Raw genomic sequence first — 144,179 nt, 5'->3', positions numbered from 1 at the left:
TTGCTAGGGGCGTGGCTTAATAGCTTTGGAGAAATCCCGAAAGACTGATTGGATGCCTGAGTAAAATGATCCCACCCCCATGTCTCTATGGCATTGTAAAGCAAAGATATCCCGTCTGAAACGTTTTTATTCCCATATATGGGCATGTTTCCTGCCCCGTTATAAGTCAATGGGGAATTTGGGTGCCTCTTACGCCCCAGGGGTGAAACTTACACCCCAATGTGAGGTATGTTCCCACATTGCCTGCCAGCCTCTTCAAATGTGGTGACACACACGTTTCTACAAATTTCTCGCTCGCAGATATGACCCGTCAAAGTTTGTCCCATGTTAAGTCAATGGGACTTTTGGAATTTTAAATTCCCGTTTTAGGAATTCTGTAAGTCGGATCCCTTCAAAAAGATATAGCACACTTCTTCAGACCAGTTAGAATGTCCGTGGAAAATTTGGTGGATGTAGCTTGAAAGCTGTCGGATGAGTTAGCTGCAGAAATTTCGCTCAGAAAAAGAATAATAATAATAATAATAACTAGATAGAAAAGTTTGTTGACAAACTTTATGTTGGCTTGACAAAGCCTGGCCTGAACGTTAAAAACGGTTTGACAGAAGTTTAGTTTAGTAGGCTATCTGGCTGTTAGTATGTTTAAGTATGAAGCTAGCCTGATTTAACATAAAGTTAGCATGATTAGCCTGAAGCTAACATGATTTGCATGAAGCTAGCATGAAGCTAACATGATTAGCATGAAGCTAGCATCAAGTTAGCATGATTAGCATGAAGCTAGCATGATGCTAACATGAATTAGCATGAAGTTAGCATGAAGCTAGCATGATGCTAACATGAATTAGCATGAAGCTAGCATGATGCTAACATGAATTAGCATGAAGCTAGCATGAAGCTAACATGATTAGCATGAAGCTAGCATCAAGTTAGCATGATTAGCATGAAGCTAACATGATGCTAACATGAATTAGCATGAAGCTAGCATGATGCTAACATGAATTAGCATGAAGCTAGCATGATGATAACATGAATTAGCATGAAGTTAGCATGAAGCTAGCATAATGCTAACATGAATTAGCATGAAGCTAGCATGATGCTAACATGAATTAACATGAAGCTAGCATGATGCTAACATGAATTAGCATGAAGCTAGCATGATGCTAACATGAATTAGCATGAAGTTAGCATGAAGCTAGCATGATGCTAACATGAATTAGCATGAAGCTAGCATGATGCTAACATGAATTAGCATGAAGCTAGCATGATGCTAACATGAATTAACATGAAGCTAGCATTAAGCTAACATGAATTAGCATGAAGCTAGCATGATGCTAACATGAATTAGCATGAAGCTAACATGATGCTAACATGAATTAACATGAAGCTAGCATGATGCTAACATGAATTAGCATGAAGCTAGCATGATGCTAACATGAATTAGCATGAAGCTAGCATGATGCTAACATGAATTAGCATTTAGCTAACATGATGCTAACATGAATTAGCATGAAGCTAGCATGATGCTAACATAAATTAGCATGAAGCTAGCATGATGCTAACATGAATAAGCATGAAGTTAGCAAGATTTATTATGAAATTAGCATAAAGCTAGCATGAAACTAGCATGAAGCTAGTATGACTTAGCATGAAGCTAGCATAAGGCTAACATGACCAAAAGACCCAACCCCCATGTCTCTATGATGTTCGGATCCAGAGATATAAGGCTTTGTTTATTATGTTGCTAGGGTGCTCATATTTGGTTGCTAGGGGCGTGGCTTAATACCTCAATAAGTATCCTTAGAGACTGATTGGATGCCTGAGTAAAATGAGCCCACCCCCATGTCTCTGTGACACTGTGCTGCAAAGATATCCATCTGGGCATTTTATAATGGCAGTCTATGGGAGATGTTGCTAGGGTACCAAAAAATGGTTGCTAGGGGCGTGGCTGAATAGCTATGGGACGATCCAGAGAGACTGATTGGATGCCTGAGTAAAATCAGCCCACCCCCATGTCTCTATGACACTGTAAAGCGAAGATATTCCATCTGGAACGTTTTTATTCCCTTATATGGGCGGGTTTCCTGCCCCGTTATAAGTCAATGGGGAATTTTGGGGGCCTCTTACACCCCAGGGGTGGAACTTAAACCCCAATGTGAGGTATGTTCTCACAGTGCCTGCCAGCCTCTTCAAATGTGGTAACCCACAAGTTTCTACAAATTTCTCGCTCGCAGCTATGACCCGTCAAAGTTTGTCGCAATGTTAAGTAAATGGGACTTTTCGGAAGTTTTATGTCCCGTTTTAGGAATTCTGTAAGTCGGATCCCGTCAAAAAGATATAGCACACTTCTTTAGACCAGTCAGAATGTCCGTGGAAAATTTCGTGGATGTAGCTTGAAAGCTGTCGGACGAGTTACGCGCAGAAATTTTAGTCTCAGAAGAAGAAGAATAATAATAATAAGTTTAAATACAATATCAGTATGTTGGCTTTGTCAAGCCAACATAATAATAAGTTTAAATACAATATCAGTATGTTGGCTTTGTCAAGCCAACATAATAACTAGATATTAAAGTTTGAGGACAAACTTTATGTTGGCTTGAAAAAGCGTAGCTTGAACGTTTGAAACGGTTTGACAGAAGTTTAGTTTAGTAGGCTATCTGGCTGTTAATATGTTTAAGTATGAAGGTAACATGATTTAGCATGAGGCTAACATGATTAACATGAAGCTAGCATGATGCTAGCATGATTAGCATGAAGCTAACATGAAACTAGCATGATTAGCATGAAGCCAACATAATGGTAGCATGATTAGCATGAAGCTAGCATGATGCTAACATGATTAGCATGAAGCTAGCATGATGCTAGCATGATTAGCATGAAGCTAGCATGAGGCTAGCATGCTTAGCATGAAGCTAGCATGATGCTAGCATGATTAGCATGAAGCTAACATGATGTTAGCATGATTAGCATGAAGCTAGCATGATGTTAGCATGATTAGCATGAAGCTAGCATGATTAGCATGAAGCTAGCATGATGCTAACATGATTAGCATGAAGCTAGCATGATGCTAGCATTATTAGCATGAAGTTAGCATGATGCTAACATTATTAGCATGAAGCTAGCATGATGCTAGCATGATTAGCATGAAGCTAGCATGATGCTAGCATGAAGCTAACATGATTAGCATTGAAGCTAGCATGATACTAGCATGATTAGCATTAAGCTAGCATGATGTTAGCATGATTAGCATGAAGCTAACATGATTAACATTGAAACTAACATGATTAGCATGAAGCTAGCATGATTGTAACATGATTAGCATGAAGCTAGCATGATGCTAGCATGATTAGCATGAAGCTAGCATGAAGCTAGCATGATTAGCATGAAGCTAGCATGATTAGCATGAAGCTAGCATGAAGCTAGCATGATAAACATGAAGCTAGCATGATGCTAGCATGATTAGCATGAAGCTAGCATGATTAGCATGAAGCTAGCATGATGCTAACATGATTAGCATGAAACTAGCATGAAGCTAGCATGACTAGCATGAAGCTGCCATGCTGCTAACATGATTTACATGAAGCTAGCATAATGCTAGCATGATTAGCATGAAGCTAGCATGATGCTAGCATGATTAGCATGAAGTAAACATGAGGTTAGCATGATTAGCGTGAAGCTAACATGATTTAACGTGAAGTTAGCATGATTAGCATGATGCTAGCATGATTAGCATGAAGCTAGCACTATTTAGCGTGAAGCTAACAAGATTTAACATGAAGCTAGCATGATTTAGCATGAAGTTAGCAAGCTATATTATGAAATTAGCATAAAGCTAGCATGAAACTAGCATGAAGCTAGTATTACTTAGCATGGAGCTAGCATGAAGCTAACATGACCCAAAGACCCAACCCCCATGTCTCTATGATGTTCACATCCAAAGATATAAGGCTTTGTTTATTATGTTGCTAGGGTGCTCATATTTGGTTGCTAGGGGCGTGGCTTAACACCTCAATAAGAATCCTATTAAGACTGATTGGATGCCTGAGTAAAATGAGCCCACCCCTATGTCTCTATGACACTCTGGTGCAAAGATATCCATCTGGGCTTTTTATAATGGTAGTCTATGGGAGATGTTGCTAGGGTACCCAAAATTGTTGCTAGGGGCGTGGCTAAATAGCTTTGGGGCGATCCTAAGAGACTGATAGGATGACTGAGTAAAATGAGCCCACCCCCATGTCTCTACGACACTCTAAAGTAAAGATAGTCCATCTGGGACGCTTTTATTCCCTTATATGGGCATGTTTCCTGCCCCATTATAAGTCAATGGGAAATTTTGGGGGCCTCTTACACCCCAGGGGTACAGCTTACACCCCATTGTGAGGTATGTTCTTACACAGCCTGTCAGCCTCCTTAAATGTGGTAAGCCACAAGTTTCTACAAGATTCTCACTCACAGCTATGACCCGTCAAAGTTTGTCTCAATGTTAAGTCAATGGAAATTTTGGGGTGTTCGAGCCCCCCGTTTAGGAATTTGGAAGGTCCCATCAGTTAGAAAAGATATAGCACACTCCGTCAGACCAGTCTGAAGGTCCGTGGAAAATTTGGTGCATGTAGCTTGAAAGCTCTAGGACGAGTTACTGTTCGTAATTTTGGTCTCAGAAAAAGAATAATAATAATAAGTTTAAAAGCAATAACAGTATGTTGGCTTTTTCAAAGCCAACATAATAACTAGATAGGTACATTTCCTGAAGAAAATGTGAGTGGTGCTTGCCGTGGCAAATTTCTGGGTAACATATATGATTATACTCCAAGCCAAAAGTAAAACGATCCAACTCCCGTGCCTCTACGATGTTCTGATGCTGAGATATAAGGCTATGTTTATCTGGTTGCTAGGGTACTGTATTTGGTTGCTAGGGAAAAAATTGACATCCACTAGTGATTACCCTCCGAGTCACGAGTCAAACGGTCCAACCCCCGTGTCTGTACAATGTTCTGATGCGGAGATATAAGGCTTTGTTTACTCTGTTGCTAGGGTACTGTATTTGGTTGCTAGGGAAAAAATTGGCATCCACTAGTGATTACCCTCCGAGTCACGAGTCAAACGGTCCAACCCCCGTGTCTCTACGATGTTCTGATGCGGAGATATAAGGCTTTGTTTACTCTGTTGCTAGGGTAATGTATTTGGTTGCTAGGGAAAAAATTGGCATCCCATAATGATTACACTCCGAGTCACAAGTAAAACGGTCCAACCCCCGTGTCTCTACGATGTTCTGATGCGGAGATATAAGGCTTTGTTTACTCTGTTGCTAGGGTACTGTATTTGGTTGCTAGGGAAAAAATTGGCATCCACTAGTGATTAACCTCCGAGTCACGAGTCAAACGGTCCAACCCCCGTGTCTCTACGATGTTCTGATGCGGAGATATAAGGCTTTGTTTACTCTGTTGCTAGGGTACTGTATTTGGTTGCTAGGGAAAAAATCGGCATCCCATAATGATTACACTCCGAGTCACAAGTCAAACGGTCCAACCCCCGTGTCTCTACGATGTTCTGATGCTGAGATATAAGGCTTTGTTTACTCTGTTGCTAGGGTAATGTATTTGGTTGCTAGGGAAAAAATTGGCATCCCATAATGATTACACTCCGAGTCACAAGTCAAACGGTCCAAACCCCGTGTCTCTACGATGTTCTGATGCGGAGATATAAGGCTTTGTTTACTCTGTTGCTAGGGTACTGTATTTGGTTGCTAGGGAAAAAATTGGCATCCCATAATGATTACACTCTAAGTCACGAGTCAAATGGTCCAACCCCCGTGTCTCTACGATGTTCGGATGCCGAGATATAACTGTTTGAATTTTATGTTGCTAGGGTTCTCAAAAGTGGTTGCTAGGGGCGTGGCTTAATACCTATGTAAGGATCCTGAGAGACTGATTGGATGCCTGAGTAAAATGAGCCCACCCCCATGTCTCTATGACACTGTGGTGCAAAGATATCCATCTGGGCATTTTATAATGGCAGTCTATGGAAGATGTTGCTAGGGTGCCCAAAAGTGGTTGCTAGGGGCGTGGCTTAATAGCTCTGGGATGATCCTGAGAGACTGATTGGATGCCTGAGTGAAATGAGCCCACCCACTTATCTCTACGACACTGTAAAGCAAAGATATCCCATCTGGAACTGTTTTATTCCCTTATATGGGCATGTTTCCTCAATGGGAATTTTCGGGTGCCTCTTACACCCCAGGGGTACAACTTAAACCCCAATGTCATGTATGTTCTTACATAGCCTACCACCCTCTTTAAATTTAGTAACCCACATGTTTCTACAAAATCCTCACTCGTACCTATGACCCGTCAAAATTTTTGCAATGGTAAGTCTATGGGATTTTGCCCCATTGACTTTTCATTGGGCATTTTTGGGCACCTCTTACACCCCAGGGGTACAACTTACACCCCATTGTTATCCATGTTCTTACAGAGCCTACCACCCTCTTCAAATGTTGTAACCCACATGTTTCTACAAAATCCTCGAGCGGAGCTATGACCCGTCAAAGTTGGGCGCAATGTTAAGTCAATGGGATTTTTCGGGTGGTTTTTCGCCCCCCTTTCGGAAATTCTGCACCCGACCGCTTATAAAAGTCATAGCCACCATCTCTTCAATAAACCGGTCGATTTGAGCCCTCTTTCATGGGACTACGGCAAACCGTGCGGGACGAGTTACGCGCCGAAAAAACGTGCAGACATAAGAATAATAATAATAATAACTAGATAGGTACATTTCCTGAAGAAAATGTGAGTGGTGCTTGCCGTGGCAAAATTCTGGGGACCATATATGATTATACTCCAAGCCAAAAGTAAAACGGTCCAACCCCCGTGTCTGTACGATGTTCTGATGTGGAGATATAAGGCTGTGTTTATCCGGTTGCTAGGATACTGTATTTGGTTGCTAGGGAAAAATTTGGCATCCCATAATGATTACACTCTGACTCACGAGTCATACGGTCCAACCGCCGTGTCTCTACGATGTTCTGATGCAGAGATATAAGGCTTTGTTTACTCTGTTGCTAGGGTACTGTATTTGGTTGCTAGGGAAAAATTTGACATCCCATAGTGATTACTCGCCGAGTCACGAGTCAAACGGTCCAACCCCCGTGTCTCTACGATGTTCTGATGCGGAGATATAAGGCTTTGTTTACTCTGTTGCTAGGGTACTGTATTTGGTTGCTAGGGAAAAAATTGGCATCCCATAATGATTACACTCCGAGTCACGAGTCATACGGTCCAACCCCCGTGTCTCTACGATGTTCTGATGCGGAGATATAAGGCTTTGTTTACTCTGTTGCTAGGGTACTGTATTTGGTTGCTAGGGAAAAATTTGGCATCCCATAATGATTACACTCTGAGTCACGAGTCATACGGTCCAACCCCCGTGTCTCTACGATGTTCTGATGCGGAGATATAAGGCTTTGTTTACTCTGTTGCTAGGGTACTGTATTTGGTTGCTAGGGAAAAAATTGACATCCCATAGTGATTACCCGCCGAGTCACGAGTCAAACGGTCCAACCCCCGTGTCTCTACGATGTTCTGATGCGGAGATATAAGGCTTTGTTTACTCTGTTGCTAGGGTACTGTATTTGGTTGCTAGGGAAAAATTTGACATCCCATAGTGATTACCCGCCGAGTCACGAGTCAAACGGTCCAACCCCCGTGTCTCTACGATGTTCTGATGCGGAGATATAAGGCTTTGTTTACTCTGTTGCTAGGGTACTGTATTTGGTTGCTAGGGGCGTGGCTTGGGAGTGGCCATTGATGTGCCCAGTGATTACACTCCGAGTCACAAGTAAAACGGTCCAACCCCCGTGTCTCTACAATGTTCGGATGCCGAGATATAACTGTTTGAATTTTATGTTGCTAGGGTGCTCAAAAGTGGTTGCTAGGGGCGTGGCTTAGTAAGTCTTTAAGGATCCTAAGATACTGATTGGATGCCTGAGTAAAATGAGCCCACCCCCATGTCTCTATGACACTGTGGTGCAAAGATATCCATCTGAGCATTTTATAATGGCAGTCTATGGTATAGGTTGCTAGGGTGCCCAAAATTGTTGCTAGGGTAACCTTACACCCCATTGTGGGGGACGTCCTGATAGAGTCTAGCACCCTATTCAAATTTAGTAACCCTGATGTTTCTATGAAATCCTCGCTCGTACCTATGACCCGTCAAAATTTTTGCAATGTTAAGTCTATGGGATTTTGCCCCATTGACTTTTCATTGGGCATTTTTGGGCACCTCTTACACCCCAGGGGTACAACTTACACCCCATTGCGATCCATGTTCTTACAGAGCCTACCACCCTCTTCAAATGTTGTAACCCACATGTTTCTACAAAATCCTCGAGCGGAGCTATGACTCGTCAAAGTTGGGCGCAATGTTAAGTCAATGGGATTTTTCGGGTGGTTTTTCGCCCCCCTTTCGGAAATCCTGCACCCAATCGCTTATAAAAGTCATAGCACACCTCTCCTCAATAAACCGGTCGATTTGAGCCCGTTTTCATGGGACTACGGCAAACCGTGCGGGACGAGTTACGCGCCGAAAAAACGTGCAGACATAAGAATAAGATATAATAATAACTAGATAGGTACATTTCCTGAAGAAAATGTGAAGTGGTGCTTGCCGTGGCAAATTTCGGGGGACCATATATGATTATACTCCAAGCCAAAAGTCAAATGGTCAAACCCCCATGTCTCTACAATGTTCTGATGGGGAGATATAAGGCTTTGTTTATTTGGTTGCTAGGGTACTGTATTTGGTTGCTAGGGAAAATTTTGACATCCAATATTGATTACACTCCGGGTCACGAGTCAAACGGTCCAACCCCCGTGTCTCTACGATGTTCTGATGCGGATATATAAGGCTTTGTTTACTCTGTTGCTAGGGTACTGTGTTTGGTTGCTAGGGAAAAAAATGGCATCCCATAATGATTACACTCCGACTCACGAGTCAAACGGTCCAACCCCCGTGTCTCTACGATGTTCTGATGTGCAGATATAAGGCTTTGTTTACTCTGTTGCTAGGGTACTGTATTTGGTTGCTAGGGAAAAATTGGCTTCCCATAATGATTACACTCCGAGTCACGAGTCAAACGGTCCAACCCCCGTTTCTCTACGATGTTCTGATGCGGAGATATAAGGCTTTGTTTACTCTGTTGCTAGGGTACTGTATTTGGTTGCTAGGGAAAAAATTGGCATCCCATAATGATTACACTCTGAGTCATGAGTCAAACGGTCCAACCCCCGTGTCTCTACGATGTTCTGATTCGGAGATATAAGGCTTTGTTTACTCTGTTGCTAGGGTACTGTATTTGGTTGCTAGGGAAAAAATTGTCATCCCATAATGATTACACTCCGAGTCACAAGTCAAACGATCCAACCCCCGTGTCTCTACGATGTTCTGATGCGGAGATATAAGGCTTTGTTTACTCTGTTGCTAGGGTACTGTATTTGGTTGCTAGGGAAAAAATTGGCATCCCATAGTGATTACACTCTGAGTCACGAGTCAAACGGTCCAACCCCCGTGTCTCTACGATGTTCTGATGCGGAGATATAAGGCTTTGTTTACTCTGTTGCTAGGGTACTGTATTTGGTTGCTAGGGAAAAAATTGGCATCCCATAATGATTACACTCCGAGTCACGAGTCAAACGGTCCAACCCCCGTTTCTCTACGATGTTCTGATGCGGAGATATAAGGCTTTGTTTACTCTGTTGCTAGGGTACTGTATTTGGTTGCTAGGGAAAAAATTGGCATCCCATTAAGATTACACTCCGAGTCACGAGTCAAACGGTCCAACACCAGTGTCTCTACGATGTTCTGATGCGGAGATATAAGGCTTTGTTTACTCTGTTGCTAGGGTACTGTATTTGGTTGCTAGGGAAAAAATTGGCACCCCATAGTGATTACACGCCGAGTCACGAGTCAAACGGTCCAACTCCTGTGTCTCTACGATGTTCTGATGCGGAGATATAAGGCTTTGTTTACTCTGTTGCTAGGGTACTGTATTTGGTTGCTAGGGAAAAAATTGGCATCCCATAGTGATTACACTCCGAGTCACAAGTCAAACGGTCCAACCCCCGTGTCTCTACGATGTTCTGATGCGGAGATATAAGGCTTTGTTTACTCTGTTGCTAGGGTACTGTATTTGGTTGCTAGGGAAAAAATTGGCATCCCATAGTGATTACACGCCGAGTCACAAGTCAAACGGTCCAACCCCCGTGTCTCTACGATGTTCTGATGCGGAGATATAACTGTTTGAATTTTATGTTGCTAGGGTGCTCAAAAGTGGTTGCTAGGGGCGTGGCTTAATACCTATGTAAGGATCCTGTGAGACTGATTGGATGCCTGAGTAAAATGAGCCCACCCCCATGTCTCTATGACACTGTGCTGCAAAGATATCCATCTGGGCATTTTATAATGGCAGTCTATGGGAGATGTTGCTAGGGTGCCCAAAATGGTTGCTAGGGGCGTGGCTTAATAGCTCTGGGACTATCCTGATAGATTGATTGGATCTCTGAGTAAAATGAGCCCACCCCCTTGTCTCTACGACATTGTAAAGCAAAGATATCTCATCTGGAACTTTTTTATTCCCTTATATGGGCATGTTTCCTGCCCCATTATAAGTCAATTGGAAATTTCGGGTGCCTCTTACACCCCAGGGGTACAACTTACACCCCATTGTGGTGTATGTTCATACTGAGCCTACCACCCTCTTCAAATGTTGTAACCCACATGTTTCTACAAAATCCTCGAGTGGAGCTATGACTGGTCAAAGTTGGGCGCAATGTTAAGTCAATGGGATTTTTCGGGTGGTTTTTCGCCCCCCTTTCGAAAATCCTGCACCCGATCCCTTAAAAAAGATATAGCACACCATTCCTCAATAAACCGGTCAATTTGGGCCCTCTTTTATGGGTCTACGACAAACCGTGTGGGACGAGTTACGCGCCGAAATTTATGCGACATAAGAATAAAGATATAAAAATAACTAGATAGAAAAGTTTGTTGACAAACTTTATGTTGGCTTGACAAAGCCTGGCCTGAACGTTAAAAACGGTTTGACAGAAGTTTAGTTTAGTAGGCTATCTGGCTGTTAGTATGTTTAAGTATGAAGCTAGCCTGATTTAACATAAAGCTAGCATGATTAGCCTGAAGCTAGCATCAAGTTAGCATGATTAGCATGAAGCTAGCATGATGCTAACATGAAATAGCATGAAGCTAGCATGATGCTAACATGAATTAGCATGAAGCTAGAATGAAGCTAACATGATTAGCATGAAGCTAGCATGAAGTTAACATGATTAGCATGAAGCTAGCATGATGCTAACATGTATTAGCATGAAGTTAGCATGATGCTAACATGAATTAGCATGAAGCTAGCATGATGCTAACATGAATTAGCATGAAGCTAGCATGATGTTAACATGAATTAGCATGAAGCTAGCATGATGCTAACATGAATTAACATGAAGCTAGCATGATGCTAACATGAATTAGCATGAATTAGCATGATGCTAACATGAATTAGCATGAAGCTAGCATGATGCTAACATGAATTAGCATGAAGCTAGCATGATGCTAACATGAATTAGCATGAAGCTAGCATGATGCTAACATGAATTAGTATGAATTAGCATGAAGCTAACATGAAGCTAACATGAATTAGCATGAAGCTAACTTGAAATAGCATGAAGCTAGCATGATGCTAACATGAATTAGCATGAAGCTAGCATGATGCTAACATGAATTAGCATGAAGCTAGCATGATGCTAACATGAATTAGCATGAAGCTAGCATGATGCTAACATGAATTAGCATGAGGTTAGCATGATGCTAACATGAATTAGCATGAAGCTAGCATGATGCTAACATGAATTAGTATGAATTAGCATGAAGCTAACATGAAGCTAACATGAATTAGCATGAAGCTAACTTGAAATAGCATGAAGCTAGCATGATGCTAACATGAATTAGCATGAAGCTAGCATGATGCTAACATGAATTAGCATGAAGCTAGCATGATGCTAACATGAATTAGCATGAAGCTAGCATGATGCTAACATGAATTAGCATGAGGTTAGCATGATGCTAACATGAATTAGCATGAAGCTAGCATGATGCTAACATGAATTAGTATGAATTAGCATGAAGCTAACATGAAGCTAACATGAATTAGCATGAAGCTAACTTGAAATAGCATGAAGCTAGCATGATGCTAACATGAATTAGCATGAAGCTAGCATGATGCTAACATGAATTAGCATGAAGCTAGCATGATGCTAACATGAATTAGCATGAAGCTAGCATGATGCTAACATGAATTAGCATGAGGTTAGCATGATGCTAACATGAATTAGCATGAAGCTAGCATGATGCTAACATGAATTAGTATGAATTAGCATGAAGCTAACATGAAGCTAACATGAATTAGCATGAAGCTAACTTGAAATAGCATGAAGCTAGCATGATGCTAACATGAATTAGCATGAAGCTAGCATGATGCTAACATGAATTAGCATGAAGCTAGCATGATGCTAACATGAATTAGCATGAAGCTAGCATGATGCTAACATGAATTAGCATGAGGTTAGCATGATGCTAACATGAATTAGCAGAAGCTAGCATGATGTCTCTGTGACACTGTGCTGCAAAGATATTCATCTGGGCATTTTATAATGGCAGTCTATGGGAGATGTTGCTAGGGTGCCCAAAAATGGTTGCTAGGGGCGTGGCTTAATTGCTATGGGATGATCCAGAGAGACTGATTGGATGTCCGAGTAAAATGAGCCCACCCACTTATCTCTACGACACTGTAAAGCAAAGATATCCCATCTGGAACGTTTTTATTCCCTTATATGGGCGTGTTTCCTGCCCCGTTATAAGTCAATGGGGAATTTTGGGGGCCTCTTACACCCCAGGGGTGAAACTTACACCCCAATGTGATGTATGTTCTTACACAGCCTGCCAGCCTCTTCAAATGTGGTAAACCACAAGTTTCTACAAAATTCTCGCTCGCAGCTAGAACCCGTCAAAGTTTGTCCAATGTTAAGTCAATGGGACTTTCGGAATTTTTATTTCCCGTTTTAGGAATTCTGTAAGTCGGATCCCTTCAAAAAGTCATAGCACACTTCTTCAGACCAGTTAAAATGTCCGTGGAAAATTTGGTGGATGTAGCTTGAAAGCTGTAGGACGAGTTAGCTGCAGAAATTTAGTCTCAGAAGAAAAATAATAATAAGTTTAACTACAATAACAGTATGTTGGCTTTGTCAAGCCAACATAATAATATCCCTGAGGAATAGTAATAGTGATGCCTTGCATAAATGCAAGCACCACTAATTATAATAATAAGTATGCAAGATAATAATAGTGATGCCTTGCATAAATGCAAGCACCACTAATAATAATATCCCTGAGCAATAGTAATAGTGATGCTTTGCATAAATGCAAGCACCACTAATAATAATAAGTTTAAAAGCAATAACAATATGTTGGCTTTTTCAAAGCCAACATAATAATAAGTTTAAAAGCAATAACAATATGTTGGCTTTTTCAAAGCCAACATAATAACTAGATATTAAAGTTTGAAGACAAACTTTATGTTGGCTTGAAAAAGCGTGGCCTGAACAGTTTCACAGGATAAACGTAAAGTTAAGACGTTCAATTTAGTGTAGCTGGGTGTTTGCATGATTAAGAATGAATACAGCTTGATTTATCATGAAGTTAGCATGAAGTTAACATGATTAGCATGAAGCTAGCATGATGCTAGCATGATTACCATGAAGCTAACATGATGCTAGCGTGATTAGCATGAAGCTAAGATGATGCTAGCATGATTAGCATGAAGCTAAGATGATGCTAGCATGATTAGCATGAAGCTAGCATGATGTTAGCATGATTAGCATGAAGCTAGCATGATTAGCATGAAGCTAGCATGAAGCTAACATGAAGCTATCATGATTAGCATGCAGCTAACATGATTAGCATGAAGCTAGCATGATTAGCATGAAGCTAGCATGATTAGCATGAAGCTAGCATGATGCTAGCATGATTAGCCTGAAGCTAGCATGATGCTAGCATGATTAGCATGAAGCTAACATGATGCTAGCATGATTAGCATGAAGCTAGCATGATGTTAGCATGATTAGCATGAAGCTAGCATGATTAGCATGAAGCTAGCATGAAGCTAACATGAAGCTATCATGAAGCTAACATGAAGCTAGCATGATTAGCATGAAGCTAGCATGATGCTAGCATGATTAGCATGAAGCTAACATGATGCTAGCATGATTAGCATGAAGCTAGCATGATGCTAGCATGATTAGCATGAAGCTAGCATGATGCTAGCATGATTAGCATGAAGCTAACATGATGCTAGCATGATTAGCATGAAGCTAGCATGATGCTAGCATGATTAGCATGAAGCTAGCATGATGCTAGCATGATTAGCATGAAGCTAGCATGATGTTAGCATGATTAGCATGAAGCTAGCATGATTAGCATGAAGCTAGCATGATAAGCATTAGGCTAGCATGATTAGCATGAAGCTAGCATGATGCTAGCATGATTAGCATGAAGCTAACATGATGCTAGCATGATTAGCATGAAGCTAGCATGATGCTAGCATGATTAGCATGAAGCTAGCATGATGCTAGCATGATTAGCATGAAGCTAGCATGATGCTAGCATGATTAGCATGAAGCTAGCATGATTAGCATGAAGCTAGCATGATAAGCATTAGGCTAGCATGATGCTAACATGATTAGCATGAAGCTAGCATGATGCTAACATGATTAGCATGAAGCTAGCACTGATGCTAGCATGATTAGCATGAAGCTAACATGATGCTAGCATGATTAGCATGAAGCTAGCATGATGCTAACATGATTAGCATGAAGCTAGCACTGATGCTAGCATGATTAGCATGAAGCTAGCATGATGCTAACATGATTAGCATGAAGCTAGCATGATGCTAGCATGATTAGCATGAAGCTAACATGATGCTAGCATGATTAGCATGAAGCTAGCAGGATGCTAGCATGAGTAACATGAAGTTAGCATGATGCTAGCATGATTAGCATGAAGTTAGCATGAGGCTAGCATGATTAGCATGAAGTAAGCATGAAGTTAGCATGATTAGCATGAAGCTAGCATGAGGCTAGCATGATTAGCATGAAGTAAGCATGATGTTAGCATGATTAGCATGAAGCTAACATGATTTAACGTGAAGTTAGCAAGATTAGCATGATGTTAGCATGAAGCTAGCACTATTTAGCATGAAGCTATCAAGATTTAACATGAAGCTAACATGATTTAGCATGAAGTTAGCAAGCTATATCATGAAATTAGCATAAGGCTAGCATGAAACTAGCATGAAGCTAGTATGACTTAGCATGAAGCTAGCATGAAGCTAGCATGACCCAAAGACCCAACCCCCATGTCTCTATGATGTTCTGATCCAGAGATATAAGGCTTTGTTTATTATGTTGCTAGGGTGCTCATATTTGGTTGCTAGGGGCGTGGCTTAATACCTCAATAAGAATCCCATTGAGACTGATTGGATGCCTGAGTAATATGAGCCAACCCCTATGTCTCTATGACACTCTGGTGCAAAGATATGCATCTGTGCTTTTTATAATGGTAGTCTATGGGAGATGTTGCTAGGGTACCCAAAATTGTTGCTAGGGGCGTGGCTTAATAGCTCTGTGGTGATCCTAAGAGACTGATTGGTTGCCTGAGTAAAATGAGCCCACCCCCATGTCTCTACGACACTCTAAAGTGAAGATATTCCATCTGGGACGTTTTTATTCCCTTTTATGTGCATGTTTCCTGCCCCATTATAAGTCAATGGGAAATTTTGGGGGCCTCTTACACCCCAGGGGTACAGCTTACACCCCATTGTGAGGTATGTTCTTACACAGCCTGTCAGCCTCCTTAAATGTGGTAAGCCACAAGTTTCTACAAGTTTCTCACTCGCAGCTATGACCCGTCAAAGTTTGTCTCAATGTTAAGTCAATGGAAATTTTGGGGTGTTCGAGCCCCCCGTTTAGGAATTCGGAAGGTCCCATCAGTTAGAAAAGATATAGCACACTAAGTCAGACCAGTCTGAAGGTCTGTGGAAAATTTGGTGCATGTAGCTTGAAAGCCCTAGGACGAGTTAGTGTCAGAAATTTGGGGTAGAATAATAATAATAAATATAGCTGCAAGCAGCAATTACCGGGGTCAAGCCAAAAAGGGCACAGAAGAAAGTAAAGTTGAGTTCGGATGAGCAGTTTAAAGAACCTAGGAACATCTTTTGATTTCAGACAAAACAATATAACAGTTATCAGCAAAAGAGCTGTGTTCTCATTTAGTGAAATCTCCCCCTCTCTTCTCAACTAGCATTGATAACTAGAACACTGAAGGAAATGTGAGTGGTGCTTGCAGTGGTAATACTCAGCTTACAAAATGTTACAGTGGTGTTAATGAGTCAAAAGAGCCCATCCCCATGTCTTTACGATAATCTGATGCAGAGATATAGCTCTTGCAAAAACGGTTGATAAGGTATTCTCATTGGTTGCTAGAGAGTAAATTGACATCCACCAGTGATTATAATCCAAGCCATGAAATGAATAATTCATGATGACTTATGGTTTTAGATGTGTTGTTGCAGTAGTTTTAGGCAAAAATTTACCATTTTCTATCTCAAAACTACTAGGTGGCACACTGACAAAATTATGCATGCAACCTCAAATCATAACTGTGTTGTATCTAGCTAGTTTAATGACTATACACTTTAGTTTAGTGAAGAAACAGTTGTATGACCATAGGATTGGCTTGATATCACAGGTTTTGTTCAATTATAACGCCATCTAGTGGTGGAAGCATACAATTTTTTTTGTGTGGCCTCATACTGTGGTCATACATCAGCGTATCAAATATGGTGAAAAAATATCTTTTCGTTGCGAAGTTATAACCATTTATGTGTAAAAAATACAAAATGTAAAGGTAATTTTTCGTTTTTTGCATTTTTCGGCCATTTCTGATGAAAATTTTAATATAACGCCAATAGAACTTTTTGTTCAGAAGGTAAGGTTAGTTTCTTCCTATGGTGTTTTCGAGTCGATCGGAATTACGCTCGCGGAGATATTCGCATGTGTTTTTTAAGTGCTGTTTTGCTGCGCAGGGTTAACCGTAAGGCGAAATCTGGCATGTTTGGTATCGTTGGACTCGGCAACTATTCAGGACTTCAATGAAATAAGTCCCGTGAAAAAACGTCGATCATGTCCAAAGTTATAGGCATGTAAAGCATAAGTCTGACCACTAGGTGGCGCTGCGACGAAATGGTGCATGCACACTCAGTTCCTGACTGGCATCTCAATTACCAAGTTTCGTGTCAATAGGCCTAAGTTTGGCGAAGATACAGCCTAAAATCTGTTTTTTTGTGCTCTACCTAAAATTCGTTGACGCGCTATACGACAATGGATTGGTTTATCAAAATTCTTTTGATAACTTTTTGCCGTGAGTGTCTGTAGATGCTACATACCGATTTTCTTGGCAATCGGGCAAAAGCTCTAGGACGAGTTCGCAAAAGTAGGTTTTACGAATAATTCAAAATGGCGGAAAAATTTTCATGACGGAAAATGATGTCATAGGGTCCAGTCGAATCGGCTTGAGCCAAGGAATCAGAAGAATCAAGAAATTCGTTTCTAGGACTTACGGGTCAGAAGTTATAAGTGAAAACGTAAGTGCAACTTTGGACTGTTGGTGGCGCTAGAGGGTTGGAGATAGAGACTCCAAATTTGCTGTGGAGACACATTGGACTGTCCTTTATCAGTGTGCCAAATTTCATAACTTTCCTACGTACGGTTCTATGGGCTGCCATAGACCGCAATGGCGGAAGAAGAAACGGAAGAAGAAATATAGCTGCAAGCAGCAATGCCGGGGTCAAGCCGAAAAGGGCACAAAAGGATGTCAAATTGAGATTGGAATAGCAGATTGAAGAACCTAGGTAAACCTAATAATTTTAGATGAAAAAACAAAAAAGTTATCAACAAAAACAATATAAGTTATTGTCTACTGCAATCGTCCTTCTGTTATTGACAATCATGGAACATTAGAGCACTGAAGGACATTTGAGTCGTGTTTGCAGTGGTAAAACATTTGTCACATCATGTTACAACAAGTTTAATTAGTCAAAAGAGACCATCCCCGTGTCTCTACGATGTTCTGATGCAGAGATATAGCTTTTGCAAAAACGGATGATAAGGTATTCTCAATGGTTGCTGGGGAGTGAATTGGCAACCACCAGTGATTATAGTCAAAGCCATGAAAGGAATAATCCATGATGACTCATGGTTTTAGATGTGTTGTTGCAGTAGTTTTAGGCAAAAATACCATATTCTATATCAAAACCAGTAGGTGGGGCAATGACAAAATTGTGCATGCAACATCAGGTCATGATTGTGTTACATCTAGCTAGTTTTATGACTATACACTTTAGTTTAGTGAAGAAACAGTTATATGACCATAAAGCTGGCTTGATATCAAAGTTTTTGTTCAATTATAAGGCCATCTAGAGGTGCAAGCATAAATTTTTTTGTGTGTGGCCTCGGAATGTGCTCATACATCAGCGTGTCAAATCTGGTGAAAAAATCTCTTTTCGTTACGAAGTTACAACCATTTATGTGTAAAAAACACAAAATTTGAAGGTAATTTTTCGTTTTTTGCAATTTTCGGCAATTTCTGATGAAAATTTTAATATAACGCCAATAGAACTTTTTGTTCAGAAGGTAAGGTTAGTTTCTTCCTATGGTGTTTTTGAGTCGATCGGAATAACGCTCGCAGAGATATTCGCGCATGTTTTTTAAGTGCTGTTTTGCTGCACAGGGCTAACCGTAAGGCGAATTCTGGCATGTTTGGTATCGTTGGACTCGGCGACTATTCAGGACTTCAAGGAAACAAGTCCCGTAAAAATATGTCGATCGCAGCCAAAGTTATAGGTGTATAAAACATTTATCTGGCCACTAGGTGGCGCTGCGACGAAACTGTGCATGCACCCTCAGTTCCTGACTGGCATCACAAGTACCAAGTGTCGTGTCAATAGGCCTAAGTTTGACGAAGATACCGCCTAAAATCTGTTTTTTTGCGCTCTATGTAAAATTCGTTAAGGCGGTATACGACAAAGGATTGCTGTATCGACATTCTTTTGATAACTTTTTGCCATGAGTGTCTCAAGATGATACATACCCATTTTCGTGGCAATCGGACAAAAGCTCTAGGACGAGTTCGAAAAAGTAGGTTTTACGAATAATTCAAAATGGCGGAAATATTTTCATGATGGAAAATATTATCAATGGTCCAATCGAATTGTCTTGAGCCAAGGAATGAGAGGAAACAAGAATTTCACTTCTAGGACGTACGGGTCAGAAGTTATAAGCAAAAATGTAAGTGCAACTTTGGACTGTTGGTGGCGCTAGTGGGTTAGACATAGAGACTCCAAATTTGCTGTGGGGACACATTGGACTGTCCTCTATCAGTGTGCCAAATTTCATAACTTTCCTACGTACGGTTCTATGGGCTGCCATAGACCGCAATGGCGGAAGAAGAAGAAGAAGAAATATAGCTGCAAGCAGCAATGCCGGGGTCAAGCCGAAAAGGGCACAAAGGATGTAAAATTGAGATTGGATAAGCAGATTGAAGAACCTAGGTAAACCTAATAATTTTAGATGAAAAAACAAAAAAGTTATCAACAAAAATAATCTAAGTTCTTGTCTACTGCAATCGTCCTTCTGTTATTGACAATCATGGAACATTAGAGCAGTGAAGGACATGTGAGTGGTGTTTGCAGTGGTAAAACGTAGGTCACATTATGTTACAGCAAGTTTATTGAGTCAAAAGAGACCACCCCCATGTCTCTACGATGTTCTGATGCAGAGATATAGCTTTTGCAAAAACGGTTGATAAGGTGTTCTCAATGGTTGCTAGGGAGTCAATTGGCAATCACCAGTGATTATAGTCAAAGCCATGAAAGGAATAATCCATGATGACTCCTGGTTTTAGATGTGTTGTTGCAGTAGTTTTAGGCAAAAATACCATATTCTATCTCAAAACCAGTAGGTGGCAAAATGACAAAATTGCGCATGTAACATCAGGTCATGATTGTGTTACATCTAGCTACTATTATGTCTATACACTTTAGTTTAGTTAAGAAACAGTTGTATGACCATAGAGCTGGCTTGATATCAAAGGTTTTGTTCAATTATAAGGCCATCTAGTGGTGAAAGCATACAATTTTTTTTGTGTGGCCTCAGAATGTGCTCATACATCAGCGTATCAAATCTGGTGAAAAAATCTCTTTTCGTTACGAAGTTACAACCATTTATGTGTAAAAAACACAAAATTTGAAGTTACTTTTTCGTTTTTTGCAATTTTCGGCAATTTCTAATGAAAATTTTAATATAACGCCAATAGAACTTTTTGTTCAGAAGGTAAGGTTAGTTTCTTCCTATGGTGTTTTCGAGTCGATCGGAAAAACGTTCGCTGAGATATTCACGCATGTTTTTTAAGCGCTATTTTGCTGCGCAGGGTTAACCGTAAGGCGGATTCTTGCATGTTTGGTATCGTTGGACTCGGCAACTACCCAGAACTCCAAAGAAACAAGTCCCGTGAAAATATGTCAATCGGGGCCAAAGTTATAGGCATGTAAAGCATTGGTCTGGCCACTAGGTGGCGCTGCGACGAAACTGTGCATGCACCCTCAGCTCCTGACTGACATCACAAGTATCAAGTGTCGTGTCAATAGGGCTAAGTTTGACGAAGATACAGCCTAAAATCTGTTTTTTTGTGCTCTACGTTAAATTCGTTAAGGCGGTATACGACAACGGATTGCTGTATCGAAATTCTTTTGATAACTTTTTGCCATGAGTGTCTCAAGATGATACATACCGATTTTCGTGGCAATCGGACAAAAGCTCTAGGACGAGTTCGAAAAAGTAGGTTTTACGAATAATTCAAAATGGCGGAAAAATTTTCATGACGGAAAATGACGACATAGGGTCCAATCGAATCGTCTTGAGCCAAGGAATCAGAAGAAGCAAGAATTTTGTTTCTAGGGCTTATGGATCAGAAGTTATAAGCAAAAGCATAAGTGCAATTTTGGACTGTTGGTGGCGCTAGCGGGTTAGACATAGAGACTCCAAATTTGCTGTGGGGACACATTGGACTGTCCTCTATCAGTGTGCCAAATTTCATAACTTTCCTACGTACGGTTCTATGGGCTGCCATAGACCGCAATGGCGGAAGAAGAAGAATAACTAATAATAATAATAATTGTTATAAGAAAACTAACAAATACAATAGGGGTCTTCGCCCCTTCGGGGCTTGACCCCTAATAACTAATAATAATAATAAGAAAACTAACAAATACAATAGGGTTCTACGCCCCTTCGGGGCTTGACCCCTAATAACTAATAAATATAGCTGCAAGCAGCAATGCCGGGGTCAAGCCGAAAAGGGCACAGAAGGATGTAAAGTTGCGTTTGGATAAGCAGACTAAAGAACCTAGGGAAACCTTATGATTTCAGATGAAAAAAACGCAAAAGTAATCAACAAAAATAATCTATGTTCTTGTCTACTGCAATCGTCCTTCTGTTATTGACAATCATGGAACATTAGAGCACTGAAAGACATGTATGTGATGTTTGCAGTGGCAAAACATGGGTCACAACATGTTACAGCAAGTTAAATGAGTCAAAAGAGACCATCCCCATGTCTCTACGCTGTTCTGATGCAGAGAAAAAGCTGTTGCAAAAACAGTTGATAAGGTATTCTCATTGGTTGCTAGACAGTAAATTGACATCCACCAGTGATTATAATCCTAGCCATGAAATGAATAATCCATGATGATTTATGGTTTTAGATGTGTTTGTTGCAGTAGTTTTAGGCAAAAATTACCATTTTCTATCTCAAAACCACTAGGTGGCGCTGTGACAAAATTGTGCATGCAACTTCAGGTCATGATTACGTTACATTGAGCTAGTTTTATGTCTATACACTTTAGTTTAGTGAAGAAACAGTTGTATGACCATAGGGCTGGCTTGATATCACAGGTTTTGTTCAATTATAACGCCAACTAGTGGTGCAAGCAAGCAATATTTTTTGTGTAGCCTCAGACTGTGGTCGTACATCAGCGTATCAAATCTGGTGAAAAAATCTCTTTTCGTTGCGAAGTTATAACCATTTATGTGTAAAAAATACAAAATTTAAAGGTAATTTTTCGTTTTTTGCATTTTTCGGCCATTTCTGATGAAAATTTTAATATAACGCCAATATAACTTTTTGTTCAGAAGGTAAGGTTAGTTTCTTCCTATGGTGTTTTTGAGTCGATCAGAATTACGCTCGCGGAGATATTCGCGCGTGTTTTTTAAGCGCTATTTTGCTGCGCAGGGTTCACCGTAAGGCGAATTCTGGCAAGTTTGGTATCGTTGGACTCGGCAACTATTCAGAACTTCAAGGAAACAAGTCCCGTGACAATACATTGACCGCAGCCAAAGTTATAGGCGTGTAATACATTAATCTGACCACTAGGTGGCGCTGCGACGAAACTGTGCATGCACCCTCAGTTCCTGACTGGCATCACAATTACCAAGTGTCATGTCAATAGGCCTAAGTTTGACGAAGATACAGCCTAAAATCAGTTTTTTTGCACTCTACGTAAAATTTGTTAAGGCGGTATACGACAACGGATTGGTGTATTGAAATTCTTTTGATAACTTTTTGCCATGAGTGTCTCTAGATGCTACGTGCCGATTTTCGTGGCAATCGGACAAAAGCTCTAGGACAAGTTCGAAAAAGTAGGTTTTACGAATAATTCAAAATAGTGGAAAAAATTTTATGACGGAAAATGACGTCATAGGGTCCTTTCGAATCGTCTTGAGCCAAGGAATCAGAGGAAATGAAAATTGTGTTTCTAGGACATACGGACCAGAAGTTATAAGCAAAAACATAAGTGCAACTTTGGACTGTTGGTGGCGCTAGCGGGTTAGACATAGAGACTCCAAATTTGCTGTGGGGACACACTGGAGTGTCCTTTATCAGTTTGCCAAATTTCATAACTTTCCTACGTACGGTTCTATGGGCTGCCATAGACCGCAATGGCGGAAGAAGAATAACTAATAATAATTGTAAAAAGAAAACTAACAAATACAATAGGGGTCTTCGCCCCTTCGGGGCTTGACCCCTAATTATAATAAGAAAACTAACAGATACAATAGGGGTCTTCGCCCATTCTGGGCTTGACCCCTAACTAGATATTAAAGTTTGAAGACAAACTTTATGTTGGCTTGAAAAAGCGTAGCTTGAACGTTTAAAACGGTTTGACAGAAGTTTAGTTTAGTAGGCTATCTGGCTGTTAGAATGTTTAAGTATGAAGGTAGCATGATTAGCATGAAGTTAGCCTGATGTTAGCATGATTAGCATGAAGCTAGCATGATGCTAGCATGAAGCTAGCATGATGATAGCATGATTAGCATGAAGCTAGCATGATGCTAGCATGATTAGCATGAAGCTAGCATGATGTTAGCATGATTAGCATGAAGCTAGCATGAAGCTAGCATGATTAGCATGATGCTAGCATGATTAGCATGAAGCTAGCATGATGCTAGCATGATTAGCATGAAGCTAGCATGATGTTAGCATGAAGCTAGCATGATGCTAGCATGATTAGCATTAAGCTAACATGATGTTAGCATGATTAGCATGAAGCTAGCATGATGCTAGCATGATTAGCATGAAGCTAGCATGATGCTAGCATGATTAGCATGAAGCTAGCATGATGCTAGCATGATTAGCATGAAGCTAGCATGATGCTAGCATGATTAGCATGAAGTTAGCATGATGCTAACATGATTAGCATGAAGCTAGCATGATTAGCATGAAGCTAGCATGATGCTAGCACGATTAGCATGAAGCTAGCATGATGTTAGCACGATTAGCATGAAGCTAACATGATGCTAGCATGATTAGCATGAAGCTAGCATGATGCTAGCATGATTAGCATGATGTTAGCATGATTAGCATGAAGCTAGCATGATGCTAGCATGATTAGCATAAAGCTAGCATGATGCTAGCATGATTAGCATGAAGCTAGCATGATGCTAGCATGATTAGCATGAAGCTAGCATGATGCTAGCATGATAAGCATGAAGCTAGCATGATTAGCATGAAGCTAGCATGATGCTAGCATGATTAGCATGAAGCTAGCATGATGCTAGCATGATTAACATGAAGCTAGCATGATGCTAGCATGATTAGCATGAAGCTAGCATGATGCTAGCATGATTAGCATGAAGCTAACATGATGCTAGCATGATTAGCATGAAGCTAGCATGATGCTAGCATGATTAGCATGAAGCTAGCATGATGTTAATATGATTAGCATGAAGCTATCATGATGTTAGCATGAAACTAGCATGATTCTAGCATGATTAGCATGAAGCTAGCATGATTCTAGCATGATTAGCATGAAGCTAGCATGATTCTAGCATGATTAGCATGAAGCTAGCATGATGTTAGCATGATTAGCATGAAGGTAGCATGAGGCTAGCATGATTAGCATGAAGTAAGCATGAGGTTAGCATGATTAGCATGAAGCTAGCATGATTTAACGTGAAGCTAGCATGATTAGCATGATGCTAACATGATTAGCATGACGCTAGCACTATTTAGCGTGCAGCTAACAAGATTTAACATGAAGGTAGCATGATTTAGCATGAAGTTAGCAAGATTTATTATGAAATTAGCATAAAGCTAGCATGAAACTAGCATGAAGCTAGTATGACTTAGCATGGAGCTAGCATGAACCTAGCATGACCCAAAGACCCAACCCCCATGTCTCTATGATGTTCAGACCAAGAGATATAAGGCTTTGTTTATTATGTTGCTAGGGTGCTCAAATTTGGTTGCTAGGGGCGTGGCTTAATGCCTCAATAAGAATCCTATTAAGACTGATTGGATGCCTGAGTAAAATGAGCCCACCCCTATGTCTCTATGACACTCTGGTGTAAAGATATCCATCTGGGCTTTTTATAATGGTAGTCTATGGGAGATGTTGCTAGGGTACCCAAAATTGTTGCTAGGGGCGTGGCTAAATAGCTTTGGGGCGATCCTAAGAGACTGATTGGATGACTGAGTAAAATGAGCCCACCCCCATGTCTCTACGACACTCTAAAGTAAAGATATTCCATCTGGGACGCGTTTATTCCCTTATATGGGCATGCTTCCTGCCCCATTATAAGTCAATGGGAAATTTTGGGGGCCTCTTACACCCCAGGGGTACAGCTTACACCCCATTGTGATGTATGTTCTTACAGAGCCTGTCAGCCACCTTAAATGTGGTAAGCCACAAGTTTCTACAAGTTTCTCACTCGCAGCTATGACGCGTCAAAGTTTGTCTCAATGTTAAGTCAATGGAAATTTTGGGGTGTTCGAGCCCCCCGTTTAGGAATTCGGAAGGTCCCATCAGTTAGAAAAGATATAGCACACTAAGTCAGACCAGTCTGAAGGTCCGTGGAAAATTTGGTGCATGTAGCTTGAAAGCTCTAGGACGAGTTAGTGTTTAAAATTTAGTCTCAGAAGAAAGCGGAATAATAATAATAACTAGATAGAAAAGTTTGTTGACAAACTTTATGTTGGCTTGACAAAGCCTGGCCTGAACGTTTAAAACGGTTTGACAGAAGTTTAGTTTAATAGGCTATCTGGCTGTTAGTATGTTTAAGTATGAAGCTAGCCTGATTTAGCATGAAGCTAGCATGATTAGCCTGAAGCTAGCATGAAGCTAACATGATTAACATGAAGCTAGCATCAAGTTAGCATGATTAGCATGAAGCTAGCATGATGCTAACATGAATTAGCATGAAACTAGCATGATGCTAACATGAATTAGCATGAAGCTAGCATGATGCTAACATGAATTAGCATGAAGCTAGCATGATGCTAACATCAGTTAGCATGAAGCTAGCATGATGCTAACATGAATAAGAATGAAGTTAGCATGAAGCTGGCATGATGCTAACATGAATTAGCATGAAGCTAGCATGATGCTAATATGAATTAGCATGAAGTTAGCATGATGCTAATATGATTTAGCATGAAGTTAGCATGAAGTTAGCATGATGCTAACATGAATTAGCATGAAACTAGCATGATGCTAACATGAATTAGCATGAAGCTAGCATGATGCTAACATGAATTAGCATGAAGTTATCATGATGCTAACATGAATTAGCATGAAGCTAGCATGATGCTAACATGAATTAGCATGAAGCTAGCATGATGCTAACATGAATTAGCATGAAGTTATCATGATGCTAACATGAATTAGCATGAAGCTAGCATGATGCTAACATGAATTAGCATGAAGCTAACATGATGTTAACATGAATTAGCATGATGCTAACATGAATTAGCATGAAGCTAGCATGATGCTAACATGAATTAGCATGAAGCTAGCATGATGTTAACATGAATTAGCATGAAGTAAGCATGATGCTAACATGAATTAGCATGAAGCTAGCATGATGCTAACATTAATTAGCATGAAGCTAGCATGATGTTAACATTAATTAGCATGAAGCTAGCATGATGCTAATATGAATTAGCATGAAGCTAGCATGATGCTAACATGAACTAGCATGAAGCTAGCATGATGCTAACATGAATTAGCATGAAGCTAGCATGATGCTAACATGAATTAGCATGAAGCTAGCATGATGCTAACATGAATTAACATGAAGCTAGCATGATGCTAACATGAATAAGCATGAAGTTAGCAAGATTTATTATGAAATTAGCATAAAGCTAGCATGAAACTAGCATGAAGCTAGTATGACTTAGCATGAAGCTAACATGACCAAAAGACCCAACCCCCATGTCTCTATGATGTTCGGATCCAGAGATATAAGGCTTTGTTTATTATGTTGCTAGGGTGCTCATATTTGGTTGCTAGGGGCGTGGCTTAATACCTCAATAAGAATCCTTAGAGACTGATTGGATGCCTGAGTAAAATGAGCCCACCCCCATGTCCCTGTGACACTGTGCTGCAAAGATATCCATCTGCGAATTTTATGATGGCAGTCTATGGGAGATGTTGCTAGGGTGCCCAAAATTGTTGCTAGGGGCGTGGCTTAATAGCTTTGGAGAAATCCCGAAAGACTGATTGGATGCCTGAGTAAAATGATCCCACCCCCATGTCTCTATGGCATTGTAAAGCAAAGATATCCCGTCTGAAACGTTTTTATTCCCATATATGGGCATGTTTCCTGCCCCGTTATAAGTCAATGGGGAATTTGGGTGCCTCTTACGCCCCAGGGGTGAAACTTACACCCCAATGTGAGGTATGTTCCCACATTGCCTGCCAGCCTCTTCAAATGTGGTGACACACACGTTTCTACAAATTTCTCGCTCGCAGATATGACCCGTCAAAGTTTGTCCCATGTTAAGTCAATGGGACTTTTGGAATTTTAAATTCCCGTTTTAGGAATTCTGTAAGTCGGATCCCTTCAAAAAGATATAGCACACTTCTTCAGACCAGTTAGAATGTCCGTGGAAAATTTGGTGGATGTAGCTTGAAAGCTGTCGGATGAGTTAGCTGCAGAAATTTCGCTCAGAAAAAGAATAATAATAATAATAATAACTAGATATTAAAGTTTGAAGACAAACTTTATGTTGGCTTGAAAAAGCGTAGCTTGAACGTTTAAAACGGTTTGACAGAAGTTTAGTTTAGTAGGCTATCTGGCTTTTAGTATGTTTAAGTATGAAGGTAGCATGATTTAGCATGATGCTAGCATGATTAGCATGAAGCTAGCATGATGCTAGCATGATTAGCATGAAGCTAGCATGATGCTAGCATGATTAGCATGAAGCTAGCATGAAGCTAGCATAGCTAGCATGATGCTAGCATGATTAGCATGAAGCTAGCATGATGCTAACATGATTAACATGAGGCTAGCATGATGCTAGCATGATTAGCATGAAGCTAGCATGATTAGCATGAAGCTAGCATGATGCTAGCATGATTAGCATGAAGTTAGCATGATGTTAGCATGATTAGCATGAAGTTAGCATGATGATAGCATGATTAACATGAAGCTAGCATGATGCTAGCATGATTAGCATGAAGCTAGCATGATGCTAGCATGATTAGCATGAAGCTAGCATGATGCTAGCATGAAGCTAACATGAAGTTAGCATGATTAGCATGAAGCTAGCATGATTAGCATAAAGCTAGCATGATGCTAGCATGATTAGCATTAAGCTAGCATGATGTTAGCATGATTAACATTAAGCTAGCATCATGCTAGCATGATTAGCATGAATCTAGCATGATGCTAGCATGATTAGCATGAAGCTAGCATGATTAGCATAAAGCTAGCATGATTAGCATGAAGCTAGCATGTTGTTAGCATGATTAGCATGAAGCTAACAGGATAAGCATGAAGCTAACATGAAGTTAGCATTATTAGCATGAAGCTAGCATGATGCTAGCATGATTAGCATGAAGCTAACATGAAGTTAGCATGATTAGCATGAAGCTAGCATGATGCTAGCATGATTAGCATGAAGCTAGTATGATGCTATCATGATTAGCATGAAGCCAGCATGAAGCTAGCATGATTAGCATGAAGCTAGCATGATGCTAGTATGATAAACATGAAACAAGCATGAAGCTAGCATGATTAGCATGAAGCAAACATGAGGTTAGCATGAAGCTAGCATGATTTAACGTGAAGTTAACATGATTAGCATGATGCTAGCATGATTAGCATGAGGCTAGCATGATTAACATGAAAGAAAACATGATGTTAGCATGAAGCTAGCAAGATTTAACATGAAGTTAACAAGATATATTATGAAATTAGCATAAAGCTAGCATGAAACTAGCATGATGCTAGTATGACTTAGCATGAAGCTAGCATGAAGCTAACATGACCCAAAGACCCAACCCCCATGTCTCTATGATGTTCAGATCCAGAGATATAAGGCTTTGTTTATTATGTTGCTAGGGTGCTCTTATTTGGTTGCTAGGGGCGTGGCTTAACACCTCAATAAGAATCCTATTAAGACTGATTGGATGCCTGAGTAAAATGAGCCCACCCCTATGTCTCTATGACACTCTGGTCTAAAGATATCCATCTGGGCTTTTTATAATGGTAGTCTATGGGAGATGTTGCTAGGGTACCCAAAATTGTTGCTAGGGGCGTGGCTTAATAGCTCTAGTGCAATCCTAAGAGACCTATTGGATGACTGAGTAAAATGAGCCCACCCCCATGTCTCTACGACACTCTAAAGTGAAGATATTCCATCTGGGACGCTTTTATTCCCTTATATGGGCATGTTTCCTGCCCCATTATAAGTCAATGGGAAATTTTGGGGGCCTCTTACACCCCAGGGGTACAGCTTACACCCCATTGTGATGTATGTTCTTACACAGCCTGTCAGCCTCCTTAAATGTGGTAAGCCACAAGTTTCTACAAGTTTCTAACTCGCAGCTATGACCCGTCAAAGTTTGTCTCCATGTTAAGTCAATGGAAATTTTGGGGTGTTCGAGCCCCCCGTTTAGGAATTCGGAAGGTCCGATCAGTTAGAAAAGATATAGCACACTAAGTCAGACCAGTCTGGAGGTCCGTGGAAAATTTGGTGCATGTAGCTTGAAAGCTCTAGGACGAGTTAGTGTTTAAAATTTAGTCTCAGAAGAAAGCGGAATAATAATAATAAGATATAAGTTTAATAGCAATAACAATATGTTGGCTTTTTCAAAGCCAACATAATAATAAGTTTAAATACAATATCAGTATGTTGGCTTTGTCAAGCCAACATAATAAGTTTAATAGCAATAACAATATGTTGGCTTTTTCAAAGCCAACATAATAACTAGATATTAAAGTTTGAAGACAAACTTTATGTTGGCTTGAAAAAGCGTAGCTTGAACGTTTAAAACGGTTTGACAGAAGTTTAGTTTAGTAGGCTATCTGGCTGTTAGAATGTTTAAGTATGAAGGTAGCATGATGGTATCATGATGCTAACATGATAACCATGAATATAGCATGATGGTATCATGATAAGCATGAAGCTGGCATGATGCTAGCATGATTAGCATGATATTAGCATGAAGCTAGCATGATGCTAGCATGATTAGCATGAAGCTAGCATGATGTTAGCATGATTAGCATGAAGTTAGCATGATGCTAGCATGATTGGCATGAAGCTAGCATGATAAGCATGCAGCTAACATGATTAGCATGAAGCTAGCATGATTAGCATGAAGCTAGCATGATGCTAACATGATTAGCATGAAGCTAGCATGATGTTAGCATGATTAGCTTGAAGCTAACATGATGCTAGCATGAAGCTAGCATGATTAGCATGAAGCTAGCAAGATGTTAGCATGATTAGCATGAAGCTAGCATGATTAGCATGAAGCTAGCATGATTAGCATGAAGCTAGCATGATGTTAGCATGATTAGCATGAAGCTAGCATGATTAGCATGAAGCTAGCATGATGCTAGCATGATTAGCATGAAGCTAGCATGATTAGCACGAAGCTAGCATGATGCTAGCATGATTAACATGAAGTTAGCATGATTAGCATGAAGCTAGCATGATGCTACCATGATTAACATGAAGCTAGCATGATGCTAGCATGATTAGCATGAAGCTAGCATGATGCTAGCATGATTAGCATGAAGCTAGCATGATGATAGCATGATTAGCATGATGCTAGCATGAAGCTAGCATGATTAGCATGAAGATAGCATGATGTTAGCATGATTAGCATGAAGCTAGCATGATTAGCATGAAGCTAGCATGATTAGCATGAAGCTAGCATGATGTTAGCATGATTAGCATGAAGCTAACATGATTAGCATGAAGCTAGCATGATGTTAGCATGATTAGCATGAAGCTTGCATGATTAGCATGAAGCTAGCATGATGCTAGCATGATTAACATGAAGTTAGCATGATTAGCATGAAGCTAGCATGATGCTACCATGATTAACATGAAGCTAGCATGATGCTAGCATGATTAGCATGAAGCTAGCATGATGCTAGCATGATTAGCATGAAGCTAGCATGATGATAGCATGATTAGCATGATGCTAGCATGAAGCTAGCATGATTAGCATGAAGATAGCATGATGTTAGCATGATTAGCATGAAGATAGCATGATGCTAGCATGATTAGCATGAAGCTAGCATGATGCTACCATGATTAGCAGGAGGCTAGCATGATGCTAGCATGATTAGCATGAAGCTAGCATGATGTAAGCATGATTAGCATGAAGCTAGCATGATGTTAACATGATTAGCATGAAGCAAACATGATGCTAGCATAATTAGCATGAAGCTAGCATGATGATAGCATGATTAGCATGAAGCTAGCATGATGCTAGCATGATTAGCATGAAGCTAGCATGATGCTAGCATGATTAGCATGAAGCTAGCATGATGCTAGCATGATAAGCATGAAGCTAGCATGATGCTAGCATGATTAGCATGAAGTTAGGATGATGCTAGCATAATTAGCATGAAGCTAGCATGATGATTAGCATGATTAGCATGAAGCTAGCATGATGCTAGCATGATTAGCATGAAGCTAGCATGATGCTAGCATGATTAGCATGAAGCTAGCATGATGCTAGCATGATTAGCATGAAGCTAGCATGATCTTAGCATGATTAGCATGAAGCTAGCATGATGCTAGCATGATTAGCATGAAGCTAGCATGATGCTAGCATGATTAGCATGAAGCTAGCATGATGCTAGCATGATTAGCATGATGCTAGCATGATTAGCATGAAGCTAGCATGATGCTAGCATGATTAGCATGAAGCTAGCATGATGTTAGCATGAAACTAGCATGATTCTAGCATGATTAGCATGAAGCTAGCATGATTAGCATGAAGCTAGCATGATTCTAGCATGATTAGCATGAAGCTAGCATGATGCTAGCATGATTAGCATGAAGCTAGCATGATGCTAGCATGATTAGCATGAAGCTAGCATGATGCTAGCATGATTAGCATGAAGGTAGCATGATGCTAGCATGATTAGCATGAAGCTAGCATGATGCTAGCATGATTAGCATGAAGCTAGCATGATGCTAGCATGATTAGCATGAAGCTAGCATGATGCTAGCATGATTAGCATGAAGCTAGCATGATGCTAGAATGATTAACATGATGTTAGCATGATTAGCATGAAGCTAGCATGATGTTAGCATGATTAGCATGAAGCTAGCATGATGTTAATATGATTAGCATGAAGCTAGCATGATGTTAGCATGAAACTAGCTTGATTCTAGCATGATTAGCATGAAGCTAGCATGATTAGCATGAAGCTAGCATGATTCTAGCATGATTAGCATGAAGCTAGCATGATGCTAGCATGATTAGCATGAAGCTAGCATGAGGCTACCATGATTAACATGCAGTAAGCATAAGGTTAGCATGATTAGCATGAAGCTAGCATGATTTAACGTAAAGCTAGCATGATTAGCATGATGCTAACATGATTAGCATGACGCTAGCACTATTTAGCGTGCAGCTAACAAGATTTAACATGAAGTTAGCATGATTTAGCATGAAGTTAGCAAGATTTATTATGAAATTAGCATAAAGCTAGCATTAAACTAGCATGAAGCTAGTATGACTTAGCATGGAGCTAGCATGAAGCTAACATGACCCAAAGACCCAACCCCCATGCCTCTATGATGTTCAGACCAAGAGATATAAGGCTTTGTTTATTATGTTGCTAGGGTGCTCAAATTTGGTTGCTAGGGGCGTGGCTTAATGCCTCAATAAGAATCCTATTAAGACTGATTGGATGCCTGAGTAAAATGAACCCACCCCTATGTCTCTATGACACTCTGGTGTAAAGATATCCATCTGGGCTTTTTATAATGGTAGTCTATGGGAGATGTTGCTAGGGTACCCAAAATTGTTGCTAGGGGCGTGGCTAAATAGCTTTGGGGCGATCCTAAGAGACTGATTGGATGACTGAGTAAAATGAGCCCACCCCCATGTCTCTACGACACTCTAAAGTAAAGATATTCCATCTGGGACGCGTTTATTCCCTTATATGGGCATGCTTCCTGCCCCATTATAAGTCAATGGGAAATTTTGGGGGCCTCTTACACCCCAGGGGTACAGCTTACACCCCATTGTGATGTATGTTCTTACAGAGCCTGTCAGCCACCTTAAATGTGGTAAGCCACAAGTTTCTACAAGTTTCTTACTCACAGCTATGACCCGTCAAAGTTTGTCTCAATGTTAAGTCAATGGAAATTTTGGGGTGTTCGAGACCCCCGTTTAGGAATTCGGAAGGTCCCATCAGTTAGAAAAGATATAGCACACTAAGTCAGACCAGTCTGAAGGTCTGTGGAAAATTTGGTGCATGTAGCTTGAAAGCCCTAGGACGAGTTAGTGTCAGAAATTTTGGGGGGATAAGAAAGAATAATAACTAGATATTAAAGTTTGAGGACAAACTTTATGTTGGCTTGACAAAGCCTGGTCTGAACTTTTAAGACAGTTTGACAGAAGTTTGACAGAAGTTTGGTTTAGTAGGCTATCTTGTTGTTGGTATGCTTAAGTATGAAGCTTTTTAAAATAAAGCTAACATAATTTAGCATAAAGCTAGCCTGATTTAGCATGAAGCTAACATGATTTAGCATAAAGTCAGCATAAAGCTAACATGTTTAAAGACCCAACCCCCATGTTTCTATGATGTTCTGATGCGGAGATATAAGGCTTTGTTTTTTCCGTTGCTAGGGTACTAAGTTTGGTTGCTAGGGAGAAAATCGGCATCCCATAATGATTACACTTCAAGCCACAAGTAAAACGGTCCAACCCCTGTGTCTCTATGATGTTCTGTTGTGGAGATATAAGGCTTTGTTTGTTCAGTTGCTAGGGTACTAAGTTTGGTTGCTAGGGCGAAAATTGGCATCCCATAATGATCACACTTCAAGCCACAAGTAAAACGGTCCAACCCCCGTGTCTCTAAGATGTTCTGAAGCGTAGATATAAGGCTTTGTTTATTCCGTTGCTAGGGTACTAAGTTTTGTTGCTAGGGAGAAAATCGGCATCACATAATGATTACACTTCAAGCCACAAGTAAAACGGTCCAACCCCCGTGTCTCTATGATGTTCTGAAGCGGAGATATAAGGCTTTGTTTGTTCCGTTGCTAGGGTACTAAGTTTGGTTGCTAGGGAGAAAATTGGCATCCCATAATGATCACCTTCAAGCCACAAGTAAAATGGGCCAACCCCCGTGTCTCTACGATGTTCTGAAGCGGAGATATAAGGCTTTGTTTATTCCGTTGCTAGGGTACTAAGTTTGGTTGCTAGGGAGAAAATTGGCATCCCATAATGATCACCCTTCAAGCCACAAGTAAAACGGTCCAACCCCCGTGTCTCTAAGATGTTCTGAAGCGGAGATATAAGGCTTTGCTTATTCCGTTGCTAGGGTACTAAGTTTGGTTGCTAGGGAGAAAATTGGCATCCCATAATGTTCACCCTTCAAGCCACAAGTAAAACGGTCCAACCCCCGTGTCTCTATGATGTTCTGATGCGGAGATATAAGGCTTTGTTTATTCCGTTGCTAGGGTACTAAGTTTGGTTGCTAGGGAGAAAATTGGCATCCCATAATGATCACACTTCAAGTCAAAAGTAAAACGGTCCAACCCCCGTGTCTCTATGATGTTCTGAAGCGGAGATATAAGGCTTTGTTTATTCCGTTGCTAGGGTACTAAGTTTGGTTGCTAGGGAGAAAATTGGCATCCCATAATGATCACCCTTCAAGCCACAAGTAAAACGGTCCAACCCCCGTGTCTCTATGATGTTCTGAAGCGGAGATATAAGGCTTTGTTTAGTCCGTTGCTAGGGTACTAAGTTTGGTTGCTAGGGAGAAAATTGGCATCCCATAATGATCACCCTTCAAGCCACAAGTAAAACGGTCCAACCCCCGTGTCTCTATGATGTTCTGAAGCGGAGATATAAGGCTTTGTTTATTCCGTTGCTAGGGTACTAAGTTTGGTTGCTAAGGAGAAAATTGGCATCCCATAATGATCCCCCTTTAAGCCACAAGTAAAACGGTCCAACCCCCGTGTCTCTACAATGTTCTGATGCGGAGATATACGGCTTTGTTTAATCCGTTGCTAGGGTACTAAGTTTGGTTGCTAGGGAGACAATTGGCATCCCATAATGATCACCCTTCAAGCCACAAGTAAAACGGTCCAACCCCCGTGTCTCTATGATGTTCTGAAGCGGAGATATAAGGCTTTGTTTATTCCGTTGCTAGGGTACTAAGTTTGGTTGCTAGGGAGAAAATTGGCATCCCATAATGATCACCCTTCAAGCCACAAGTAAAACGGTCCAACCCCCGTGTCTCTATGATGTTCTGAAGCGGAGATATAAGGCTTTGTTTATTCCGTTGCTAGGGTACTAAGTTTGGTTGCTAGGGAGAAAATTGGCATCCCATAATGATCACCCTTCAAGCCACAAGTCAAACGGTCCAACCCCCGTGTCTCTACGATGTTCGGATGCCGAGATATAACTGTTTGAATTTTATGTTGCTAGGGTGCTAAAAAGTGGTTGCTAGGGGCGTGGCTTAATAACTCTGTAAGAATCCTGAGAGACTGATTGGATGCCTGAGTAAAATGAGCCCACCCCCATGTCTCTATGACAGTGTGATGCAAAGATATCCATCTGGGCATTTTATAATGGCAGTCTATGGGAGATGTTGCTAGGGTGCCTAAAATGGTTGCTAGGGGCGTGGCTTAATAGCTTTGGAGAGATCCCGAAAGACTGATTGGATGCCTGAGTAAAATGAGCCCACCCCCATGTCTCTACGACACTCTAGAATGAAGATATTCCTTCTGGGACGTTTTTATTCCCTTATATGGGCGTGTTTCCTGCCCCATTATAAGTCAATGGAGAAATTTGGGTGCCTCTTACACCCCAGGCGTACAGCTTACACCCCATTGTGATGTATGTTCTTACAGTGCCTGCCAGCCTCTTCAACTGTGATAAGCTACAAGTTTCTACAAATTTCTCGTTCGCAGCTATGACCCGTCAAAGTTGGTCGTAATGTTAAGTCAATGGAAATTTTGGGGTGTTTGAGCGCCCCGTTTAGGAATTCGGTAGGTCTCATCAGTTAGAAAAGTCATAGCATAAATCTACGGACCAGTCTTAAAAGTTTTGTAAAGTTTTGTGGGTGTAGCTTGAAAGCTCTAGGAGGAGTTACAGTCAGAAAAAGTGGGGATCAGAAGAAGAATAATAATAATAATAATAAGATTAAGATGAAGAACAGTATGTTGGCTTTTTCAAGCCAACATAATAATAATAATAATAATAAGTTTAAAAGCAATAACAATATGTTGGCTTTTTCAAAGCCAACATAATAATAAGTTTAAAAGCAATAACAATATGTTGGCTTTTTCAAAGCCAACATAATAACTAGATATTAAAGTTTGAAGACAAACTTTATGTTGGCTTGAAAAAGCGTGGCCTGAACAGTTTCACAGGATAAACGTAAAGTTAAGACGTTCAATTTAGTGTAGCTGGGTGTTTGCATGATTAAGAATGAATACAGCTTGATTTATCATGAAGTTAGCATGAAGTTAACATGATTAGCATGAAGCTAGCATGATGCTAGCATGATTACCATGAAGCTAACATGATGCTAGCGTGATTAGCATGAAGCTAAGATGATGCTAGCATGATTAGCATGAAGCTAAGATGATGCTAGCATGATTAGCATGAAGCTAGCATGATGTTAGCATGATTAGCATGAAGCTAGCATGATTAGCATGAAGCTAGCATGAAGCTAACATGAAGCTATCATGATTAGCATGCAGCTAACATGATTAGCATGAAGCTAGCATGATTAGCATGAAGCTAGCATGATTAGCATGAAGCTAGCATGATGCTAGCATGATTAGCCTGAAGCTAGCATGATGCTAGCATGATTAGCATGAAGCTAACATGATGCTAGCATGATTAGCATGAAGCTAGCATGATGTTAGCATGATTAGCATGAAGCTAGCATGATTAGCATGAAGCTAGCATGAAGCTAACATGAAGCTATCATGAAGCTAACATGAAGCTAGCATGATTAGCATGAAGCTAGCATGATGCTAGCATGATTAGCATGAAGCTAACATGATGCTAGCATGATTAGCATGAAGCTAGCATGATGCTAGCATGATTAGCATGAAGCTAGCATGATGCTAGCATGATTAGCATGAAGCTAACATGATGCTAGCATGATTAGCATGAAGCTAGCATGATGCTAGCATGATTAGCATGAAGCTAGCATGATGCTAGCATGATTAGCATGAAGCTAGCATGATGTTAGCATGATTAGCATGAAGCTAGCATGATTAACATGAAGCTAGCATGATAAGCATTAGGCTAGCATGATTAGCATGAAGCTAGCATGATGCTAGCATGATTAGCATGAAGCTAACATGATGCTAGCATGATTAGCATGAAGCTAGCATGATGCTAGCATGATTAGCATGAAGCTAGCATGATGCTAGCATGATTAGCATGAAGCTAGCATGATGCTAGCATGATTAGCATGAAGCTAGCATGATTAGCATGAAGCTAGCATGATAAGCATTAGGCTAGCATGATGCTAACATGATTAGCATGAAGCTAGCATGATGCTAACATGATTAGCATGAAGCTAGCACTGATGCTAGCATGATTAGCATGAAGCTAACATGATGCTAGCATGATTAGCATGAAGCTAGCATGATGCTAACATGATTAGCATGAAGCTAGCACTGATGCTAGCATGATTAGCATGAAGCTAGCATGATGCTAACATGATTAGCATGAAGCTAGCATGATGCTAGCATGATTAGCATGAAGCTAACATGATGCTAGCATGATTAGCATGAAGCTAGCAGGATGCTAGCATGAGTAACATGAAGTTAGCATGATGCTAGCATGATTAGCATGAAGTTAGCATGAGGCTAGCATGATTAGCATGAAGTAAGCATGAAGTTAGCATGATTAGCATGAAGCTAGCATGAGGCTAGCATGATTAGCATGAAGTAAGCATGATGTTAGCATGATTAGCATGAAGCTAACATGATTTAACGTGAAGTTAGCAAGATTAGCATGATGTTAGCATGATTAGCATGAAGCTAGCACTATTTAGCATGAAGCTATCAAGATTTAACATGAAGCTAACATGATTTAGCATGAAGTTAGCAAGCTATATCATGAAATTAGCATAAGGCTAGCATGAAACTAGCATGAAGCTAGTATGACTTAGCATGAAGCTAGCATGAAGCTAGCATGACCCAAAGACCCAACCCCCATGTCTCTATGATGTTCTGATCCAGAGATATAAGGCTTTGTTTATTATGTTGCTAGGGTGCTCATATTTGGTTGCTAGGGGCGTGGCTTAATACCTCAATAAGAATCCCATTGAGACTGATTGGATGCCTGAGTAATATGAGCCAACCCCTATGTCTCTATGACACTCTGGTGCAAAGATATGCATCTGTGCTTTTTATAATGGTAGTCTATGGGAGATGTTGCTAGGGTACCCAAAATTGTTGCTAGGGGCGTGGCTTAATAGCTCTGTGGTGATCCTAAGAGACTGATTGGTTGCCTGAGTAAAATGAGCCCACCCCCATGTCTCTACGACACTCTAAAGTGAAGATATTCCATCTGGGACGTTTTTATTCCCTTTTATGTGCATGTTTCCTGCCCCATTATAAGTCAATGGGAAATTTTGGGGGCCTCTTACACCCCAGGGGTACAGCTTACACCCCATTGTGAGGTATGTTCTTACACAGCCTGTCAGCCTCCTTAAATGTGGTAAGCCACAAGTTTCTACAAGTTTCTCACTCGCAGCTATGACCCGTCAAAGTTTGTCTCAATGTTAAGTCAATGGAAATTTTGGGGTGTTCGAGCCCCCCGTTTAGGAATTCGGAAGGTCCCATCAGTTAGAAAAGATATAGCACACTAAGTCAGACCAGTCTGAAGGTCTGTGGAAAATTTGGTGCATGTAGCTTGAAAGCCCTAGGACGAGTTAGTGTCAGAAATTTGGGGTAGAATAATAATAATAACTAGATAGGTACATTTCCTGAAGAAAATGTGAGTGGTGCTTGCCGTGGCAAAATTCTGGGTAACATATATGATTATACTCCAAGCCAAAAGTAAAACGATCCAACTCCCGTGTCTCTCCGATGTTCTGATGCGGAGATATAAGGCTATGTTTATCCGGTTGCTAGAGTACTGTATTTGGTTGCTAGGGAAAAAATTGCCATCCACTAGTGATTACCCTCCGAGTCACGAGTCAAACGGTCCAACCCCCATGTCTGTACAATGTTCTGATGCGGAGATATAAGGCTTTGTTTACTCTGTTGCTAGGGTACTGTATTTGGTTGCTAGGGAAAAAAATGGCATCCACTAGTGATTACCCTCCGAGTCACGAGTCAAACGGTCCAATCCCCGTGTCTCTACGATGTTCTGATGCGGAGATATAAGGCTTTGTTTACTCTGTTGCTAGGGTACTGTATTTGGTTGCTAGGGGAAAAAATGGCATCCACTAGTGATTACCCTCCGAGTCACGAGTCAAGCGGTCCAAACCCCGTGTCTCTACGATGTTCTGATGCAAAGATAAAAGGCTTTGTTTACTCTGTTGCTAGGGTACTGTATTTGGTTGCTAGGGGAAAATTGGCCACCACTACCGATTACCCTCCGAGTCACGAGTCAAACGGTCCAACCCCCGTGTCTCTACGATGTTCTGATGCAAAGATATAAGGCTTTGTTTACTCTGTTGCTAGGGTGCTCAAATTTGGTTGCTAGGGGCGTGGCTTGGGAGTGGCCAATGATGTGCCCAATTGTTACACCCCTAGTCACAAGTAAAACGGTCCAACCCACGTGTCGCTACGATGTTCTGATGCCGAGATATAACTGTTTGAATTTTATGTTGCTAGGGTGCTAAAAAGTGGTTGCTAGGGGCGTGGCTTAGTAAGTCTTTAAGGATCATGAGAGACTGATTGGATGTCTGAGTAAAATGAGCCCACCCCCATGTCTCTATGACACTGTGGTGCAAAGATATCCATCTAGGCATTTTATAATGGCAGTCTATGGGATAGGTTGCTAGGGTGCCCAAAATGGTTGCTAGGGTGAACTTACACCCCATTGTCGGGTACGTCCTGAAAGAGTCTAGCACCCTCTTCAAATGTTGTGACCCACATGGTTCTACGAAATCCTCGCTCGGACCTATGACCCGTCAAAGTTTTTCGCAATGTTAAGTCAATGGGATTTTCGCCCATTGACTTTGAATGGGAAATTTCGGGTGCCTCTTACACCCCAGGGGTACAGCTTACACCCCATTGTGATGTATGTTCTCAAAGAGCCTACCACCCTCTTCAAATGTTGTAACTCTCATGTATCTGCAAAATCCTCGAGCAGAGTTATGACCTTTCAAAATTCGGCGCAATGTTAAGTCAATGGGATTTTTCGGGTGGTTTTTCGCCCCCCTTTCGAAAACCCTGCACCCGATTGCTTATAAAAGATATAGCCCACTTCTCCTCAATAATCCGGTCAAGTTGATCCCTCTTTTGTGGCTCTACGACAAACCGTGCGGGACGAGTTACGCGCCGAAATTTTGTGCAGACATAAGAATAAAGATATAATAATATCCCTGAGGAATAGTAATAGTGATGCTTTGCATAAATGCAAGCACCACTAATAACTAGATATTAAAGTTTGAAGACAAACTTTATGTTGGCTTGAAAAAGCGTAGCTTGAACGTTTAAAACGGTTTGACAGAAGTTTAGTTTAGTAGGCTATCTGGCTGTTAGAATGTTTAAGTATGAAGGTAGCATGATGGTATCATGATGCTAACATGATAACCATGAATATAGCATGATGGTATCATGATAAGCATGAAGCTGGCATGATGCTAGCATGATTAGCATGATATTAGCATGAAGCTAGCATGATGCTAGCATGATTAGCATGAAGCTAGCATGATGTTAGCATGATTAGCATGAAGTTAGCATGATGCTAGCATGATTGGCATGAAGCTAGCATGATAAGCATGCAGCTAACATGATTAGCATGAAGCTAGCATGATTAGCATGAAGCTAGCATGATGCTAACATGATTAGCATGAAGCTAGCATGATGTTAGCATGATTAGCTTGAAGCTAACATGATGCTAGCATGAAGCTAGCATGATTAGCATGAAGCTAGCAAGATGTTAGCATGATTAGCATGAAGCTAGCATGATTAGCATGAAGCTAGCATGATTAGCATGAAGCTAGCATGATGTTAGCATGATTAGCATGAAGCTAGCATGATTAGCATGAAGCTAGCATGATGCTAGCATGATTAGCATGAAGCTAGCATGATTAGCACGAAGCTAGCATGATGCTAGCATGATTAACATGAAGTTAGCATGATTAGCATGAAGCTAGCATGATGCTAGCATGATTAGCATGAAGCTAGCATGATGATAGCATGATTAGCATGATGCTAGCATGAAGCTAGCATGATTAGCATGAAGATAGCTTGATGTTAGCATGATTAGCATGAAGCTAGCATGATTAGCATGAAGCTAGCATGATTAGCATGAAGCTAGCATGATGTTAGCATGATTAGCATGAAGCTAACATGATTAGCATGAAGCTAGCATGATGTTAGCATGATTAGCATGAAGCTTGCATGATTAGCATGAAGCTAGCATGATGCTAGCATGATTAACATGAAGTTAGCATGATTAGCATGAAGCTAGCATGATGCTACCATGATTAACATGAAGCTAGCATGATGCTAGCATGATTAGCATGAAGCTAGCATGATGCTAGCATGATTAGCATGAAGCTAGCATGATGATAGCATGATTAGCATGATGCTAGCATGAAGCTAGCATGATTAGCATGAAGATAGCATGATGTTAGCATGATTAGCATGAAGATAGCATGATGCTAGCATGATTAGCATGAAGCTAGCATGATGCTACCATGATTAGCAGGAGGCTAGCATGATGCTAGCATGATTAGCATGAAGCTAGCATGATGTAAGCATGATTAGCATGAAGCTAGCATGATGTTAACATGATTAGCATGAAGCAAACATGATGCTAGCATAATTAGCATGAAGCTAGCATGATGATAGCATGATTAGCATGAAGCTAGCATGATGCTAGCATGATTAGCATGAAGCTAGCATGATGCTAGCATGATTAGCATGAAGCTAGCATGATGCTAGCATGATAAGCATGAAGCTAGCATGATGCTAGCATGATTAGCATGAAGTTAGGATGATGCTAGCATAATTAGCATGAAGCTAGCATGATGATTAGCATGAAGCTAGCATGATGCTAGCATGATTAGCATGAAGCAAGCACGATGCTAGCATGATTAGCATAAAGCTAGCATGATGCTAGCATGATTAGCATGAAGCTAGCATGATTAGCATGAAGCTAGCATGATTTTAGCATGATTAGCATGAAGCTAGCATGATTTTAGCATGATTAACATGAAGCTAGCATGATTCTAGCATGATTAGCATGAAGCTAGCATGATTTTAACATGATTAGCATGAAGCTAGCATGATTCTAGCATGATTAGCATGAAGCTACCATGTTGTTAGCATGATTAGCATGAAGCTAGCATGATGCTAGCATGATTACCATGAAGCTAGCATGAGGCTAGCATGATTAGCATGAAGTAAACATGAAGTTAGCATGATTAGCATGAAGCTAACATGATTTAACGTGAAGTTAGCATGATTAGCATGATGTTAGCATGAAGCTAGCACTATTTAACGTGAAGCTAACAAGATTTAACATGAAGCTAACATGATTTAGCATGAACTTAGCAAGCTACAATATGAAATTAGCATAAAGCTAGCATGAAACTAGCATGAAGCTAGTATGACTTAGCATGGAGCTAGCATGAAGCTAACATGACCCAAAGACCCAAACCCCATGTCTCTATGATGTTCAGATCCAAAGATATAAGGCTTTGTTTATTATGTTGCTAGGGTGCTCATATTTGGTTGCTAGGGGCGTGGCTTAACACCTCAATAAGAATCCTATTAAGACTGATTGGATGCCTGAGTAAAATGAGTCCACCCCTATGTCGTTATGACACTCTGGTGCAAAGATATCCATCTGGGCTTTTTATAATGGTAGTCTATGGGAGATGTTGCTAGGGTACCCAAAATTGTTGCTAGGGGCGTGGCTTAATAGCTCTGGGGCGAGCCTAAAAGACTAATTGGATGACTGAGTAAAATGAGCCCACCCCCATATCTCTACGACACTCTAAAGTGAAGATATTCCATCTGGGACGCTTTTATTCCCTTATATGGGCATGTTTCCTGCCCCATTATAAGTCAATGGGAAATTTTGGGGGCCTCTTACACCCCAGGGGTACAGCTTACACCCCATTTTAATGTATGTTCTTACAGAGCCTGTCAGCCTCCTTAAATGTGGTAAGCCACAAGTTTCTACCAGTTTCTCACTCGCAGCTATGACCCGTCAAAGTTTGTCTCCATGTTAAGTCAATGGGAATTTTGGGGTGTTCGAGCGCCCCGTTTAGGAATTCGGAAGGTCCCATCAGTTAGAAAAGATATAGCACACTAAGTCAGACCAGTCTGAAGGTCTGTGGAAAATTTGGTGCATGTAGCTTGAAAGCTCTAGGACGAGTTAGTGTCAGAAATTTTGGGAGGAGAAGAAAGAATAATAACTAGATAGAAAAGTTTGTTGACAAACTTAATGTTGGCTTGACAAAGCCTGGCCTGAACGTTAAAAACGGTTTGACAGAAGTTTAGTTTATTAGGCTATCTGGCTGTTAGTATGTTTAAGTATGAAGCTAGCCTGATTTAACATAAAGTTAGCATGATTAGCCTGAAGCCAGCATGAAGCTAACATGATTAGCATGAAGCTAACATGATTAGCATGAAGCTAGCATCAAGTTAACATGATTAGCATGAAGCCAGCATGATGCTAACATGAAATAGCATGAAGCTAGCATGATGCTAACATGAATTAGCATGAAGCTAGCATGAAGCTAACATGATTAGCATGAAGCTAGCATCAAGTTAGCATGATTAGCATGAAGCTAGCATGATGCTAACATGAATTAGCATGAAGTTAGCATGAAGCTAGCATGATGCTAACATGAATTAGCATAAAGCTAGCATGATGCTAACATGAATTAGCATGAAGCTAGCATGATGATAACATGAATTAGCATGAAGTTAGCATGAACCTAGCATGATGCTAACATGAATTAGCATGAAGCTAGTATGATGCTAACATGAATTATCATGAAGCTAGCATGATGCTAACATGAATTAGCATGAAGCCAGCATGATGCTAACATGAATTAGCATGAAGCTAGCATGATGCCAACATGAATTAGCATGAAGCTAGCATGAAGCTAACATGATTAGCATGAAGCTAGCATCAAGTTAGCATGATTAGCATGAAGCTAGCATGATGCTAACATGAATTAGCATGAAGCTAGCATGATGCTAACATGAATTAGCATAAAGCTAGCATGATGCTAACATGAATTAGCATGAAGCTAGCATGATGATAACATGAATTAGCATGAAGTTAGCATGAAGCTAGCATGATGCTAACATGAATTAGCATGAAGCTAGTATGATGCTAACATGAATTATCATGAAGCTAGCATGATGCTAACATGAATTAGCATGAAGCTAGCATGATGCTAACATGAATTAGCATGAAGCTAGCATGATGCTAACATGTATTAGCATGAAGCTAGCATTAAGCTAACATGAATTAGCATGAAGCTAGCATGATGCTAACATGAATTAGCATGAAGCTAGCATGATGCTAACATGAATTAACATGAAGCTAGCATGATGCTAACATGAATTAGCATGAAGCTAGCATGATGTTAACATGAATTAGCATGAAGCTAGCATGATGCTAACATGAATTAGCATGAAGCTAGCATGATGTTAACATGAATTAGCATGAAGCTAGCATGATGCTAACATGAATTAGCATGAAGTTAGCATGAAGCTAGCATGATGCTAACATGAATTAGCATGAAGCTAGCATGATGCTAACATGAATTAGCATGAAGCTAGCATAATGCTAACATGAATTAGCATGAAGCTAGCATGATGCTAACATGAATTAGCATGAAGCTAGCATGATGCTAACATGAATTAGCATGAAGCTAGCATGAAGCTAACATGAATTAGCATGAAGCTAGCATGATGCTAACATGAATTAGCATGAAGCTAGCATGATGCTAACATGAATTAGCATGAAGCTAGCATGATGCTAACATGAATTAGCATGAAGCTAGCATGATGCTAACATGAATTAGCATGAAGCTAGCATGATGCTAACATGAATAAGCATGAAGTTAGCAAGATTTATTATGAAATTAGCATAAAGCTAGCATGAAACTAGCATGAAGCTAGTATGACTTAGTTTGAAGCTAGCATGAAGCTAACATGACCAAAAGACCCAACCCCCATGTCTCTATGATGTTCGGATCCAGAGATAAAAGGCTTTGTTTATTATGTTGCTAGGGTGCTCATATTTGGTTGCTAGGGGCGTGGCTTAATAGCTCAATAAGAATCCTTAGAGACTGATTGGATGCCTGAGTAAAATGAGCCCACCCCCATGTCTCTGTGACACTGTGCTGCAAAGATATCCATCTGGGCATTTTATAATGGCAGTCTATGGGAGATGTTGCTAGGGTGCCCAAAAATGGTTGCTAGGGGCGTGACTTAATTGCTATGGGATAATCCAGAGAGACTGATTGGATGCCTGAGTAAAATGAGCCCACCCCCATGTCTCTATGACACTGTAAAGCGAAGATATTCCATCTGGAACGTTTTTATTCCCTTATATGGGCGTGTTTCCTGCCCCGTTATAAGTCAATGGGGAATTTTGGGGGCCTCCTACACCCCAGGGGTGAAACTTACACCCCAATGTGAGGTATGTTCTCACAGTGCCTGTCAGCCTCCTTAAATATGGTAAGCCACAAGTTTCTACAAATTTCTCACTCGGAGCTATGACCTGTCAAAGTTTGTCGCAATGTTAAGTAAATGGGACTTTTCGGAAGTTTTATGTCCCGTTTTAGGAATTCTGTAAGTCGGATCCCGTCAAAAAGATATAGCACACTTCTTTAGACCAGTCAGAATGTCCGTGGAAAATTTCGTGGATGTAGCTTGAAAGCTGTCGGACGAGTTAGCCGCAGAAATTTTAGTCTCAGAAGAAGAAGAAGAAGAAGAAGAAGAAGAAGAAGAAGAATAATAATAATAAGTTTAAATACAATATCAGTATGTTGGCTTTGTCAAGCCAACATAATAATAAGTTTAAAAGCAATAACAGTATGTTGGCTTTTTCAAAGCCAACATAATAAGATATAAGTTTAATAGCAATAACAATATATTGGCTTTTTCAAAGCCAACATAATAAGTTTAAATACAATATCAGTATGTTGGCTTTTTCAAAGCCAACATAATAATAAGTTTAAAAGCAATAACAGTATGTTGGCTTTTTCAAAGCCAACATAATAATAAGTTTAAAAGCAATAACAGTATGTTGGCTTTTTCAAAGCCAACATAACTAGATAGGTACATTTCCTGAAGAAAATGTGAAGTGGTGCTTGCCGTGGCAAAATTCTCGGGACAATATATGATATTCTCCAACCCAAAAGTAAAACGGTCCAACCCCTGTGTCTCTACGATGTTTTGATGCAGAGATAAAAGGCTTTGTTTATTCGGTTGCTAGGGTACTGTATTTGGTTGCTAGGGAAAAAATTGGCATCCACTAGTGATTACACTCCGAGTCATGAGTCAAACGGTCCAACCCCCGTGTCTCTACGATGTTCTGCTGCAGAGATATAAGGCTTTGTTTACACTGTTGCTAGGGTACTGTATTTGGTTGCTAGGGGGGAAATTGGCATCCACTGGTCATTACACTCCAAGTCACAAGTCAAACGGTCCAACCCCCGTGTCTCTACAATGTTCTGATGCGGAGATATAAGGCTTTGTTTACTCAGTTGCTAGGGAGCTGTATTTGGTTGCTAGGGGAAAAAATGGCATCCACTAGTGATTACCCTCCGAGTCACGAGTCAAACGGTCCAACCCCTGTGTCCCTACGATGTTCTGATGCGGAGATATAAGACTTTGTTTACTCTGTTGCTAGGGTACTGTATTTGGTTGCTAGGGAAAAAATTGGCATCCACTAGTGATTACATGCCGAGTCAGGAGTCAAACGGTCCAACCCCCATGTCTGTACAATGTTCTGATGCGGAGATATAAGGCTTTGTTTACTCTGTTGCTAGGGTACTGTATTTGGTTGTTAGGGGAAAAAATGGCATCCACTAGTGATTACCCTCCGAGTCACAAGTAAAATGGTCCAACCCCCGTGTCTCTACGATGTTCTGATGCAGAGATATAAGGCTTTGTTTACTCTGTTGCTAGGGTACTGTATTTGGTTGCTAGGGAAAAAATTGGCATCCCATAGTGATCACACTCTCAGTCACAAGTCAAACGGTCCAACCCCCGTGTCTCTAAGATGTTCTGATGCGGAGATATAAGGCTTTATTTACCCTGTTGCTAGGGTATTGTATTTGGTTGCTAGGGAAAAAATTGGCATCCCATAATGATTACACTTCGAGTCACGAGTCAAACGGTCCAACCCCCGTGTCTCTACGATGTTCTGATGCAGAGATATAAGGCTTTGTTTACTCTGTTGCTAGGGTACTGTATTTGGTTGCTAGGGAAAAAATTGGCATCCCATAATGATTACACTTCGAGTCACGAGTCAAACGGTCCAACCCCCGTGTCTCTACGATGTTCTGATGCGGAGATATAAGGCTTTGTTTATTCGGTTGCTAGGGTGCTCAAATTTGGTTGCTAGGGGCGTGGCTTGGGAGTGGCCAATTATGTGCCCAATTGTTACACCCCTAGTCACAAGTAAAACGGTCCAACCCCCGTGTCTCTACGATGTTCTGATGCCGAGATATAACTGTTTGAATTTTATGTTGCTAGGGTGCTCAAAAGTGGTTGCTAGGGGCGTGGCTTAGTACCTCTTTAAGGATCCTGAGAAACTGATTGGATGCCTGAGTAAAATGAGCCCACCCCCATGTCTCTATGACACTGTGGTGCAAAGATATCCATCTGGGCATTTTATAATGGCAGTCTATGGGAGATGTTGCTAGGGTGCCCAAAACGGTTGCTAGGGTAACCTTACACCCCATTGTGGGGGACGTCCTGACAGAGTCTAGCACCCTCTTCAATTTTAGTAACCCACATGTTTCTATGAAATCCTCACTTGGACCTGTGACCCGTCAAAGTTTTTTCGTAATGTTAGTCTATGGGATTTTCGCCCCATTGACTTTCCATTAGGGCACTTTTGGGCACCTCTTACACCCCAGGGGTACAACTTACACCCCAATGTGATGTATGTTCTTACAGAGCCTACCACCCTCTTCAAATGCTGTAACCCACATGTTTCTACTAAATCCTCGAGTGGAGCTATGACCCGTCAAAGTTCGACGCAATGTAAAGTCAATGGGACGTTTTCGGGAGGTTTTTCGCGCCCCTTTCGGAAATCCTGCACCCGATCGCTTATAAAAGTCATAGCACACCTCTCCTTAATAATCCGGTCGATTTGAGCCCTCTTTCAAGGCACTACGGCAAACCGTGCGAGACGAGTTACGCGCCGAAAAAGTGTCCAGAAAAAGAAGAATAATAATAACTAGATAGGTACATTTCCTGAAGAAAATGTGAGTGGTGCTTGCCGTGGCAAAATTCTGGGGAACGTATATGATTATACTCCAAGCCAAAAGTAAAACAATCCAACTCCCGTGTCTCTACGATGTTCTGATGCGGAGATATAAGGTTGTGTTTATCCGGTTGCTAGGGTACTGTATTTGGTTGCTAGGGAAAAAAATTCCATCCACTAGTGATTACATGCCGAGTCACAAGTCAAACGATCCAACCCCGTGTCTCTACGATGTTCTGATGCGGAGATATAAGGCTTTGTTTACTCTGTTGCTAGGGTACTGTATTTGGTTGCTAGGAAAAAAATTGGCATCCCATAATGATTACACTCCGAGTCACGAGTCAAACGGTCCAACCCCCATGTCTCTACGATGTTCTGATGTGGAGATATAAGGCTTTGTTTACTCTGTTGCTAGGGTACTGTATTTGGTTGCTAGGGAAAAAATTGGCATCCCATAATGATTACACGCCGAGTCACTAGTCAAACGGTCCAACCCCCGTGTCTCTACGATGTTCTGATGCGGAGATATAAGGCTTTGTTTACTCTGTTGCTAGGGTACTGTATTTGGTTGCTAGGGAAAAAAATGGCATCCCATAATGATTACACTCCGAGTCACGAGTCAAACGGTCCAACCCCCTTGTCTCTACGATGTTCCGATGCGGAGATATAAGGCTTTGTTTACTCTGTTGCTAGGGTACTGTATTTGGTTGCTAGGGAAAAAATTGGCATCCCATAATAATTACACTTCGAGTCACGAGTCAAACGGTCCAACCCCCGTGTCTCTACAATGTTCTGATGCGGAGATATAAGGCTTTGTTTACTCTGTTGCTAGGGTACTGTATTTGGTTGCTAGGGAAAAAATTGGCATCCCATAATAATTACACTCCGAGTCACGAGTCAAACGGTCCAACCCCCGTGTCTCTACGATGTTCTGATGCGGAGATATAAGGCTTTGTTTACTCTGTTGCTAGGGTACTGTATTTGGTTGCTAGGGAAAAAAATGGCATCCCATAATGATTACACTCCGAGTCACGAGTCAAACGGTCCAACCCCCTTGTCTCTACGATGTTCCGATGCGGAGATATAAGGCTTTGTTTACTCTGTTGCTAGGGTACTGTATTTGGTTGCTAGGGAAAAAATTGGCATCCCATAATAATTACACTTCGAGTCACGAGTCAAACGGTCCAACCCCCGTGTCTCTACAATGTTCTGATGCGGAGATATAAGGCTTTGTTTACTCTGTTGCTAGGGTACTGTATTTGGTTGCTAGGGAAAAAATTGGCATCCCATAATAATTACACTCCGAGTCACGAGTCAAACGGTCCAACCCCCGTGTCTCTACGATGTTCTGATGCGGAGATATAAGGCTTTGTTTACTCTGTTGCTAGGGTACTGTATTTGGTTGCTAGGGAAAAAATTGGCATCCCATAATGATTACACTCTGAGTCACGAGTCAAACGGTCCAACCCCCGTGTCTCTACGATGTTCTGGTGCGGAGATATAAGGCTTTGTTTACTCTGTTGCTAGGGTACTGTATTTGGTTGCTAGGGAAAAAAATTGGCATCCATTAATGATTACACTCCGAGTCAGGAGTCAAACGGTCCAACACCCGTGTCTCTACAATGTTCTGATGCGGAGACATAAGGCTTTGTTTACTCTGTTGCTAGGGTACTGTATTTGGTTGCTAGGGAAAAAATTGGCATCCCATAATGATTACACTCCGAGTCACGAGTCAAACGGTCCAACCCCTGTGTCTCTAGGATGTTCTGATGCGGAGATATAAGGCTTTGTTTACTCTGTTGCTAGGGTACTGTATTTGGTTGCTAGGGAAAAAATTGGCATTCCATAGAGATTACACTCTGAGTCACGAGTCAAACGGTCCAACCCCTGTGTCTCTATGATGTTCTGATGCAGAGTTATAACTGTTTGAATTTTATGTTGCTAGGGTGCACAAAAGTGGTTGCTAGGGGCGTGGCTTAAAAGCTTTGGGACTATACTGATAGACTGATTGGATGCCCGAGTAAAATGAGCCCACCCACTTATCTCTAAGACATTGTAAAGCAAAGATATCCCATCTGGAACTTTTTTATTCCCTTATATGGGCATGTTTCCTGCTCCATTATAAGTCAAGGGAAATTTCGGGTGCCTCTTACACCCCAGGGGTACAACTTACACCCCAATGTGATCCATGTTCTTACAGAGTCTACCACCCTCTTCAAATAATGTAACCCACATGTTTCTACAAAATCCTCGCTCGTACCTATGACCCGTCAAAGTTTTTGCAATGTTAAGTCTATGGGATTTTCCCCCATTGACTTTTCATTGGGGCACTTTTGGGCGCCTCTTACACCCCAGGGGTACAACTTACACCCCATTGTGATATATGTTCTTACAGAGTCTACCACCCTCTCCAAATGTTGTAACCTACATGTTTCTACAAAATCCTCGAGTGGAGCTATGACTCGTCAAAGTTGGGCTCAATGTTAAGTCAATGGGATTTTTCGGGTGGTTTTTCGCCCCCCTTTCGAAAATCCTGCACCCGATCGCTTATAAAAGTCATAGCAGTCGTGTCCTTAATAAGCCCGTTGATTTGAGCCCTCTTTCATGGGTCTACGACAAACCGTGCGGGACGAGTTAGGTGCCGAAAAAACGTGCAGATGTAAGAATAAAATATAATAATAATAATATCCCTGAGGACTAGTAATAGTGATGCCTTGCATAAATGCAAGCACCACTAATAATATCTTTGAGCAATAGTAATAGTGATGCTTTGCATAAATGCAAGCACCACTAATAATATCTTTGAGCAATAATAATAGTGATGCTTTGCATAAATGCAAGCACCACTAATAATAAGTATGAGGAATAATAATAGTGATGCCTTGCATAAATGCAAGCACCACTAACTAGATAGGTACATTTCCTGAAGAAAATGTGAAGTGGTGCTTGCCGTGGCAAAATTCTGAGGACCATATATGATTATACTCCAAGCCAAAAGTAAAACGATCCAACTCCTGTGTCTCTACGATGTTCTGATGCGGAGATATAAGGCTTTGTTTACTCTGTTGCTAGGGTACTGTATTTGGTTGCTAGGGAAAAAATTGGCATCCACTACTGATTACACTCCGAGTTACGAGTCAAATGGTCCAACCCCCGTGTCTCTACGATGTTCTGATGCAGAGATGTAAGGTTTTGTTTATTTGGTTGCTAGGGTACTGTATTTGGTTGCTAGGGAGAAAATTGCCATCCACTAGTGATTACCCTCTGAGTCACGAGTCAAACGGTCCAACCCCCGTGTCTGTACGATGTTCTGAAGCGGAGATATAAGGCTTTGTTTACTCTGTTGCTAGGGTACTGTATTTGGTTGCTAGGGGAAAAAATGGCATCCCATAGTGATTACACTCTGAGTCACGAGTCAAACAGTCCAACCCCCGTGTCTCCATGATGTTCTGATGTGGAGATATAAGGCTTTGTTTACTCTGTTGCTAGGGTACTATATTTGGTTGCTAGGGAAAAAGTGGCATCCACTAGTGATTACATGCCGAGTCACAAGTCAAATGGTCCATCCCCCGTGTCTCTACGATGTTCTGATGCGGAGATATAAGGCTTTGTTTACTCTGTTGCTAGGGTACTGAATTTGGTTGCTAGGGAAAAAATTGGCATCCCATAGTGATTACACTCTGAGTCACGAGTCAAACGGTCCAACCCCCGTGTCTCTACGATGTTCTGATGCGGAGATATAAGGCTTTGTTTACTCTGTTGCTAGGGTACTGTATTTGGTTGCTAGGGAAAAAATTGGCATCCCATAATGATTACACTCCGAGTCATGAGTCAAACGGTCCAACCCCCGTGTCTCTAAGATGTTCTGATGCGGAGATATAAGGCTTTGTTTACTCTGTTGCTAGGGTACTGTATTTGGTTGCTAGGGAAAAAATTGGCATCCCATAATGATTACACTCCGAGTCATGAGTCAAACGGTCCAACCCCCGTGTCTCTACGATGTTCTGATGCGGAGATATAAGGCTTTGTTTACTCTGTTGCTAGGGTACTGTATTTGGTTGCTAGGGAAAAAATTGGCATCCCATAATGATTACACTCCGAGTCATGAGTCAAACGGTCCAACCCCCGTGTCTCTACGATGTTCTGATGCGGAGATATAAGGCTTTGTTTACTCTGTTGCTAGGGTACTGTATTTGGTTGCTAGGGAAAAAAATGGCATCCCATAATGATTACACTCCGAGTCATGAGTCAAACGGTCCAACCCCCGTGTCTCTACGATGTTCTGATGCGGAGATATAAGGCTTTGTTTACTCTGTTGCTAGGGTACTATATTTGGTTGCTAGGGAAAAAGTGGCATCCACTAGTGATTACATATCGAGTCACAAGTCAAATGGTCCATCCCCCGTGTCTCTACGATGTTCTGATGCGGAGATATAAGGCTTTGTTTACTCTGTTGCTAGGGTACTGAATTTGGTTGCTAGGGAAAAAATTGGCATCCCATAGTGATTACCCTCTGAGTCACGAGTCAAACGGTCCAACCCCCGTGTCTCTACGATGTTCTGATGCGAAGATATAAGGCTTTGTTTACTCTGTTGCTAGGGTACTGTATTTGGTTGCTAGGGAAAAAATTGGCATCCCATAATGATTACACTCCGAGTCATGAGTCAAACGGTCCAACCCCCGTGTCTCTACGATGTTCTGATGCGGAGATATAAGGCTTTGTTTACTCTGTTGCTAGGGTACTGTATTTGGTTGCTAGGGAAAAATTGGCATCCCATAATGATTACACTCCGAGTCATGAGTCAAACGGTCCAACCCCCGTGTCTCTACGATGTTCTGATGCGGAGATATAAGGCTTTGTTTACTCTGTTGCTAGGGTACTGTATTTGGTTGCTAGGGAAAAAATTGGCATCCCATAATGATTACACTCCGAGTCATGAGTCAAACGGTCCAACCCCCGTGTCTCTACGATGTTCTGATGCGGAGATATAAGGCTTTGTTTACTCTGTTGCTAGGGTACTGTATTTGGTTGCTAGGGAAAAAATTGGCATCCCATAATGATTACACTCCGAGTCATGAGTCAAACGGTCCAACCCCCGTGTCTCTACGATGTTCTGATACGGAGATATAACTGTTTGAATTTTATGTTGCTAGGGTGCTCAAAAGTGGTTGCTAGGGGCGTGGCTTAATACCTATGTAAGGATCCTGAGAGACTGATTGGATGCCTGAGTAAAATGAGCCCACCCCCATGTCTCTATGACACTGTGGTGCAAAGATGTCCATCTGGGCATTTTATAATGGCAGTCTATGGGAGATGTTGCTAGGGTGCCCAAAATTGTTGCTAGGGGCGTGGCTTAATTGCTCTGGGATGATCCTGAGAGACTGATTGGATGCCCGAGTGAAATGAGCCCACCCACTTATCTCTACGACACTGTAAAGCAAAGATATCCAATCTGGAACTGTTTTATTCCCTTATATGGGCATGTTTCCTGCCCCATTATAAGTCAATGGGAATTTTCGGGCTCCTCTTACACCCCAGGGGTACAACTCACACCCCAATGTGATGTATGTTCTTACAGAGTCTACCACCCTTTTCAAATAATGTAACCCACATGTTTCTACAAAATCCTTGAGCGGAGCTATGAACCGTCAAAGTTCGGCGCAATGTTAAGTCAATGGGATTTTTTGGGTGATTTTTTGCCCCCCTTTCGGAAATCCTGCACCCGATCCCTTATAAAAGTCATAGCACACCTCTCCTCAATAAACCGGTCGATTTGAGCCTGCTTTCATGGGACTACGGCAAACCGTGCGGGACGAGTTACGCGCCGAAAAAACGTGCAGACATAAGAATAAAATATAACTAGATAGGTACATTTCCTGAAGAAAATGTGAGTGGTGCTTGCCATGGCAAAATTCTGGGGACCATATATGATTATACTCCAAGCCAAAAGTAAAACGATCCAACTCCTGTGTCTCTACAATGTTCTGCTGCGGAGATATAAGGCTGTGTTTACACTGTTGCTAGGGTACTGTAGTTGGTTGCTAGGGGGAAAATTGGCATCCCATAATGCTTACACTCCAAGTCACAAGTCAAACGGTCCAACCCCCGTGTCTCTACAATGTTCTGATGCGGAGATATAAAGCTTTGTTTACTCTGTTGCTAGGGTACTGTATTTGGTTGCTAGGGAAAAAATTGGCATCCCATAATGATTACCCTCTCAGTCACTAGTCAAACGGTCCAACCCCTGTGTCTCTACGATGTTCTGATGCAGAGATATAAGGCTTTGTTTATTCCGTTGCTAGGGTACTGTATTTGGTTGCTAGGGAAAAAATTGGCATCCCATAATGATTACACTTTCAGTCACGAGTAAAACGGTCCAACCCCCGTGTCTCTACGATGTTCTGATGCGGAGATATAAGGCTTTGTTTATTCCGTTGCTAGGGTACTGTATTTGGTTGCTAGGGAAAAAAATGGCATCCCATAATGATTACACTCCGAGTCACGAGTCAAACGGTCCAACCCCCGTTTCTCTACGATGTTCTGATGCCGAGATATAAGGCTTTGTTTACTCTGTTGCTAGGGTACTGTATTTGGTTGCTAGGGAAAAAAATGGCATCCCATAATGATTACACTGTGAGTCACGAGTCAAACGGTCCAACCCCCGTTTCTCTACGATGTTCTGATGCCGAGATATAAGGCTTTGTTTACTCTGTTGCTAGGGTACTGTATTTGGTTGCTAGGGAAAAATTTGGCATCCCATAATGATTACACAGTGAGTCACGAGTCAAACGGTCCAACCCCCGTGTCTCTACGATGTTCGGATGCCGAGATATAACTGTTTGAATTTTATGTTGCTAGGGTTCTCAAAAGTGGTTGCTAGGGGCGTGGCTTAATACCTATGTAAGGATCCTGAGAGACTGATTGGATGCCTGAGTAAAATGAGCCCACCCCCATGTCTCTATGACACTGTGGTGCAAAGATATCCATCTGGGCATTTTATAATTGCAGTCTATGGAAGATGTTGCTAGGGTGTCCAAAAGTGGTTGCTAGGGGCGTGGCTTAATAGCTCTGGGATGATCCTGAGAGACTGATTGGATGCCTGAGTGAAATGAGCCCACCCACTTATCTCTACGACACTGTAAAGCAAAGATATCCCATCTGGAACTGTTTCATTCCCTTATATGGGCATGTTTCCTCAATGGGAATTTTCGGGTGCCTCTTACACCCCAGGGGTACAACTTAAACCCCAATGTCATGTATGTTCTTACATAGCCTACCACCCTCTTCAAATTTAGTAACCCACATGTTTCTACAAAATCCTCACTCGTACCTATGACCCGTCAAAATTTTTGCAATGTTAAGTCTATGGGATTTTCCCCCATTGACTTTTCATTGGGGCACTTTTGGGCGCCTCTTACACCCCAGGGGTACAACTTACACCCCAATGTGATGTATGTTCTTACAGAGCCTACCACCCTCTTCAAATGTTGTACCCACATGTTTCTACAACATCCTCGAGCGGAGCTATGACTCGTCAAAGTTGGGCGCAATGTTAAGTCAATGGGATTTTTCGGGTGGTTTTTCGCCCCCCTTTCGGAAATCCTACACCCGATCGCTTATAAAAGTCATAGCACACCTCTCCTCAATAAGCCGGTCGATTTGAGCCCTCTTTCATGGGTCTACGACAAACCGTGCGGGACGAGTTAGGTGCCGAAAAAACGTGCAGATGTAAGAATAAAATATAATAATAATAATTTTTACAATAGTAATAGTGATGCCTTGCATAAATGCAAGCACCACTAACTAGATAGAAAAGTTTGTTGACAAACTTTATGTTGGCTTGACAAAGCCTGGCCTGAACGTTTAAAACGGTTTGACAGAAGTTTAGTTTAGTAGACCATCTGGCTGTTAGTATGTTTAAGTATGAAGCTAGTCTGATTTAACATGAAGCTAGCATGATTAGCCTGAAGCTAGCATGAAGCTAACATGATTAGCATGAAGCTAGCATCAAGTTAGCATGATTAGCATGAAGCTAGCATGATGCTAACATGAAATAGCATAAAGCTAGCATGATGCTAACATAAATTAGCATGAAGCTAGCATGAAGCTAACACGATTAGCATGAAGCTAACATCAAGTAAGCATGATTAGCATGAAGCTAGCATGATGCTAACATGAAATAGCATGAAGCTAGCATTATGCTAACATGAATTAGCATGAAGCTAGCATGATGCTAACATGAATTAGCATGAAGCTAGCATGATGCTAACATGAATTAGCATGGAGCTAGCATGATGCTAACATGAATTAGCATGAAGCTAGCATGATGCTAACATGAATTAGCATGAAGGTAGCATGATGCTAACATGAATTAGCATGAAGCTAGCATGATGCTAACATGAATTAGCATGAAGCTAGCATGATGCTAACATGAATTAGCATGAAGCTAGCATGATGCTAAGATGAATTAGCATGAAGCTAGCATGATGCTAACATGAATTAGCATGAAGCTAGCATGATGCTAAAATGAATTTGCATGAAGCTAGCATGATGCTAACATGAATTACCATGAAGCTAGCATGATGCTAACATGAATTAGCATGAAGCTAGCATGATGCTAACATGAATTAGCATGAAGCTAGCATGATGCTAACATGAATTAGCATGAAGCTAGCATGATGCTAACATGAATTAGCATGAAGCTAGCATGATGCTAACATGAATTAGCATGAAGCTAGCATGATGCTAACATGAATTAGCATGAAGCTAGCATGATGCTAACATGATTTAGCATGAAGCTAGCATGATGCTAACATGAATAAGCATGAAGTTAGCAAGATTTATTATGAAATTAGCATAAAGCTAGCATGAAACTAGCATGAAGCTAGTATGACTTAGCATGAAGTTAGCATGAAGCTAACATGACCAAAAGACCCAACCCCCATGTCTCTATGATGTTCGGATCCAGAGATATAAGGCTTTGTTTACTATGTTGCTAGGGTGCTCATATTTGGTTGCTAGGGGCGTGGCTTAATACCTCAATAAGAATCCTTAGAGACTGATTGGATGCCTGAGTAAAATGAGCCCACCCCCATGTCTCTGTGACACTGTGCTGCAAAGATATCCATCTGGGCATTTTATAATGGCAGTCTATGGGAGATGTTGCTAGGGTGCCCAAAAATGGTTGCTAGGGGCGTGGCTTAATAGCTATGGGACGATCCAGAGAGACTGATTGGATGCCTGAGTAAAATGAGCCCACCCCCATGTCTCTATGACACTGTAAAGCGAAGATATTCCATCTGGAACGTTTTATTCCCTTATATGGGCGTGTTTCCTGCCCCGTTATAAGTCAATGGGGAATTTTGGGGGCCTCTTACACCCCAGGGGTGAAACTTACACCCCAATGTGAGGTATGTTCTCACAGTGCCTGCCAGCCTCTTCAAATGTGGTAAGCCACAAGTTTCTACAAAATTATCGCTCGCAGCTAGAACCCGTCAAAGTTTGTCCAATGTTAAGTCAATGGGACTTTCGGAATTTTTATTTCCCGTTTTAGGAATTCTGTAAGTCGGATCCCTTCAAAAAGTCATAGCACACTTCTTCAGACCAGTTAGAATGTCCGTGGAAAATTTGGTGGATGTAGCTTGAAAGCTGTCGGACGAGTTAGCTGCAGAAATTTAGTCTCAGAAGAAAAATAATAATAATAATAATAATAATAATAAGTTTAACTACAATAACAGTATGTTGGCTTTGTCAAGCCAACATAACTAGATAGGTACATTTCCTGAAGAAAATGTGAAGTGGTGCTTGCCGTGGCAAAATTCTGGGGACAATATATGATTATACTCAAAGCCAAAAGTAAAACGATCCAACTCCCGTATCTCTACGATGTTCTGATGCGGAGATATAAGGCTTTGTTTTTCTCTGTTGCTAGGGTACTGTATTTGGTTGCTAGGGAAAAAATGGCATCCCATAGTGATTACACTCTGAGTCACACGGTCCAACCCCCGTGTCTCTACGATGTTCTGATGCGGAGATATAAGGCTTTGTTTACTCTGTTGCTAGGGTACTGTATTTGGTTGCTAGGGAAAAAATTGGCATCCCATAGTGATTATACTCTGAGTCACGAGTCAAACGGTCCAACCCCCGTGTCTCTACGATGTTCTGATGCGGAGATATAAGGCTTTGTTTACTCTGTTGCTAGGGTACTGTATTTGGTTGCTAGGGAAAAATTTGACATCCCATAGTGATTACCCTCCGAGTCACGAGTCAAATGGTCCAACCCCCGTGTCTCTACGATGTTCTGAAGCGGAGATATAAGGCTTTGTTTACTCTGTTGCTAGGGTACTGTATTTGGTTGCTAGGGAAAAAATTTGCATCCCATAATGATTACACTCCAAGTCACGAGTCAAACAGTCCAACCACCGTGTCTCTACGATGTTCTGATGCGGAGATATAAGGCTTTGTTTACTCTGTTGCTAGGGTACTGTATTTGGTTGCTAGGGAAAAAATTGGCATCCCATAATGATTACACTCTGAGTCACGAGTCAAACGGTCCAACCCCCGTGTCTCTACGATGTTCTGATGCGGAGATATAAGGCTTTGTTTACTCTGTTGCTAGGGAGCTGTATTTGGTTGCTAGGGGAAAAATTGCATCCCATAATGATTACACTCCGAGTCACGAGTCAAACGGTCCAACCCCCGTGTCTCTACGATGTTCTGATGCGGAGATATAAGGCTTTGTTTACTATGTTGCTAGGGTACTGTATTTGGTTGCTAGGGAAAAATTGCATCCCATAATGATAACACCCCGGGTCACAAGTAAAATGGTCCAACCCCCGTGTCTCTACGATGTTCGGATGCCGAGATATGACTGTTTGAATTTTATGTTGCTAGGGTGTTCAAAAGTGGTTGCTAGGGGCGTGGCTTAATACATATGTAAGGATCCTGAGAGACTGATTGGATGCCTGGGTAAAATGAGCCCACCCCCATGTCTCTATGACACTGTGCTGCAAAGATACCCATCTGGGCATTTTATAATGGCAGTCTATGGGAGATGTTGCTAGGGTGCTCAAAGTGGTTGCTAGGGGCGTGGCTTAATAGCTCTGAGATGATCCTGAGAGACTGATTGGATGCCCGAGTAAAATGAGCCCACCCACTTATCTCTACGACACTGTAAAGCAAAGATATCCCATCAGGAACGATTTTATTCCCTTATATGGGCGTGTTCCCTGCCCCATTATAAGTCAATGGGGAATTTCGGGTGCTTCTTACACCCCAGGGGTACAACTTACACCCCAATCTGATGTATGTTCTTACAGAGTCTACCACCCTCTTCAAATGTTGTAATCCACATGTTTTTACAAAATCCTCGAACGGAGCTATGACCCGTTAGCCTAGAAATCTAGACGCACCCTAGCGGCCACAAAATATATTTGCTGCCAGGGTTTAGTCTAGGCACTCACAATACACTTAACAGCTCCAAAAACCAAAATTTGGTCAGGCCAATCACATCGTGTGTAGCGTCTGTGGGGCGGGCTTAACATGATGACGACAGAGCTGCCTGCGACGGTTCCTACTTGAAAACAAAGAATGGCTGCTGCTGCTGGCGAACAGCTTTCTTTTGAAGCGGCTTTGGCCGCGACTCTGGAGGACTTAAACCTATGTTTTTCTTTGAGTGAAGAGCAAATAACCCTACTGAAGTCCTTTTTAAGCAAGAAAGATGTGTTTGGAGTTTTGCCGACTGGTTACGGTAAAAGTTTGATATACCAATTAGCTCCACTGGTGGGGAAACGCATGGGACTCATACGTCACCTTCTTCGTTGCTCTGATTGGTCATAGCGCTATCCTATTGCGTACAGAGGCATTTTGAGGGACAACCTTATATCCCGCCCCTTGCATTGAGCCGTTTGTGTGAAGAGTTGCCAGACCTTACATCTTGATGTAGGTCTGGCTAACCAGGCTAATGACCCGTCAAAGTTGGGCCCAATGTTAAGTCAATGGGATTTTTCGGGTGGTTTTTCGCCCCCCTTTCGAAAATCTTGCACCCGATCCTTTATAAAAGTCATAGCACACCTCTCCTCAATAAACCGGTCAATTTGAGCCCTCTTTCATGGGACTACGGCAAACCGTGCGGGACGAGTTAGGTGCCGAAAAAGTGTCCAGATATAAGAAGAATAATAATAACCGAAAGCAATAATAATAGTGATGCTTTGCATAAATGCAAGCACCACTAATAATAATAATATCCCTGAGGAATAGTAATAGTGATGCTTTGCATAAATGCAAGCACCACTAATAATAAGCTTAGATCGAAGAACAGTATGTTGGCTTTGTCAAGCCAACATAATAAACGGTCCCTATAGCTTTCACTGGGGCGGTGCCCTTTCAAAAAGTAGCTGCCAGCTCAGCAATAGTAAGGTGATATTTCTTGCGTAAAAACCCCATTTTTTTAATTAGACAAATATCCAAGTCTATGGCCTCCACAGTGATTTATGGTCTTCCATCATGGATGCTTGTCTTGTGTAAATCAGACAGGAGTAAAGCTACCACACTATCAGCGTGTCACATAGATCAATGACTGTTGGCAGGTTCAATCTGGTGGTAAAATGAGGTTTGAAGACATTGTTAAGAGTTACTGTGTAATCAGCACACTTCCCACCTATTGCGTTACGTGACTGGTTGTAATTGGTTAGATGGAGTTTTTTTCTATCGTGTAGAAGGTGTAAGTGGAATTCCTCAGAACTTTAGAGTCAAATGAGGTCGGTTTCAGGTCACAGTAAGACTGGCTTGAAAGATGATCTTTTATAAATAAATAGGCCTGCATTTCCTTAAGAGAGTTTATACACTGTCGCATAGGGCGTAATTTCCACTGGGGACAGGGGGGCATGCCCCCCCACTTTTCAAAATCCTGTTCATGCCCCCCCCCACACTTTCAAAGTCATTTGTTATGATTTTTTAACCGCACGTCAGAGGAAAAGGAGCATTCCCCTCATCACTTCTCAAACCAAAGTTACACCCTTGCACTGTCTGTATAATGGTCAAAAATGGTACACCTTTGCAGCTAAAAATAATAAATAGTAAGAAATATCAAGTTAAAGACCAAATGTGGCTTATTTCGTTTAAAAGAAGATCAAATATATGACTGTCATAACCTCATAAAAACAGTTTATCTAAATTGTTTGTTTTTAATGATTTTATAAGAACATTTTTGGTAAAATTTCGAAAGATTAAATTGCATTTCACTTCTTTTCGATAATATAAGTGTAGTCAAATCAATACTGCCCTCTTCTGTAGACCTGTGTGCTCATCTGCTTGTTCCCGTTGACCAAGATCGCTAATCGCCCAATAAGACTCCAACTCCCATGATGCGTCGGGGTTGCAGGAAGGGGTGGAACTTCCGTATTCAGCTGCATTGTGGGAGCGGGAAAACGTCGCAAATACTCACGTTGTTCAGCACTGGTTCTTCTCACAGACGCAAAGGTTTTCTTTCCACGCGGTTGAATCAAAGGTATTGTAATATTTTATAAGAGAAACGCGCTGCACATCTTTTTTTTTTTTTTTTTTTCGTTAACATAATGTGTATTTGTTGTATTTGCTGCTTTGTTACCGGAAATGCTAACCAAGCTAACCCTATGAATGCTAATTCATTGCCGACTGCTTGGTTTGCTCAACTCTTTCGAGATTTAATTTAATTATATGGGATACGTTTTGAAATTTGGTAAGACCAGCTTTTGTTGTAAGTAACGTTAACTATAAAACAGAATATCCTTTTATAATAAGTCGCTTTTTAGTTAGTAAATTAATTAATTTAATTGTTAGTAGGGAGTGCTTAGCCTTTTTCATGATAAAGCATATAAACAATCACCGAAATTATAACTGATTTGATGGTTGCTGGAAACTATAATGGTTTCTGATAAGTTAATGGGTTAGGTTCTATTAGTGGTATTTTTCACATGCTAACGCAAATCCTACGGGAATTAGGCCCAAAACGCACTACAATCAGGAGCGTAGTAATGGTTTCAATGGTAACTGCTGATTAGAAATCATTAGAACTTGGTTACTATTGCTAAAAGCAGAAATTATTTTAAGTGTTTTTTTATTTTTAAAGAAAATTTAGTCAAACGTTTTTCATCTATGTTTTACATGTATTATTCTTTCTGGGCAGTACTCCGTCGACAGTACTAAAACCTTTGATAGTTGTGTATGGGTGTAATGTTAATACTCAGTTCCTTCAGTTATCCAATCTCAGGGTTTGGGACGAGATGCATTTGCTAAAATGTAATATGTGAATGCCCACTCTGGTCAATCATTATAATGAAGCTACTATCTAATATCTGATATGTGATATAGACATGAGTACACTGAATTAACCTGTGCTCTGTCTTATCTTGCAGAGATTAACAATGTCCATTGGTGTCCCTATCAAAGTTCTGCATGAAGCAGAGGGTCACATTGTGACCTGTGAAACAAACACGGGTGAAGTGTACAGGGGAAAACTGATTGAAGCAGAAGATAACATGAACTGCCAGGTATTGTTTGTTTCCATGATAAAACATTTAAACTTGAATGTTACTACTGTTATCTGCCATAGAGATCACTTTTTTTTAAGGAAAAGTTCACCTGAAAATGATAATTAGCCTATAATTTACTCCTTAATGCAATTAAAATGGTGCCATGTCACCTCCACGTCAGCACATAAGATGCTCATTGGTTTTTGAGAGCTTATGGCTGTGTCCGAATGAATAGCCCCCTATACTTTTAATCACTATTCCCAATCCCTACATTAGTTCACTAATACAGTCAACTGAACGAATGAATGAATGAATGAAAACAACTCCGTGAAATTTGGAGACTGAGCATGCTGGAAGAGCCGTGGGTGCCACCTTGTGTCGAGACGTAGCAGTTTATTTGGCACATGCCACACAGTGACTGTGTAGCTGTTAGCCGTTAAGTTTACATTGCTTTTGTACTTTGCCATCTTATGTAAAAGCGTGCATTTTCTGTTTAGTTATTTTTTTGGGTTGGCTTACACGTTCAGCTGTTTAAAAGAGGAACCTTCAGAGCCCTAAGTGTTTGTCTAGATTAACAAAATTGTGTCCCTTTGCGGTAAGTCTCACTAGTTTTTGTTGTTTGTGTGTGTGAATCAGATGTCAAACATTACGGTGACCTATCGAGATGGCAGAGTGTCCCAGCTGGAGCAGGTGTACATACGTGGCAGCAAAATACGCTTTCTGATTCTGCCTGACATGCTGAAAAATGCCCCCATGTTGAAGAGCATGAAAAACAAAAATCAAAATGCAGGAGCTGGAAGAGGCAAAGCTGCTATTCTCAAAGCTCAAGGTAAAGATCAAGACTTCTTTATATGTCGGCTTTAACCTCATTATGATGACCTCGTTTCAAGACCGCATTTATACAGTAGCTGCTGATGATTTCTTTAATGGTGTTTAACCACCAAAAACATTTATTTAGTTTTAAATGTATTGTATCACTGTCGAAGTGTCTCATGCAGGATTGGAATGTCTTTTAGCCTCACTAAATGCGTTTTCCTCTTATTCACTGTTTGTAGTTTGAGCAGCTGAATGGGTTTAAGAAAAAAATCATGTATAAAGCAAAAATGCATAAAGCGAGGTAATCAAGTGATTGTTTTTCATTTACAGTCGCAGCAAGGGGTCGTGGACGAGGAGGACCGGGAGGAAGAGGAAATATTTTCCAGAAGAGACGATAATGTGAATCCTGTTTTATTGTGTACAGTTTTTTTCTTGACTGCTTTTTTTTGCATAATTGTATGTGGGTGTGTGGCTTATCACATACTTTTTTCATTATTTTTTTCTAAGAAGCTATTGGTTCACAATTCTTATGTAATAAACTGGCTTGTTTACTTAATAATGGCTGTCTTGTTATTTTTCGGTTTTGAGTTTATAAGGACCTTACTCGTGCAACTCAATCTGTTCTAGTTAAATGTATAAACGTATTGGGGTGGTTTCCAGGACAGAGATTATCTTAAGCCAGGACTAGGCCTTAGTTTAATTAGGAAATATAACTAGTTTTAACAAACATGCCTTACTAAAAAAATTACCTATGTGCATGTTGAGGCAAAACAAAGGGCACTGATGTATTTTAAGATATGTCAGTGCAAGTTGTTTTCAGTTTGGACAGCTCTTACATTTAAGTCTAGGACTAGTCAAAGCTGTGACCGGGAAACTGCCCCATAGTCCTTTTAAAGATCATAGGGGTTTTTTTGTCTTATTTTGGTGAATTCCGTTGTCCAAGATTGAGATTGGCTTTATTATATTCTCTATTTGCAGGTTAAGTTTGTCTGGCGGTTTCTTTTTAACATTTTTATTTTTGTATAGTTCTCTTAAAAAGGAAAATTAAAGTTTTTGGACTGCATTCGATGCATATCAAAATAAATAGTTTTTTTTGAAAGCACCAAGACCTAAGGTTTTAACTTTTAAGTAATAATCCAGGACTAGGCCTTTGTTATATTAGGACATTTAAGTAGTTTTTTTTTTACAAATGCACCTTACAAAAAATTTCAGGTATGCATCTTGTGACAAAACAATGGTGCTGATATATGTTAAGATATGTCAGTGTAAGATGTTTTTAAATTAAAGGGGGCATATCATGAAACTCTCCATGTTTAAGTGTTATAATTGGGTCCCCAGTGCTTGTATCAACCTAGAAAATGTGTAAAAAAAACCACCCATTAACTCATTCTTTGCAAGCATGTGAAAAAATAGGAAAAATAAAATCTGGCTCCCCTTGTGATGTAAGAAGGGGATAATGCCGCCCCTTAATCTGCCCTATCTTACCACGGCACAGCCATTTGGTGCAGAGATCAACTCATTTGCATGTTAAAAACGGCACATTTTTGCTCACACCTACAAAGTGGCAATTTTAACTGTCCCCAATTTTAAATGTCCCCTTTAAGGCAGCTGGGACTAGGATCAGCACTGCATGGGAAACTGCACCTTTTAGGAACTTTAGCCTATTTTAGTTCTGGGATATGGTGTAAAATCATTTTGGGGGATCTGTCTGCAGACTCTAAAAATGCTGGGTTGTTTTCAACCCAGGGCTGGGTCACCACTACTGGACAGAACACACTGCTTGGGTTAAACCTTTTAACCCAGCAGTCCCTGCTAAAAAAAACAAAAGACACCATCACAGAAATTCTATTGGTATTATTTATGGGGAATTTTATTGATTCTAATGGAATATGGCACAAAACACAGTACAGTGTAGTGGTTTTAATGGTAAAAGGTAATGGTTCCTATTGGTATTTTAATGGAAACCATTAGAATTTTCTGTAATGGTTTTATTGTTTTTTCAGCAGGGAGTGTGTTCTGTCCAATAGTGACCCAGTCCTAGGTTAAAAACAACCAAGCATTTACTCACATTCTTTAATATATACAATAAAATGTATATATTGAGAGCGTAGATTTATTATTTTTGTGTTTATTGTGTATTACTTAGTCAGAATAACATTAGCTATTAAAAAAGGAGACGTTTCTATCAATTCTATCAATTTCGAATTGCTCCCGCGATACTTCGGTGTCATACGCCGTTCGTCTGCGCAGCGTCTGCGCAGCGCACCATGTCCAGCATTCGACGCCGTTCTCGTTCTTACCGCCAGGAGGCGCCACAACGCATATCACACACACCGCAGATCCACCTCCGTCTCCCGCTGCATGCACATCATACACCATATCATACAGCCGCTACCATTACTGCCATCGAGCTAACAACACACAAACCTTCCGACAACAACAGCACCTTACAACCGGCAGAGGTAAGCACTCAACACCCGTGTCATACACCTCCAAAAAGCGATGCGCGGGAACCCGCTCGAGCGTAATGATTTTAATAATCCGCGGCTGGATTTCTCAAACATCTGTTTTGTAAGAGACGCGTTAGCCAGCTTTAGCAACATAACAGCCAACCATAAATTATTCTTCAAACGGCTATCCAGTCTAAAACAGTATTTATGCGCGATAATTGTGTATTAAAATGATAAAACGGGCCATTTTTAATAAGTTGCTGAAAATGCAGCATCCCGAATTAATTGACACCTGACAAGTTACACCCCTGCTGAAACAAGCAATAGAAACCATTACGGTGCTTATTTTAATGGTTATAATGGTAGTTGTATTGGTTTTAATGGAAACTACTGTATAATGGTCCCGGGGGGGTCTAACGTTACTGGTAATGTATTTGGTTCTGTTGGTGGGATGTAATCTAGCCCAATTGAACACTATTAAACCCACCATTAAATTTTAATGGTAAACAGCTGATGGTTCATAATGGTATTTTGTAATAAAAAACATTAGAAATTGGATTTTTAAAACCTATATAGCTACCTATTTAGACAACATTTTGGTTATCAAAGGCTTGCTTACAACTTTTGAAAAGAAAGTGTACAGAAATGCCACCTAGGTAGGCAGCTAACTAGGTTTGGAGAGACGGCCAGTGTTTGATAGCAATTTTAATTCACACGGTTGTAATGAATGGAAATGCTTGTGCATGCAACATCAAGTTTTAATTGTAATGCATTCAAACGTGCAGTGTACGAACATCTGACTCATGTTTTTATGTTGCCTGGATGTTCGGATTTAAAATAGTTTGCCTCGCCTGAAAGGAATGACAGACGCAGGTCCCTGTACGGCTCTCCCACTGGAAAAAAGTCATTTGGGTATCATTTGAATGAGTTATTATGGTGATATTGTAAATACAGCAAAAGTACACGTTTACAGTTTTGCATTGTTTTTCTGGGGACCCCTAGAACCTTCTGGGGGACCCCTAGGGGTTTAAAAGCCCCTGATATTGGCGACCTGCAAGTGGAGACTACAGTGTGTTAAACCTTATATTTTTTTTACGGTAGGATTGTTTTTTTCAAGAGCCTGAGTTTTGTAATGAGAGGTCAGCTCGGGTTAGGACTTTGTGGAGTCACAGAGATGAAAACTGTCGATCTGTTTGTGTGTGTTTAATGTACCGGGCCCTTTAATGCAGACCCTGGTTTGAATGCGGTCACTTGGGGTCCAACAGTGTTTTGCATGTGAATCCAAGCCTAGATGAGAAACAAAATGCGTGTTCGGTAGGTTGGACACATGTATTGCTTGGTCTACAATCTATCAAAGATCGAAGTAGGTCAGTGGAATGTAGAAACTGCTCACAGACTAAAATAGCTCACCATTGCGGTCATGCGCGCACATCTACTGTATTTCCTTTTTCTGGAAATAGGATGTGATGCTTTGCGATTTAAATGTGCTTATGAATGCCCGGTACCCTAATGCACGCACATGAGATCATTAGAGAGGCCCTTGAGGTTTGTGCTCAATAATGGCACATCCATCCCTCCGTCTTTTGTTTGTCCCACCATTAGGACCTGACAAATAGGTTGGACAAGCCTGACTGCTTTGCACTCAGCTTGGCTGTCTTTTCATTGAGAAATGTAAAGATGGGAAGGCCAGACCAGGGACAAGTGCGTTTTTTTTTGGTAAATTCTGAAATAGCTTTTAAATTCTGCTGGGTGTGAAATTTGGTAAGGCAACGACTAGCAGTTTTAAGTAGTTTTTTATAGACTAATACAAAAAGTGATGGTACCATTGTGCATTGATGGTATTAGACATATTTAATACTATATATACAGCATGCATCTTCGACAGGGGTATTACTGGGGGTCCTCCAAAAAATATTTAAAAAAACAAAATATTTTTTTGGGAAAAATTAAATTAAGCATTAAAGGGACACTTCACTTTTTTGGAAACTATGCTCATTTTACAGCTCCCCTAGAGTTACACACATGATTTTACCGTTTTTGAATCCATTCAGCTGATTCTCCGGGTCTGGCGCTAGCACTTTTAGCATAGCTTAGCACAATCCATTGAATCTGATTAGCCCATTAGCATCGCGCTAAAAAATGACCAAATAGTTTAGATATTTTTCCTATTTAAAACTTGACTCTTCTGTAGTTACATCGTGTACTAAGACCGACGGAAAATTAAAAGTTGTAATTTTCTAGGCAGATATGGGTAGGAACTATACTCTCATTCTGGCGTAATAATCAAGGACTTTGCTGCCGTAACATGGCTGCAGAAGGCGCAATGATATTATGCAGTGCCCGAAAATAGTCCCCTTAGTACCTTTCAATGGCAGGGGACTATTTTTATATTTTTATATGCTAAATGTGCTAGCCCCAGACCCGGAGATCAGCTGAATGGATTCCAAAACGGTAAAAATCAAATGTTTAACTCTAAAGAGCTGGAAAATTAGCATATTTAAAAAAAAAAGTGGGGTGTCCCTTTATACAAAAATGCATTAATATTCTAATGACAAAAATGAAGTGAAGGTTCCCATATATTATAATATTAAATTTTACTAAAATGAAGGTTCCCTAAAATGTATTAATTTTAAAATGTAATTGTTATGTGTCTATCTATACAAAAAAAGAAAATTTTATATATTTGTAACATAACCATCATAACAAAAAATTTAAATCCAGTTTTAATTTGATGCATGTACTGGGGTCCTTGGTCCTCTTTTCTATCTGTTAAGGGGTCCTTGGCCTGAAAAAGGTTGAAGACCTCTGATATTCAATATCATACTGTAGTGTTTTGAAATATAGTTGTATTGAGTGGTCATTTTATTTATGTAGCGTGGTATGTGTGCATGGTATGTGTACATGGCGGTCTAAGGTAGTGATAAGAGCGGACTAATTGTTTGATATTAGCTCATTACTCCAACTGGACATGGGTTGGTTTTTTATTTGGGAAAGTGGTCTGTTTCCAAAAGATGTTTTTACCTAGAAGTGCTTGATTTTCTATTAGCCCATTAAGATTACGAGCCAATGGTATAGTGAACAGCGCTCCGACATATGGTGCAGATGCACTACCAAAAATAACTTAAAAAAAAAGATTAAGACTGAATAGTTATAAGAGAGGTATCCAGGAGAGGTGAAATATGAGGAACATTAGGAAATTTTTTTTAATTCCCATCATGTTCTTTAGTAAATGTACACCGTCCTCAAGCTGTGTCAGTGTTTTGACAAAGGACACATGCAGACCCAAACCCTGAGATGATTTAAGAGCAAAAACACAAAATCAGATTCGATTGCAGATAAAGCAAACAACGGCGAACTGAAGGCAGTGTTTAAAACTTGGTCATTGCGAGAGATAGAAATGAGGATGGGGGCGTGCCAGCCCACACAAGCTCTCCTTTCTGAACCCCTCCAAGTAATGAATGTTATTTTTTCCATTGTACCTGCTTATATTTCAGTCTTTCTGTGAGACCCACACCTCTCTCCCACACACACAGACACACATTGAGTTTTCAATGTTCAGAAAATCAGCTTTTGATCTGCCAGCAAAAATTACAGCTCTTTGCATCTAAATCAAGGCCATAAGAAATGGAGGCTTACAGCAGAATGGATATATGTAATCGCTTTGGACCAGACTTGGCTTGACTAACGTCATATTCGTAAGCTTATTAGCTGTATTCTGCAGTTTAATTTAATACAGGAGATGTTTTTAATGTGGTCTAGTGATTTGGATAACCTTGTGAAATACTTTTATGCTTTAAAGGGATAGTTTACCCAAACATCATCATTTATTCACCATAATGTTGTTACTAACCTGTATTAATTTCTTTGTTTTGCTGAACACAAAGGAAGATATTTTGAGAATGTTCGTAACCAAAGCATTCTTTTTTTTCTACTATGGAAGTCAATGGTGCTTCATTACAAATATCTTCCTATCCATCTTTCCTTAAGTGATGACAGATTTTTTATTTTTTGGGTGAACTATCCCTTTAAGTAAATTTAGAAGGCTTTAGCTGGGTCGGGTGGTTTTTCTTGGTGGAGTTTACATGGTCTCCCTGTGTTGGCGTGGGTTTACTCCGGGTACTCAATTTTTCTCCCACAATCCAAAAACATGCAGGATAGGTGAGATGCCAAATTGTCCTTCCCCCACTTGTATAGATTTACTTAAAATCTATAGATATCTCGGTTCTACCATGAATGTAGTCATAGATGCTGGTATGGCGTTAATAATAAGTAAATAAGTTAATTTAGGAGAAGGGATTGAAAGAGTTGTGAGCTTATTCCAATTCAGGGTTTGTCCTAGAAGCAGTGGTACCATGGTTATTTGAAAATCTTATTAAATCTTTAATCTTATTAAAATTGTCATTTCTAGGCATATAAAAGTCTTGGAAATTAGCAATTTTGATACATAGTAAAGTGTGTTAAAGGTTGTACTAAATATCAATGTCTAGTGAAGTGATTCAATGTAAAGTGCTTAAAGGGATAGTTCACTTTGGGATGAAAATTCTGTCATCATTTACTCATCCTCATATTGTTCTAAATGAACACAGAGGAAGATATTTTGAGAAATGATGTGAACACACAGCAGTAAGTGACTATTGACTTACACAGTAGGAATAATAAAATATGATGGAATTTAATGGGTAGCGTCAACTGTGTGCTTACCATCATTTATCAAAACATTTTCTTAGTAATTTATCACAATACTTCCAAAATATTTTTTTCCTACTACGGAAGTCAATGGTCACTTACTGCTGTGTGTTTACCCTCATTTTTCAAAAGATCTTTTTTTTGTGTTCATCAGAAAAAAACATCATACAAGTTTAGAACAACATGAGGATGAGTAAATGATGACAACATTTTTATTTTAAAGTGAACTATCCCTTTAAAGTCATTTGCCTAAATGTTTGAAATTAAATCTGTGGAAATTCATTTACATTTATTCATTCGGCAGATGCTTTTATCCAAAGCGACTAACTGTGGGTTCACACCAGAAGCGAGTTCAACGATTTGCGCTAGTAGATTACATACAGTGTCAATGCAAAGACGTGATCAGACGCGTCCTCGCGTGGGGCGATGCGAATGACGTGATATGGGTGGCGATATTCGCCTCAAACGCGTCTTCGCCCAAGTTGAAAATATTCAACTCGAGCGAAAAATTTGCATGACACGAAATTTAAATCCCGCGAGTAATCTAGAGCGAGTAACGCGATGCCCCGCGTTTGGTGTGTACGTAGCATAAGAGTGCTTTCAATTTATACGTTTTATTTTATCACTATGCCTATTCCCTGCGATCAAACCCATGACCTTTCTAACACAATGCTGTAAGTCAGTGCTTCCCAATCCTGGACTGCTTCCCAGAAAGTTTTATATGGGTGATTCTCACGAAATCCAGATTTAGAAGGTGTCCAGCGTCAGATTCTTTAAAAAGCCCTTGAAGCCAATTTTTTTTGCACATATAAGATTAAGGTCTGAACTTACTATAAACATTATTTGTAGAGGATTTAAAAAATATTTCCTATGAAATAATTTAAATTTTTTAGATAATAATCATTACCACAACATGATATTACATTAAATGTATGCATTTACAAACTCATGTTTCGGTAATGAGAATTAAAAAGTTGTCTAGGTACTATAACAAACAAAATTTAAAGTTTTATCTGGAGAGAAAAAATAAGAACTGCTTACCTGGTAGCCATCTTGAGTGTCACAGTAAAACATGTCCCTTGCAACAATTTTTTTTTTTGAAAATGTTAGTTCCTTGAGGGCTTAAACAATGATTGAAAATTGTTGCGGAGGATGAGAACATTTTTCTTGGACACATTTATATTCCTGATTATTGTCTCTATCACCAAATACCACATGTTTCTTTACTTAAAATGTTAATAGTATAACATGCACTAAAACTTTAGATTTTTTAGATTTTTTTTAATTATAAATATTTCCATGTCAAAGAACCCAAATCCAGTCATGGACACATTGCGGTAATGAAAATGTTCCCCTAAAATGTGGAAAAAGCAACAAAATTGGTTTGTATAATGTCATTTTTATGTGCAAAATAGTACGTGAGGAGATGTTTGTAACTGTATGCTTCTTATTTTGATACTCTTACTTTGCATTTACTTTTTTATCAAAATTTTTCATAACACCTCATGAGTCTAATTTCGCGAGAATTACCCATATGTCTCTTTATTTAAAACACTTGATTCAGCTTATCATCCTCCTTCCAAAATGGTAAACATGTATCCCTAACAAGCTGATGAGTTGAATCGGGTGTGATAAATAGGGAGACATTTAAAACATTCTGGGAGGGGGTCTTCGAGGACCAGGATTGGGAAGCACTGCTCTACTTGTTAAGCCACAGAAAACATTGTGTGTAGATATTCTGTACATATATTTCAGTACCTAACTCAGTCATGTTTTTTTTTAGGGCGTTGATGGAGGGGTTCCTTGGAGGTGTTTTGGAAGGGCACTATGTTTCCCTGTGTCTCCTCCTGGTCCTCTTCTGATCCTCCTGCTGCTCTCGGCCATGCTCCGCCCCTTCCCTCGGTACAGCCGCCCAATCAGCCACTGCCTGACCTGCTGCGGAGCTGCGCCACAATCCCTCCTCCAGCCGCGCATCTGAGCCCCTGCAACTTCGAGATGGAATCCATGATCGTGGTGACTGAATACGAGCCCAGCGGTGGCTCCGGGCATGAGGGTGGAGAGGAGGAGGAGTTGGAGGACATGGACAGCTCGGAAACTCCGGAACCGACGTTGTCACATCCGGTTCCCTTCCGCGTGGTCTCTTGTGATCTTTTATCCCACACGATGGGTCGCCCAGAAGCACTTTTCCCAGAACCGCAGGAGCACAGAGGAAGACTCAGCCTTTCCGATAGAAAGCTCTCGCTGCAGGAGCGCTCGCAGACGCCTTTGTCACCCTGCGGTTCGCCGGGGTTGAACGGACGGTATATCTACCCTTCTTTGCCCTACTCGCCGATCACCTCCCCTCATTCCTCTCCGCGCCTCCCTCGAAGACCGACCGTGGAGTCTCATCGTGTCTCCATCACAGACTTGCAGGTAGGGGGCTGGAGTTAACAGTGATGGGTTTAGTGTTCTTTGAAGTCTAGGAAACTCTCTTTTAGTCTGTCACCAGAAGTGAGAGAATTGAAAGTGACAAATCTATCTCTGTTTAAAGGAAGACAATTCAGTGTAAGCTATTTTAAAAAACCTGTTGTTCCCAGTGTGCCTGACAATTATGTTATAATTGCTGACTCAAAAATGCGACAATCTGAAGATTTTAAAGAGATTTTCTTTTGAGAGAAAATTTTATTTTTCTTCATTCTCTGCAAGCCTGTGCAGTCAAGGTTGACAGGGTTTGTAAGGTAAGGTGAAAGACAGGAGCAATTACCTTCTCTTAATAGCGCTTTTCAAGAGCTTTTCCCTACAGATGCTTTGCTTTGTTCCACTAGTTCCAATGAGAAATCGGTAAGAACCGTCTCACTCTGCTTTATCCAGTGTACCTTTCTCAGCTTACATTTTCCCTTTATATATTTTCGATTCTTTACGCGTGTAACATCGAACGCATCATTTGCTGTGTGACCTTTGATCACACATGGAATACAGTAGTAAGTTAGGGGCCGTTTACACAACAACGTTTACGACATTAAAGGGAAAGTTTTGGGTGTTTAGCTGTTGGTTTAGATGGCGTTTTGGAGTCCTGAAGAACGCAAACATTTGAAGATTTTTAAAGGGTTTCTAAGTGTTTCAAAGGGCACCTATTATGCAAAATGCACTTTTATAAGGTTTGAACATAAATGTGTGTTGGCGGTGTGTGAACATGCTTTTAAACCCCATTAAACCATAGCAATCTCATTTAATATCCTGTTTTGTTTCTCTTGTTAATGTGACGTCACACTGATAAAGCCCCGCCTACATCCTCTGACTGACAGTCCTGCATTAGTATAGTTTCCACTCACAGCGTGTTGTACGCTGTCTGCCATATCTCAAAAGTGAGATAATATTGTTTTAGACTGTGTTCACGGGAATCAGGTCTACTTTAACTAAAAGCGCTTGTTGTCTTTTGGTAAGGGAGTAAGGAGCGGTAGCTCATTTGCATTTAAAGGTACAGACATGAAAACAGTCCATTTTGCTCCCACCCAAACAGGGGCATTTTGCACATGCTAAAATAAATGATCTGTGGGGTATTTTAAAGGGGACATATCATCAAAATCTGCCTTTTTTTCATGTTTAAGTGCTATAATTGGGTCCCCAGTGCTTCTATCAACCTAGAAAATGTGACCGTGAAGAACCCAGTAACTAAGTTTTGATAAACCATTCTCTGCAAGCATGTGAAAAAATAGATCGTTTTTAACATGTAATAATAAATTATCTATATGATATTTTGAGCTAGAACTTCACATATGTACTCTGGGGACAGCAAAGATTTATTTGACATCTTAAATAAGTTTTGTGAAATGTCCTGTTTAAGCTGAAACTTTATAGACACATATTGGGCACACCTGAGATTTATATTACATGTTGTAAAAATAGGCATATATGGTGCCCTTTAAAAACGCTGCCTTATCCCCTCTATGTAAACTACATAATTTGTGATAGCAGTGATGTTATGCGCATGTGTAAAACTTCTTTAACAAAGTTAACATAATTTTGCTGCTTAGTCCAAAACACCTACCGTAAGCCTAATTTATAGTCGTGCGTTAGCTCTGCGCTGTAGGTTATCCGTAGCTCTGCGTAGCCTGGCGTGCACCTCGCAAAATTTTTATTAGCCCGTCAGTTCTACACAGACCGCAAGTGCTGTGATTGGTCCACCAGAACCCCTACCATCAGGTAAAAAAACTGCGTGATAGGTATTTCAGTTTTCGACGATGAGAATAAAGATAGACCAAGTTGAGGAGTGATTTAACGCAACAAAAGTAGCTGTTTATTTACTTCCTTCATTGCTGGTTTTCTCAAATCATACACAACAAGTTGCTGTTTCTTCTTCGTTTGTGGGTTGATTTGCCAAGCTGCTTCCTAATTGACGGTCACGCTACTACTGTGGTTACACGCTTGGATACTGCCTACCAGCGGTGTGCGTGTGTTCGCATGTCGACGTGGACGACGACACAAAAGTATTAATTAGGGATGCTCCGATCAATGCCGATCTCCACTAAAAATATGTGGCCGATCACTATTCTTAATCGGACAGACGATCTTATTTACAGCTATTTCATGTACTACGGCTTTTGTTCAGTAAGTCCTTATCGATCTGAAATCGCTGTTAGTTTGAATCGTTTATAACATGCACTTGAAAAAGCAACACTCGTCAAACATAATTATTATAGATATTCTTTATTATCATGAAAATACCTGAAAAGGTTTGAAGAACACCAATATAAATATATCCTTCAGCCATTTCCTGGAGCTGCGTGTCATCACGGCTGCGTGCATTGTGCATTGTTCTTCGTCTACAGCGCATTTTGAGTGCACGAGAGCGCCCCCTGGCTTTTGGGTGTAGTGCCATTTCACCCTAATTCATTGAGAAGCATAGCAAGCATTATCGGCCGATTGATCGGAGCATCCCTAGTATAAATGAAAACCGAAAAAAAGCCATCGCGGCTACGCCACAGGGCCTACACACAACTATAACAAGCCCTTTATTGTCCATCTATACAACACTGCTCAATTCTTTTGCCGTTTTGACTTTGTATTTATCGTTCTGTAGTGAATGCATATGTGTGCACGCGTTGAGTTTCTTTACAAAGTCATAACGCCATCTACTGGCTTGGTATACATAATACAGCATTTTTAGTCTTCCTCACTGATTCGTGTAAGGGTTTTGACAGCTTTGCCATGTATTTAATTTTTTTTAAATGTGCAAAAGAAACCCTTTTCATTTATACTACATTGTTGTCTAGGAATGTCACGATTAATCGTGCAAATGTGCGTTTCCTCAATGAATGAATTTTAATTTAATTCAAAATTGGCTCTGAATCGATTCAAAATTGATTTCAGAGGCATTTTTAATGGGACTCGCGATTAATCGCTGCAGCCCTATTGTTGTCCTGTAAACATAGCCTTAGACCACCCAAAAGACCTCCATGTCCTCGAATAATCTCATTATCTTGTGTCTAAAGGATTGTGTGCAGCTCAACCAGTACAAGCTGAAAGATGAGATCGGGAAGGTGCGTTCATTTTTTATTTATTATTTATGGATAATAATAATATCATTTCCAGAAGATTGCTCTTCTGAAATAGTGATGAAGCTGTTGTCCATTTTCTATGAGCTATAGTTTATAGTTTAAGAACACAGTATACTCTAAAGAATTCAAAAGAATGGGTATTAACCAAAGATTTACAGTGTTATTGGCACTGTCCCATATGCATTATGTTTTTATGAAGTAGTAGTACCTCTAAGTAATTGCGTATAAGATGATAATTTTGCACATGTTGAAGTACCATGGTATCACCATGGTGAATAGAATATCATATATGGGTGATTCTCACGAAACCATTGAAACACCACGGCACTAAAATTTTAGCTTTAAAATGTGTAATATAGTAACATTAAAAAGCATCAGAATTTACACAATACTGTGTTCTACCTTGCACAATGTGTGATTTCAACATAAGAATTTATAATTGTAAATTTTATCTCATTTTCTGCTGAAATTCTCATTACCGCAATGTGTCCGGCTGTGTTTGAACATGCGCTATGTTGTAATTTAATCAAATTAACACAAAAATATTTAAAAAAAAAATAAATGGATGTTTTGCTAGACTACTTTAGATGACAGAAAAACTATTTACTGAATATTCATGTATAATAATAATGAAGAAAAATTAGGAAAATGATGTGTCCATGCCTGATGTTCTCATCCTCCGCAACACTTTTTGAGAACAGTTTAAGCACACATACAGAATTTTAATAAAGCTTGATTTTGAGTGACCAAGCACATGGATCAGTTACTTCAAGATGGCTACCAGGCAAGATAATTTTTTAACAGTTAATTTGAAATATTGTCTTGTCAGAATGCTTACACGACATTTTGATTATCATTACCGCAACAGATGCTTATTAAATGTTAATTTAATTAATAGAAGCATAATACTTTGATTTTAAATGCATCTGCAGAATCTCCAAATTATGTTCTTTCAGGTTTGTCATGTCATTTTGAAAATATGTCAGTGTTGATGTTTTCTGACTGTTGCGGTAATGAGATTTTTAGGACTAATTTTTTAAATTATGTTACAAAAAGTGTTAAATTATAAGTAAAAGTTTTTAAATGAATGTTCCCATTTACTCCAGACTTTGTTTTTTAATGTCTGGTGGGAAAAAAAGTAAATTTAAGCAATTTTTGCATTTTCATGCTTGACATGTTTAAAACCAAGTTTTCGTGAGAATCACCCATATAGTCACATTGGCTCTCAATGGGTTAATAATGTGTGACTGCCATTTAGAAATACACAAAGTAACCCATTTTAAAAGCGCCATGGTGTTTTCACTGTTTATGTACCACTAAGCTTTATCTTTCTTCGGGTCTGTGGAAAACTGTCAGCTTGGGAGATTCCTGCTCTCTTCTCATCTCGGTGTCTGAGGGTTGGATTCCCTGCTGGAACGGCAATCTGCTCTCCCAGCTGGGACCTGTTTGTGTGCTAGATGTGTTAGTTGGAGATGGAGAGAGAACAGAAGCTGAATTATGTCTGTGGAGCATTTTTCGGAGACCGGCTGTTGGCTTCTGGCCTGCTTTGATTTACATGTTCTCTAGTTAAACAGTGCAAATGCCTGGCCACTTTAGGCTTCTGTACCTTTGTGTCTTTGCATGTATCTTAGAGTGTTTGGATTGCTATTTGATTTATTTGCATCTTGTCTGACACACCCTTCTCATGTATTCCTGCCGAAGGGCTCCTACGGTGTCGTCAAGCTGGCGTACAATGAAGATGACAATACGTACTATGTAAGTGATATGATATGCTGTCAGGAACTCAAACATATGCACACACACTTCAGTCTTATCAGTCACAGTCCTTCAAAGACCATTTTAATGGCCACTGATGTGTAATGTGATTAGGGTTGAAAAGGGGTGGAAAGTTTGCATGGAAACTTAATCTGGGGAATTTTGGAAATATTCCAAATTGGGAACTTAACGGGTATTTATGGGAATTTAGCTTGCCTCATAAATTTTCAATGAAATAGTGTTAGCTTACATTTAGATATCTGATTTACTGGCTTCAAGAAATTATTTGTGCATGTTTTGGAAGAATGCAAGTACATGCAGGGGGTGTGGCCTCAATGGCCCTTCAGTAAGCAGTGTGCTGTGTGCATGTGGCACATATTAATTGCATTAAATATTGTTGTTTTAAACAAAATTATGCTGCAAGAATTTTTTAACTACATTTAAGTTCCCTGTTACAGGCAACTCTGAAATTTGTTTCAAATTTATTCCAATTAGTTCCTGATAATTCCCATATAGTTCCGTTAATTCCCATATATTCCTGTTAATTACCATGGTAACTTTCCAGCCTTGAAAATTACCAGAATTTTGCAACCCTAGGTGTAATTAATATTTTCATATACATCCTTGTTGCTTTGTATTACTTTATATTGCACATTTTGCACTATTTATGCATACTTATCTGTATTTTCCCATATTTATTATTTCTAGTAATGCAAATTTCTGTGCCAATACCAATATTTCATTACTTGGAATGTCATCTCCCGATACCTAAAGATACCGATCCTTTGTACTTTAAACACTCAGCCTATGTCTGATAGTAGGAAAATTAGCTTTGATCTGCGATACCGATTATAGGCCAATATATCTGTCTCTCTTATGTTGTGTTTTATAACAATTGTAGAATTGGACATATGTCATCCGGCAGCATAAATGACATGGGATATCTGCTCTCACTGTTCCCCACAGGCCATGAAAGTGCTGTCCAAGAAACGGCTGATGAGGCAGGCCGGGTTCCCGCGTAAGTGTCCAATATAAAGCAGATGGATCGCTCGGCGGGTTTGGGACAGTGTGTCTGTGTGTGTTAGGCTGGTGGCGGACTTTGGTCAGATTTCTTCTTGTGCTGGTTTATGCAGGTAGACCACCTCCTCGTGGAGCGAAATTGGCCCCTGAGGGTCCTCCCCAGCCCAAAGGGCCTCTGGAGCGTGTTTACCAGGAGATAGCCATCCTCAAGAAACTCGATCATCCTAATGTCGTCAAGCTTGTGGAGGTGGGTATATTATGTCTGTAGTGCAGAGGTCTTGGGTTTGAATCCCAGGAAACATTCATAGTGATAAAAATGTAGGTCGCTTCATATAAAAGTGTCTGCCCAATTCATATTGTGCAAATGTAATCTAGCTGCATGCAGCCATAGGTGGCACTGCTATGCCATCTCCTTCGTATATTTCTTAAAGGGACACTCTTTTTTTGAAAATAGGCTCATTTTCCAGCTCCCCTAGAGTTAATTTGATTATTACCGTTTTGGAATCCATTCAGCTGATCTCCGGGTCTGGCGGTACCACTTTTAGCATAGCTTAGCATAATCCATTGAATCTGATTAGAGCATTAGCATCGCGCTCAAAAATAACCAAAGAGTTTCGATATTTTTCCTATTTAAAACTGTAGTTACATCGTGTATTAAGACCGACAGAAAATTAAAAGTTGTGATTTTCTAGGCAGATATGGCTAGGAACTATACTTTCATTACGGCGTAAAAATCAAGGACTTTGCTGCCGTAACATGGCTGGAGGGGGCGCAATGATATTACGCAGTGCCCGAAAATAGTCCCCTGCTATTGAACTTTCTAAGGTGACTATTTCGCTGCTACGTAATATCACATCATTGCGCCTCCTGCAGCCATGTTACGGCAGCAAAGTCCTTGATTATTACGCCACAATGAGAGTGTAGTTCCTAGACATATCTGCCTGGAGAATTGCAATCTTGATTTTCCGTGGGTCTCGGTACGCGGTGTAACTGCAAAAGAGTCAAGTTTTGGGTAGGAAGGTTATCGGGACTCTTTGGTTGTTTTTGAGCGCGATGCCAATGGTCCAATCAGACTCAATGGATCATGCCAAGATATGACAAAAGTGGTACCGCCAGACCCGGAGACCAGCCGAATGGATTCCAAACCGGTGAGGATCAAATGTTTAGGTCTAGGGGGGCTGGAAAATGAGCATATTTTCAAAAAAACATGCAGTGTACCTTTAACAATAGACCTTATATAAATAGATGATGTAATATTTAAAGGTGATGTGTGCAATTTCTGCAAAAAAATGAGTGGATTTTTGGATTTATTTCCAGGTTTTGGACGATCCAAGCGAAGACCATCTGTACATGGGTAAGTCTGGCTACAGATACTTATACTGCTGGCATGAACAATTTGTTTTACTCATTGCAAAATTATTAAAAACTCATGGGTAACCACAACTCTCAAACTCTGCTTCCTCTGTGCTTCCCCAGTATTCGAGCTTGTCAAGCGAGGGTGAGTAAGCATGTTATTTCTGATCGTACCACCGCCCCATGCTGTGCTAGTGTCACCCTGCTAGGGAAACTGTGTCTCATTCCCCATGTGTTTGCAGAGCAGTGATGGAGATTCCTACTGATAAGCCTCTGGATGAGGATCAAGCACGCTTCTACTTCCAGGATTTGCTAAGAGGAATCGAATATTGTAAGTGGTAAAGTTTAGACTGGGGCTTTGCAGCGTGATCAATACTCATGATGATTGATGTTTAAGGAGAACCTGAGATGATACATCCATACATTAAAGGATGATGCATCTTTGTAATGCCGGTGAGTCTTGCATAGCCACTTTTGACGAAGTCAAGCAACGTATTCTGGCCAAGAACCTCCCACACAAACAGGAAGGGGCCTTCTGACCAACCACAGTTTTTAAAAAACTTTAAAGCCGTATTATCATTGAGGGAATTGAATCCATGATCTTGGCATTGCTAGTGTGTAGTGATTTATGATGACACTTTATTTCCAAGCACACTAATGAAATCCTGTGACCCTCCAAAATCGGTAAAGCTAACCAATCAGATTTTGTGTTTGCATCATGAGCAGACAGATAATGACAGCAGCTTTTCTTCTTTTACAGTACATTATCAGAAAATAATTCATCGAGACATCAAGCCTTCCAATCTCCTCGTGGGTGAAGATGGCCACATTAAGATTGCTGACTTTGGGGTCAGTAACCAGTTTGAAGGGGCGGATGCCCTCTTGACCAGCACAGTTGGGACGCCGGCATTTCTCGCCCCTGAAACACTTTCGGAGACCCGCAAGAACTTCTCTGGAAAGGTCACAAGCTATTACCTAATCTTGCTTTAAATTATGGAGGTGCCACATGAAAATAAGCTTAATTTAAGATCAAACGTATAGTTCACTCAAAAACGATTACATTTGTTTCTTGAAATAATTATCTTTACATTTTTATAGGCTCTGGATGTATGGGCGATGGGTGTCACCTTGTACTGTTTTGTTTTTGGAGTGGTAGGAGACTGTTTTTTTATTCATGATACTTTTAATGAAAAACTGTTAACTCTTTCCCCGCCAGCGTTTTTTTATTTGCATTTTTCATGATTTTCGCCTTCCAGAAAATGTTCTTTTTTAAATATATAAACATACAACATATCAAATAAAAGAAAAGACCCTCTGCTTTAAAAAATCCCTTTCATCCTACCTTCATTAATTTTCTTTTATCATCTCTCAAATATGGGTAGGTTTCTTCAAAAAACGCAAAAAGCTGAGATGATTACATTTTTGTGAAGGACTTTTGAATGATAGAGATCAATTCAGAGCGATCCTCAAAACATACACGGACATACAGCACGGACATACACTTCCGGGTTTTATAAGTTGCAAGACACCTGGTGGATAAATGGGGTATTGCGGATTGCCGGAAATACTCATCATTGGCTGAGAAGCATTTTCACTTTATTGATGAGTAAATTTGTCAATGGCGTGGAAAGAGTTAAGCATTATTCAACATTTACTGTCTTATGCAGGCTTCACACCAGACGCGGTAGATGCAGCAAGTGCGAGTGATTTACATGTTAAGTCAATGTAAAGACGCGATTAGGCATCCTGCGGTGCGTTAGCGCAGCGCGAATGGCGTGGAACGCGTGTTCCGCGTCAATTGAGCATTTCGCGTCAATTGAGCGTTGCCGCGGGAAACACGTGAGTTGAAAAATCTGAACTTCGGCAGATTTCCGCACTGTGTGAACCAATCAGGACCTTGCTGTAGAAGTGACATGATTACAGGAAGCGAGCGGAGTCTCAGCGGAGTCGCAGAAGCCCCTCCCATGACACAAATTTCCCAGATATCTCGAATTTCACGCGCGAATGAAGCGAGTGAACTCAAATGTTCAAGCGTCCAACTAAGCGCAAATAGCATGTTTTTGGCAACTCTACTGTGGCTGGTGGGAACACACTATTAGATCATTCCTCAAGACTTTTCTCAAGACTCAAGAAAATTGTGTTCAGAATGACATTTGTAAGATCATGACCTTACTCCCTCTCTGCTATTATGTGTCTCTTCATTGCCTACACAGTGTCCATTTATGGATGAGCGCATTTTAAGCCTACATCAGAAGATCAAGACTCAGCCGGTTGAACTTCCAGAAAAGTGAGTAGTTCCCATAAGCTTCCCCAACCTGTCTTTGGCTATTCCAGTCCTGACGCAGTGTTTTTTCCCACTTAACAGTGCAGACATATCAGATGACTTAAAGGAACTTCTGCTAAAAATGTTGGACAAGAACCCTGAAACCAGGATCACTGTTCCACAAATCAAGGTTGGGGTTATGTAATGACATCACCAAAACCAAAATCATTATTTCTTATAATCAGCCTTAAATGACACAAAATAAATCCTAATTTCCAAGCATTTCCTGTGAAAGTAGGACACTCCAACAGCCTTGCAGGAGTCTTGAGTTAATTTATGATATCAAAGCAGGGATGATTTTGTTGTTGTCGTAGGTGCACCCGTGGGTGACGCGGCACGGGGCCGAGCCACTCCCTCCGGAGGATGACAACTGCTGCAGCTTGATAGAAGTGACGGAGGAGGAGGTGGAGAATTCTGTGAAGCACATCCCCAGCCTGGCCACCGTGGTGAGTACGGCGGCCCCTGGGTGCCCATTTAGTGAATGCTAATTTTATACGTAGTTTAATAACATTTTTAAATACATAAACAAAATGATTTGCAGATTAAAAACGAATGCATGTTGGTGGTTGTACACGTTATGGTTGCTTATGTTTTGTGTCTGCGCTCTGCTGCAGATCTTGGTTAGGACTATGCTGCGCAAGCGCTCTTTTGGGAACCCGTTTGATTGGGGCCGGAGGGAAGACAGGAGTCCCGCTGCACCAGGACACATGCTATTGTAAGCCTTTTTTTCATTAGGTTAGATTTTAACTACAATAGGTGTCTTGAACATTGGACCTGTGCAGTGGTTGCATTGGTCAGTTTGGATTTAGTACTGTTCCCTGTTTTAGCAGCGCAAAGGTTATAGGTTCGAGCCTATATGAATGTATAGCTTGTTATGCACCGTAAAATGCTTAGGATTAAAGATCTGCCAAATACATAAATATACTAAAGAAGTAAAATAAAACGATATATACTGTAGTTTTATTGCTGTATTTAAGTTTAGCTTAAAGGTGCAGTGTGTAATTTTTAAAAGGATCTCTTGACAGAAATGCACAATAATATACAAAACTATATTATTAGGGGTGTGTAAAGACCTTTTCATAATGACCCGTTATGTTTTTATTACCTTAGAATGAGACGTTTTTATCTACATACACCGAGGGTCCCATTAAGTGGAAGTCGCCATTTTGTGCCGCCATGTTTCTACAGAAGCCCTTAACGGACAAACTTTTTTTACTAAGTTGTCGCAGACAATGGCATGTTTGTCCGGTGGCGGCTACCGTAGCTTCTCTATGTGTTTCAAAAGCGAGGAGTGAGCAGTGGACTGAGCTGTTGGTTGCAATTCGCACCTCACCACTAGATGCCGCTAAAATTTACACACTGCACCTTTAAACCAGAAATTGCCTTAAGTTGTTTTATAGTCACTCTCTCATGTTTCCAAGAATATTGTTAGTGTTTTTTAAAGAAATGTAGAGATGTAAGAATTCTCATGTATTCGCATTTGTCCTGCCCTCTAGAAAAGGGAGAACAGGGAGTTTGAAATACTACCACAAACCCTGTACCCAAAGGTAAAGCTCTGCTAAGCCTGTTAGTTCCCCACCCGTTTCACTCTCCTCCACCTTTATTATATGTAGGAGAATATGATCATGCCTAAATTGAATGGTCTGCACTTAAAATGACTGGTTTGGTGTTTTTTGGCATGCTATTTAAATAAATAGATGGCTCAGAGTTTAACATGCTTTTCTGTTTAAGTTGATCAGTTTAATAAACAGCAATTGTTTTATGCATGCATCTGAAAATTAGGGCTGCACGATATTGGGAAAAAATATACAGTATGCTATTCTACTGCTGGACACTGCGATAATGGTATTTGTTGCGGTATGTCTTTTCCTTAGAGAAATGCTATTTTTTATTTATTTATCATAAAATCTAGACTTTTTAAGCACACATGCTAAACTGTTCGCTTTAAATGCTTATATCTGCTGTATGCGAATGTTGATTCATACCAAAATGCTTTTTTTGCATAGCTGTGATTGACAAATGAAAACGTCTCTGGTTACGTATATAGCTGTTGTTCCCTGAGAAGGGAACGAGACGCTGCGTCTCTCTTGCCATACTTCCTACATCCCTGTAACGCTGTCTTTGACAATATTTCAGATAGCGATATACTTTCTGGCTGCCGCTTCACCCTGTCTTTGTTGTTAAGTCTCACCATTGGTTGAATTTGATATACACATTCAGACGCACTTACCAATGGAGGCGTCCCCAAAGTGTCATCGCAGTGACGCAGTGCGAGTTCCCTCGAAAGGTAACACAATGTAACCTTGCTCTCAATTGAAATGTGTCCCCACATTTAGTCCTTGAATTTGAGGGTATTGGACCTGGACAGTCCTTAAAAAGTCATTGAATTTGAAGTTTACTAAGGTGTGGGAACTTTGGGTTTTCCACGCTCATCTCTATTCCTGTCATATTTATTTTCTGCTCTCTGCTTTGAGCCGCTAGGTTCATATTTGCGCCCATGGTCTAACCAATAGTAAAACAGCATAGGGACGTTTCCCGGACAGGGTTTAGATTAATCCATGACTAGGCTTTAGTTTTATTAGGATAATTGAGTAGTTTTTACAACCATGCCTTACAGAAAACAATACCGGTGTGCATCTTGAGATAAAATAATGGCACTGATGTATGTTGGGATATTTAAGCGCAAGTCGTTTTCAAATTAAGGCACCTCAAACATGCAATTTAGTCGGGGTCTAGTGTAAGCCCTGTCCAGGAAACCGCTCTTTTAAGACCTACTTGGCAGGTATTAGTAAGGACCCTTCTGATTGGTCCAATTTGGACAGTCTAAGCATGCATGATTGACATGTAATAGAAGTTATATCAACTGTCAGCAATATGTATATCGCACATATTGATACCCTGGCAATGGCAAATTTTGTTCGATATATCGTGCAGCTCTAATGGCAATATTGAAAATTTCCCTCCCTGTATGTATTCAGCTTAATATAGTTTATTTTATATTTAACCCTTAGTATATCAAGCATTTATATTTGCATGTTATGTATTAACAAGTACAGAACTAGAACTTTTATGTGTATGTATGTCAGAAGGTTGCACTACAAAAAAATATTATCGGTCATTCTGACACACCGTAAATGTCAGTCCTGTTTGATTTCTGTCTCTTGTGCTTTTCATTGTCCCAATTATTACATGGCTTTTATTAACTGAAAGTTGCAATCAGTAACTTTTTGGTTAAAATATCAACAAAGTTCATAAACATTAAGGGGCAGTTTCCCAGACAAGGACTAGACTAGTCCTAGTCTAAAATAAATGTAAGAGCTGTCCAAACTGAAAACAACTTGAATTGACATATCTTAAAATACATTGGTGCCCTTTGTTTTGCATCAAAATGCACAGAAGTAATGTTTTTAGTAAGACATGCTTGTTAAAACTAGTTAAATTTTCTAACAAGGGCTAACCTGGCTTAAGCTAATCTCTGTCTGGAAACCACCCATTTGTGTTAAAACCCCAATTCACAATGATATATTATTTATTAATAGCCCTTTTTACACAGTAATTTCTGTAAAATTACCATGAATTACCAGAATGACTTTACCATTAAATGCAAAAATGTGCTGTCTACACACAGACAATGACATTACGGGCCCTATTTTAACGATCTAAGCGCATTGTCTAAAGCGCACAACGCAACGTCTAAATGGGCGTGTCCGAATCCCCTTTTGCTAATTTCAAGGTAGGGTAACACATTTTGAAAAATGCTAACGGTAGCCGCCTAGCAATGAAATCCCGATCCCACCCTCAAGTCAAATCGCCATCCAAAGTCACGCCTCTTTCAAAACACATGAACACGCACAGATCAGAAGGTCACATCTCATGTCTCATTCAGCAGTGAGAAAACTTTGCAGTACAAAGTGAATAACACTTCCAAAATAACCAAACAACTGGTTTACATCAGAATTAGTTTAAGCACACGTTCGGTTGTGTAGACGTAGTAACTATATCGTTACGCTAATCCGTAAACGAACACAAATTTCATAAGCAACACAATGTTTCATCAAAGTAGAATATCTGAATCCATCTCAATACAAACATAGCGCATACCTACCTTACCGAAATAAACAGTCCAACGACTCTTTCAGACCCTTTGCGTCCTGCAGTTGTTTGCATCTCGTGGTAAAGCAGTAAAGTTACCAATGTTAATTTCGGGTTTTGCTCTTGCTGATCCAGGCAGTTTTTGCTGTTGTTGTTATAAAAGATGCCTTTAGATGCCTGTGTAGGTTGTCAATTTCGCAGAAAAGTTTGCTGTTCTCACTGTTTACAGGCAGGAGGTTAGCGCACGTGAACGCGCCGATGACGTATGGTGTCTGCGTGGACTCGCTGCGCGGTTGGCATTCAAATTATGCTTACGTATGAGGGACAAAAATGGAAACGTCCGTTCGGACCGAAATCTATGATTTGTTGAACATTTTTTGGTCCTACGCCTTTCACAGATGACATAAATTTCTACAAATACATTTAAACAACTTAACACAGTGATTGCTATCAGGATGTAAGGAGACTTTTAACCAGCATAACAAAAAATGTTTCAGGATCAAATCTGTTACCCTACCTTTAACAACGGGAAAAATGGTTTGTGCGCCGAGCGCATGGTCGAAAAGGGTTGGTCCTATTGTAATGGGAGTATTTTGGGCGTAACGTGCAATAAACCAATGAGAGTCTCAGCTTTCATCCCCTTTAAAAGCAAGTTGCGCTCGCGCTATGTCTAATCCCTATTTAGATAACGGATTTTATAAACTGAAAAACTAAGCGGAGGAAGAAGATCCCCAGTTTAAGATTAATGTTAAATAATTGTGTAGTTTTTCACTTGTATTGAAATTGTTATTGTTTCATTAAAACCTTTAAAACCCGTTTTCTTTTAGTCAAGGAAGTAAAAAAGCAGGCTTTAAATTGCTTTAAATGTATGGCTATCCTATATCATCAAAAAATAATTTACAAGTATGTATGATAAGGTTTGTACTCTAAAAAGACTTTATTTGTAACAAACAGGAGATAAAGAATTTACAAACGGCTCTCCTCACATTTCAGCACTTTGGACATTTTGGCGTTTTTTTAGCAAAGAGTTTTTTTAAGCATTACTTAAAAATGTTTCTCATCTCGCCATATCCGCAGGTACAGGGTCAATACAATAAATCCGTGAGGTAGCATTAAAAAAAAACATTTAAAAACAGATGCATTTGTTTAAAGCAAAGCATTTATTTACTTACCAGGCTGCAGGTGAAGCAGCTCTTTGCGCCTTCTAACGTCTCATAATTAGTCCTCATTTATGTCCAAGAGACTCAATAATAATCTTTTACATTCAATCCTTTAATCTTTCATATTTAAAAGCATTTTTGTGCTGCTGCGCATTCATGTACTTTGTGATAAGCAAACCCGCGTTGTCCTCCCGTTTATAGGCGCATATTACTAATGCGCTCTTTAAATAACGTAAAACACATTGCGCCATTGACTTTAGACTTTAGACCAGGTTTTTGTTGGTCAATGGCGTAGTCTATTTTAGTTGCCTCAAAATAGCAACGCGCCAACAATGCGCCTGAACACACCTCGTTTTCAGACCAGAATGCCCATGGGCGCAAAAGGAGGCGCAAATGCATTTGCTATTTAAACTACGCGGCGCTAAACGTGAAAATTAGGGTGGAAACTAGCGAAAGACACTTGCGTCGCGCATTGCGCTGCATTGCGCCGGGTGTAAGATAGAGCCCTACGTCTTTTTAACAGTAAGATACCTTTCACACATCAGTACCAAAATGCTGTTACACTTTGTCAGAAAGCGGAGGTTTCCTCCAAACAGCTGAGCTGCCAGGTTGGTGCTGTGCTGCCTGTGAACAATAATGGGTTATCACTTTTTATTTTTTTGCTGTTGCAAATGCTGACAGTCGTGCACAGCTACTTTTGATCAAACAACACAAGAATTGCAAGAGAAGAGTCGCAACTCATGTCTAAAACATTAAAAAGTAATGTTTGAGCAAAAGGCTTCAGAGAGAGTGTGTTAACGACTTGGGCAGTTCAGCATATAGATAGTAACCTGTTAATTTTCATCTTAATCCACACAAATTGTGTGCTATTTCACAATTTCTTGGTTTTTTACTTTTTATCTTGCTTTGCAATGTAACGAAACAGCAGACAGTGTGTGATTGTGGATCTGGTCACCCAATTTCATAGGCAATATCCACTGGATAAACTTTTCCAAAGTCTCATTTCTCTTACAAAATCCTTAGTCACGTCTCTCTCCTGGTCTGTCTATCTCTGTAAGGTGGTCTGAAATGTCTTTTCTCTCCTTCTCTTCACATTTAATCCCTATTGAAAGTCTTCAGCAGGAAAGTTTATCTGTCAGAATGGCCGATACATTTTAACTTATCCATTTTGTCAGATGCAACCTTTGCGTATATCCTGTAAACTCCTGGTCAGTTCAGGATGAGTTTTCCAGGCTCCTTTTATCTGCATGTCACGTATGCATACCATCATTAACTTTCTCCCAATGCTTATGACAAAGGGAGGAGCATCCTGATTGGCTGGCCAGTCGTTTGCCTGACCATGGTGTTCCGGAATCTGATCGCTTTGCCGGACTGGATGCATTTGCATGCAGCATTCGTACCCCCCGACACGGTAGTCAGTCACTTTCCGATACGAGGATATGACTGATGCAATGCCATGTCAGCCCCTCACCTTGCACTGACTCAATTTTCCCTGCTGCCTAACACTTCGAGCCCAACTTAACAACAGTCTGCATTGCTGTAGACGAGTTGACACGCCTGGAATGTGCGGTTATTTTAAAGCACCACGTTTGTCTGTTTCCTAGGAAACAAGAGAGCGAAGAAGGCATGAGGAGCATGGACCTGCCCTTCGTAGGCGAGGATGAAGTTCTTTCCTGATACTTGTGGGTGTTTCGCTCGCAACGCAGCGAGGGGCTGGCAGTCGCCGCTGGGGAAATGCTAAAGGATGGGGGCGTTATGGCTTCCGGAAGGCCGGGATTTGAACTCTGGACACAAAGACGATGCTCCGCTTTCCCCTGGGTTGTTGATATGGAGGGTGCCCACCCACTACATGCATGCATTTGTACAGTTTTCAGCAGCATGCACTGTATCTGTCCGCCCAGGACCTGTTTTCTCTATGTGTGAGTGTGTTTATACTCTCCTGTATGGAGACTCTGCTTTACTCCTCTACTTCAGCTAGGGGGCGCCACTGCACCGGGCAGAAGAATTAAAAAGCTGTACAGTTTCTAATCACTTATTACAGACATGTGTTTACAGACACTTTCAGGTTTACCTAAAAAAATTTAAATAATCAAAGGGAACGTTCATCAGCAATGAATTTCAGTTTTGCAAACAAAAGTTTCTTAAACGTTAAAAGATTTAATGTATAGCAAATCCTTTAAAATCAGTAAGGGGGTCGTTTAGGATGAAATGTAAGGGTACAAATGTGTGTGTTTATATTTTAAATCATAGAGCTTTTATTTGCATTATATACAGTAATGTTGGCGCTGTAGGTAGTGGACAGGCCCAAACCTTGAAACTATCTAGTGTTTTTTTTTAATACAGCAAAGCCCAAATCTAAGAGATAAGGGTATTACGGTCGTAGCACGTTTTCATGTTTTTAACTTGTAGGTTAAATACTTGAGGCACAAATAACCTTTAGAAAATGGGCATTGTGTCAGTTTTTCTTGTATATAACATAAACTTTTTATTCATGAAGGTAATCTCACTTGCCCTTCATGTGTAGATTCATAAATCTACATAAAATTTTGTCATGATAAACAAGAGTGGATTAGTTGTCGACGTCTCTACATTCGCTAAGGTTCTTAAGGAATTACAATAATTTTGTGCAATCTATGCATGACTTTAATCTTAAGGAATCAATGTTTGTCATTGAGGTCTGTTTTGACAGAAATGTATGCCTTACATTTTCATACTCATAACTGTAGCATAAGTCATCGGTACATGTGTAGTTTTTTGGTACGATAGATTTGTAGATAAAGTAGAATCGGATATGAAATAAGCAGAGTAGAAAATATCTTAACTTGAGCTCGGTTAGCAAAAATAGTCCAAAGCCCTCTTGAGATTTTCTCAGTGTGCACTATGGTCATGTATCTGTTGTGTTATTTTTTAAATCTACGAATGTTGGTTTGCTCTATATAGCTGTGGGTCCAAATGTCTAAGTGATGGTGCTTCTCCACCGCTGGACTCGGGCTTTTACACTTAAGAAATTGAAAAAGTAATTCATGCTTCCATGTATCAGGGGAGTTTCTGCACAAATAGATTGAATGTATGTTGTTGTTTTACTGTGTAACTACAGTCGACTCTTTACTTCCCACTGTTTTCTTTTTTGCATGTAATAATCTGCTGTATTTGAAGGTTTGTTTGTAAGATTTTATTTACTACTTTTGATTTTATATACATTTTTTTTGTAGATACTATCACTATGCATAACAAATCTAATGTGGTGCAGTTCTGGACTGTCAGTCGGTTGGTCTCGTGTTTGTTATATTGAATGTCGAATAGTTAACATCAAGGGAAACCTGTATTATTGACTTAAATATGCATGTGCACTGATGAAAGCGGATGGTTACCAGTATATATAAGTGGATTTTAACTATTCGCTAACATGTTTATAACCTTTAAATAATATATTCAGGACCTGAAAAGCACCGTTCCCCTTTATAAATAAATAAATATGTATTGAAGATATAAAAATAATATATATATGTAGGTTTATCTTTGCACATTATGTAAAGGAATGGCATGTTTATTGAAATATTTAAATGAAGGATGAGGCCTCCATATCAATTTTTTTAGTTTCAAACGAAAAGTTCAGCAAGTAATTTTTTTTTCTATTTTCACACTTCTTTGAAGACTGACCTTGCACATGCTATGTTGAATAGATAGACTGTAGAGGTTTTAATTGAATGCTGTACTGTATATTTATAACCTCTATGTATCTTTCTTCACTGTATCTGCCCAGTTTTTTCTCTTAAGGGCTAGATAAATGTTTGCACCCATATCACAAAATCAACTGCGTTTTTAGAGGGCTGTTTACAGGGATGTTACATTATTGCATGCCATCACTATTACACACAATTTCATGCATGTTTGTTTTTAAGCATGTTTGAAATCTTTTCAGCATTTGCTGATCTTACTGCTGAGCATTCTATATATTGTATCCAGTTAATTATTTGAATAAATTAAAGTTTCCTTCACTTATTTCCAGTGTTTTATTAAAAATATTGCTTTTTTACTTGGTGAAGGTGTCCTCAAGCCTGTTTGCTGTTGTGGCAATTCCTCAGCTTGTGGGTGTTCCTGTATCTCACTTGGCAGACCACAAACCTTCAATGCACTGTTAAAAAAGCATCTGCAAAGTGCATAAATGTAAAGTATTAAGCGTGTCCCCAAAGTTTACAATTATTTCATCTCTTTTTTTTAGCGTTATTCAATTTTAAGCTTGCTTTACTTTTTTCATGGCATACAAAAGGGACAATTTTTATTGTTGATTTAAAGGTGCAGTGTGTAAATTTTTGTGGGATCTAGTGGTGAGGTTGTGCATTGCAACCAACGGCTTTGTCCACTGCTCACCCCTCACTTTTGAAACGCATAGAGAAGCTGCATTAGCTGCCATGTCATCGTCGGAGACAACTTAGTAAAAAAAGTTTGTCCGTTAAGGGCTTCTGTAGAAACATGGCGGCACAAAAGGGCGACTTCCATGTAAGGGGACTTGGTGTATGTAGATAAAAACAGCTCATTCTAAGGTAATAGAAACATAACGGTTTATAAAGAAAAGTCTTTATACACCCCTGATCATATAGTTTTGTATATTATTTTGCATTTCTGTAAAGAGATTCTTCTAAAAAAATGACACACTGCACCTTTAAATGTTCCTGTAACTCAACTGATGGAGCATTGCCTGAGCATCACAAAATTCATGGGTTTGATCCCAGGGAACACATACTGATACAATGTATAGCTTGACTGCACTGTAAATTGCTTAAGGTTAAAATATCTGCCAAATGCATGAAATGTTAATAATATAAAGTTTTTTTTCCATAGAGTAAAGAATGGGGACTGAGAATGACAGTCCATAACATTCTATATAAAGATCTCAAATTGTGTCCCACAGATGAAAGTAGGCCTACATGAGGGCGATTAAGTAATGGTGTAGTAAATTGTTATCTCTTTATACATTTTGGAAATAAATATTTCCCATAATTCCACCAATTTACCAGTAGAGGGCGTTAGATTAACACAAAATAAATGAGGGGTATGTGAATGCTAAATCTTGCTTAAAATGACTGGAATAAAAAAATTAGGACTTTTTTACACATTTTTAATAGCACAATTTCTTGTCTTTTGATGATGTCTTGCAAAAATTAAAAATTAAAATCTGTGGCATTTAGATGGCTGCTTTGCTTCCATTGGCCTGTGAGATTTTTATGCGCAGATATGAGGAGGATATGATGCGCATGAAGGCTGAGGTGCGTTCGACTCGCTATCGCGGTACTTTGATGTCATACGCCGATCAGTCTGCGCAGCCCCGCATACGCACCGTAAAACCTGCGGGTTTCTACGGTAACCGGTAGCGCGCAGGTCACGGGGTGCGAGAATGCGAACGAGAATGCGCAGTGCACTACGCGTCGCCTCTTCATAACAGTGTGGATACTTTGATGTAGGCTACTATCATCATCAACAGCATCAAAGGCTTTTATCGTCGCAGAAGGGTGACAGTTAAAGCCGTTGAAATAAACTAGAGATTTTGTAAGTACACATTTTCTTTTTATTTAATTTCTATTGCTTGTTTTCCTCATTCAATAGTATGTTTACCTTAACGTTATATGTGTGTTTTACCTGACGAAATAACTGATACTGCGCTGTAAAGTGTATATGAAATTATGTTATTAGATTTTTTGTGAGCTTTAGATAACTGAAGCTAAATGTATTCCAATGCAAATTTAATAGATGTAAATTTATTGTTAACTTACATGGAGCATACTTGTTCGATGTTAAAATGAACAGTGCATTTAGTGTGCTTTTGTTTAGTGTGCTTTCTTCAAAAGTAACCCTAAAGCTTATTGTGTAAAAGCTTGAACAAAATAGAAATGTAAAGACCGATGGTTAACCCTTTCTTACTAATCTATTGTTGTATTATAAGATATTATATATTATATAAACTATAGATATTCAGGTTTCATTGGTTCCCTATGTGCTTCATAGTTCACTTGTGTGGTCTTTCCTAGGGGAGTCACTGGAATTGGACCATCGCAACGTCATTATGCATATGAACAGTTTACTAAACCGGTGGAGTAAGTATTCATTTATAGTATGTAAAAAATTGTTTTTAACATACTTGAAGCGTTATAAAGATATTTACTTTAATGTAATGTTTATCTATAGTTTAGAGAATGACTGAGGTGTGTGGATTAATTTGCATGGATAAGTTTGTTCACCGGTCTGCCCAGCGGTTACAGAATGATATCTTGTGATTTTACTGCATAGAGAAATAATCAATGTATTGCACAATATAATGTCAATGGCTGTTGGAGTTTATCTGATTTCAAAATGATCTGATATGCTCACTAATTTATTGCACACATCTACTGTATCAGGTTTATTATTGTGTGCACTTTGTTTCCACATTACATCGGTGTAAAGGTTCTTGAGAGGTCAGAGAGTATGAGGTGAAATGCAGACGCTATATAAGATATTTATATCTGCTGAGGAAACAGACTGCAGGGTTTCTATACCAATAGGTCAGCAAAGATAGACACAGAGCCGGGGAATAAGATGGTATTAAAATACTGTTACAGAATGTTCTCTACTAGGTATTCCTATCATGTACACCCTTTTACAATCACCGTAAGTCAACAAGTTATTAGCCTTATAATGGATAAATTAATTTGGTTATTTTATAGTTGTTATGTTCACACAAAAATGTTAAGCTGAATTTACTGCTTTACATGAAAGTTTACAAACACTGTAAAGAAATATTTGTAATGGTAATGAACCAAATGCCACAAAAGAGCATCTTTTAATATGTGACCCAGTCAAAATCATTTTTGTGAATTACTCTTTTCTACATGAAATCCTCCTAAAGGACATACTGTAAAAATATAACCTTGATATCTTAAATATTCACTGTGTAAGGTCATAAATGTGTAGCTTAATCAATAAGGGAAATCAAACTTTGATTAGATTATGTCAGTCTAGATTTCACTGACAAGGTCACATGTTTGAAAGAAAATTCAAGTAACGGTTTTGATTATTGTATATTGTTGAGTTTATATTTCTTGCCATTTTGTTGTGTCATCATCAGGGCTGCAAATTTGGGGGAACGCAACTATTATTTTATATTGCATTATTAAGCTTGTCACATGCAGTGTCACAGTGGCACTGTATAACTGTATCGCATTCATCTTAGATTTTTCCTCTTATAGAGGGTATGCATTTATGTCACTTTTCCACGTGACCACACCGGAACTCGTCCTATTGAGTGGCAAACGTTCAACAAAATGGCTGGTTGTCATAGCGGCTGCTGCAAAAATGCCAGTAAAACTGACTATTGTCAGCTTAAATTGAATTTAGTTGGACTTGATAGCAGAGGTGGACAATACTTTGTTACATTAGTTACATTTTTCAAGCACCTTTGCTTTATTACGGTATTTGTATTGGGAAAAATTTTACTTCACTACATTCTAAAGCATAGAATATTAAAATTCATTTAATACCTAATTTAAAATTGTGTACATGGATAAAATACAAATACTTGAAAAAATACTTTTAAGTAGAAAGTAAAATACTTAAGTAGTGTGACCCTAGCAACTTGTCAACCCACCTGTGGTCTGTGGACGTTGGCATGAAGTTCATGAACGATCAATTTACTGCTCCTTTCGGTGTTTTTTGGCAGTCTGTAAAACGATAGCTCCGAATTGTTGTTAAATCTGTTAGAACAGTCTATCGCACAACAGCTTTTCCCAATTTAGACGCGTTTTCCATGTGCTTTCGCTGATTTCACAATGTACTCTAATGCTGACGCTCTCTCTTTTGCCACTCAGTGGGCATAACCGCAGTCTTTTTCGCCGAAGATGACATCACATGCATACCCTCTATTTAAAATATCCATGAACTAAATATCCAAATTTTCACACTCTACAAAATTTGTCGTTTGTCCAAAGTTTGTGTGACTTTAACACATAGTCTCACCCCTAACAACATTTAGGCATTAGTTCATAGAGTCTTTACATGCAAAATTATTGAACAAGTTCTCATAATACAGTTCTCATAATTGTGCCGATCAAACATATTTTTTATAAATTTCTATTAGAAGTTTTTTCTAAATCTGTCCTGACTTGGTAAATTGCTCCCAGGTGAATCTTGACTTTCTCTAACAGACAGAAACGTCCCCAGCAAGCCAAAACTGAGATGTTGAAATGACGGCTAACTAAAGACCCAGTATAGTCCGTCTATGAGTAACAAACTTCTACTCTAAATAACCTTGAATTTGGTTACATGTCATTTTTGCCAAAATAACTTGAAGATGTTCGATATTCCAACATGTAAGCAAAGTCAACAGGTGTTCAAGGTGTTTGGTTTCATTTCTTTTACATGTTCTAAAAGTATATGCATTGTCTATTTTTGGGCTATGGTTAGATGCCTATTAGACTTTCACTGGCAGCCCAAATTTAGCCTTGTTTTAGCCAAACATGCTTGCTGGGTCAGGAGGTATAGGAAGACTTCAGTGTAATTCCTACAGCACTGCATGTACAGTTTTCCCTAAAGATATTGTCCTATGTTCACATTTCTACTTTTTTTTTCTTTGGGCTATGCAGTGCTGCCTTTTTCTTTATGTAATTGCAATGAGATGGTCTGTCAATGAATTACAGTACAAACAGTAAAAGCGTGAATGTAAATTTTGTCCAGTCTCTTGCAATCAAACTCCCACATAACTTACTGTACACTAACTATTCTGATGGCACTGACATGTTCATTGACACAGATATTTACTTTTGAGAGATGGACTAAGGATTTTGAGTAAGAGAGTGGCTTTTGCAGGTTATCCATGGTGTTTTGCTATTTGTCCGAATTGTTTTGAGAAATGCACTTGCTGTTTTGCAAATTGTGAATATGATTCGAGAAATGTACCAAAGCGACTGAGAAAAACTGTAATATGTTCCTGTGGCATTCCAAATAAACTGTTACATGTTTAAAAAGTCCTCTAAGGGCTCAGTCACACCAAAAGCGTTTATGGCAGTTGCAGGCGGCTTTTTTGAATGATATTCTATGGGCAGGGCGCGTTTGCGCGCTGTTTATGCGCGCCGAGCGCCTTGCGGTTTTCTGCCGCCTGCCGCGCACGCGTTTTTGAAGGAGCGCTGAGAGCGGAGAAGCGCCTGACGTCATTCGCGTCTTCCATTGTCCAATCGAATGAGGGGAGAGGCGGGCCTTACGTTGTCGTGAGGGAAGTTTACAGTTGCTTTGAAGAACCAGACTCCACTCGCTCACTCTCTCCTGCGTGTTTGTGCACCTCTCACCCTCAAACAAGGTCAGAGCAAGCGCCCTCTTTTTAAAGTTTCTGCTAATATGACCGTTAACAGTAAAAGAGCGCTCACGCTTCAATATTTGATTGACAAGACAGCTGACTCGGTGGTTGCTTAGCAATATGAAAAGCCGCGCCGCACTGCTCTTTTTTTAAAAAAAAGGCAGTGCGTCGCGCCTTGCGTTTGCAAGCGTTTAAAGCGCTTTTGGTGTGACTGCGCTCTAAAACAGTAATACCACACGCGCAAGCATTAGTAAATCGCATTGCGTGAATCATTTAGAACAGGGGTGGGCAACTCCTGGTCCTGAGGGCCAGTGTCCCTGCAGAGTTTATCTCCAACCCTAATCAAACACAGCTGAAAAATCTAATTGAAGTCTTCAGGACTGTTTGGAAATGACATTCAGGTGTGTTCGATTAAGGTTGAAGCTGAACTCTGCAGGACTGTGGCCCTCGATGCCCATGCACCCCTGATTTAGAAGATCTCTTCCCATAAATTTTCAAAATGTAATAGACCACAAACATGAGGATAAAAATCCTAGATTTAACCAGTTTGTCCCTATAGTGTGTGGTGTGCCATGATGTGTCAAAGACAGCACACCGCACGCACGCACGCACACACACACATTCTGGTTTCCATGTTTTGTGGGGACATTCCATAGACGTAATGCATTTTATACCACACAAACTGTATATTCTATTCCCCTAACCTACCCCATTCCCTAACCCCAACCATCACACAAAACTTTCTGATACTTCACATTTTCAATAAACATCATTCTGTTTGATTTATAAGCATGTTTCCTCATGGGGACATCAAACGTCCCCACAAGGTCACAAAAACACTGGTATTCCTATCTTTATGGGGACAATTGGTCCCCACAACGTGATAATTACCAGGTACACACACACACACACACACACCACACACACACAGATTTTCAACCAGAGTCTCGACTGTGAACACAGGAAATCTCACAAAATCTTGCGAGACTTCAGTATAAGCATGGCGGACGATATGTAGGAAGAAATTTCAATGATAGAAAATTCAAGGGAAAAAAGGAAAGGGTTTGGGTGAAGTCACGGAGTTCACTTTGCATCAACTTCACTTTGTGCTGCGCCATGACTGCTTCCGTCTTCCATCATCTCGCTTTCTGATTGGGTATTGTTTTGTTTCATGTGATAATCTCAAGAGTGTGCACGCGTTTTTCCTCGGGGTTCCCCCCACATATGAGGATTTCTGATCGTAAATATTAAACATGTTTCATGGTTTGGACACTCTTAACACACCAAGGGAAAATCTGATAAAATAATCTGTAGAACCATCAAGATAATCGGGACATAGCTATGATTGTTGGAAGGGGGGAAATCGTCCCAAAATTAGCCAGATTAAATTTTGGTGTGTACCCAGCATTAGAAATGCATATGCAGTAAGGTCAGTCACAAAAATAACTAGACCACACCTTTAAAATTATGGTTTGCGCTGGCGCAAGCTTTTAGTAAACCTGGCCCTTGTTTTACTAACTTGCAGAACCACAGGATATACAGTATAGCCAATTACACGGTCCATAGTGTTAAATGATTTGGAAAGGATGTCTGTGATGTCCAACTTGGCAGTAGACTCTCACGGACTGGATTCCTGTTGCCACACCATTGTTCTCTGCCCATCAGTTAGTTAACTGGTATGTTGTTTACTGGAATCCATGTTTGTGCACCTGTAGCTGAAGCTCCCAGTAGAAGTGCAGGGGTCATTTATGCAAGTCTGAACAAAGAGAACAAAGACTTAGATTCATTAGTGGCTCATGACTGTGAGTTAGCTTACAACAGCAGATAAATATGGTGGCATGTAACCTAAAAATGCTAGAAAATGCATTTTCCATTTCCATACAGTAGTATGGTGTGTTTTGTAGATTATGGGATTTGTTTATGAGTCGCGTGCAGTAGATGGAAGATGTGCAGTAGACAAACATGATGATTAATCCACTTTCAGGAATACAGAAAGTCATTTTTCTCCCTGACTATATTTGACAGCCTTGGATTATCGAAATGGTTATTTTGTAATTGAAATCTTTAAAGCTCCCATAACGCACGCTGTTTCTGCTCATCTCATGTTAATCTTGAGTACCTCTATAGTATTACATCCTTCATATCTCCGAAAAGTGTTTAGTTTGATCAGATTTATAAAAGACAGATCAGCTGTACCGACTCTTTCCGTATAAACCCGAACCCCTTGGGGCGTGCCGCTTGGGGAGGGAGTCATGAGCAAGCAACACACAAACCCCCTCTCTGGGATAACTTATGATTCACGATATGTTCGTTTTGTTTATGTTATATGCACTTACGTGCCGATTTCCAGTATAACACAGAATCAAAATCAAATCAAAGCAAAGAACTTTGGGATGATCTTCACAGCTTGTGGCATCTGTGAGAATATATTGCATTGAATATTCCCTTATGAGATTATGATTTGGGATAAAATGTGGCCAAGCTATAATATCAAAGATCAGTTTGAAGCAGACATGCATGATTTACTGATCTCTATCCTCCTCCTCCAGTGTTTTCACACTTTTTCTCTCACATTCACACGCTTCTGAGCTCACGTCATGAAAGCAGAGGGGGATATGACCCAGAGGGCTTCATCTGCTACATGATCAGAAAGAAACTCAATAGATCTGTAAAGTAAAGAATATCCAAAAAGACACACACACAGCATGAGAGCTCTCACCTTACATTGAATTATTTACCACAGGTGGTGTTTAAATGGCCTGTTTTAACCCTTCTGATGTCTAACAGCACACAAGGACAATGTTTTGTAGCTTATGTTAACACAGCAGCAGAATATGATTACATTTCTGTTTATATAGATGATAGATATGAATGAAAGTAAGAGTTATGATGCTTTTTAAAATTTTTAACTATTCATTGAACTTTAAGGGACTTAAAGTTACAATTTTCTAAGCAGATATGGCTAGGAACAATATTCTCATTCTGACGTAATAATCAAGGACTATCATTGCGGAGGCGCAATGATATTACTTAGTGCCTGAAAAATAGACCCCTGCTATAGACCCTTTTACAGCCCACGTGATCAAATGGCCTGCGCGCACATTTAAGTGGTGTTATTCCCCATTGGTTCTAATGTGTTATCAACTCAGAAAGTTTATTAAAACGGTTTCCCAGCATCAAAATGTCTGGTTGATGCATTTGGTTGCACTAATATATGTATATACGTATATATGTATCTGGCCACTTTATATTTGGGCATCTGCTAACATCTTCTATCCACTCCACTATAGTACACAGTAGCTGTGTTAAAAAAGTTGAAAAGTCAACTTTATAAAATAACTTTCTCTGTCTGTGTTGCTTCACTGCTGATTCTTACTATACTTCCATTGCCAAAATGTGCGCGCATACGTTGCCACGTCATCATTGTGTACAAACAGTAAAAGGGTCTATTGAAAGATAATAAGGGGACTATTTTCGGCTGCTGTGTAATATCATATTTTCGGCTTTGAAAATTGCAACTTTTAATTTTCTGTTGGTCTTAGTACGCAATGTAACTATAGAAGAGTTTTAAATAGGAAAAATATTGAAACTCTTTGGTTATTTTTTACGCGATGCTAATGGTCTAACCAGATTCAATGGATTGTGCTAAGCTATGCTAAAAGTGGTACCGCCAGACGCGGAGATTGGCTGAATGGATTCCAAAACGTTAACAATCAAATGTTTAACTCTAGGGGAGCTGGAAAATTAGCATATTTTCAAAAAAGTGGAGTGTCCCTTTAAGTTGGTTTACTTAGGTTTGTGTGATAGACTCTAAACTGTAAAAAAACTTTGCTGCCTTAAAAAATTTTGTTAAATCAACTAAGATTTACAAGTCATGTCAACAGAGATGAGTTGTCATAACTTATAAAATATAGTTGAGAAAAGTCAACTTAATTTTATAAGTCATAACAACAACTAATTTGTTGTTATAAAAACTCATCTCTAGTCAAGATAAATAATAGCAAGTTGAAATGACTTGTAATTCCGAATTGATTCAACAAAAATTTTTAAGGCAGCAAAGTATTTTTTACAGTGTTGTCTAAAGAGGATGTGATATCACATTAAAATGTTTTTATGCATTTCTCAGACATTTTTTTAAAATCCAAAGCTACTTACTGTACAGAGCAGTGAAGCTATACATTTTATCATTGTGTTTTTTCCCACAACCTTTGCAGTGCTAACACTCAATAAGGCTGCGTAATATACCGAAATTATAGAAATATTGCATGTGCTCTTATGGCAATAAGTAATATTTGTAACGAATGAGCGATTTCGTTTTAATACTTCTAAAAGTTACGTATGGTCAAAGTTTTGAGTCAATGCGGATAATGTTGTATGTGGCACTTGGATAATATGGGATATGTGTGCGTGTTAAACAGTGATAGTGGTTATATTTATTTATTTGATTTTGTTCACTGGAAAAAATTATTCAATCAATTTACTTTTTTTAAAGTAAGTGTTTGTAATCAATGTATTTAAGCTACATTTAAACAAAAGTTTTTTGTTTTGTTTTGTTTTTTTATTTAAATGTAGCTTAAATAAGTTGATTGCGACCACTTACCTTAAAAAAAATTTGTAAATTGAATTAATAGTTTTTTTCAGTGTTTGTTTACATTGTTAAAATGTCTATTTTGTTTTATGCAACAGTAAAACATGGCTGTTTACTTTCAGAAGTTGTTGGGATGCTTTTTTCCCCCGCGAAATATGGAACATACTGTATGTTGGTTATATAATTAAATTTAAAAAAAAATTTAAATATTGAGTAGCGCATTATTTAGCATGTCACATTTTTCTTCAACCTGGGTTTTCTAAGCAGACAAAACATTTTCGTTCATCTGGGGGCCATTCCAGTAGGAGCTCTGTATGTGGATCTCTCTCTCTCTCTCTCTCTCTCTCTCTTTCTCCCCAAAGTAGATCAAACGAGTGCTTTGCGTCACACTACATCTGAATCCATTCTACGCTTGCTCCAAAACCTGTGTTTGTTCCTTTTCCATGTCTCATTTACATTAACATACCCTCAGAGGTTGAAAGAGACGTCCGGCCACACAAAACCCCCACAAAATAGCTCAACGTCAATTGAGAACCTGAGTGCCTACATTCACCATTGTCGTTTGCATGCGAGATCAGCACAGCACAGTACAGTACGTCTGGCAAAGCAGGTTTCAGGTGTCACACATAACCCCATCTTCTATGTTACCAGGATGACATTGTTGGTAATCAGTTCACCCATGTGCGTGCATATGGGTGATTGTAAAAGATATCAAATATCAGCCAGTTATGCATTGGCAATTGTCACTTTCTGTTATCGTACCGGGTTTGTGAGTTTCTTATCTCTGCTTGTGTTCTGTATCTTATCTTTTGCGTGTTATTGCATCTGCTCGACTGCCCTTTTTTATCTCTCTGTGCTGTTTACTTTGCATGCTTAATGTTCCCTACATTATAACAGATTTATCTTGTAAAGCTTCAGTCAAGATTTTGGATTGTATTCCATTTCATGTAGATACATCAGCATGCAAGGAACTGCATGGTTGAAAAGATGTATTCAAGGAAATGTTTGTTTGTTCACACCTGCACACGGCACACACGCATTAAAAATCACATGTGCATGAAGGATGAAACGTCTTGATGTTGGGCTTTTGTTAGCATAGGAACACTCCATACTAGTTTTGACTTGTACTTAATTCTGGTAAATTACTGTATTCATATAAATTTATATTTATGTGATATCTATGCTGTTTATGGGCATCTCTGTTGTAAAAAAAATGTTTTTTTTTGTTTGTTTACATTTTATAATAAGCAACAAGCTTAAAACTAAGGCGAAAACAAACTTAATAGGCATATAGGGATTTGTATCTTGTAGACAAACAGCAAAACAGAGCTACAGTATAAACCAGTGATTTCATCTCACCCGGCAAATCTCTCACATAAAAGCTTTACAATGATTACATCTTTCTTTTTATAAATATACAGTACAGTCTGCAAGTTATGTAACCAGCTGTTTATGTTGAGTTGAGACCGATTGCCTCTATGTTCCAGATTTTTCCAATGTGTTTGCATTACATCATCACTGAGATGAGCACTTCTCCATAACAACCAATGTAATGAATGTTAGCATCTATATATGGCCTTTCCACGATTGAAATGAATATCCCAAGACGATTCTTAAGTGGTTTAGTAATTAATTCTGGGTAGGTTTTAAAAAATTTCACATAAATTGGTAAACTCTGAGTTTAAATTTTTATTCGCATATTTAAAAGACCTTTAGCACTGATTTGGGCGAATAACGTTTGTATATGCATATTAATAAACTAGCACATTCAACAGCTGTGCCTGTTTACGAAACTATGTAAATCTGCTCCCGTTGTCCCACAGACCAGAAACATTTTTTTCTGTGACTGTACATGAATTTGATAAGGTACGCATTGAGGCAAACTTTGTTAAAGGAATATTCCATTTTCTTAAAAGAAAAATGCGGATAATTTACTCACCACCATGTCATCCAAAATGTTGATGTCTTTCTTTGTTCAGTTGAGAAGAAATTATGTTTTTTGAGGAAAACATTGCAGGATTTTTCTCATTTTAATGAACTTTAATAGAGCCCAACATTTAATACTTAACTCAACACTTAACAGTTTCAAACGATCCCAAACGAGGCATAAGGGTCTTATCTAGTGAAGCGATTGTCATTTTTGACAAGAAAAATAAAAAATATCCACTTTTAAACCACAACTTCTCGTCCGGTCGTGATGCGCAAGCGTGACCCCGACGTCAAGAGGTCACAGAGGACGAACGCGAAACTCCGCCCCAGTGTTTACAAGTGTTGAGAAAGAGGATCGTTCCTACGTTGTTGTATGTCAAATGATACTAATTTATGTCTTTGTGTCAGTTTTTTGTTTACAATGGTCCGCAAATGTGCGTTTTATATTTGTAACACGTGACCTCCCTACGTCACTACACATTTACGTTAGGTCGCGCTGGACCGGACCTAGACAAAAAGTTGAGGTTTAAAAGAGCATATTCTTTATTTTTCTTGTCAAAAATGACAATCGTTCCGCCAGACAAGACACCCATGCCTCGTCTGGGATCATTTATAGACCTTTGAAACTCTATTGAAAAAAACTGTTAAGTGTTGAGTCAAGTATTAAATGTTGGGCTCTATTAAAGTCCATTAAAATGAGAAAAATCCTGCAATGCCCTCCTCAAAAAACACAATTTCTTCTCGACTGAACAAAGAAAGACATCAACACTCCGGATGACATGGTGGTGAGCAAACCATCTGGATCTTTCCTCCAAGAAAATGGAATATTCCTTTAAGGCACAACATTGTTTTACGCTGTATACTTCTGCCTTTACAATTTAGCCCGGCTAAAGCTGCGTGATATTTTTTTTAATCCAGGGTTAAAAGAGATGCAAAGCCCCTTTCAAAATTACAAATAAAAAACATGTCAACATTTACATTTATTTATTTAGAGTGCCCTTCAGACCCTTTTTAGGCTAAATTTTGGTTGATCGGGGTACAAGAGGTATAAGCATGTCCACTTTCAACCACATTTAATAGTCGAAAACATATTTGACCGGATTGCTTTGTAGCCACAAAAGACCGCCTACTCTACACCTACTGACCTAATGTTTGATGTACCCAGCACAATGTTTTTAATGATGTACTTTTGGATGATGTAATCTCTTGATGCAATAATATGTAATTTAATATAACATCCATGCTCATCCACACTACAAAGACATACAGCATACGTATTTATTTCAAGATGTTTTCTTTGAACATCACCCATCAGAGGAAGTCTAAGGTTTCTTGTATAACAGTATAATTGGAATGTACATGCATGCGTATGCTGAACAGTACACAGCATTACCAGCTGAGCATCATGTGAGACACAAATAACTAAACACCGAAGCTGCCCTGCTTTTGTTTAGACCAAAGTCTAAACATTGACCTCACGTTGTCTCACTTTGTGCAATGAGGTCATTAGGAAGCTCTTAAGAGAAGGATATGTCATGTCTGCTTGGCCTAAATAAAGCCGTATCATTTTCAAAAGACTTACAAATTACAAATAAATAGTACATGTTATATAATGCCATTTTGGACCTGGCATATGGACAACAGGAAATGATGACATGCAAAACACGTATTCTTGTTACAGTAGCTTCTTTTCTTATTTACCATTATTAGGCAAGAGATTTAAAGTGTTTAGATCAAATTTACAGGTTAAAATTGCCCAAACGTGAACTTGATCTGCTGTGTTAAGTATGTGTGAATGAAATCTGTGAATCCATGGTATGAAGCTGTGTGCAGCCTAAATGTCTTCCAGTCAGGCTTTGCTAATTTGCACCCATTTTTTAAAAGTTTTGTTACATTATAAAACAAATGTAACTGAAGAAACTTGTGTGCAGGTTAAAAAATTTGTGGTTTTCCATGCATTTCTCTCTGGGATAATCCACAGTGTGAATGTAACTCTGGTTTAGGGTTAATCAAATAAACAAGACTATATATGACATCATTTTTGTTGACCCTTAATCAGGGTTCCCACAGAAATCCTTGAAAGTTTGTGAATCTGGGGGGAAATAATTCAAGGCCCTGAGAAGTTTTTGAAAATATACATAAATAGATACAGGTCATTGAAAGTGCTTGAATCTATTTTATGCAAGAAGTTTTTTGGGAAAAACATCCATATTATTTCCTGTGTAGTGTAGGATAATATCATAAAAATTCTAGCCTTTTAAGCACACATGCTAAACTGTTTGCTTTAAATGCTTATATCTTCTGTATGCAAATGTTGAGTCATACCAAAATGCATTTTTGCATAGTTGTGTTTTAAACATGAAAATGTCTCTGGTTACGTATGTAACTCTTGTTCCCTGAGAAGGGAACGAGACGCTGCGTCTCCCTTGCCATACTTCCTGCGTCCCTGTAACACCATCTTTGGCAATATTTCAGATAGCGATATATTTCCTGGCTCCCGCGTCACCCTGTCTTTGTGGTTAAGCCTTACTATTGGTTGAATTTGATATACACATTCAGACGCACTTACCCCTGGAGGCATCCCCAAAGTGTCACAGCAGTGACGCAGCGCGAGTTCCCTTAAAAGGGAACTGTAATAATGTATGTTAAAAGGGAACACGATGTAACCTTGCTCTTACTTGAAATGTGTCCCCACATTTAGTCCTTGAATTTGAGGGTATTGGACCTGGAAAGTCCTTGAAAGGTCCTTTAATTTGAAGTTAACTAAGGTGTGGGAGCCCTGATTAATGCAATTACATTTATGCAATTCGACTGACACTTTTATCCAAAGCTACATACAGTGCATCACAAGGGATACACTTTTATCATTGTGTGTGGTCTCTGGGTTTGAACCCATGACCTTTCATGTATTATTAGATGTTGTTGCACAATATCAGTGTTATTTTTGTGTTTTATTTTTTAGGGTGCATTTCATAACAGAATACTTTTGTGTATGCTTGTTATATGTATATTTTTATTGTAGGTTTTATTTGTGTACCTATATTGGATTTTAATTTGTAAAGCACTTTGGGCAACATTGTTGCGCTCAAATGTGTTATATAAATAAATGTTATCATATTTGATAAATAAATATTGGTTGCCTCCACTTTCTCTAAATCTAAGCTTTACCTGTTATGCATGTTTTGTTGTAGATGAGATTTCAAACGTATGTGAGGTGGATGCTCCAGAACCGGTCAGCCCCACGCTGCTCAGCGAGTCCACAGATACGTACTGCCAGACGGACTGCTGGTACAGACTTCGTACCACCGTCCGCAAGCTGGAATTCTGGGAAGACTTTAGCGCAGAGCTCATCGGAACCGGATTCTTCTCTAGAGTCTACAAGGTACTGATTTTCTATCAGTGATAGGGGAGGGAAATACGAATCATGGTTTGTATTCGAACCCATGACTTTGTCACTGTTAACGCAAAGCTTTACCAATTGAGCTACACTTTAAAAAAAAATACTGCAATGCTGCTTTCAAGTTTGATCAAATTCGTTATGCAAGTCAACTATATCTACTATTTTAAGTTTTTGACTGGTATATAGTTGACATAACTTATAAACAAGTTGAAATGATTTAACATAAGTTGACTTAAACCAAAACTTATGTTGATATGAATTAGTTTTTTACAGTGTACAGGAACACTGTATAAATAACTGTTGGGGGTTTTGTTACTTTCTGTTACCTGCCTATTATGTGTTGCCAAAATGCAAAATAATCTTTTCAGACGATCATTAAGTCTGAAAATCACAGCCCTGTTAATCCTTACATAGAACTGTATAGACATGACGTGGTTTATTGTGTTTAAAACATGCTACATCCTGCAAACAATTTTCAACCCAACGAAGAAAAACATGTTTAACATCACGTACAGTCGCCACCCAGTCACGGTTAAATGATCTTGAAAGCCTCAAACAACAAATAATGTGTTAATTTGATAATAGTTTGAAAGTTTGTTGATTTAAGGAACAACATTTTTTTCAACCAGCAGAAAAGTATTCAGACTTAATGCTCTGAAGTATTCTAGCAATGTGCACAAGACTGTTTCTCTAGTGATTTGTAAGCAATTGTGATTTGTTCTTCTGAGCAGTTCAATCATTTTTTGTGTGGAGTTTGGTTACATCAAATTTTTTTTATGGTTTTGGTTTCCATTCTGCTGTTGTGATTGAACGCAGATAACAGTATTTAATAGCGATGCACACGGAAAAAGTGGCACATGCCTCCACCGTGACCATTCTCACACAACAGGCCAAAAAGTATGACATTTTTTCTGTAAAGAACATTGCGTTCTTAAGGAAGACGCATGTTTTGAAGGAACGGGATGCCATTAAGTTCAGTCACCCCTGGGGTAGAAAGAGTGATGCACCAACCCTGTTGTCCTGTGAATGTGTAAAGAAAAACAGGAACTTAGCCCTATTGTTGAAATTGCAGAGAAAACATAGACATTCTGGGATTCAAAATGTGTAAAAAAAAAGATTTATTATTTTTTAAACATTGTTTACATTTACTAGATCACTAATAAAAAGCAAATTTGTGACCCTGTCTATGTTACTTCCTCAGTACAAAGGTCCAGATTTCCTTTCATGCGTTGAAGCACTCAGTGCTCTTAGTATGCAACATCAAATTTTGCTAATGTGCAACCAGATCATACAGGTTTAGAACATGATGTGCTTGTATAAATTCAATACAAGTTTATTTCTAAAACACTTTTCACAATTTTGCATTGTTGAAAAGTGGCTTCACAGCGGCTTTTTGCCATCTCATATGATCTATTAAAGGAATATTCCACTTTCATAAAAATACAATCCTTAAAACATTTATCCCGATAATTTACTCACCCCTATGTCTTCCAAGTTGTTTGCCTTTATTTGTTTAGTCAAGAAGAAATTAAGTTTTTTGAGGAAAACATTGCAGGATTTTTTTCAATTTAATAGACTTTATTGGACCTTAACAGTTTACAGTTTCAATGCAGTTTTAAACTGCGGGTTCAACGCACCTTTAAAGGTGCTGGGTATCGATTTAGATGTCCCAGATCGATTCGATTTCGATTCACATGCTATCGATTCGATTTCGATTCCGATTCGAGACTCGATTTTTATACTCGATTCTCGATTCAATGAATATAGATTGTAGAATATTATAATATATTATAATATAGGCTGAATGAATGATTGACAGGCTCGCCTCTCGCTCCTTGTAACATCGCACAAGGCAAAAAAAAAAAGGGTGGCATCTAGTGGAGAAGAATAGTAATTAGATTAACGCTAATCTTACGTTCAGTGTCTGCGGAAATAAAATTGGGAAAAATTGGTTAGTGGCCTGTGAGAATCGATTTTAAATCTAAAAAAACCTGATTAATCGAAAAATTATTATTTTTTGCCCAGCCCTTATCATTTTCGACAATAAAAATAAGCACTTTTAAAACACTACTTGTTGTTTTGCACTAGCCAGCATAACCTTACATATTGCGTAATGACGTCAAAAGGTCACGCGTCAAATATATGAAGCGCACATTTGCAGACCATTTTAAACAATAAACTGACACAAAGACATTAATTAGTTTCAATCCACATACAACAACGTCGGAATGGTCCTTATTCTCCATCCTTGTAAACACTAGGGCGTAGTTTCGCATACATCATGCATGACCTTTCGATGTGATTATGCAATACATAAGGTTGCGCTGGTGCATCACATGGCTAGTGCAAGACGAGAAGTTTTTATAGAAGTACTTATTTTTTATTTGTCTTGCCGAAAATGACAATCGTTTCACTAGATAAGACCCTTATGCCTCGGTTGGGATCCTTTGAAGCTGCGTTGAAACTGCAATTTTAAACTGCATTGAAACTGTTGAGGTCCAATAAAGTCCTGGAATGTTTTCCTAAAAAAACCAAATTTGTTCTCGACTGAACAAAGAAAGACATCAACATTTTGAATAACATGGGGGTGAGTAAATTATCGGGATTTAAAGTGGAGTATTCCTTTACGGATTCTTTATATTGATGATATGCTTATTGTAATAAAAAGGAATTGTTTTAAGTTAGTAATATATAATAAACTTTATACTAAACATTTTTACTAGTGGTTTCAAGATTTTTGGATGCCACTACACTAAAAACCCAGTGTTGGGTCAAAAAGGGACAAACCCAACCTGTTGAGATGTAATATAACCTATGCTGCGTTGTGTCATATATAAATATTTTCTGGACTATATTAACCCTGTGGCTGGGTTTGTTCCTGTTTTAGCCATCACTGGATTTAAAATAATCCTGCATTTTTTAGTGTATGTTACTGATTGTTAATGTTGTTCTCCGTTGGCTGGTCAGGTGATCCACAGCACTACGAAGAAGGTCATGGTGGTAAAGATCTATAAAAATGATGTGGATCAGGACAGCATTGTGAGGGAGATCAGCCTCCTTCAAAAGCTCTCCCATCCCAACATTGTAAGGTAAGCCGGCTCTGTTCACAAAAAAATCATTCCCACGCTTTCCTGATGCTAAAAGTGATGACTCACAACACAAGATAGAAAAAACAACATACTTTCATCCTAATAATGAATGAAACATCCTAAAGCAAATGTAACCCAAACTATGAATGGTTGTATTTTAGATTGCCACTTTGAATATTAAAATGAAACATCTATATGAACATTTATGCCTACACAATAAAAAAAAGATAAGGTTTTGATAGCGTCACATTGAACCCGTGGCCTTTGTAAACTATTATTTTGTGGTTCATTGTAAGGCAAGCATCACTATTACTGTTGAATATCTTAGGGTTAGTCATTTGGACAAACCAATACCAAATCATCTTTCTGCTTTGAACTTTGCACAATTCTGGTAGCCTGATGAATAAAGTATTGAATTATTTTATCGTAGGTATCTGGGGATCTGCGTGAAGGAGAACAAGCTGTACCCCATTCTTGAGGTGGGTGAAACATTTAGGATTCTTATAACTTAAACTTCCAATACATGCCCAATAAAGCTTATGTGACTCATTACCATATTTGACAAAAGTGAGAATATATGAATTTTTTATAAAAACTTTATTCTCATAGACCATACATGGGCAATATAAGGCCTGGGGGCCGGATCCGGCCCGCATAGTGCTTCAATCCGGCCCCCGCGATGCGCTCACAATTTGTATGAAACTGTCATGGTTGCAGTGTTTCCCATACATTGATTTATCTGTGGTGGGCCGCAAAGAGCTGGTTGGATTAAACAAAGAGTTACTGGGTCGTGGGTCATTACTGGGTCCTGTTTAGTCACTATTTTATAGACAACAGAACAGATAATATGTAAAAATAGCATTCGGTTGTGTTAAAATGCAATATAATGAGACGAAAGAGTAAAACACGACCCAAATGACGTCACATATATGCTAATTGGCGTGTGACGTCATCACCGCCACAGTCTCTCAAAATCCTGTGGGAAACACTGCCTGGTGGTTAATACAAAATAAAATAAAAAAGAAATAATAATAATAAATTATCTTCTCATGTCTTGTGTGTTCGTATGGTGTGTGTGTTATGATTGTTTGCACGTGGGCATATCGCTGTAGTATGAATGACAGTTGAACAATATGCAGGGTAGGAAATTAATCCTTGAAAGTAAATCCAGTTATTCTAATGTTAGAGTAGGCTAGGTCAGACAGGCATAGCAAAAATAAATATCAGGCCTTGAAATAGGCTGACAAAGTCAAAGTAACTGTAGAGCAGCCTTATACATATTTGCATTGAATTATTTTTTACCATTTAATCATGTAACTATGTTTTGTTGCAATTTTCCTAAGTGTGGCCCTCCGCTTACTTTGCCAAAGTCACTGTGGCCCTCGGGCTAAAACTGTTGCCCACCCCTGTCATAGACCAATTCAACATGCTGCAAAATGAATAGCATTTCCAGTATAAATCAGAAAGCTGTCAGTATTCTGATGTTGTATAATCTCATCTCCTCCACTCCTCCACACCCAGTATGTTAGCGGAGGCTGTCTGGAGGAGCTGCTGGCCAGGGCTGACGTCAATCTCTGCTGGAGAGAGAAAATCGAGCTGGCCTGTGATATTAGCCGAGGAATGACCTATCTCCACTACAAGAACATCTACCACAGAGACCTCAACTCCAAGGTCAGGCTGCTTGACAAGAGTCAAGTTTGTTGGGAGAATTAAGGGTTGAGTTGGGCAATTATGCCAATTATATTACGAAATATGATCTAGAAGTATTGAGGCTTCATTATAAGGTGTGTGCCTGACACACCTTCCATTTATCAATAATAACAGACGTATTTAATTACAATAATATAGCCCAATGATCGTTTTTTTATCTGATGTGACGTTATGTTTTGAACATGTTCAAATTGTTGATTTATTGACCAGAGCACCAAATACTTACAGCAAATGCCAAGTGTTGTAGTTGAGTGGGTAGTTAAAGGGATAGTTCACCAAAAAATCACCATCATTTTCTCATTCTCATGTTGTTTCTTTAGTGCATTAAATTTGTTTTGTAATTTAATTTAACATAATTTTGAAAAGATGGTTGCAAATTAGCAAAGCCTGTTTGAAAGCCGTTTAAAGGGACACTCCACTTTAAAAAAAAATCATTTTCCAGCTCCCCTAGAGGTAAATGTTTGATTTTTGGCTTTTTGGAATTCATTCGGCTGATCTCTGGGTCTGGCGCTAACACTTTTAGCATAGCTAGCATAATCCATTGAATCTAATTAGACCATTAGCATCGCGCTCAAAAATAACCAAAGAGTTTTTCCACTTGTACCTGATAAACGGACAAGCGTTGATGTCGAGCTTTGCGACGTGTGTTTAGACTGCTTCAGTAGGTCCAATCTTTACGACTCGTCCATCGTATTGCGTTAATGGAGAGGTACGTCAGTTCTTCCTCGTTTTTTGTCCATTTAATTCATAATTAATGATATTGTGCATTGCAGTGAGGTTGATCTCATTTGTGCCCCTCTGAAAAAATTAAATGCCCGTCATGTAAGGGAACCACCGTGTACTGTATGTAGAAACTACTCATTCTAAGGTAATAAAAACAATACATTTGTTTTTTGTGACATCTCACAAGAGGCTTTGACATGCATGTAATCATTTCTTCCACTTTGCAAAAAATACTGAGGTATCTATTGTATATCACAATTCATCAAAAAATGACTGAGATACAAATTTAGATCAATATCGTCCAGCCATACGCCATACAAGTATTTCTGAGCCATAAACTCAAGAATGTTAGCTATAGACCAGACGACAAAAATTGGTTTAACTCTGAAAAGCAAGTTTCGAGCAGTAAAAAAACAGCCCCAGTGTCTGACAGCTTTAACTGTGGCGGTTGCCAGGTTGCAGTTAACAGCCAGCACAGGACTCTGTATGTTTAAAGAGAGATGCAGAGGTCAGGCCTTTATAATGCTAATGCCCTACTGAACCCAACATTTACCATTGCATAAACTCGAGACCTGCTGTTGCTTTCAGGCTAATCTCTATGTTCCTTTGCTCTCATGCAATGACCTGCTGCCTTTTCAAACATCACTGCATATTTAAATGAGGAGACCTCTATATGACTTCTTATGACAAACTTCATGCATAATACAAAGCTAATTATCACCAGATGTTAGCTGAGGTTGCTAAGGTGTCCTGGGTGGTTGCTGGGATGTGTGTATTTGTTCACTGGTGGAGAATTGCATTAGCAATGCAAAAGGTCATGGGTTTGATCACATACTAATAAAAATGTATGGGTCATTCCACTGAATTGGTGTCATTTGCATGTTGTAACTCGTCAAAATCGAAGTTGATATTTTTCTTTTTTTACACTAAATTTACTTACACATACGTTTTACTTTTCAAAATGAGTATTGGTCAATCTCAGGTAACTCGTTTTTTACATGGTTTCTTAATGGAGGATGGAGGCATTTTGATGAAAGGACTGAAAGTAACAGGACTGAGTTTTAAGCATAGATTTAGCAAATAGATGAAACATAGCTGCAGTAAATATGTGCTAATAGCATAAAGACAGTTCGCAAATTCTAGTGATTTACCAAAATGTTTTATTTTAAAATAATCCAATAACATCAAAGAAAAATATAGGTAACAGGACTGAACATTAAGATTGACATTCACAATATCATAAAATATACTGTAAAGAAATTGAGAAAAGTGACTTTTGATCTTCATATGACCTTCAGAAGATCCAGATGAAAATGTCAGAACTTCCTTTTGAAAATGTGACTTGTGGGATATTCCAAAATTTTCAGAGGGGGGAACGTGTTGGGTAACAGGACTGAATGAAATCCTGGGGACATGATTAAAATGTGCATTTTATCTAAAATATTATGACTTTTACAATGGTAAAAATATTTAAAAGCAAAGATGGGATATGGACCCATACAAAAAAATGCAAAAAATAAAGATATCTAAAAAATAGTTTGCTTTATATTTAAAGGTAAAGTATAGAGATAGAGAGCAGGGACAGATAAAAAAATGCTATTTTTTAGTGTTCTGTGTGGTTTTTATTAATGTTTTAAAATATTTAGTTTAAATTTGGTGTTAGATTAACATGCAGGACACTTTGCTTAAAAATAAAATGTTTTTTTGGAGTTAGTTTTCATGCATTTTTGTACTATAATATCCTTGGTACAGCACTGTTACCCATTCGGTGGAATGACCCGTATACCTTGTAATGCACAAAAACGGGGTGCAGTACCATGTCAAAACTGGTGGTGGCGCATTCTAGTTGCATAATAGTGCATTTGAAAGGGCATCATTTAATTAGTGTAGAGGTTTGCACTTCATGAGGGTGCATTCTTCGCATTTATCTCTATAATCTACCCTACCTAAACCAAACCCTAATTTCCTAACCCCCTCGTACCCCAGCCCTAAACCCAACCCCTCTTGGGGACAGCCACGCCCATCCCTATGTGAAATATCCCAGCCCAAAAGCTAACCCTAATTAATCGTTTTAAATAAAAGTGTTTGGCAAATGCATGAATGCAAATTAATGTTTTAGAAGATTGCTGTACTGTTTTTAGGACGTTGCCAGATGGGTACTAATAGCACACCAATTTACATGACATGACCCCCACTAACCAACTCTCAAATGTTGTTTTTTTATGCGAGTGCATTATTAAGTAATCATGCTATTAAAGAGATACTTCACCGATTTAGCATTCAGCTTTGTATCTGTAGAAACCCGGCAGTATTACTGAATGACCATGTTTCCCTCCATCATTTCCCCCTGAGAGGAGAGATATCTGCATTTTGGTTCTGCAAAAAAGTCCTCAGATGATGCAAAAATCGTCATATTACATCATCGGAGGACTTTTTTGCAGAACCAAAATGCAGATATCTCTCCTCTCAGGGGGAAATGAGGGAGGGAAACATGGTCATTCAGTAATACTGCCGGGTTTCTACAGATACAAAGCTGAATGCTAAATCGGTGAAGTATCCCTTTAAGTAAAACATTATCTGTTCTGCTTGCATAACAGAAAGTTGTCACTGCCTTTTGTCCCTGGGTGTATTTGAAATCCAGGTGTGTCATCATTGCCGCATATAAAACCTCAATACACAACACATATCCTTTATTACACATCCTATAATTTAAACTAATATTCCAAAGAAAGAACAGGAAGCATCTGTGCTTTGAGATAAGAGAGATGGGTGTTATTTGTAATCAAACAGATACTTTAGGAAGAGTTTGGCGAGTTAGAGATGTGGTCTAATGAAAGACTTCTCACATCAATCCGCCGAACGGCCACCTGTGAACATTACTGAATTGTCTAACACATTACATTTAAAGCCTGTTTGTCCTACAGAGAGTGTTTGCAGATTTTACAATGCCATGTGTACAGGTTAAATGAAAGCATTGTGCATTACAAAGATTTACCATGTTAGAGAAAGATTAGATGTTTTATTAATAATTAAAAATTTTTGTTAATTACATTTTTTTGTTAATAATAAGCAAAATAAACCATTATTCTGCTAAGTATAGTTTATTAAATGTAGATGGTTATTTAAGTGCACTGCAAAAATGATTTTCAAGAAAAAAAATTCTTAGTATTTTTGTCTTGTTTCAGTACAAATTTTTTAAATGAAGGTGCTTTTTCTTGATGAGCAAAACTACCCAAGAAAATAAGTCTAGCATTTAAACCAAAAATATCAAATTTAAGTGATTTTGTGCATAAAACAAGCAAAACAATCTGCCAATGGGGTAAGCATTTTTTTCTTATATTTTTCTTGAATGTAGTGTTTAAAAAAAATTTCAAGATTTTTTTGCTTACCCCATTGGCAGATTTTTTTTCTTGTTTTATGCACAAAATTACTTGAAATTTTTCGTCTAAAAACTAAACTTATTTTCTTAGGTCATTTTGCTCATCAAGAAAAAGCATCTTCATTTAAGAATTTTTAGATATTTTTACCAAAAACAAGACAAAAATACTAAGAATTTTTTTTCTTACTTAGTATTTTTGTCTTGTTTTCAGTAAATTAAGATGTATTTTCTTGATGAGCAAAATACCTAAGAGAATAAGTCTAGTTCTTAGACAAAAAATATACAATTTAAGTGAATTTGTGCTTAACACAAGCAAAAAATCTGCCAATGGAATAAGAATAATTTACTTGAATTAAATGTTTATGAAAAAAGTAAAGTTATTTAAAGAAAAATTTTCTTATTCCACTGGCAGATTTTTTTAGCTTGTTTTAAGGACTAATTTACTTAAAAGTTAATATTTTTTTATTTAAAAACTAGACTTATTTTCCTAGGTCATTTTGCTCATCAAGAAAATACATCTTAATTTAAAATTTTTTAGATATTTTTATTGAAAACAAGACAAATATACAAAGTAAAGTACCTGCCAAGCAACTTTGGTGACTACGAATTAATTTCTGTATTGGTGCACAGTGATGTATTTTATGTGGTATTTTAAATGTGGTTCATCCAGTCACGCTGCAAAAAATGATTTTCAAGAAAAAAAAATTTGTTTTCAGTAAAAATATAAAAAAAAATCTTAAATGAAGTTGCTTTTTCTTGATGAGCAAAATGACCCAAGAAAATAAGTCTAGTCTTTAGACCAAAAATATCAAATGTAAGTGTTTTGTGCATAAAACAAGCAAAAAAATCTGCCAATGGGGTAAGCAAAAAAATTGAATTTTTTTCTCTCAATTCCAGAAAAAAAATCAAGAAAAATTTGCTTACCCCATTGGCAGATGCCCAGATGGCATTTTGCTTGTTTTTAAGCACAAATTCACTTAAATTGTATAGTTTTTGTCTAAAAACTAGACTTATTTTTATTTGGCTCATGAAGAAAATATAGCCTTAAGAATTTTTAGATATTTCTACTGAAAACAAGACAAAAAAACTAAGAAGTATTATTTTTTTTTTGCAGTGCATATTTGCAACTCATATATCGCCTCTTGATCTACCCATAGAGCAATGTTGCCCTCTTGTGGAGACTTGGGTCGTTGTGGTCATTTTACCAATGTTTTTAAATGACATGGCATCAAAATAATATCATAACCCAACCTGTCTCTCAGCTCTTCCTTATTGAAATTTTAGATGCAGAGAAATGAAGCCCTCTTTCTTTCCTCATACCGTAGCAAAAGAAGACATGCAGATATTATGCTAATCTTTTGTGGTTTATGCAACACGCTACATGTGGCGTTGTTTTTCTTGATACAGAACTGCTTAATACGTGTGACCTCGCGAGGCAGAGAGGCGGTGGTTACTGATTTCGGCTTGGCCAGAGAGGTGGGGGAGTTGCCAGCAAATGACCCCGATAGGAAGATGTCTCTGGTGGGGTCTGCATTCTGGATGGCCCCTGAAATGCTCAGAGGGGAACCGTACAACCGCAAGGTATTGAGAAAATTATTTTATTAAATCAAAATTGTAAATAAATATTGTAACTGGGGCTCCACGCCTTTTCACCAAGGGCCTGTAGCATGAGATCCTCAGGTTACTATGTCTAAATAACATAAAAGTCATGTCCCTGAGAATGAAATTAGTATTGATTTACTCACAGACATCCCATTAATTACCATAAAGTCTTAATGAAAATAAACATTTGATCCAAACTGTAATTACAGATTTGGAAAATCATTTATAATGAGTAAGAGATGCAATAAACTGTGCGCTGTTGTGTTTGTACCTCACTGTCAGGCATAAAGAGCGAGTCAGTGCTGATGTGATTAGAGACTGAACCCAGGCTGTTTTATGCTCTTTTATCAGGTCGATGTCTTCTCTTTTGGGATCATGCTGTGTGAGATCTTGGCAAGAATCCCTGCCGACCCAGAAGTGCTTCCCAGAACCCAGGTAATGGCACACGCACACACATATACACAGATGCTGTAGCCCTCTGCTGAAATGTATGCTGTTTCGTTTTTCTTTTCTTATACAATGTACATAAAAATATGAATAAAAATAATTTAAATATTCATTAATATATATTAGTTACGGAGCCCTTCTGATGACATGGTAAAACTTTTTTTTTTAATCGTGGCCACGAATTAGCAATTCGTTCCCACGAATTATTAAATCGTGCGCACGTTTTAGAATTCGTTCCCTCGTTTAAGCTAAATCGTGCGCACGATTTAGTAATTCGTTCCCTCGTTTAAGCTAAATCGTGCGCACAATTTAGTAATTCGTTCCCTCGATTAAGTTAAATCGTGCCCACATTTTATTAACTCGTTCCCTCGATTAAGTTAAATCGTGCCCACGTTTTATGAATAAGTGCCCAGAATTTCATTTAAACCATCGGAATAGTGACGCTTATCGCAGCTCAATGCATTAATACATTGCTATTAAGTATAGAATTCATACACCTTGGGCTCGTGTATATATACAGTTTTATTCCTTCCCAGAGTTTCATGGAGGATGTTGGGACATGGCGTGAGCTGACGCATTGATGCAGTGCTATGTGGGAATCGGGTTCGTGCATCTTGGGTCTTGAACCGTTTTGTTCATTCCTGCCCGGAATGATAAAAAATAAACCGTCGGCGCATTGGCATGACGCTTAGCGCATAAATACAGTATGTAAAGATCAAGATTGATCTATATACCTTGTTGATGAGCCATATTTCATGTACGGTTTTGTTGGTTCCTGTGCAGAGTAGAGAAGGACTTGACACAACCGACATTAACATGGCGCTTAATGCAAAATCACTTTATTAATAAGTCACATAGTCCGTTTTATTTATTACTGCACAGAATTAAAAAACATATTGGGACATTAACGTGAGCTGGCTCATGATACAGTGCTATAAGGATCAAATTCATACACCTTGGGTCTTATACAGTTTTATTAATTCGTGCCCAGTAGGCCATTAAAAAGTAGGGACATTAAGGTGACGCCTAACGCATTAATACAGTCAGGGGCGGAGTGGGACCAAAAAATCTATCGGGAAATTCCGTATACCACCGGCCCTCCGTGGTAAAAAAAAGGTCTTGTATTTAAACTAGGGTATACAAATCGTAATCAATCTGCAAAAAAAAAAAAAAAAACATTTTCATAATAATAATAAAATCATTAAATCATGGATAATTTTCCTAAATGAGTAACTATACAAAATTATACCTGTTCGAAAGACGGAGTTGGGCACCTGTCAATCAGCTATTACATAACAGAGCCAGGCCAGAGATGAAAGTGTTCATGAATAATGTGTGCATCTTTGAATAACTTTAAATATAATTTTTGTCATATAAAGTTTTGATAGATAATAACGTTTTTTCCACTGTTATTGCTCATTTACCTCAGAGTTTATTTCAGTTATTTTGCTGGTTTTTCCGGTAATAATAATACAATTTACATGCCAATCCTGCTTCCTTGTCTTTTTATTAATTTCATTATGTTGTTATTTGAAGTTATGTGGATATTTATTGCCATATAAGACGTTCATTGCTGTTATATACACTCGACTAATATTTAAATCATATGCGGAATAATGTGTGCATCTTTGAATAACTGCAATAATACAGTTCCTTTGAAAATAATTTTTGTCAAAGTTTTGAGAAATAATAATGTTGTGAGGATATTGCCATATTGCAGTTGAATCTCTCGTTTATAATATGAAAATCACTTAGTAGAAAATATATAATGTGATACTGCAAAGTTACCCTTCTTATTTGTATTTATTATATAGCCATATGGAGACAAACCTTTGCAAATGTGCTGATTTGATCCATTCATGTACTGACCACCAAGCTAGAGATTTTAAACATCCTTAATCCACACTTTCTATCAAATAGTCTATCTGCTTGATGGATCAATCCGACCGCATATGTACTGCAATAAACAAGCATTGAGCAGCGCGGCTTTTTACATCAAAGGCCGACAGGCTATGCCATTTGGGGAGGAGCCGTTCAATGATCCCCATATATTTTTAAAAATCCCTATGGTTGGACCTGCCGAACAGGTTGAGCACTTTTATGTTAAGCAAAGAGGATGCACAGTTTGGCCAGCGATGCTAATGCATGCTAATGCATTAAAAGATCAAAATCAGTATTAATAAGTCATATACATATTCTGTTTTATTTATTCCTGCCCATATATTGTCCCAACATATTGGGACATTACCGTGACGCAGGAATTAATTAAACTAAATAATTCAGGGGCTTAAATATCACTAAAATAAAATAACTTAAATCTCTTTATGTCACTTGGGTGATTTTTTAGTTGGACAAACCAAAATAAATGACAAAATTAATTACTGCGTCACGTTAATGTCCCAATATGTTTTTTAATTCTGTGCAGATATATGTGACTTATTAATAAAGTGATTTTGATCTTAAAAGCACTGTATTTAATGCATTAGCATTAAGCGTCATGTTAATGTCCTAAAGGTTGTGTTAAGGTTTTTTTTATTCTGCACAGGAATTAATAAAACTGTATATGAAGTATGGCTCATTAATAAGGCATAAAGATTAATCTTGATCTTTAAATAGCACTGTATTTATGCGTTAAGGGTCATGTTAATTTCCCGATTATTGTTTTTTTATTATTCCGGGCAGGAATGAATAAAACGGTTTAAGACCCAAGATGTATGAATTTGATCCTTATATAGCACTGTATCAATGCGTTAGCTCACGTTATGTCCCAATATATTTTATGAAATTCTGTGAAGGAGTTAATAAACTGTATTTATACAGAAGCCATAAGGTGTATGAATTTTATACTTAATAGCAATGTATTAATGCATTGAGCTGCAATAGGGCTCAGTCACACCAAAAGCGTTTATGGCAGTTGCAGGCGCCTTTTTTGAATGATATTCTATGGGCAGGGCGCGTTTGCGCGCTGTTTATGCGCGCCGAGCGCCTTGCGGTTTTCTGCCGCCTGCCGCGCACGCGTTTTTGAAGGAGCGCTGAGAGCGGAGGAGCGCCTGACGTCATTCGCGTCTTCCATTGTCCAATCGAATGAGGGGAGAGGCGGGCCTTACGTTGTGGCGAGGGAAGTTTACAGTTGCTTTGAAGAACCGGACTCCACTCGCTCACTCTCTCCTGCGTGTTTGTGCTCCTCTTATCCTCAAACAAGGTCAGAGCAAGCGTCCTCTTTTTAAAGTTTCTGCTAATATGACAGTTAACAGCAAAAGAGCGCGCACGCTTCAATATTTGATTGACAAGACAGCTGACTCGGCGGTTGCTTAGCAATATGAAAAGCCGCGCTGCACTGCTCTTTTTTTAAAAAGGCAGTGCGTCGCGCCTTGCGTTTGCAAGCGTTTAAAGCGCTTTTGGTGTGACTGAGCCCATAAGCGTCACTATTCCGATGATTTTAATGAAATTCTTGGCAGGAATTTATAAAACTGCATTAAGTATGCGTCATTAATAATGGCTAGAGTGAATTTGATCTTGTTAGCGTTGTGTTAATGTCCAGATGGTTTAAATGAAATTCCGGGCACCAATCCACAAAACGTGGCCACGATTTAACTTAATCGAGGGAACGAGTTGATAAAACGTGGGCACGATTCAGCTTAAACGAGGGAACGAATTACTAAAACGTGCGCACGATTTAGCTTAAACGAGGGAACGAATTACTAAAACGTGCGCACGATTTAGCTTAAACGAGGGAACGAATTACTAAATCATGCGCACGATTTAGCTTAAACGAGGGAACGAATCACCAAAACGTGCGCACGATTCAACAATTCGCGGGAACGAACCGCCAACTCGTGGCCACGATCCAAAAAAAAAAGCCCCACCATGTCATCAGAAGGGCTCCATATTAGTAATAATTTACTGTATTAAAAATAAATTATATAACATAATAAATACATAATAAATCAATATACAGTACTGTGCAAACGTCTAAGGCCACCTCCACCACCAGACTTGTTGTTTTAGAAATTTTAATGTCCATCCATATTTATTTTTCAATCTATTTTATTAAGATACAAACAAAAAATACAGGAAATCTGTACAAAAAAATAAAAACAATTATTTTTCAGGATTAAATGTCTTCTTTAGGCATTGTCTGTGTGTAGGTGTTTAAGTGTGACCTCACATCTTGAGCGTTTTTGAGCAGAATGAAGTAAAAAGACTAATTTCTTTAAAATTAGAAATTAGGATTTAATTTTATTTGGGTTTAAGAGATCCTGCAGTTTCTTGCTATTGCTCAAGTGGAAGGGGAGTTTACCCTAAAAACTTGACACATCAATTTACATTTTTAATACTTTTAATATACACATTTCCTGTATTTTCTGTATGTATTCTATTAAAGAGACTGAGAAACAATTATACTTGATCACTAAAACAAAAACAACAAATCTAATTGTAGCATGGTGGCTTTTGCACAGTACTGTATGTACAGTGGATCTATCCATATTATGAATACTGTTCATTTTGTACGATTTTGCTTTTAGACAATAAACATTAAAACAGTTCCTAATGCACGAAGAAATATGAATCATACAATTTGTTTTTAGAAAAAAATCATTTATGAAGACAATACTGTAAAGCAAACACAAAAATAAAACATAAGATTAAAGTTACCAGGTAGTGAAGTATGACCAATAATTATTCATTTACAAATGTAGTCATCGGTTTTTGATTTTTCCAGGCATCATGGTTGTAAAGTGAATAAAATAAATGTATTCATGAGATGCCAAATTGCAATAGAGAATAAAATAGTTGTTTGCCTATTTAAGCAGATATAGATAAAACCATCTGTTCCCTTCTTGCATTTTAAGTTAACTATATCTGAATGAAAGCCATTTTTTTCACTTTAATAAACTGTTAAACCAGTTGAGTGTTTAATTTAACACTTGCATGAGCACAGGTAAGATTACAACCCTGAGGTTTTTTTGTGTCTTCTAAATTTGTGTGGTTCCCTTGAAATGAAGGTTAAACCGAATGATTTCCCTCTGGTGTACAGCGGTTTGATCATTGATGTGTAATTAATTCTGATAAACAGCCAATGATGTTTGAAGAAGAAAGAAGATAGAGATATTTGATCAAGGTCAAAGAAACCATTGTATGGACATTTAGGATCTTTATTATGGATTTATTCATCTCTTTCCTGTATCACATCAAAGATATGATTTTCCGCAATTTATCTATTGCTGTAGGCAAATGGTTATGATATTGTATATAGACCCTTTTACAGCTCACATGACCAAATAGCCTGCGTGCACATTTAGGCAACAGAAGTAGTGTTATTCCCCAGTGGTTCTAACGTGTTAGCAACTCAGAAAGTTTATTAAAAACGCATCCCAGCATCAAAATGTCTGGTTGTTGCATTTGGTTGCACTAATATAATATACTAATGTACGTATATATATATCATTATGGCAATGTATTTGATGTTACAGTACGTTTCACAGACATGTGGTATGTAACATTATGGCAATGTATGGTATGTAACGTTAAGGGAACATATGGTATGTAACGGTAAGGGAACGTATGGTATGTAATGTTATGGCAACGTATGGTATGTAACGTTAAGGAACGTATGGTACGTAACGTTATGCCAATGTATGGTATGTAACGTTAAGGGAACCTATGGAACATATGGTATGTAACGCTATTGCAATGTATGGTATGTAACGTTAAGGGAACTGATGGAACATATGGTATGTAACGCTATGGCAATGTATGGTATGTAACGTTAAAGGAACGTATGGTATGAGACGTTAAGAGAACGTATAGTATGTAACAATAAGGGAACGTATGGTATGTAACGTTAAGGGAACCCATGGAACGTATGGTATGTAATGCTATGGCAATGTATGGTATGTAACGTTAAGGGAACATATGGTATGTAACGGTAAGGGAACGTATGGTATGTAATGTTATGGCAACGTATGGTATGTAACGTTAAGGAACGTATGGTACGTAACGTTATGGCAATGTATGGTATGTAACGTTAAGGGAACCTATGGAACATATGGTATGTAACGCTATTGCAATGTATGGTATGTAACGTTAAGGGAACCGATGGAACATATGGTATGTAACGCTATGGCAATGTATGGTATGTAACGTTAAGGGAACGTATGGTATGAGACGTTAAGAGAACGTATAGTATGTAACAATAAGGGAACGTATGGTATGTAACGTTAAGGGAACCCATGGAACGTATGGTATGTAATGCTATGGCAATGTATGGTATGTAACGTTAAGGGAACCTATGGTATGTAATGTTAAGAGAACATATGGTATGTAATGTTATGGCAACGTATTGTATGTAATGTTAAGGGAACCTATGGAACGTATGGTATGTAACGCTATGGCAATGTATGGTATGTAACGTTAAGGGAACATATGGTATGTAACGTTAAGAGAACGTATGGTATGTAATGTTATGGCAACATATTGTATGTAATGTTAAGGGAACCTATGGAACGTATGGTATGTAACACTATGGCAATGTATGGTACGTAACGTTAAGAGAACGTATGGTATGTAACGTTAAGGGAACATATGGTACGTAACGCTATGGCAACGTATGGTATGTAATGTTATGGCAACGTATAGTATGTAATGTTCAGGGAACCTATGGAACGTATGGTATGTAATGCTATGGCAATGTATGGTATGTAACGTTAAGGGAACCTATGGTATGAGACGTTAAGAGAACGTGTGGTATGAGACGTTAAGGCAACGTATGGTATGTAACATTAAGGGAACCTATGGTATGAGACATTAAGAGAACGTATGGTATGAGACGTTAAGGCAACGTATGGTATGCAACGCTATGGAAAGTGTGGTCTGTAATGTTATATATTTACTTTTTTGATGATGTGCAGATTGCCTGTAAAGTTGTGTTAAATGTTGATAAAGCCACAACATTTTTTATCTGGGGTTTCCAAATTCTTTTAAAAGATTAAAAATCAGTGTGTGATCTGTTTACAGGACTATGGGCTGAACATGGAGTCATTCAGAGAGTTGGTGCAGGGATGCCCAGAGCAGGTTCTGGAAATTTCTGCCAGATGTTGCCAGGTATGCACAAGGGACTCTGGGTTGTCTTCAGTATGATGAAATACAGGCTAAGACTTATTAAGCAGCAGATGTATGGCAACCTACCATAATTATCAAAACAAACCTTAACTCCTCTCCTGTCCGATGCTCTTTTAGATGGATGCCTTCAGAAGACCTTCATTCTCAGAAATTCTAGATAAGCTTGAGGACATTGCTGAGACCCTAGAGCCTACAGACAACATCCTGACCACAGGTTGATCCTGATCAACAATGTCATGGTGGACTAAAAGAATTAATGGACTTGGCTGCATGGGAGTCTGCAGTGATGGACCATGACTACTGCTTTTTTCCTCTGTAAAGGGAACGTAATGGAGGACAAAACCACTCAACTGAACGGCCACTCAATTTTCAGTTCTGCACACCCTTTCTGCAGTGTGACACTGAATGATGGAGCGAGGGCAAGTGAGAGGTTAAATGTTTCCCTTTCTTTGTTTTTTTCTGTTGTGTCGAAATAAGTTATTCTTTGGGGACCAACTCGAAAGACCAAATTTCCTCTGGACCAAACCTCGATTCCTGCAAAATTGAAAGCGTAAGCAGAGGTTGCACAGATCTGGAAAAAACTAAACTATGGAAGTGCTAGATTTATTTTTCATCTTACCTTTTTTACCTATCTTACGTACATATAAAAGTAAGTGGCCTTGACATTTACTATTAGTTGCCCATTTTTACCTTGTTAACATACATCAGATTGGTGTAATTATCACTGTCAACTAAAAGGTTTGTACATATTACATAAAGCTTAGCAAACACGTTAAAAACATTATTTAAATGAATGTGTTTTAAGCGTTGAGCAATTTTCTCAGGTCATACAGACTGGTTTCTTAGTTTTTCTACGTTGCTTTGGAGCATTTCTCGAATCATTCTTAAAATTTGCAAAATAATGCGAGCATTTCTCAGAACAATTTGTACAAACTGCACAACATCATGGATTTCCTGCAACACTGCAAAAAATGATTTTCTTACTTAGTATTTTTGTCTTGTTTTCAGTAAAAATATCTAAACATTCTTAAATTAAGATGTATTTTCTTGATGAGCAAAATGACGTCTAGTTTTTAGACAAAAAATATAAAATTTAAGCGAATTAGTGCTTAAAACAATGGAATAAGAAACATTTTCTTGAATTAATGTTTTTTGAAAAAAGTAAACTTATTTAAAAAAAAATGTTCTTATTCCATTGCCAGATTTTTTAGCTTGTTTTAAGCACTAATTTTCTTAAAGTTAATAGTTTTTGTTTGGAGACTGGGCTTGTTTTCCTGGGTCGTTTTGCTCATCAAGAAAATACATTTGGGAATTTTTGGATGTTTTTACTGAAAACAAGACAAAAATACTAAGAAAGTCATTTTTTGCAATGAAAAGCCTGTAAAATGTTCAAAATCCTTAGTTTATCTCTCAATTTTTTACTTCAGTGAACATGTCAGTCCCATCAAAATGTGTACACAATTACACTGCAAAAATGACTTTCTTACTTGATAGTTTTGTCTTGTTTTCAGTAAAAATGTCTAAAAATTCTTAAATTAAGATGTATTTTATTGATGAACAAAATGACATAGGAAAATAAATCTAGTTTTTAGACAAAAAATATAAAATTTAAGCGAATTAGTGCTTAAAACAAGCAAAGGAAATCAACCAATGGAATAATTTTTTTTTTAATTAAGTGTTTATGAAAAAAGTAAACTTATTTCAAGAAAATTGTTCTTATTCCATTGGCAGATTTTTTAGCTTGTTTTAAGCACAAATTTTCATGTTTTTTGTTCATCAAGAAAATACATTTAAGAATTTTTAGATATTTTTACTGAAAACAAGACAAAAATACTAAGTAAGAAAGTCATTTTTTTGCAATGAAAAGCCTGTAAAATCCAGTAAAATGTTCAAAATCTTAGTTTTTGTGATTTTCAAAAAAGTTTCACAACATGCCTTCCAGGAAAATGTTCTTCTAAAAATATATAAACATACAAATACAACAAATAAAAAAACAGACCCTCTGCTTTCAAACAAACAAACTGGAAAAAAAAGTTTTTCTCTGCTTATAAACTCTTAAATGTGGGCATTTTTTAAAAAAATAAATGTTTTAGCAAAAAGCTGAAATAATTGCATTTTTGCGAAGGAATTTTGTTAGAAATCAGATTCAGAACGCTTATCAAAACATAGACAGAGTTTAAAATTAGTAAATAATTTTTTGCTTCAGTTTTTTATAAATTGGGTAGTGGACAATCGCGGTATTACAGATTAACATAAAACCTCATCAGGAACACATTTTTTATGCAAATTAATCAATGGCGGGTAAAGAGTTAATGATGTGGTGGTTGAGCAAAGTGTTTTGAAAAATTAATTTCTGATCTGAGAAATGCTCCAAAGCGACTGAGGAAAAACTGTAAACATGAGGAGCTCAGATGCAAAAGCCCCTAAACGCCACCTCTGTCAAAAACGAGATGATGATGATAATTCTTTCGGCACATATTATAACTTTCAAATACTTTCGCTTCAAATCTGCTTAATCCAGGCCTGAGGCCATTCAGAAATAGAGTTTTATTTTTGCAGAATCTGATATAAAAAAATGCTCATTTACAAGAAAACATGTCAGAAGCACATAGAGGGTTTTGCATTTGAGATCTATATATGTAAATATATTTAATGAGTGATGTACTTTGTACATTTGTATAGGAATAGGATTTCTAGGTGATGCTGAGGTAGTTTACCAGAATCTATTTTGTTTACTGAATTCAAATCTGTTTGTATTTCTTACTCTATTTGTGTACGGTATATGGTGATTGTTTAAATATGGGTACATTTATATTTCTAGTTTATTAGTTTAAACAATAAAGTTGTATTTGATTACTTTGTAAGATTGATTATTTTACGATGATATGATTGCACAGCAAGAGCTATTTAAAATCTATCCTTCTTTAACAACAAGGTCTAGTTAAATAGTGACAAAAATGCAAACCCATAAATATTACGTGTCTATGTGTCTATGAAGAAAGAGTGCTGTGATAGGTTTGAATGGAAAGTTGTTAGTATTCCAGGATAGTGCTCTCATATAGGCGTCTGCATTACTGCCGTGCTCTCCTCTGTAATTGAGGTGACTGTAGGCCATGGATTTACCTTCACGACAGTGGTATGGGTCTCACGTTCGATCCCGACCAGTCAAGTCAACCATTCCTCTAAGAGACGTGGCCCAGGTGCTGGTAATTTATGACCATGGAAAATGGGGAAAAATCCATTTGGAGGCCACCAACAGGGTAAAAACGAGAGCACTTGGTTGTAAACAACACGTATGATTTGTGATGAAAGCATTTACGGCCCGGAGAATACGAGCATGGAAACACATGACTGCATGTGCCGGTAAGTGAGTGTCATTTCTGCTGGGAAAATGTATGGATGGTGATTGTAAATGACTCTGGTGAAACCGAATGGGGTTGATATTGATGTAGGCCTCATTATATGGGAAATGTAATCAGTGTTTCTCACTGCAAGGGTGTCATTCAGTGATTCATCAACAAATTGAATCGTCTTGAGCGTGCAATTTCATGACATTTACAATATGCTACTGCCATAGGTATTCATTTCTCTTAGGCTTTTGTCCTGTCTACAGAGAAATCGTATTTATTTATTCACTGTACTTGTAAAGATTATACAATATATACTAAATTAATGTTGTAGTGAGCATTGAGCCGGCTTTACAGATCATCACAGGAACGCATAATATTCAAATCTTTAAAGTGCAATGCATTTCTTCATATTTTTTTTTAGATAAAGTTTAACAGATAGTTTTACATTCCATCACTAAAGTGACAAAACATAAACCGAAATCAGTGTTATTCAAGTGGAAGATATACATTTATCTATCTATAGTGTCACAAGCAGGGCTGGCTTTTCCGATTGTAGTGTCTCTGGCAAGATAATGAAGATAGGCCCCAATGGCAGCACTGTAATTCTGCATTTATTATTGTCAGTGAATTATCTTGTGTAGATTACTCAGATCTTATTCTAATATTAAATCTTTGTTCAAGGGATGAGGTGGAAAGGCCAAAACAGCGTGATGCCAAGTCGAATAGACGCCCAAACCTGACGGTGGCCTGACGTCAAAACCCGCCGTCCGACAGACGTCCAAACCCGACGTCCGACAGCAGGGGCGGAGTGGGACCAAAAAAATCTACCGGGAAATTTCGTAGACCGCCGGCCCTCTGTGGTCAAAAATTTAAAAATTACTAAGGTCTCTTATTAGTAGTAAAACTAGGGTCTGCCAAAAACACATTTTCATAATAATAAAATCATTAAATCATGGCTTTTTTCCTAAATGAGTAACTATACAAAATGAAAGAGAGAGATGCGCACCTGTCAATCAGCTATTACATAACAGAGTGAGGCCAGAGACGAACGTGCTCATAAACAGGAAATAATATATGAAATAATATGTGCATCTTTGAATAAGTGTAAGAATATTTCCTTTAAATATAATTTTGTCATATAAAGTTTTGAGAGATAATGTTTTTCCACTGTTATAGCTTATTTGGATTTGTTAGTGCGGTTAACAGCATGTTTGGCGCATTTACCTCAGAGTTTATTTCAGTAATATTGCTGTTTTTCCGGTAATAATAATACAATTTACATGTCAATCCTGCTTCCTTGTCTGTTTATTAATTTCATTATGCTGTTATGCTAAGTTATATGTGGATATTTATTGCCATATGAGACGTTCATTGTCGTTATATGAATACTCTCCTCTAATATTCAAATCATACGTGGAGTAATATGTGCATCTTTTAATAACTGTAAAAATAAAGTTCCTTTGAAAATAATTTTTGTCAAAGTTTTGTGTTGTCAATGTTGTGAGGATATTTATTGCCATATTGGCGTTGAATAGGCTAGAGATTTTAAACATCCTTAATCCACACTTACTACTAGTCTATCAAATAGTCTATCCGCTTGATGCATCCGATCACATACGTACTGCAATAAACAGGCTTTCGGCGGCTTTTTACCTTAAAGGCCGACAGGCTATGCCATTTTGGGAGGTGCCGCTCACTGATCCTAGACATGGTTGGACCTGCGGAACAGGTTGAGCACTTTTATATACTGTGTTGAGCAGAGAGGTTGCACATTTTGACCAGCGGGAGGTAGAAAGCGGCTGTACATCAGGCCGCCAGACAGGGTTGCTATATAACTCGCAATGTATAACTATTATCAGACCGGCTATCGCGGCCTCAAAACCCTACCGGCCCACCGGGAAAAGTCCAGACTCTCCTGATTGCCACTCTGCTATTGTCCAACAGACAAACTGTCAAAACCCAACGGACTGATGTCAAAACCCGCTGTCCGACTGAGGTCAAACCCGACGTCCAACAGACGTCAAAAACCAACGTCTGACTGAGGTCAAAACCCAACGTCTGACTGAGGTCAAAACCCAACCGCGGACAGACGTCAAAACCCGACCGCGGACAGACGTCAAAAAGCAACGTCTGACTGAGGTCAAAACCCAAACGCGGACAGACGTCAAAACCCGACCGCGGACAGACGTCAAAAACCAACGTCTGACTGAGGTCAAAACCCGACGTCTGACTGAGGTCAAAACCCGACCGCGGACAGACGTCAAAACCTGACGGCGGACAGACGTCAAAACCCGACGTCTGACTGAGGTCAAAACCTGACGTCTGACTGACATCTAAACCCGACGGCGGACAGACGTCAAATCCCAACATTGGACAGACGTTCAAACTCGACGTTGGCCAACGACAGTGCCAATTATTTCCAAAACATTTTCTTTACTTTTTATCAATCTCAGGACACACTGATCAGACACAGAATAGCAGTTTTTACAAAATCTTTTAGAGAGTATAGTAAGCTGTACCGCAAGTGTGCAAGGGTGAATTGTTGGTTCTTTAGAGTCAGCAAAATCCTTTCCTTCATTGTGTCAGCATGTTTCAAGGCAAAGAGTTGCCACATATTATCTACAGAATACATAGAAGAACAAAACATCTAAAAACTTTACAACTGCTATGCAGATGCTAAAGTACTTAGCAACTTACTATAAAATGTACTGACAATATCTTAATAGGTGCTCTCATTATTCTAATACAGACTATTCTTTATCCAGCCAAATGCAGTGGAGGTTGCATTGCATTTGTACAAATGTGTCTACATGAAAACAAGTGCCACACAGCAAAAATTATTTTCAAGAAAAAAATTCTTAGTATTTTTGTCTTGTTTTCAGTAAAAATATCTAAAAATTCTTAAATTAAGATGCTTTTTCTTGATTAGGCAAAACAACCCAAGAAAATAAGTGGTTTTTAGACCAAAAATATCAAATTTAAGTGATTTTGTGCATAAGACAAGCAAAAAAAAAAAAAACTGCCAATGGGGTAAGCAAAAAATCTTGAACATTTTTCATAAACACTAAATTCAAGAAAAATTTGCTTACCCCATTGGCAGATTTTTTTTGCTTGTTTTTTATCCACAAAATCACTTAAATTTGATATTCATGGTCTAAAGACTAGACTTATTTTCTTGGGTCGTTTTGCTCATCAAGAAAAAGGATCCTAATTTAAGAATTTTTAGATATTTTTTACTGAAAACAAGACAAAAAACTAAGATTTTTTTTGAAAATCGTTTTCTTGCAGTGCATCAGTCTTGGTTCCCCACCACCACCGCCGGTTAACTAAGATCAAGATTTTTGTAGCAGGGCTGAACCCAGTGGCACATGTGCTGTTTATATTGTTAGGTCAGCACACAAGATTTGCTGATTCCAGAACAATCGTGCATCATGTAGAAATGTTTTACTGTGAAAGAACAGGTGCAACACCGATACCAGCAAATATTTGCAAACTTCATGAAAAGGATTTACCGTCAGCACTCTTAAACTGCAGACTGTTTTATAACTTGTGTTTTGAAGATCGTTTTCTCTTGCTCCGTCACTCCTAGTATTTATCTCTCTCTTTCTGCAGTCATTTTATGCTAACCCAGCAGCACATGTCAAAAGAAGTATAAAACTATAAAAATATAAAAAAAATATTTTACACAGGTCCTATTGCTTATTATTAGTTCCTTCATATACCGTTTTGGTAATTGTATCACCAAAATTTTTACACTATTTAAATGAATTACTGGCAAGGGATGACAAACAAAAATTTTATTACAGGATAAAAACAGGGGTTGTGGTATTTTGCATTAATACTGTAAATCCAGTGCGACTTTACAAATGGGAATTACTCACCCTGTCCTCTGGGTGGCAGTACAGAGCTGAGACATTCATCAGATGGTTTATTACTGACCAGAGCAGCTCACAGACTGAGATAATAGATACAGGAGCTCCTCATCTACTGGAAGATGGAAGACATAGATTTTCACTACTGTCACAGCTGAAGGTTTCTAGTTGTGGCTGCGTGGATTGATTTTTCAGCACAAGGTCAGGCGGTATACTGCATAAATCTCAGGAATCATATGGCTTTACACATGCAATACCACGAGCCTTGCACATAGCTGTAACAAAACCTGCTTGTGTGTTATATCATTATTAACACGTTAATCTATTCGGGTGCGTATTGCTATAAAGGCAACATTTTAATCAGATTCTCTTTTTTTGTGATTTTATTTAAACTATTAAAGAACTGATAATATGATACATGTACTGTAATGAGCTTGAATTTGCAGGATTCAGTTGAACACCTTTTCATCTGTATCTTCTTTTACCAAAACCCTGATAAGGTGACATAAAGAGCTTTTAGGGTTTCTTTAAATAACCTTTGTAAGGAGCACCAAAAAAGTGCTATATGACACAAAGAAAAACATTGAGAAAAAGTTTCTTTTACAGCATTTCTGCAAAAAAAAAAAATTTGGTTCTTTCTAGTATTGTATTTAGTGTAAATGAGACATTAAGGGACACCACTTTATTTGAAAATATGCTCATTTTCCAGCTCCCCTAGAGTTAAACATTTGATTTTTGCCATTTTGGAGTCCATTCAGCTGATCTCGGGGTCTGCCGTAACCACTTTTAGCGTAGCTTAGCACCGTCTATGGAATCTGATTAGACCATTAGTATCATGTTAAAAAATAACCAATTCCACAAGGGGGCGTATTTGTTCCTCAGACGTTGCACAATAAACGTGACATCCGAATATATTCATTATAAATCATGAATGAAAAGTGAGATTCGAACGAATGGCCGTTAGTGAACTAATTGTATACACTATTTATATCGTAATTCGGTCAGAAACTTCAAGATTGTGAGATGAACAAATCGCTTTGTATTAAAAGGCTTGGATATTCCATTTCCTTGGACTTTGGGGATTTATGAACAATTTGTTTTGGACAATTTCACCGAAGCGGATAAAGGGAAGATTTTGAAGGTAAGTAAATATCCTAAATCGGCGCCCCCCGGTTCAGGTAACTAACAACTAGATTACAGTTTTATGACTGCTAAAAATCATATTATGCTTTGTGTGTGCGCTTAATGGAATTTCGAAAGTCTAAGCTTTACAATGATGTGCCGCATGACCGTATATTTTGAAGATTTAATGCTTCAAAGTTACAATGATGTAACGTTAATGCAGCCTCACGTGCAAGGGAGGGGGTGTACCGTGTACGGCACAATGTTCCTTATCAGGTTAAAACTTGACTCTGAAGTTACATCGACATTGGTCTTAGTACACGTTGTAACAAAGTTATTTGTAATTTTTTTTTAATTTTTAATTTCATTGTGACTGCTGGTATTAATCTATATCTATTTATATTTTCGTTCATGGTCCTGCTGACAACAGTGAGAAGCTTCGGATGAATGAACTCTCTAATGTCATTGTTTTATTTTTTTCGTTCACCTAACCAAGCACCTGTAGCTTAACTTGCATTCAAAAGTGATGATACATATGTTTTGGCGTTGTTAGTGTTATGTAATAACTCTTATGCATAATAGAAATGATAATGAAGTTCCCAGACTCATTATTTCTAATGAGACTCAGAAGTGTGCATCACAAATAGAAGCAGTGATATTTATTATATTCTCATATCTCATAAATATTTATGTATAGACAGAGTGCTGCAGTTAGAGGGATAGACAGTGTTTACATGTTTTTATTTTTCTGCAGTTTTTGATGAAGGTCTTTAACTCTTTCCCCACCAGCATTAGAACACGTTGCCAGCCAGCGCCAGCATTTTTCATGATTTTCACAAAAGTTTAATGCCTTCCAGAAAATGTTCTTTCTAAAATATATAAACATACAATATATCAAATGAAAGAACAGACCCTCTGCTCTCCTTTATTATCTCTCAAATATTTGTAAGTTTCTTCAAAAGCACCAGATTTTGACATAATTGCATTTTTGTGAAGGACTTTTGATAGAGATCAGATGCAGAGCGATCATCAAAACCTACATGGACATACAGCTGTTTGCCCTAGGGTGATACTTCCGGGTTTTATAAGTTGCAGAAAAGTGCCACCTGGTGGATAATAGCGGTATTGTGGAAAGCCGGAAATACCCGTCATTGGCACGGAAAGGGTTTTTTCTTACTTGACGTGTTAACTCGTCAGTGGCGGTGAAAGAGTTAATAAAACCCTTAATTATCTTGTTTTTGTTCTTGTCATTTGAGCTTTTTTGTTTTTAAAGTATTTATGAAAATCTAGATGATGGCTACTAAAACATACATCATGCACAGTAAAAGATATGACAAAAAATGTCTGTTCAAGTAAAAAAAAAAAATCACTACACAAACCTTATAGAGAGCAACTATATTCTTCAATTTACACGTCTAGGGTACCTACACTGCAAAAAATGATTTTCAAGAAAAAAATTCTTAGTATTTTTGTCTTGTTTTCAGTAAAAATATCTAAAATGTCTTAAATTAAGATGCTTTTTCTTGATGAGCAAAACTAAGAAAATAAGTCTAGTCTTTAGACCAAAAATATCAAACTTAAGTGATTTTGTGCATAAAACAAGCAAAAAAAATCTGCCAATGGGGTAAGCAAAAAAAATCTTGAACATTTTTCTTAAACACTAAATTCAAGAAAAATTTAAGAAAAATTTGCTTATCCCATTGGCAGATTTTTTTGCTTGCTTTATCTTAATTTAAGAATTTTTAGCAATTTTTACTGAAAACAAGACAAAAATACTAAGAATTTTTTTCTTGAAAATCATTTTTTGCAGTGTATAGTCCTCATTTACTTATCAGTTGCTCTCTTCCATATAAGTAATGAAAATAAATATGACTGGGTGTCTCAATGTCCAAAATGGCAAAAAGCCTCATCATAAAAGTGAACTTTTACTCCCTAATTTGCTTACAGGATATGTTACCATGGCAACACTATAGTAACTCCACTAAGCATTGCATATGAATATAAGTGTGGCAATATTCATAAAATCTTACTAAATCTATCGTTTGAGGAAATACAGAGACAACATTTAAGGAAAAGGGGGTAAAACAGAGGTCTCCAACCTTTTTGTGAGCAAGGGCTACCAAAATGGATAAAACAATCTAGAGGGCTACTTTTTAATATAGTCTACTCAAAACATATTTATTTTACTTCTTGATATGTTTTTATAATGCTAATATAAAAAATGTAATAAATAACTATCAAAATTGAGACTATTAATAGAATGTGCTTTGGCGGGCAACTTACAGAGTCGGTGCGGGCAACCTGGTGAGACAACTGCTCTAAAAATACTGGGGTATTCTCAAAAGAGAACCCTCTTGGGTTGTAATTTAACCTATTGTTAAAAATCCACTGTTGGGTCAAATATAAACATTTTCTGTGTTAATTTAACCCAACGACTGAGCTCGCTCCTTTTTGACCCAATGCTGGGTTAAAAATAACCCAGCATTTTTTTTTGGGGTGTAAACAAAGAAAGGAATTCATAAAGAAAAGGTTAAAGAAGTTCATCATGTTCATCTGAAACAACATTTTATTAGAAAAGCAAAGCATTAGAAACACTTTGCACCTGTACAGAACCAGCATGTTGGAATATCTCGTATTTAAGACGCTGCTGGTCCAGTGACCACATTCATACTCACATTAAACTCCAGTACAATGATTCAGTTACAGCATATGAAATGCACAAGACACAAATTCGCAGATGTAGATATTTCAAATGACATAATCAACACCAGATACATATGTTATGTAATTCATATATCTACAATACGGACATCATAAAAAACAATAACACGTAAGTGTTCATAAAATAAGGGTTACATTTTATTTTACAGTGTCCTGGTTATAAATAACACATGTACTTACTATAATAATAGCAGTCAATTATGCAGAATTGTGACCATGTCTGTAAAATCCATAGGTTGATTTCCTTCACTGATTTTTTACATTGATCTCGATCTTTGACATGACTACTCAGTCAATATTAAATAAATAAAGGTTATATATTTTTTTACATTATATGAATTTAATGTTATTATACATTAAAATGACTAGATTTTCACAGACTGGGCCACATTTAAAAGCAACCAACCTCAAAACTAGACCTTATAGTAAGTAAATATGTATGTTTTTATTATTATTACTCAGTACTGTAATTTTTGTGTAACAAGGACACCTTAAAATAAAGTGCAAGCAAAACCTGTTATCTCCAATGGTACACACACACTTCACCTTTCAAGAGAAAATGTTTGTTTTGAACAATAAGCACATTTTTTTGTGTTGTTGAATATTCATACTCTTCAATTATAAAACACAATCTCCCATGATGTGAAGAGGGCCATGAGCGTAACACTTAAACCATCTATCGTCTTTTATAAAGATAATGAGTGCTACTGCACCTGCACTCATACTAATCTTGCTGCAACATCGCTACGGCATGAAGTGGGCAGGGAGCGAGAAAAAATTGCTACAAGTGTGTCGGGAGATGCGAAGCTTATGGAAAACGTTTATGTTACTCGAGGGCATTTTGATTGAGCGCTTGTGTTGAACCGATGAGCTGGTCGGTAACTGCACCCACATTGGAAATTAATTTGGTACATCACCCGCCGGAGAGCCATTAAAACCTTAACCAGCGGAGTGAACGATTGTGAAGGCTTGAACATGTACGTATGTACCATATCTCATGATACTCCAATGGTTTTTATTTCCTCTTTGCTTTTACAGGACGCCTTGCTTTATGATTTCAGTCGCTACTACTAGTAAATAACACAAATATGTGATCCTGTCTGTGAAATACATGTTAAAATCTTTAAGTATGAGATTAGGAACATCAAAGATTGCTTTCATCTTAATGACCAACATAATTTGACATGGCCTTCCTAATATTAATATTAAAGATCAAGTTTATATTTTCACAAAATGTTCTTTACACTATGTGGGGTGATTTTATGTAGAAAACAGTACATCTGTAAAAAATGACTTTAAACTGGGTTTTTACTGTCATACACTGCAAAAAATGATTTTCAAGAAAAAAAATTCTTGGTGTTTTTGTCTTGTTTTCAGTAAAATTTCTAAAAATTCTTAAATTAAGATGCTTTTTCTTGATGACCAAAACGACTCAAGAAAATAAGTCTAGTTTTTAGACCAAAAATATACAATTTAAGTGAATTTGTGCATAAAGCAAGCAAAAAAAAATCTGCCAATGGGGTAAGCAAATTTTTCTTGAATTTAGTGTTTAAGAAAAATGTTCAAGATTTTTTTGCTTATCTGCTGAAAACAAACCTGTCATCTTCCAAAAACAACTATAGGTTGTATGGGCAACAGCTTATTACAACATATAGTTATGTTTAAAGTTAAGCGCCCTCTAGCTGGCTTGAGGAAATTCATGAAATTTCAATGTCGCTACCACACTGCAAAAAAGCCTTTCTTACTTAGTATTTTTGTCTTGTTTTAAGTCCAAAATCAAAAAAATCTTAAATCAAGATGTATTTTCTTGATGAGCAAGATTACATAAGAGAATAAGTCTAGTTTTTTTTTTTTTGTTGACAAAACATTACATTTAAGTGTATTTGTGCTTAAAACAAGCAAAAAAAAAAAAAAAATCCGCCAATGTGGTAAGATAATTTTCCTTGATTGTTTCTTGAACCTTTTCTTAGGTCTTGAATTTAGTATTTAAGAAAAAAATGTGAAAAATAATTTTTTCAATCAATCAATTATTTTTTGCTTGTTTTAAGCGCAAATTATTTTTTGCAGTTTTATAACAGCATCATAAATATTTTTCTTGACTTCAGTGGTACAAATTTAACTTTGCATTAAAATGTCAATAAGTGTTAATACTATGTAAAATAATTTTAAATACATAAAAACACCTAACAGAACTTGTTCTTCTTCACACAGAGAGTTCTGAAATTTTCTGACATAGAAGATTTTTTTATTATTATTTTTCCAGCGATATGGACCCAACGCTGCATGCCTTAACCCATTACTGTATTGTTTTCATTTAATTTTAGGTGAATCTGTCTCCAAATGCAATAAAATATAATGTTATCAAATTTAATTATTATTATTATTAGTGGATTGTTAGATTTTATTTCTTAAACATCTGGAGAAAAAAACATATTAACTGAAGAATATGATGTAACTATTTGACAGAGTATTAACACTTAATGATATTTTAATGACAAATTTAATTTGTATCACTGGTAAAAAGTGATCAGTTATGTTGTCTTGGTAATGTCAAGTTGTCATGACAAGCTATGATGTATTGGTTAATGTCAAGTTGTCATAAAGACATCTCAAACAATGTAATCTTTGCATTAAAAATTACATAATTGAACGAATGACACTTAATGACAGTTGTCATAAACGTGCAACAAATCTCTTTCATGTTCATGAAACGTGTCATGGCATGATTATGAAGGTGTTATGTCAGTCTTATGAACACCCCTTTAAGTAAAGTGCTACCGATATGTGTACTGAAAACAAAATACTAAGTAAGAAAGTAATTTTTTGCAGTGCAGTCATGTTCCTTTAAATCTAAAGTGTGAACTTTTTACACGGTCCCTTACAAGTTTTCTATTTCCAATTAACAAAATGTACATTTATTCCTTTGGCAGATGCTTTTACCCAAAGTGACTTACAGTACATTAATGCATTTAAGGTCAGTATATGTGTTCCCCAAAACTGAACCCATGACCTCTACACTGCTAACACAATGTTTTACCCAATGAGCTACAGAAAATGCTGGTTATTGGACAGGTTAAATGTAATAAGGAGTTTCCACAAGTTTCTGTGGCATCACATGTTGCCAGTAGGGGCATTCATTATTGAGTAAAAGTTCTTATGGGTTGTATTTAAGGGAAGAAACAAACTACCGGTATCTACATATAAACTGTCGTATGGGTTGGAAAATATGTTGCATAAAACGTACACCAAGTTTCATAAAAATACATTGTAAGTTTGAATAAATCATTTATCTAAAAAAAGACAGCACCACTCGCTTGATGCTTTTTTTTTTTTTTACAAATAATTAGTTTAAGCCCAACAACAAAGTAAAGTTAGATGGCTAAACCCAGATTATCTTCAAGTCACTCATCTGGACTGAAACATTCATGAACCCATAGAATGCTGACAGTCTCATTTTAACATTTGCAGGTCCTGTTGGTTAGCTGGTTTAGAATCATCTTCTCCCACCAAATATGGTTACTGATGATGACTAAAGCTAGGGTTCGTTTTTCTGCCCAGAGTCAAATCAGATCAAACACATTCATGTAAGGAGCAGATTCCTTTAAAGGAAAAGTTTGGTATTTTATACAAAAAATACAGAACTTGTCCTTTAATGCTCTCAAAACTTTTTTTCTCCAGAATCGTGAGAAATTAAATGTCCCACACCTGAAGCCGTTGAAGCTTTGCACAATAGTCATTACTGTCTGGCACAAGTACAAAATAAATAAATATAATAATTAAGTAAAATGTTATAGTATATTGCTACATCGACAATTCAATAACAAGCAACATCACACAAACCTCCAGATAAACTGAATATCAGCGTGGCTGTGATACAGCTTTAAAGCTGGAGGTCAAAAGCCATTGTGATATTCAGTACTCCGGGTGGAACCCGCAACGGATCCACGCCGGAGTCTACTGCTGTCTGGGACAGCATGATCATAAGTGTAACATTGCTTTAATACAACAGTTCTATAAACAAGAAGTTCATGTTGAATAACTTACATTTTAGACACAATATGGTCAGTTATTTCGTATATTTTTCTCCACAATGAAAATAATTCCAGAAGAAATGTTTTCGGATTTCCCAAACACACCCCAGTCTTAAAGGGTGTCACCTTAAACCGACACCAATGGCTAAACAAAAGTGCCTGTATTGGGCATCTTAAACAAAGATGTTATTTTTCACATTTCCAATGGCTTACTGCTTACTTTGCACATTAAGCTGGGATACAAAAAAAATAAATAAATAAAAAATAAATATATATATAAAAGCAATTTCACAACTTTAAAACACTTGATGTCCTTAGTTAAAAGAAAAACAAACGAATAAATAAATGCACGGGTTATTAAATGTGATATGTAAATGGGATACAGAATTTTATGCACGTTATGCATTCTGTTCATACTGGACGTCCCGAGATAACACGCTTGAACTATCACCACCAAATGTTCCTGTTAGTGTGCTACTGCCGCCTGTAGTAAAGTGAATATGGATCCTCTCTCTCTCCATCTTTCTGACACCTACTGCGAGTCACAGATGGCCACATAATGACTGAAATTGCAAGAGGATCAGTTCGATTCATTTGGAGCGTTTTTTCTGGCCGTGGTGCTACAGTCCCAAATGATGGGTGAACTCTACTTTATATACTACTGTATACTACATAAATATGTGGAATCAAACTATAAGCCACCCTATGCATTTGTAAATGTCAGATTGTAATATTTGCATACATGTTATGTTGCCAAGACATCAATATTAAAGGGAAACACCCCACCTTCTTCAAAAAATGCAAATTTTCCAGCTCCTCCAGAGCCAAACAACTGATCCCCACCGCTCTGGAATCCACTCAGCCGATCTCCGGGTCCGGCGCCACCACTTTTAGCATAGCTTAGCATAATTCATTGAATCTGATTAGACCATTAGCATCACGCTCAAAAATAACCAAAGAGTTTCGAATATTTTTCCTATTTAAAACTTGACTCTTCCGCAGCTACACCGTGCACCAAGACTGACAACAAAACCAAACGTTGTGATATGGCTAGGAACCACACTCTCACTCTGGCGTAATAATCAAGGACTTTAGCTTCAGCAGGCGCAATGACACTACGCAGCGCCCGAAAACAGTCCCCTGCTATTGAAAGTAACCAAGGGGACTATTTTCGGGCAGTGCGTAATAACACTACGCCTGCTGCAGCCATGTTATGGCAGCAAAGTCTTTGATTATTACGCCAGAATGAGAGTATGGTCCTTGCCATATCTGCCTAAAAAAAAATCGCAACCTTAAATTTTCCGCCAATCTTAGTACACGATGTAACTACAGAAGAGTCAAGTTCCAAATAGGAAAAACATCCAAACTCTTTCGCCATTTTTTAGCGCAATGCCAATGGTCCAATCAGATTCAATGGATTATGCCAAGCCATGCTAAAAGTAGTACCGCCAGACCCGGAGATCAGCTGAATGTATTCCAAAACGGCAAAAATCAAATGTTCAACTCCAGGGGAGCTGGAAAATGAGCATATTTTCAAAAAAAGTAGAGTGTCCCTTTTAATGTGTGCCTACGAGTTTTGCTTATTTGCAATATGTTAAAAATAAAATATTTGTTAAAATAAAAGTGACATTGAGCAGATGTTACAGCATACAGTAGCATATTGTTTTGTGTATTTTCTCTGCTTCACTTATCTGCAGACTGTCGTACATTTTCCGAACAATAACAAAGCATCAGCCAGACAAGAAAAGATGCAAAAACTCCATTCAAACTTCAGTTCATTCATAAATGCCTCAGGTCATCCACATTAAAGACTCAGTCTCAGTCTCAGCAGCTCACTGCAGCAGTAGCTAAAGAGTCTATGGCTTTAAAGCTGAGCACATTCGTAATGATTAAGAAGAAAATAAACATCTCAGGTTGCTCAAAACCTTAATGGAAGAAAAATGCATAGAGTTTACGCACGCAAGCTGCCTTAAAATTCAGTGCTCGGCACGTTTACCATTGTATGGCCACTAAATACCATCTAGCCCCATAAGGAAACAGTGACCTTCAAAAATGACCCACCACCACCCAAGATGCTCAAACCAAATAGGGAAAAAAAAATACGTTTGCAAGGAGCCGGTGAAAATCCAATCTACTTGATATCAAGATCTCAAAATGCTTAAAAACAAAAAACTTGACTATTGCTGACTTTTAATTTGTTTGTAATATTATAATGCATTTCTCATTCAAAAATCCCTATACCGAGCATCTCTTGCAATGAATCTGCAGCATGGAGACGCAAGTGCCGTTTTGTGCGTTTGATAATAAAACCAATTACACAGAATGAGCAGAAAAGTGAAATAAATAACACGTTGCATTTTTACACGTTTTCCTGAGTTGTTTTCTAGCTAGATACATCAGTAACCAGCTGCCGTGACTGCTCACCACGGTACTCTCAGAGGCATTCACAATGATTACATTAATATACGGCGCTTTGGAGCCATAAAAACACAATGTGAGATGAGATCTGAGGGCGGGGGAGTTTTAAGTGTTTAGTTCAGAACAAATAATTGAATCATTTGTAAAAACTGCCTATTGTAACTTTAACAAGCATGGTGTGATTTAATAAATAATCTTCCTGTAACACCATGTGACTTCTTACTACTTCAGGTGCACATGGTGCAGGCTACAGTATATTGAGGTCAGTGTTTCTATTATTATATGACTGGAAGTCATGATTTCTCAATCTGGGGACTGTGTATGATTACAGTAGATGATGGAGGCGCATGTGCACATATGATTCAGGAGACACGTATATTAAACCAAAACATAACTGAAAGTATACAGTAGCACATTCTTTCCATTAAATGGCAACACATCTGGATAGGGAAGTTATTATATTTTTTTATAAAGGCAAAAACCTGAGTTATTCAAAAAAGTTCAATAGAAAGACCACAACAATAAACTTTGACAAGGTAAACTGCGTACCATTGATATTTCGATTATTTTATGACTACAGCTACTCTATATACTGATGAAATGTATATCCTGTATGTATACCAATATATTATTTCATATACAGTATGACCATTTTTGTTTTCTTATAATTTCATAAACACGGCTTGCACACAGGACTCTCAATGACAGCTGCGGGCAATGTTACTGTAAAAATGAAAACGGTACTGTTTGTCAATAGGTTAAAGACCATTTGAGGAGCTCAGATGCAAAACCCTGTGTGTGTCTGATATGCGTTTTCATTTT

At 38.7% G+C, this 144,179-nt stretch overlaps 4 protein-coding genes across 14 annotated transcripts in view; 3 read left to right on the top strand and 1 right to left on the bottom strand.

Annotated features, from left to right (window-relative positions):
* The first annotated feature begins 62,178 nt into the window (after positions 1-62,178).
* snrpd3l (small nuclear ribonucleoprotein D3 polypeptide, like) lies at positions 62,179-64,715 on the top strand. Its single transcript, XM_055180754.2, has 4 exons — positions 62,179-62,337; positions 63,224-63,358; positions 63,977-64,169; positions 64,487-64,715. The coding sequence occupies exons 2-4, from the start codon at positions 63,233-63,235 to the stop codon at positions 64,552-64,554; spliced, it is 387 nt and encodes a 128-aa protein (XP_055036729.1). The 5' UTR covers positions 62,179-62,337; positions 63,224-63,232; the 3' UTR covers positions 64,555-64,715.
* Positions 64,716-66,460: 1,745 nt separating this feature from the next.
* On the top strand, positions 66,461-92,534 carry camkk2 (calcium/calmodulin-dependent protein kinase kinase 2). Of its 2 annotated transcripts, XM_055180108.2 has the most exons (17): positions 66,461-66,618; positions 73,076-73,704; positions 76,764-76,811; positions 78,531-78,584; positions 79,551-79,602; positions 79,718-79,851; positions 80,922-80,958; positions 81,081-81,102; positions 81,200-81,288; positions 81,718-81,917; positions 82,056-82,109; positions 83,171-83,244; positions 83,323-83,410; positions 83,595-83,726; positions 83,895-83,995; positions 84,777-84,827; positions 90,137-92,534. In XM_055180108.2, exons 2-17 carry the CDS (start codon positions 73,120-73,122, stop codon positions 90,207-90,209), a joined length of 1,794 nt encoding a protein of 597 aa, XP_055036083.2. In that variant the 5' UTR covers positions 66,461-66,618; positions 73,076-73,119; the 3' UTR covers positions 90,210-92,534. The 2 variants fall into 2 exon arrangements, with proteins under 2 accessions (XP_055036083.2, XP_055036085.1); XM_055180110.2 differs by lacking the exon at positions 84,777-84,827 and having other exon boundaries at positions 66,462-66,618.
* A 1,337-nt stretch (positions 92,535-93,871) lies between these two features.
* LOC129424101 (dual specificity testis-specific protein kinase 2) lies at positions 93,872-126,512 on the top strand. Of its 2 annotated transcripts, none has more exons than XM_055180680.2 (10): positions 93,872-94,079; positions 94,536-94,624; positions 107,563-107,753; positions 110,739-110,860; positions 111,291-111,339; positions 112,382-112,531; positions 118,080-118,253; positions 118,626-118,709; positions 125,739-125,825; positions 125,961-126,512. In XM_055180680.2, exons 2-10 carry the CDS (start codon positions 94,594-94,596, stop codon positions 126,060-126,062), a joined length of 990 nt encoding a protein of 329 aa, XP_055036655.2. In that variant the 5' UTR covers positions 93,872-94,079; positions 94,536-94,593; the 3' UTR covers positions 126,063-126,512. The 2 variants fall into 2 exon arrangements, with proteins under 2 accessions (XP_055036655.2, XP_055036654.2); XM_055180679.2 differs by having other exon boundaries at positions 93,876-94,079; positions 94,559-94,624.
* A 17,294-nt stretch (positions 126,513-143,806) lies between these two features.
* The window catches only part of nsmfa (NMDA receptor synaptonuclear signaling and neuronal migration factor a), a 72,671-nt gene continuing 72,298 nt past the window's right edge, over positions 143,807-144,179 (bottom strand). For all 9 annotated transcript variants that reach the window (XM_073871390.1, XM_073871391.1, XM_073871385.1 and 6 more), the window contains one exon: positions 143,807-144,179. This exon is cut by the window's right edge and continues 485 nt beyond it. The gene's annotated coding sequence lies outside the window, so the exon portion shown is untranslated.

The sequence above is a fragment of the Misgurnus anguillicaudatus genome, chromosome 9 (genome assembly GCF_027580225.2).
Source record: "Misgurnus anguillicaudatus chromosome 9, ASM2758022v2, whole genome shotgun sequence".
NCBI lineage: Eukaryota > Metazoa > Chordata > Actinopteri > Cypriniformes > Cobitidae > Misgurnus > Misgurnus anguillicaudatus.
Note: the sequence above shows the minus strand (reverse complement) of the source record. Positions and strands in the feature narration are given on the sequence as shown.

What these genes read in the sequence shown, in the direction of transcription:
- LOC129424101 (XM_055180680.2), top strand. Translation starts at nt 94,594, where the DNA reads ATGCATATGAACAGTTTACTAAACCGGTGGA. An exon ending in AGCTGTACCCCATTCTTGAG is followed by an intron (nt 111,340 to 112,381) that starts GTGGGTGAAACA and finishes CTCCACACCCAG; the next exon opens with TATGTTAGCGGAGGCTGTCT. An exon ending in ACAGAGACCTCAACTCCAAG is followed by an intron (nt 112,532 to 118,079) that starts GTCAGGCTGCTT and finishes TTCTTGATACAG; the next exon opens with AACTGCTTAATACGTGTGAC.
- camkk2 (XM_055180108.2), top strand. Translation starts at nt 73,120, where the DNA reads ATGTTTCCCTGTGTCTCCTCCTGGTCCTCTTCTGATCCTCCTGCTGCT. An exon ending in CGAAGACCATCTGTACATGG is followed by an intron (nt 80,959 to 81,080) that starts GTAAGTCTGGCT and finishes GTGCTTCCCCAG; the next exon opens with TATTCGAGCTTGTCAAGCGA. An exon ending in TCACTGTTCCACAAATCAAG is followed by an intron (nt 83,411 to 83,594) that starts GTTGGGGTTATG and finishes TTGTTGTCGTAG; the next exon opens with GTGCACCCGTGGGTGACGCG.
- snrpd3l (XM_055180754.2), top strand. Translation starts at nt 63,233, where the DNA reads ATGTCCATTGGTGTCCCTATCAAAGTTCTGCATGAAGCAGAGGGTCAC. An exon ending in AAGATAACATGAACTGCCAG is followed by an intron (nt 63,359 to 63,976) that starts GTATTGTTTGTT and finishes TGTGTGAATCAG; the next exon opens with ATGTCAAACATTACGGTGAC. An exon ending in TGCTATTCTCAAAGCTCAAG is followed by an intron (nt 64,170 to 64,486) that starts GTAAAGATCAAG and finishes TTTCATTTACAG; the next exon opens with TCGCAGCAAGGGGTCGTGGA.